At 50.8% G+C, this 138,984-nt stretch overlaps 7 protein-coding genes and 1 pseudogene across 11 annotated transcripts; 2 read left to right on the top strand and 6 right to left on the bottom strand.

Moving 5' to 3' along the window:
• Window positions 1-2,577: 2,577 nt before the first annotated feature.
• Rinl (Ras and Rab interactor like) lies at window positions 2,578-10,713 on the bottom strand. Its single transcript, XM_035449391.1, has 11 exons — window positions 10,398-10,713; window positions 10,116-10,275; window positions 8,313-8,415; window positions 6,656-6,728; window positions 6,513-6,577; window positions 5,878-6,027; window positions 5,336-5,800; window positions 4,772-5,065; window positions 3,859-3,990; window positions 3,555-3,718; window positions 2,578-3,472 (listed from the first exon to the last, which is right to left on the bottom strand). The coding sequence occupies exons 1-11, from the start codon at window positions 10,451-10,453 to the stop codon at window positions 3,428-3,430; spliced, it is 1,707 nt and encodes a 568-aa protein (XP_035305282.1). The 5' UTR covers window positions 10,454-10,713; the 3' UTR covers window positions 2,578-3,427.
• A 2,540-nt stretch (window positions 10,714-13,253) lies between these two features.
• Sirt2 (sirtuin 2) lies at window positions 13,254-35,535 on the bottom strand. The gene is made up of 16 exons (XM_027430518.2): window positions 35,391-35,535; window positions 34,581-34,627; window positions 30,453-30,501; window positions 30,108-30,221; window positions 25,583-25,624; window positions 25,366-25,472; window positions 25,214-25,270; window positions 23,524-23,592; window positions 19,839-19,968; window positions 16,918-16,977; window positions 16,640-16,695; window positions 16,414-16,490; window positions 16,280-16,331; window positions 14,192-14,262; window positions 14,010-14,076; window positions 13,254-13,918 (listed from the first exon to the last, which is right to left on the bottom strand). The coding sequence occupies exons 1-16, from the start codon at window positions 35,404-35,406 to the stop codon at window positions 13,763-13,765; spliced, it is 1,170 nt and encodes a 389-aa protein (XP_027286319.1). The 5' UTR covers window positions 35,407-35,535; the 3' UTR covers window positions 13,254-13,762.
• A 220-nt stretch (window positions 35,536-35,755) lies between these two features.
• Nfkbib (NFKB inhibitor beta) lies at window positions 35,756-41,459 on the top strand. Its single transcript, XM_027430519.2, has 6 exons — window positions 35,756-36,013; window positions 38,520-38,625; window positions 38,709-39,042; window positions 40,126-40,214; window positions 40,298-40,567; window positions 41,293-41,459. Exons 1-6 carry the CDS (start codon window positions 35,835-35,837, stop codon window positions 41,392-41,394), a joined length of 1,080 nt encoding a protein of 359 aa, XP_027286320.1. The 5' UTR covers window positions 35,756-35,834; the 3' UTR covers window positions 41,395-41,459.
• A 48-nt stretch (window positions 41,460-41,507) lies between these two features.
• Window positions 41,508-44,306, bottom strand: Ccer2 (coiled-coil glutamate rich protein 2). The gene is made up of 5 exons (XM_035449488.1): window positions 44,244-44,306; window positions 44,019-44,099; window positions 43,777-43,864; window positions 42,934-43,460; window positions 41,508-41,840 (listed from the first exon to the last, which is right to left on the bottom strand). Exons 1-5 carry the CDS (start codon window positions 44,304-44,306, stop codon window positions 41,751-41,753), a joined length of 849 nt encoding a protein of 282 aa, XP_035305379.1. The 3' UTR covers window positions 41,508-41,750.
• A 2,851-nt stretch (window positions 44,307-47,157) lies between these two features.
• Window positions 47,158-56,937, bottom strand: Sars2 (seryl-tRNA synthetase 2, mitochondrial). 2 transcript variants are annotated; one of them, XM_035449088.1, is made up of 17 exons: window positions 56,637-56,937; window positions 54,721-54,816; window positions 53,671-53,700; window positions 52,865-52,894; window positions 52,561-52,701; window positions 52,428-52,482; window positions 51,888-51,951; window positions 51,508-51,613; window positions 50,404-50,451; window positions 50,127-50,235; window positions 49,884-49,929; window positions 49,715-49,802; window positions 49,520-49,629; window positions 48,233-48,326; window positions 48,049-48,141; window positions 47,887-47,952; window positions 47,158-47,574 (listed from the first exon to the last, which is right to left on the bottom strand). In XM_035449088.1, exons 1-17 carry the CDS (start codon window positions 56,901-56,903, stop codon window positions 47,431-47,433), a joined length of 1,587 nt encoding a protein of 528 aa, XP_035304979.1. In that variant the 5' UTR covers window positions 56,904-56,937; the 3' UTR covers window positions 47,158-47,430. The 2 variants fall into 2 exon arrangements, with proteins under 2 accessions (XP_035304979.1, XP_027286318.1); XM_027430517.2 differs by lacking the exon at window positions 52,865-52,894.
• A 362-nt stretch (window positions 56,938-57,299) lies between these two features.
• On the top strand, window positions 57,300-60,699 carry Mrps12 (mitochondrial ribosomal protein S12). Its single transcript, XM_035449089.1, has 2 exons — window positions 57,300-57,438; window positions 60,100-60,699. Exons 1-2 carry the CDS (start codon window positions 57,390-57,392, stop codon window positions 60,468-60,470), a joined length of 420 nt encoding a protein of 139 aa, XP_035304980.1. The 5' UTR covers window positions 57,300-57,389; the 3' UTR covers window positions 60,471-60,699.
• A 4,335-nt stretch (window positions 60,700-65,034) lies between these two features.
• LOC100770061 lies at window positions 65,035-69,806 on the bottom strand (annotated as a pseudogene).
• A 15,931-nt stretch (window positions 69,807-85,737) lies between these two features.
• Window positions 85,738-103,540, bottom strand: LOC100770350 (F-box only protein 27). Of its 4 annotated transcripts, XR_004771226.1 has the most exons (7): window positions 102,978-103,144; window positions 102,261-102,641; window positions 100,816-100,927; window positions 100,635-100,730; window positions 97,957-98,092; window positions 91,356-91,659; window positions 85,738-85,907 (listed from the first exon to the last, which is right to left on the bottom strand). XR_004771226.1 is itself a non-coding variant. In XM_027430513.2 (6 exons), exons 2-6 carry the CDS (start codon window positions 102,613-102,615, stop codon window positions 91,654-91,656), a joined length of 705 nt encoding a protein of 234 aa, XP_027286314.2. In that variant the 5' UTR covers window positions 102,616-102,641; window positions 102,978-103,144; the 3' UTR covers window positions 90,583-91,653. The 4 variants fall into 4 exon arrangements, 3 of the variants coding, with proteins under 3 accessions (XP_027286314.2, XP_027286315.1, XP_027286313.2); XM_027430513.2 differs by lacking the exon at window positions 85,738-85,907 and having other exon boundaries at window positions 90,583-91,659; XM_027430514.2 differs by lacking the exons at window positions 85,738-85,907; window positions 91,356-91,659; window positions 102,978-103,144 and adding exons at window positions 95,693-96,691; window positions 103,438-103,540.
• Between the last annotated feature and the right edge of the window lie 35,444 nt (window positions 103,541-138,984).

Genomic DNA, 138,984 nt, shown 5'->3' on the forward strand with positions numbered 1-138,984 from the left:
TTAACTGTGGCATCTGAGGCTATTTATCTCCAGGTCAGGGTGGGGTTAAATTATAAGACACCCATCTTTATTGACTGTGGCATTTCTTGATGAATGTGTGGGAAACCTCCACACATCTGGTGTCACAAAGTGAACTGTGTGTGAACACTGTGGGGCGTGTGTGGTTCTTGAGTTTTATACAAAAATGAGAAAATCTTCGTGCAGGCAGATTGGACAATGATGTATAAAATACAGTAGCAGAAGAAAAGGCAGCCAGAGAAAACCAATCAGACGACATCTGTACCCATTACTGATTGCTGTGATAACACGCCATGACCAAGAGCGACTGGAAGACTCCAGAAAGGCAGGGGAGGCATGGCACCAGGCTGCCAGAGCAGGAGCTGGGAGCTCGCATTTTCAGCCACTCCCAGGAAGCACAGAGAACTGGAAGTAGGGTCAGGGTCAGGCTGTAAAGCCTCCCATCCTTCCCCAAGCAAGGTTCTGCCTTCTAAAGGGTCCAAAACCACCCCAAACTGCCACCAACCAAACAGGAGCCAAGTGTTCACATACCTGGGCCTATGGGGCCATTTCTCATTCAAGCCACCACGGCCTCAATATTCGAAACTCCTGAGGATGCCTGTCTGTCATGCACTGTCACTGCCGCATTTGGAAAGCTGAGGCAGGAGGATTCCCTCAAGTTCTAAGCTAGCCTGGGCTACATAGTAAGATCATGTCTCCAAAACCAAACTAGACTGGGGAGATGGCCCGGTGGGTAAGGTGCTTGCTGTGCAAGCATGAAGACCTGGGTTCAGGTCCTTGGTATGGCAACAGGTGCCTATAATATCTGTGCAGAGGGAGAGACAGACGGGGGTGGGGGTGGGGTGGGGGGTGTGGAGCCCGTCACTGGCCACAGCAAGCTTCAGGTTCAGTGAGGACTCTGTCTTAAAAAGTAATGTGTGGGGGGCTGGAGAATTGGCTCAGACGTCAAGAACACTGGCTGTTCTTCCAGAGGACCTGGGTTCAATTCCCAAAACATACATGGCAGCTCACAACTGTCTGCAACTCCAGTTCCTGGGGATATGGTACCCTCACACAGACATACATGCAGGCAAAACACCATACACATAAAGTAAAAATAATAATAAAATAAACAATGTGGAAATTAGATGGGATAGTGGTCAAGAGCACTCTGCTCGGGCTAGAGAGACGGCTCAGAGGTCAAGAGCACTGACTGCTCTTTCTAGAGGTCCTGAGTTCTATTCCCAGCAACCACATGGTGGCTCACAACCATCCATTATGAGATCTGGTGCCCTTCACTGGCAAATTCTAGGTAAGAATACTATCACTGAGTCCAGCATGGCCTCAGGTGTCCCAGGCCGGCCCCAATCTCCTGGTCGTCCTATTACCCCCCCCACACACACACCTCCTGTGTGGTATTACAGGCCTGCACCGCTATTCCTTTTTCTTTTTCTTTCTTTTCTTTTCTTTTTTTTTTTTTTTGATGCAAACAGCAAGAGGTTTTATTGCAGTTGTTTAACGAGCTAATCCCATGTTAGCTTGGGACTTTCATCCATCCACCATGGAGGATGGCTAGGAAAGACCCCTGCACCACTATTTCAAGACAGGGTTTCTCTGTGGCTTTGGAGGCTGTCCTGGAACTCACTCTGTAGACCAGGCTGGTCTCGAGCTCACAGAGATCTGCCTGCCTCTGCCTCCCAAGCGCTGGGATCAAAGGCATGCACCACCACCGCTCAGCTCACCTTGGTGTCTTAAGACAGCAGGAATTTATTTGTTCACAGTTCTGGGGGGGGGGGGCGGTCAGAGTTCTGACATCACTATCTCATCCAGAAGCCAGGATGTCAGCTCTGTGATTTTTTTATGTATGCAACATTCTGCTTCCATGTATATCTGCACACCAGAAGAAGGCACCAGATCTCATTACAGATGGTTGTGAGCCACCATGTGGTTGCTGGGAATTGAACTCAGGACCTCTGGAAGAGCAGCCACTGCTCTTAACCTCTGAGCCATCTCTCCAGCCCTCAGCTCTGTGATTTCAGGAGCTCTAAAGAGAGAAGCCTTCACTGGCATTGCCTAGCGTCAAGTGGCTTCTGCATTTTGTGGCTAGTCACGAGACTCTGTCTTCAAAGCTAGGATTTTTAATTTCTTCCCGATGTCCTCACATCTCTTTCTCTTGTTCCCATCAAGTCTTCCCCATTTCCTGTATTATATGACTGCTCCTGGAGCCACAGAGACAATCCCCAGGACACTGTGCCTCATTTTACCATCTGTGGTGGGGACGCACACCTTCAATCCCAGAACTCAGGAGGCAGAGGCATGCAGATCTGTGAGTTGAGGCCAGCCTATCTACAGAGCGAATTTCAGGACGGTCAGGCTACACAGAGAAACCCTGTCTTGAAAAAACAAAACAGTATAATAACAACAACAACAACAATAATAATAATAATATATATAATATATATTATTATAATATAATATTATAATATAATTATAATATATTATTATAATATATAATATATATAATAATTAAAATACAAAAACTTTTGCCAAATAAGGTAACATCGATGGGCCAGATACTAGGGCAGTTTTCAAGGCCTATCCCTTTGTTTCCTGAATACCTACTATGTTCAGTGCCACTGTTCTGAACTCCTAATATGTTTCAACTCCACTGTCCTGAACATCTAATACGTTTCAATGTCACAGTGTCCTCATGGTCTTGGCTTCAAGTAATTCCCCACCTCATTCTCTGGAGTGGCTGGGGGCATGGGCTCATAACGTCCCCACACCTCTGCCACACTCTCTTAACTACTTAGGGCACAGAAGAGCCCAGAATAAGCTCCCGCTTCAGGTCCAGACACGCTGTCATTTCTGTAAAGATCTCTCGACCAGGTCAAGTGTCATAATCACAGATGGGATCCAGACATAGACATCTTTGGGGGACTGTGCCTTTATTCTGCCTGCCCCAAAGAGGTTCGGGTGAGAGGGCTGTAGTTTTAGTACCGTGTGTGGGGGTTGTGTTTGCTGGGGAGAGTCTTATTGAGGTAACATCTGGGCAGACCAGGAGGGGATGGAAGGGAGGAGGAAGGGCTGATTTTTAAGTAGGAACAGCCAGTGCAAAAAGGCACGACCCGCCGGGCAGTGGTGGCGCCCGCCTTTAATCCCAGCACTCCGGAGGCAGAGGCAGGCGGATCTCTGTGAGTTCGAGACCAGCTTGGTCTACAAGAGCTAGTTCCAGGACAGCCTCCAAAGCCATAGAGAAACCCTGTCTCGAAAAACCAAAAAATAAAATAAAATAAAATAAAAAAATTAAAAAGGCTTGACCCTTTTCCTGCCCCACCCTCCACGCTACCCCAGATGCCGCTAGAGTCTTGCTTAGCAGACGAGTGGACCCAAAGGCTCGGAAGTGACTGGGGTTTGAGGACTCCAGCCATCACTGGTCCCCTATGGCCCAAGGCTCCTCAAAGGGCAGGTCAGCCTGTGGGGAGAGACGGAAGGCTGTGTCAGAGGGGCAGCAGATCCCACCCTCCCTTTGACCTGGATCCCGCACAGGTGGTCACCTGGGCTGTGGGCTGGGCTTGCTGGTGCCAGGTCCGCCTTCGATGCCACTGGCGTAGGGACGCCCGGGCCTCGGAGCTGAGACCCTGCGGTGTACGGCCAGCGTCAGGCTGGTAGTGAGCAATGTGGTAGAGAGCCCCAAACCACGTGGTAAGATAATACCCAGCTGGGGGGAGAGAAGGTTAGATCATCAGAGCCCTCCTGCTTCTCTGAATGCCCGCCTCCCCTTCGGAGGCACAGGAGGCTGGGGCTGGGGAGGGGTGCGCCCCTTCTCAGTGTCTGGGCATCCTGGAGGTGAGAGCTCACCTTCTCCCCGCAGCTCCTCTGGATCCAAGAGCTCCATCAGAAACTCCACATCCAGCTGCGTCTCCCCGATGTGTGGGCTCCAGATCAGCTCCTCGGTCAGGGCTGGCAAAAAGGCGTCGGCACCTAGGGGTTCTAAGGAAGTTCCAGGACAGGTGGTGAGCTTGGCAGGGGCACACACACACACACACACACACACACACACACTCACACACACACACACACTCACACACACACTCACACACACACACACTCACACACACACACACACACACTCACAGGACAGGTGGTGAGCTTGGCAGGGACACACACACACACACACACACACACACACAGGACAGGTGGTGAGCTTGGCAGGGACACACACACACACACTCACACACACACACAGGACAAGTGGTGAGCTTGGTAGGGGTGCACACACACACACACACACAGGGCAGGGGGTGAGCTTGGCAGGGGCACACACACACACACTCACACACACACATACACACACTCACACACACACAGGACAGGTGGTGAGCTTGGCAGGGGTATACACACACACACACACACACACACACACACACACACACAGGACAGGTGGTGAGCTTGGCAGGGGTAGACACACACACACACACACACACAGGACAGGTGGTGAGCTTGGCAAGGGTACACACACACACACACAGGACAGGTGGTGAGCTTGGCAGGGGACACACACACACACACACACACACACAGGACAAGTGGTGAGCTTGGCAAGGGTGCACACACACACACACACACACACACACACAGGACAGGTGGTGAGCTTGGCCGGGGCGCGCACACACACACACACACACCTTCCTTCCGGTCCTCAGCACCGGTTCCCCTGCCCTCGGATATGGGTGCCCACCGTGAAGCCGCTCTGCATCCACAAGCTCCTCACCTTGGTTCTGGCCGCCGGCCAGGCCGGCGTAGACGTCGCTGCACACCGCCAGCAGCAGCGCCACCTTGCGGCGCGGGGCGCACGCGGCGTGCAGGTGCGCCAGGCGCGCGTGGATGCGGCTCCGCCAGGCCGGGGCGGGGCTCTGTCCCTCGGGCCCCGCCCCGGCCCGCAAGGCTGTTTGGCGCCGGCGCAGTAGCCGCAGTTCCCGGGCTCTGAGAGTTCGCAGTTTGGTCCACAGGGCGGGCTTCAGGGGTTCCAGAACTGCCCGACACAGGGCCGCTTCCACCGCGGGGCCTGGGGGACGTGTGGCGTGTGAGGACGGTGACCCACCCGGACCCCTGCTCACCCCGTCTCCTGCCCCGATTGCACCGTGGGTGGGTGGGAAAGGGATGAGCCGGCAATGCACGAGCGAGCACGAGTTAAGCACGAGTTAAGCACGATGCAGGAGCTGCACGAAGCAGCAGGGGTGTGCTTGCCCCTGGGGGGGGGGGGGAGAAGTCGGGTGTGAGCACACACCGTGGCATCCCCCAAACCCTTGGGAAGTTTCCCTCCGATTCTCGTTACCAAGATCCTCGTCCCGAGGGACCCTAGGTTCCCTGTTCCCAAAGACTGCTCTGACGTCGGGGTCCTTTGCCAGGTAATCCTGGAGATCAGCGAGCAGCTGGCGCACATCCTGAAGCAGCTCGGTGGCCGGGTCCCCAGGCCTGTAGGGATTTCCAGAATTCGAGGTGAGGCGTGCCCGAAGGCCTCGGTACTGCCTGGCCACGTAGCTGCTCCGGGCCCTGGCCAGAGCACAGATGTGGGCAGTGAGCAGGTCCTCGCGGCTTTCCTCTTTGTAATTGTCACTGTCCGCTTCCTCCTCCTCTTCCACCACGCTCACTAGGGCAGGCCTAGGCGAGGGCGCGTCTGCTCCAGGATGGTACGCTTCTGGGTCCAGGTGGTGATGAGAGTCTGGGCCAGGATGATGCACTTCCGGTTTCAGGGGCTCTTCCACCCAGGAGACCCGATGTGGGGTGGGCTTGCTAGGGGCTGGATGCGAGAAGCAGGTTGGATCTCTTCTAATCCATCCCCTCATCCCTCGGGTGCCCAGGCGCCGCCCAGCTAACCTAGACTGTATTTCTGGTCAGTGGCTGGCTCCGATGGCTGTGGAGCCTGCGGTGTCCCCCAGTCTCCATGCGTGTCCAGGTAGAGCTGGTTCACTACAGACAGCACCCTCCCTGAGGTGTTGACCTGGATGCAGCCAAGTCGCACAGGATCTGAGGGCCAGCAGAAGAGACAAGGAATCCCAGGTGTGAAGCGGGCAACCGGGGGGTTTCATCCCTAGCCTTCCTCACTCGGGAACAAGAATGCAGTTCCAGATCTCAGGGCATCCAGCTCTATCCTGTTAGGACCTAGACGTGGTCTTATTCCCTCCTGCCACAACTATAACTCCTCCTTCTCCCCCTCCTCCTCCTCATTCTTCTTTTTGGTTTTTTGAGACAGGGTCTCTCTGTGTAGCCCTGGCTGTCCTGAAACTCACGCTGTAGACCAGGCTGTCCTTGAACTCACAGACCCGCTTGCCTCTGCCTCCCGAGTGCTTGGATTAAAGGCGTGCGCCGCCGCCGCCGCCGCCACCACCACCCAAGCCACCGCAGCTTCGTCTCATACTTGCCCCAAGCCTAGCTTCACCTAACAATTCCAGTCTCTCAGGACCAGATTCCAGCAAGTTGACCTCTCTCTCCCCTGGGGGAGCGCGCCTCACCTGTGTCCTTGTCTCCAGGACCTACGGTTGGAGTGGGCAAGAGCAGGGTCCTTGGCAAAACGTCCCTGAGGAGAAAGGGAAGCCTCAGTATGGAGGAGACCTCAGGGAAGGGTCCCCATTGCCACTCTGCCAGGGACCTGTACCTGCTGGCTGACAGGAAGGCCAGGAGATGGGGACAGTCTGGCATGCAGAGGTTGGAGGATTCCAGGGACACACCTGGTACGAGGGCGAGAAAAAAAAAAAGTTGCAGGGTGGCCGTTGACCACTTCTATCCTACCCTGTGGCCCAGGCAACCCCTCACCCCCATTCCCCATTCTTGGCAGAGAATCTCTCTATTCTCATACTCCCCCCTCAGAGAAGGGAATTCCATGCCTGGGAGATGATGTTTGCATCCCAGCTCTGACACCAAATAGAAGTCATCAAAAATGTCTTCAGTGGTTTTTGTTTTGTTGGACAGCTTCTCACTGTAACTTTGGTTGGCCTGGGACTCACTATATAGACCAGGCCAGGTGGGTCTCAAAACTTGTAAACAATCTTTCTGCCTGAGATTATAGTCCTGAGCCATCATGCCAGGCTTACAGTTCTTTCTTTTGTTCTTGTTCTTTTTGAGACAGGGTCTTGCTATGTAACTCAGGTCAACTTTGACCTTTATATGTAGCCCAGGCTAGACTTCAACTTTGGTTTTTGTTTTTGTTGTTGTTGATTTGTTTTGTTTTTTTCAAGATAGGGTTTCTCTGTGGCTTTGGAGGCTGTCCTGGAACTAGCTCTATAGACCAGGCTGGTCTCGAACTCACAGAGATCCACCTGCCTTTGCCTCCCGAGTGCTGGGATTAAAAGCGTGCACCACCACCGCCCGGCCAAATATATATACATATATATATATATATATATATATATATATATATATATATATATATAGAAACGGGGTTTCTCTGTAGCTTGGGAGCCTGTCCTAGAACTCACACTGTAGATCAGGCTGGCCTTGAACTCACAGAGATCCGCCTGCCTCTGCCTCCTGAATGCTGGGATTAAAGGTGTGCGCCACCACTACCTTAAGTTACATTTTCATATCTTTACATTTATTCTATTTATGGGTGTTATGCACACATGCATGCAGTACCCACAGAGGCCAGAAGAGGGCATTGGATTCCTTGGGACTGGAGTGCCAAGGACTGGGTGGGTTTGAACCGCCTGACATGAGTGCTGGGAACCCAACTGAGGACCTCCAGAAGAGGAGCCGGCCCTCTTCACCTGCTCCATTCCCACACCTTGTGTCCCTGACTCCTTTTTACAGAGGCTCTCAGGGCTGAAGACTGTGCCACCAACCACTCAAGGAAGGAGGCTCATGCACAAAGCCACAGGCTGCCACTGCGTTAGCAGGAGCAGGGAAGAGAGCCCCGTGTCTGAGCAGCGAGCGAGGGCAGAAGTGAGTGAGAGCAAGCTGAGTCCCACAACACGGTGGCTCAGAGTGACCACCTAACTCTGTCTCCCAGGTTGTTACCGAGCCTCTCCAGGGTTTGGGGAAGGGGTGTAATCTGTGTATGACAACAGCTGTTTGCTGTGTTCAGCATGGATTGTAAGGGAAGGGTAGCCACAGAGGCACCAGAGAGGAGGCTACCGCAATGGTCTTGGCAAGAAATGATAGGCCAGTTCAGACTAAGTGATGGATGCAGATGGTGTTAGGGAGAGTCAAGAGATATTAGGCATCAAGAGAGAGAGAGAGAGAGAGAGAGAGAGAGATTAGGGATCAAAGCTGATCCATTTGCAGTGTGGACTAGAAGCCTAGGGTAGGTACCTTACCTCCAGGAAACTTGTGAATTTGATAGGCGTTGACGTCTCCTGGTGAAGGTCCCGTCTTCAGCATCAGGACCTGGCTAGGATCATGTCCTATGACCAGGAAGCTCTGGAGAGGAGGGGCAAGGGCAAGAATGAGCTTGATGCAGGTTTGTGCAGGTGTTTCTTTCTGTCTGCTGGGTACCATTTCCCTTTAGAGCAGTGATTCTCAACCTTCCTAACGACGTTGGGACCCTTTAATGCAGGTCCTCATGTTGTGGTGACCCCAACTATAAAATTATTTTTGTTGTAATTTTGCTACTCTTATGAATTGTAATGTAAACATCTGATGTACAGGATATCTGATCTGTGTCCCTCTGAAGGAGTTGCAACCCATAGGTTGAGAACCCTCTCTCCTAGTTCCTGTGGATAGGATCCTAGGGGGTGGGCCCACAACTACAACTAGCCAATAGGATGAGCTGCTGTGTGACCACGGTTTGGTTCAAGGATAAGCAACTGCCTCAGCCTAACTAATGAACATCTGCCATGGGATTTTTGCTGGAGGTCTTTGATTTTTGGTGTTTGTTTCATTTGTCTGTGGGCTCTCTCTCTCTCTCTCTCTCTCTCTCTCTCTCTCTCTCTCTCTCTCTCTCTCTTTCTCTCTGTGTGTTGCAGGGGATTGAACCCAGGGTCTTTGCTGAGCTGTATCCCCAGTACTGTTTTCTTTTTTTCCCCCCTCTAAAATCTATGTAACCCAGATTAGCCTCAAACTCATAATTCCCTCCTTCGGTCCCCCGAATACTAGGATTACAGGCATATCCCAGACACATAGCTTGAGGGGATTCTTTGCAAAAGGCCAGCCCCATCTTGTGCCTGGGGCCTTAAACCTAGGGACTTTTGCTCACTGTGCAAGAGTGCTGCTTGCCACTGAGCCACACCCTGGTTCCAAACATCTTTTACCCAGATTTCTTAAGTTGGTGGGACATAGCACTGACAGTCATCTTTAGCATTACAAGGAGAGTGCCCTCAAGAGGGGCCAACTCTGGTCCCCCAAACCCTGTTAGCTGTCCTTTTCAAATTTATCCTACATTCCCTGAAGAATTTATTTATTTATTTTTATTTATATGTATTTCAACAAGGTCTCAATGTAGCCCAGGCTGGCTTTGAACTCCTGATCCTCCTTCATCAGACTCCCCCCCATCCTCCACCCCCCACCCCCACCCCCTACCCCCAATACAGGGTTTCTCTGTGGCTTTGGAGCCTATCCTGGAACTCACTCTGTAGACCAGGCTGGCCTCGAACTCACAGAGATCTGCCTGCCTCTGCCTCCCGAGTGCTGGGATTAAAGGCGTGCGCCACCAATGCCCGGCCCAGGTGATGTTTTTAAGCCTTATTAATTTACTATTTACTGTGTATACAGTGCTCTGTCTGCATGTAAACCTGCAGGCCAGAAGAGGTCACCAGATCTCATTACAGATGGCAGTGAGCCACCCTGTGGTTGCTGGGAATTGAACACAGGGCCTCTGGAAGAGCAGTCAGTGCTCTTAACCTCTGAACCATCTCTCCAGCTTCCCCCTCCCGCCCCCAACACACACACACACACACACACACACACACACACACACACACACACACACACACACGTATGTACGTACGTACGTAATCTTAGATCTTAGTATTCAGGGGATGGGAAGGCAAGGGGATCAGAAATTCAGGTCAGCTAGTGCTACATAGTGTGTTGGGGACCAGCCTGTCGCATTGCCTTGGTCACCTACCAGATGCAAGTTGACACAGGAAGGTCAGAAGTGATCCAGAGATGTGAGTACTCACCCCCAGTGGCCACAGCTCAAGAAAGGCCTTGGCATGCTGAGCATCCAGCTCTGGGACCTGCCACACCCTCTGTGTCCTCTGCAGTCGAAGAAGTGGCTCTGGGGTAGTGAGGACCCCCAGTGGGCTCTTGCCGGCTCCATCTGTCAGTGTCCAAGACAGTCTGGGATACAGATTCCGGGTTAAGGGTCGTAGTAGAAGCTGGCCATTGACTCGGGGTGCAAGAGGCAGGGATAGCCCAGGGACAAAAGACCGAAGATGGGGGGTGTCATTGGGTAGTCTCACCTGTCCCCCTCAGTTGGGGCTGCAGACACCATGTCCTCCGGCTGGGCAGTCCTCATGCTGCCAGGCACCAGTGAGCCATGCTCTGGCCTCTGGCATGGACGAAGACAAGACTCAAGGCTGCTCCAGCTAGGGCAAGGGCTAACATTTTAATGGTTGCAGCTGGCTCAGGGACCTTGCCTGATCAGAATAGACCTCAGAAGTCCCAGCTATGCCAAGAGCCATTCTTTTTTTGTTTGTGTTTTGGTTTTGTTGTTTTCAAGACAGGGTTTCTTTGTGTTCTTTGTGTAGCCTTGGCTGTCCTAGAACTAGCTCTGTAGACCAGGCTGGCCTCAAACTCACATAGATCACCTGCCTCTGCCTCCCAAGTGCTGGGATTAAGGGTGTGCACCACCAACAACCAGGGAGCTATTCTTTTTTTCTTTTCTCTTCCTTTCTTTTTCTTTTCCCTCAGCAGTAGAGCATGAGACTCTTACTCTCATAGTTGTGGGTTTGTGTCCTATATCGGGTGCCAATTGAAGGCAGGTGATAATGAGTCCACTAAACCCAAGAAAAATGATAAATGGGTGTTTTATTGGGGAACAACTTACACAGATAATAATAAAGAACCGCCGAGGCCTTTCTCTGCCCTTCGGGTCTGACCCAAGATCCAAGAAAGAGAGCTCCAGAGAGTGAGCCCCCCACCTCACGCTTTTCTCTTTCTGCCGAAGCCACACCCAAAGGGGTGTGGCTACTAACACAAATACACTGGCCAATACATCTCTCTCTTCCTCCTCCTTATATTTATTTATTTTGTTTGTTTGTTTTTGGTTATTCAAGACAGGGTTTCTCTGTGTTGCTTTGGAGCCTATCCTGGAACCAGCTCTTGTAGACCAGGCTGGTCTCCGAATTCACCTACCTCCGCCTGCCTCTGCCTCCCGAGTGCTGGGATTAAAGGCGGGCGCCACCACCGCCCAGCCCCCTCTCTTCTTTCTCTTTCTTTCTTTCTTTCTTTCTTTCTTTCTTTCTTTCTTTCTTTCGTTCTTTCTTTCTCTTTCCCTCTCTCTCTCTCTCTCTCTCTTTTTTTTTTTCGAAACAGCTCAGACTAGCTTGGACCTGTCTGTTGTCCAGGCTGGCTCCAGACTCCTGGCAATCCTTGTACTTCAAGTGCTGAGATTATAGGCATGAGCCACTATGCAGTTGTTTAGTTGCTGAGTGGCAGGCAACTCTGGAGACCCCAGGAGAAAGGCCCATGTATCTTGAGGGGGGGGCAGCATCCCCAACAGGAACTTACAGAAGGACAGAAGGGGACTTTCCAAGATCTTCACGTAGGTATTTGTAATCATATGTGTGTGTGCCAGCTGGATAACTGCCACGGTTAAAACCAGAGCCTAGAAAAGGTCTTGGCTCACAATAGAGTTCTCTATGCAGATGCAATGTGACACCCACTTCCTCCTTTCCTAGACTTCAGAGGAGGCCTAGCAACCCTCCCCACATTTTATATAAGTTTTTTTTTTTCTTTTTTGGAGACAGGGTTTCACTATGTAATCCTGGCTGTCCCAGTACTCTCGATGTAGACCAGATTGGCCTCAGACTCCCAGATCCACCTGCCTCTGCCTCCCAAGTCCTGGGACTAAAGGCATGCACCACCATGCCCAGCCTTGACTATAATTTTTTATAAATTCTAAATATATAGAAAAGTTGAAAGAATATTCTAGAGACTGCCATATGACCAATATCTGGATTCTTCTGTGAAAATCTTGCTTTTACTCATCCCACATCTGAGCTACCCATTTATCTGTCAAACCTTAACTTTTTGTTGTTTTCTAAGACAGTTTCTCTGTGCAGCCCTAGATGTCCTAGAACTTGCTCTGGAGACCAGGCTGGCCTCAAACTCACAGAGATCTGCCTGCCTCTGCCTCCAGGGTGCTGGGATTAAAGGTGTGTGCCACTATTGCCTGGCCCAACCTTAATTTTTCTTTCTTCTTTTTGAGACAGGGACTCTTGTAGCCCAGGTTTGCCTCATACTTGCTGTGTATTGTAGTAGAGGCTAGCTAGCTTCATACTCTCGACCTTCCGCCTGGGATCACAGGCAGGTGCCAACGCGTCCACACTATACCCTGTCTTCTTCACCAAGAAGGCAGCCTTATAAGGGATTCTCAGCTCAGGGTGAGCCCTTTTGAATATTTTCCCCAACCCCCCATCTGTCCACATGAATTATTCAGCATAGGCCCAGCATTAGGTGACTGGCCTGGGAGGAGGGCTGATAAGTGGGCTAGCCCTTTCCAGAAGGTTCCACTTCTGTTAGGGTGTTGTGTGCAAGCCAGATAATTAAAAGTAATATAAATCAATTAGCCGCTGACATGAGGCTTCAGTGTCAGGGGGGCAGGATAGGCACATGTCTGGGTGGAGAGGGGAAGGCAGGTGCTCCTCCCCTCCAGGACCCTTGGGAGGAGATCCAGACATGGGTGGTGCTGGCCAGGGTGGCATGGAGGCTGCTGTGGGTGCAGAAGCCTGATGCTGGGTCCCTGGGGGCCCTACCTGTTCCGAGGGGAGTCTGCAAAGCAGGAAGCGAAAGTGTTCTCTAGAGAGGAAGCCGACATGCAAGGGAAGAGGCGGGGCTGGGGGCGTCTGCTATCACCTTCCTCTCCCTTTCCGGGGATCAGCTAAGGGCTCCCCTTTTGGAGGAGTGGACCTCTGGCAGGCCAAAAGCCAAGGTGAAAAGTCACCAGACCACCGTCCTCAGGGGCCATCCTCTTGCCCCTGCCCCCTCCACTATCCTAGGATCCTGGAGCCACAGACTGTTGGTCTGGTGTCTTTACGGACCCCTCCCCTCCCCACAGCTGCTGCTGGTACCCGCACAGACCACACAGCTCATGGTTAGTTGTTTTGTTTTGTTTTTTAATGTGTTTCCAATAAACAAGGTCTCCTGCTCATCCCCCACTGGCTGGCAAGTGGGACCCTAGGAAAGGGAGGCCAGCACCCACTTTGTCTGTTGGAGGCCGAGAGTTGGGAGGCCTTCAGGCTCAGGGATCCCACAGGCCCCACCCCCTGGGTGAAGTTACATTTCACTAGAGAAGTTCAGCCCCCATTGGGGCAGGTTAATTAGATTTAGCCACAGCAACCCCCTGAGAGCACTCTGGCACAGTTAGGAGTTTTGGGGTAACCTGATCTCTGGAAGTAGTTAGGAGTTAGCCCTGGGTGGTTAGAGGCTGTGGGCTGCACAGGCCTCAGCCCTCAGGTATATTAGAACTTTCTGGGATTGAGTTGGGGACCCTGGTTTCAAGAAAGCGGTTAAGAGAATGAAGGATCTACTGAGCCCCACACCAGCTCCATGTTAGAGGGACCAGTGCTGGCTGGGCTCCACTGTCCTGCTTGGGAGGTAGTGGTCACTGGTGCTCCTCTCTCTCTTTGGTCCTGGCCGCCTCCTTGGCTGGAGGGGGGGACTTCTTAGGGGAGGTGGCAGTGCTGGGGTTAGGGGCCTGTGACCCTGACTGGGCATCTATGCTGGCATGCTCCCGCCGGACAAGGTCTTCCAGCTCCTTCTGCAGGGGGCAAAGGTCACAGAAGTCAGAGGTTACCATACATCCTCATGGGGCTGGGCTCAGGGTGGGCTGGGGTGGCCCAGTTCCTCACCTTCCATCCGAGGAGGTCAGCCAGGGCCAGGCAGCCTTGGTCACAGTCACCAAGCCAGGCCACATCTCTGCATTGTGAGCAGCAGTTAGAGAATGGGCTGAGGCCTGACCAGCCTTCTGTCTTCTCTCCCACCTCAGCCTGCTCTCCCCAAGCTCTCTCCACCACCAGAGCCCAGGCCTTACCTGTAAGCTTTCTTGGAGTCAAAATCCATGCCACCGCCCAAGCCCATCATCATGCCCAGGAAGGGATCTGTCTGTGGGGAGAGGACAGCTAAGAGCATGGCCCTGCAGCCACCAGACCTGGCTAATATTTATTATTGAGACAGGGTTCTCTGTGTAGCCCTGACTGTCCTGGAATTAGCTCTTGTAGAACAGGCTGGCCTCAAACTCACAGAGATCCACCTGCCTCTGCCTCCAAGTGCTGGGATTAAAGGTGTGGGCCACCACCGTCCCGGCTTATTTTTATTTCTTAAGTGTATGTAGTTGTGTGTATGTCTCTGTATGTGTGCCCTTTGTATGTAGGTGCTCAAAGAGGATAGAAGAGGGCATCAGGTTCCCAGGAGCTGGAGTTAGAGGTAGTTGTGACTACCTGACATGGGTGTTGGGAACTGCACTCAGGTTTCTGGAAGAACAGAAAGTGTTCTTAACCACTGAGCCATCTTTCCTGTCCAAAACCATTGTTATTTATTTATTTTTTCTGGCAGTGCAGAGGCTTGAACCCAGGTCTCTGTGTATACTAGGCAAACACTCTGCCACTGAGCTGTATCCCCAGCTCAAGCATATTCCTTTTGAGACAATGTTTCTCAATTGTCCTGGAACTTGCAATTTGTGAGACTGGCTGTCCAGTGAGCCCCAGGGATCCACCAATCTGTCTCTCCAGTATGGGATTGCAAAAACATGCCACCATGCCTTCTTGTGTGATTTCATGTGTTCTTTTGTCCCCTGTGTTTCCTGTCAACTGAGATTTGTCATATACATTTAATCAGAATCTGTTTTGGAGGGTGTTATCATTTGATTTGAGCTTTTTTTCCCAGAGCCTTCCTTCCATCCACCAAACACGTCACCTCTGGTCACCTCTCTTTTTGTATTGTCAGCAGTTGCTGGCTGAGGTGGGACATGGTGATATCAAATTTCTAAACATTTGCTGGTTGGTGGTGGCACACACCTTTAATCCCAGCACTCGGGAGGCAGAGGCAGATGGATCTCTGTGCTTGAGGCCAGCCTAGACTACAGAGCGAGTGCCCAACACAGAGAAACTCTGTCTTGAAAGAACAAAACAAAGCCAGTGGTGGTGGCGCACACCTTTAATCCCAGCACTCGGGAGGCAGAGGCAGATGGATCTCTGAGTCCGAGGCCATCCTGGTCTCCAGAGTGAGTTCCAGGACAGCCAGGGCTACACAGGGAAACCCTGTCTTGAAAAAAAACAAAACAAAACAGAAAAACAAACAATAACAAAAAGCTCCCCCCAACTAAATAACATAGCCAGCTGCTAGAATCTGGAAGTCAGAGGCAGGAAGACTAGGAGTTCAAGGCCATCCGTCATTACATGGTGAGTTTGAGAGGACAGGCTTCATGAGAGCCAGAGCTCAACCCTGTGTCCCACCACAAACCAGGCAGACATCGCTTAGCAAATCAGGAGGATGTGTGGGCTCCATACAAACAATTGGCCACTGCATAGGAGGGAGGGACTTGAGGCTCTCTAGCTCTTGATATGTGACATGTACTAGAATGGTAATGCCGAGGCCATCCTGGTCTCCAGAGTGAGTTCCAGGACAGCCAGGGCTACACAGAGAAACCCTGTCTTGAAAAAACAAAACAGAAAAACAAACTATAACAAAAAGCTGTGGCACATGAAGTGACTGTGTCTCCTGGCACCTGTGTCACAGGCAGGCAACACCCCTTCCTGGTGTATATTCTCTCCAGCCCAGGACTAAGGCCTCCCCTGGAGGGGCGAGTTAGGCCTTGGCAGTCTCGGTTGCCAATCAGCCGTACATTGGTCTCCTGGGTCTCAGGAAGCACTTGGGTCTTAGCAGGCTCAAGGTATGGTTCTGTCATTGCTCAAAGGGATCTGGAGTGACACAGAGGCCTGTGGTGTCAGGTGGGCCCCGCACCCGCCTGACTCCCATATTCTTCCAGCCTGAATGGTGGGTCTAAAGCACCGATGCTCTCTAGTCAGGACACTCTGAGACCTGTCTGGTCCTCCCAAAGATGGGGGTGAGACAGCCCCCAGTGAGCAGAGGGAAAGGGAGAGGGAAGCTGGGGCAGACTCACCTGGCCTGTCTTCTCCTTGTTGATGAGCAGGCGTGGGGTTGACAGTGGTGCCCTGGGAAGGGGGAGATGGGATTCAGGGTCTGCCCTGGTACCCTGTCCCCAGCTGACCCTCAGTCCTACCCCCCTCGACCTACTTGCTGATGAGGGAGGCGAAGGGCTGCACCTGCAGGGAGGTGCCCATGACAATAAGGAGGTCCACCTTGGAGAAGTCCTGCAGGGAGCAGCCGGTGAGGGGTAAGGACACGCCCCCCTCCCCCCACCCCACCCCCGCCCCCCCGCGGCTCTGGCTTGAGGCCCTGCCTCCCCGCTCCAGTCCCCGCAGCCCAGCCCATGTCTGCCAAGCCCAGGGGGGTTACTCACTGACTGCATGCAGGAGAAGAAGCGTGGCGGGAGATTCTCACCGAAAAACACGATGTCTAAGGTAGAAACAGACAGAGGAACACAGGGACAGCAGAGGAAGCACAGGAGGCAGAGCGAGAACAGGCAGGGGTCTGGGGCCAACTGAGGCCTGGGATCGGGGCGGGCAGATACCCAGCCTCTGCCGAGAGTAGGGGATGGGCCTGGCAGCAGAGGTGGAGTGAGGGGAGCGGTGGGGGAGAGGGGCCCCAGTTCCAGTCCCCCCAGGCCTAGAGGCTTACCAGGCTTCACCACGCTCTGACATTTCTCGCACTTGGGGGTTGTCTCTGAGAAGATCTTCTCTGGGTGGGAGAGAGGGAGGGAGCGAGAGGTGTGAGGCCTTCCGAGGCAGCGGCAGCCCCTCTGCTGCCCTTCCCTGCTTCCACATGAACGCATCCCAGGCAGTGGCAGTGGCGGTGATGCATGCCACTAGACCTGCTTTTGGGAGAATTCGGGAGGAGGACTAGGAAGTTCATGGCCAGCCTTGGCTACACAGCAAGACCATGTCTCAAAAACCCAGAGCTGGGGCAGGGAAGCAGCTCTGTGTAAAGGCATCTGCTGCCAAAAGCCTGATGACCCGAGTTCCATCTCAAGAATCCACACGCTAAAAGGAGAGAAACAACTTCTGCAGACTGTCGTCTGACATATACAGGTATGCTGTGGCATGTATATACCCACACATGTACACATGCAAACACACAAAGAAGTAAATGTGAAAATACTTTAAAAAAAAAAAAAACAAAAACCCCAGGAGCTAAGAATGTAGCTCAATGGTGGAACATTACGGGATTTGGGACATGATCAGTAGAGCCCCTGCCTAGAATCCCCCAGGGAGGGGCTGGGGGCGTGGCTCAGTGGTAGAGCCCCTGCCTAGAATCCCCCAGGGAGGGGCTGGGGGCGTGGCTCAGTGGTAGAGCCCCTGCCTAGAATCCCCCAGGGAGGAGTTAGGGGTGTGACTCAGTGGTAGAGCCCCTGCCTAGAATTCCCCAGGGAGGGGCTGGGAGTGTGGCTCAGCGATAGAGCCCCTGCCTAGAATCCCGCCAGTGAGGGGCTGGGGGTGTGGCTCAGTGGTAGAGCCCCTGCCTAGAATCCCCCCAGTGAAGGGCTTGGGGTGTGGCTCAGTGGTAGAGCCCCTGCCTAGAATTCCCCAGGGAGGGGCTAGGGGATGGCTCAGAGGTGGAGCATCTGACTTTACATGCCCAAGCCCCAGCAGCACAAAATAAAAGCACACCCCACCACTAAGGGATCTCCTGGGGTGTCCTTCCAGCTTATTAGAGAAGAGCACCCTTCTTAGAGAGCCTTCCTCTCCACCTCCGGGCATCCAGGGGTGGCTCCAAGCACCACTGCCTACAGCTAGTGAACGAGAGAGATGATAAACACAGGAACAAACCCACCTGCCCCTGACAGGCACCCCTGGACTCCACAAGACCCCCCCATCTGGGGAATGGGAGCCAAGCCCTTCCAAGTGGTCTTGGGGACAGTCCTATTTGCTCCTGGGTCAGGAAAGGACATACAGATAATCTTGGGATGGAGCCAACCTCACACCCATCTGCCTCCCGACTTGGACTCTGTGACAGGCTCCTCCAATGCTACTCTTAGGACAGTCACACGCCTTATTGCTTGTGGAGCAGGGAGCTTGAAAGCACATCTGTCACTTGCAGCCCACAGAACTGGAACTCAGTCACTCAGCCACTCCTCTATCTATCTGTTCAGAGTGTGGCTTTAACCACCCCCACTCAGGGTATTTCTACACAAACCACGTGCTGTTCTGCAGGGGGTGGATGCCGTTCCCCAGGGCCATAAAGGGGGTGGTGTCCATTGTCCATCACCCCCAGCTGTGCACACTTGCACTGCTCAGGAACCCTCAGTCTCGGGGCAGCTGGCTGGCATTCTGTCAAAAAGGCCACCTTCCATGGTCCTGCCACAAAGGCCGCAGCTATCCTGATCTCAAGGGGACACCAGGGGCTTTGTGAAGTCAGCATAAAGAGTACAGCTTCCCCGAGTGACACAGCAGCTTCAGACTCAGCACAATGGCTGCCAGAAACAGGCTGGTGCTGGCTCTGAGGGCGTGGGGACTAGCTGTTTCTCTCGGATGCTCTGTCCTCACATAAACGGGGACAGTGACAGTAGAGGCAGATGTGAGCCCTGCCATGTGTGCTTCTAGCATCATCTGTAACCAGTACTGCACCCAGCTTGACTCTCTACACATTCCTCTTGCACTGTTGAACATGGAAGTCTGAGCTATGTGGATCTTATAAAATTTATTGCTATATCTTATTGTTACTTTTTTGTCATGCAGCCCAGCATGGCCTGAAACTTGCTATGTAGCCAAGCTAGCCCTGAACTCCTGACCCTCCTGCCTCTATCTCCCATCAACAAAAAGGCATATACCATGGCTTCCAATTTAAATCAACAAAAATTCGATAGGATTATAGAGACCCTGTCTTAAAATTTCTTTTTAATGTTCTGGACCAGCAAGACGGTTCAGAAGGTAAGGGTGCCATCTTCAAGCCTGACAGCTTGAGTTGGGTTGCTGAGACCTGCATGGTGGAAGTTGAAAATTGATTAACTGATTCTTTGGTTCATTAGGCTCGTTTCCCGTGCTCAGTAGACAAATGGAGCAAGCAGCACCATACTGGATGCAGACACGGGTCTCCATCACTTCAGTGCTGCCCCAAGTATGTAGCTGTGTTTCCCTTGATGTAAGGACTTTCATGTAAAATGGCGAAACACCTTGGAGGTCACAGAGCTGGCTGCTCCTGACTTCAGTGGCTCTGTGACCGCTGTGAGCATGAGTCTACCTGTGGCTGGCCTTGCTCTGTAGTTCAAAGGTATGACAGCCTGGCAGAGGGGTACCAGGGGAGCCAAGACTTGACACCGCCTTGAATCCTTGGGGCTTCCTCAGCTACTATGAGGAGAAGAGAGCTGAGCGTGGTGACGCATGCCTGCTGTCTCAGCACTAGGGAGACTGAGGCAGAAGTGCAAGCTCAGGCTAGCCTGGGCTACATCGGGAAACCTAGTCTCTAAAGAAACCAACCAACTCACTAACTGGCAAGAGCTGAAGAACTGGACAGGACCACGTTGGTGCCACACCACTTGGAGACCTGGCTCTGGCATGGGCAAGGGGTGGGAGGCGTGGCCTCAGCTGTGGTCCCAGCCTCACCTTTCATCCAGCTCAGCGTGTACTCTTGTCTGCAGGTGGAGCTGACACAGTGTGAGGTGTAGAAGGTGCCGTGGGCCTCCACCAGGTCCTGGGGCTCCAGCCCTGCCACTCGCTCCAGTGTGTCTATGTTCTGCATGGGGAAACAGGGGACGTCAGGAAGACAACCAGCCCTCAGGGGCTCTGAGAAGTGGGGCTGCGGGGGACAAGGGAGTGAGGGTGGGTGAGGATATATGGGGCCACCAAAGGGTTAACAGTCAGGGCTCACAGTCCCCATGCAATACAGACAGACGCTAATGACTAAATAGGGGCCTGTGGAACTACCACAGGCCCGTGTACCCATGGCCCAGGATTATAGGAGATGCCCCAGATGGAATCTCAGACTGGGTTGGATCCTATCCACACAGATGGCCCTTCCCGTACAATGGGGCTATGTCCTGATGACCTCGTCGTGCCCCTGACACATCACCTGAGTGGCTTCCCCTCATGATGTGGCAGACTCTACCCCACACCAGTGCAAGTCTGTAACCTCAGGGAGGGGCTGGGTGTGGCTCAGTGGCAGAACACTTCCCCAGCATGCAGGAAGCCCCCCGGGGGGCCAACCCATCACGGCACACCCCACCCCCAAAGGGGGAAAAAAGAAAGAAGATTAGTCTTCAGTTTTTAAAAAAACCATGGTGCTGCCCTGTAGTGAGTACGGAAGGGTTCCCACACCAGGGGCTGAGTGGAAAAAGAAGCCTGTAAAGAACCTTCTGTCATGTTGTGAATTTCATATCTATACAGTTTGAAAGATCTGCAGCCATGCTTCTGTGGGGACGACAGTAGCTTGAGTGATCACGACAACTGTGTGAACAGGTTCCTGTGCCCTGAGCCGAAAATAGCACTGCACAGCTAAAGATGCTGTGTCGGCACAATTCAGAAGCCAAGTTGGTGTGTCCCAGAAAGCTGGTCAGTGACTCAAACAGTGACTGAGGAGAAGAGAGCAAAGTGCCCGAGGGGGGAAAAACAGTCACAAAGTGGGCAAGTGGAACATTCTTTCCACCTTTAGATGTTTTACGTAAGTCTCTCAAACATGGATGTGTGGGGGGCTGGAGAAGTTAAGAGTGCTGGCTATTCTCACAGAAACGACCCAGGTTTGGTTCCCAGCACCCACATGGCACTCACACCAACCGTTAGCACCCTCTCCCGGCTACTGTGGGCACTGCATGCACACGGTACATAGACATACACGCAGGCAAAACACCCACACACATAAAATAAAACCTTCTTAAAGTTTATGTGTGGGGCCAGTGGGACGGCTCAGCAGAAAAAGGTGCTTGCCGCCAAGCATGATGATCTGACTTTCATCCCTGGAACCTATGTGACGGAAGGAGAGACTTGACTCCTGCAAGTTGTCCTGGGACCTCCAAACTTTTGATGTGGCATGCCTACATATGTGTGTGCATACGTGCAAACACACACACACACACACACACACACACACAAATAATTAATTAAAGTTTAAGAAATACTGCAGATAGTTGTTGATATCAGCACACTTGGCTCTAAGCACGCCTGTGCTGGCTTTCTGGTGAAATCTCAACATGCCACCAGTCAGGAGGGCTCTTGGCAGCTCTCCCTCATAGCTGGCTTTGCCTGAGGCCTCAGTTTTCCCCTGTCTGCTGAGTCAATACCCGTATGCTGCTTCTCCAGCCATAGCCTTTCTGCTGAGGCCAGGCTCCATGCCCCCCGCCACATAGCTACCTCTCAGGGTCTCAAGGCAGAATGCCACCTCCCTGACACCTTCCTTCCAACAGTCTCAGGAAAGCACAGGAGGTGCTTGGCTGAGGAACACCCACCATCCAGGCGCCATCTTCCAAGGAGATGCCTGACCTTCCTGCTCTTCTTCCTCAATGGCCCTCACAAAGGTCCGTCTTCCACCCACTTTGGCTGCACAGACATAGCGGCAGCTCTGTACCTGCTCTCTGTGGCTCCCTTGCCCCTGCCCCCCCCACACACACACAGTGAACCTCCTTCCCTCCCAGGTCTCAGGTCTTTGTTTCAATGTCGCCCTGTTGGCAAGGCTCCCATGCCCACCCTGTGCACACCAGCATCCACTCACACAGACCCCCGACTTGCCTCCCGTGGTACCATCTGACATCCTAGGTCTGTGACCCAATCCCTCTTGTCCTTGTCACACACATGAGAATATCAACAACACGATACAGGGTGTCTGCTTTGCTCACTCTGGCAGTGCCCAGCACTGGGTGGACATCTATCTGTTGCCACAGAAGCAAGCTATCGAGGGTGCCAGAGGCACACACAACCACGTGCAGGAAGTGTGGGCGTCAAGGGGACTGTCAGTATCAGGCCTGAGCCATGTCCTGTGAATGAGGCTGACTCTCAGAGTTAGGGATGTCCTGGGCTTGAGCAACCCTCAAGGTTGAGCTGTCCCTTCCCCAATTAGAGCCTCCAGCCTCTGCCTCCAAAAGAATCCATCCTCCCCCTGGTGGCCATTTATGACATTGCCGGTGCCTCATCAGGTTGCCTGAAGAAAATAATACCTAGGATTTGGAATTCTGTTTTTCCTTTTTAATTTTTTTTGGGGGGCAGGGTGTGGCTATGGAGCCAGTCTGGCCTTGAATTCACTATGCAGCCCGGGTTGGACTTGAACTCATGACCCTTCTTCCTCAGCCTCCCAAGAGCTAGGACTACAGGTCTGTGTGCTACCATGCTTGGCCGGCTTGTGCTCTGAGGTGTAATTTGTAGCACACATGTATACTACTGCAGAGCAGTCTGAACTTCAACACACTGACGAAACAGAGGTAGAGGCACAAACTTCTTTTTCTGGCTACTAATCTAGAAGCCAGCACCTTAAACACCCTTTCAAAGACTCCGGTGTGGCCACAGTGTCCTGTTAGCCACTGCATCCAAGGCCAGGTGCAGAGCTGTGCAAGTCATAAAAAGCACACCTTCAGCCGGGCGTTGGTGGCGCATGCCTTTAATCCCAGCACTAGGGAGGCAGAGGCAGGCGGATCTCTGTGAGTTCGAGGCTAGCCTGGTCTCTAGAGTAAGTGCTAGGACAGCCAGGGCTGTGACACCTATGGGGTGTGACACAGAGAAACCCTGTCTCGAAAAACCAAAAAAAAAAAAAAAAAAAAAAAAAAAAAAAAAGAGCACACCTTCTTTATGATAAGTGTCGCCACCTGTTAGAAACCTACCCCACTTTCCTGATTTGGGACAGTTGTGGCATGGGTGGCGTCCCCTCAGACAGACTCCTTTTGCAGTGTGCGTGGGATGACCTGACGAGAGTACATTATCACCTCACGATAGACTTGAGAGGGCCTGAAGCTGCTTTGGCTCTTTTTATTTATTTAAAAATTCTAAATACACTAGTTTATATTTTAATAAATTAATCAAGTATTCAATTAATTTAGACACAAGGTCTCCCATCCCGAAGACTGGCCTCAAACCCCCTTTGTAGCCAAGGATGACCTTGAATTTCTACTCCTCCTGTCTCCACCCCCTTAAGGACCAACTTACCCAGTGTCTGCCCCTATGTATATAAAGGGGAAACTGAGGCTAAGAGGAAGTGGCTCACTGCAAGTCACTCACTACAATTAGCTGAGGCCTGGTGGCTGGCCCTGTGCCTGCCTGTGTCACCTCCAAGACCCATCCAGCCTCCCGCCTGCCACCCCTGTCCCCCTACCTGCGTGTAGCAGCGCACCAGCAGGCCTTTCTCCTTCAGCAGACGGATGAAGTAGTGGCAGATGGTTGGCTGTGAGGAGAATGACAAGGCTGATGGAAATATCCACAGGGTTAACCCTGTGTGCTGGGGATGATGCTAGTCGCGTGTCCACTCTAGCCCATGACCCTGTCACAGCTGCCCATGAGGGTGAGCCTGGCATCCTCCCATACTACACATGAGGAGACCCAGGCAAGGTGGTGGTGGCTTGTTGGCTTCACCAATCGGTTAGTTGCAGAGCTAGGTTCACAACCAGGCTTCGGCCTCAGCCCTTTCTGAGCCTCTCAGCAGCTTTGTCTTACAGTTGGGAAAACTAAAGAGGTGAGGGGCCAGGAGGGCGGCCGGGCCACCAGACCTGCAACCCATTCCTCCCACTTTTATTTTCTGAAAAATGTTTATTACTTATTTGGATTTTGGTTTTTGTTGTTTGTTTTACCAGACAGGTTTTTTGTTTGTTTGTTTTGTTGTTTTTGTATAGGCTTGGCTGTCCTGGAACTAGCTCTGTTGACCAGGTTGGCCTCAAACTCACAGTGATCCTGCCTCTGCCTCCTGAGTGCTGGAATTAAAGGCATCCGCCACCACCGACTGGCTGCAGGGATTTTTTTAAAAAATGACTTATTTACCTTATGTGCATCGATTGGTGTTTTGCCTACAGCTGTATCTGTTTGAAAGTGTTGGATTTTCTGGAACTGGAATTACAGACAGTTGTGAGCTGCTGTGTGGGGTGCTGGGAATTGATCTGGGGTCCTCAGGAAGAGCATCCAGTGCTCTTATCTGTTGAGCTACTGCTCCAGCCCACCAAGTGCTTGGATTAAGGGTGTGTACCACTATACCAGGCCTTCCTTCCTTTAAAAAAATGTTTTATTATTTTTAATTATGTCTACATGGATGGGTCTGTGTGGTCAAAAGCATGTGATACATGGTAGACCAGTGCCCACTGAGGCCAGAGGTATCAGATTCCCCGGAGCTGGAGTTACAAGTGGCTGTGAGCACCTGCCATGGTGCTGGGAACTGAAGGTTCTCTACAAGCTCGATCTTTTTTTCTTTTACTTTTGAGACAAGGTATATGTGGTCTAGACTGACCTTGCATATAAAAGTTTCCCGTCTCTGCCTCCCAAATGCTACAATTATGGGCATGTACTATCACATCTGGCCAGACTTTATGCTTTTTTTTCTCCCTTAAAACAGTATTTAGGGGGCTGGAGAGATGGCTCAGAGATTAAGAGCTCTGCAAGCTGCTCTTGCAGAGGTCCTGAGTTCAATTCCCACCAACCACATGGTGGCTCACAACCATCCGTTATGAGATCTGGTGCCAACCTCTGGTGTTCAGATGTACATGGAAGCAGAATGTTGTATACAAAATAAATAAAATCTTAAAAGAAAACAGTATTTATTACGTATTTATATGGGGGTGGGGTGCGCTTGCCACAGTGCATATGTGGAAGGCAGAGAAGCCTCTCCTTCAGTCCTGTGGCTTCCAGGGACTGAATTCAGGTCATCAGGTTTGGTGGCAAGCCCCTTTACCCATTGAACCATCTTACTGGTCTCAGAGCACGCATTCTTAACAATCATGTCATGCTTGTCTGACGGGCCTGTAAGGAGCCTCCTTCCCATGTCTATCTCTCCCAATCTCCCCTGAGGAAAAAGAGCTCACCTTGAACTGCCCGGGATAGAGCTCCTTGGCAAGGGCAAAGAAGGGTTCTGGATGTTTCTGTAGGAGGGAGAAGCAGAGGCCACGGGCCAGGTAAGGTAAGGTAGGGCCTGGAGTGGAAACTCCCTCCCTGCCCTCAGCTTAGCAGCTTGTACCTTGAAGTAACTAATCTCAAAGATGGCTTCCGGGTAAGGGAGGTGGTACTTCTCCAGGTTTGCATAGAGGCCAGTAGACGGCGAGCGGAAGTCAGGGATACCCGCAGCTAGGAAGGAGTACTTGTCAGAGGTTTTAGCTACCCCCCCCCCAATATATGCAAGAACCCTTCCAGGGCCCCCACACCCGCAGGAGTGACTTGAAGGAGGGGACACTTACATGTGGAGATTCCAGCTCCCACTAAACAGATGACCCTGCGACCTGAAGGAGAGAGTTCATATGATATGATAAAGTTTCTCCCCTGCCCTGTATTGCTGGTGGGGAGGACAGTATTTGACAGGATCTCATGTATTTCAGGTGAGCTTTTTGTTTGTTTGTTTGTTTTTGTTTTTCCGGACAGGGTTTCTCCGTATTGCTTTGGAGCCTGTCCTGGAACTAGCTCTTGTAGACCAGGCTGGCCTCGAACTCACAGAGATCCGCCTGCCTCTGCCTCCCCAGCACTGGCATTAAAGGTGTGTGACACCACCACCCGGCTCAGTGGTTTGTATTCTTATGCGGGCTTTGCTCCCAGTTTTTAACAGTTCTTAGAAAAGAAGATGGGTGCCAGGCAGTGGTGGTGCACGCCTTTAATCCCAGCACCCAGGAGACAGAGGCAGACCGATCTCTATGAGTTCAAAGCCAGCCTGGTCTACAGAATGAGTTCCAAGACACAGCCAGGGCCACACAGAAAGACCCTGCCTGGAAAAAAAAAAAGGAAAAGAAAATATGGGGTTGATATAGTTGAATCCATTCACAAGCACACACTGGGCAGAAATAGCCTTGTTGCTGCCTCAGCTGCTGGCTGGCAGGCAGCCCAGCCAAACAGAGCCCTGGCATCTGTCTGTCAGCTGATGGACAGACACAAGTGTGGTGTCCCATGAATTGGGCACCCCTGCAGTGTTCTGCCTAGGGCACAACAAGTGTGAACAAAGGTCAAAGCCTGCCATGGGGCTGGTGAGATGGCTCGATGGGTAGAGGCACTCATTTGCTGCCGAGTCTGAGTGTGATTCTGAGAAACTACACGGGGGCGGGAGAAGGATGACACCTGAAAAGTGTCCTCTGCTAAGCAGACAACAGCACACCCGCATGCACACCAATACACACACCACACACATATAAAGTTTAAACCGGGCGTTGGTGGCGCACGCCTTTAATCCCAGCACTCGGGAGGCAGAGGCAGGCGGATCTCAGGGAGTTCCCGGCCAGTCTGGTCTACAGAGTGCATTCCAGCGAATACACAGAGAAACCTTGTCTCAAAAAAGAACAAAACAAAAATGTTAAAAAAGAAATTTAAAAAGCCACAGTCTAGGTACCCAGCTTCTTTAGGATGTTGCTGACTGTAGTCTGTAATACCACCATTTAGGAGGAGACTGAGGCAAGATAATCCTGTGTTCAAAGCTAGCCACAGCTACAGAGCAAGACCTTGCTTCAAGGGCCCTGGTATCAAATCCTGACTGTGCCACTTGCCAGATGTTCACACCAAGTCACAACCTTTCTGGACCTAAGTTTCCTCTTCTGTTCAGCTAACTTCTAGAAAGACTTCACAGCTCTTCTGAGATAATTAGGTACAAAGATGCCTGGGAAGTCCTTGGCCCAGAGCCTGGCAATAATCACTGTCTATCCTAAGTCCCTCACCTGATAAGCCAGGAACTCTAAGACCTTCAGTAAGAAGATGAAGGACACATGGCTCCCAGCCACTCCCGGGGTTCTCTCTGCAGGCGGCTGCCCAGCCTGTGGCAGGAGAGGGAGGCTCAGCTGCCGAGCCTGGCTGCCAAGGAGGGCCACAGCAGCTGGGCAAAGGGGAAACTCGAGATGATGGCCTCAACAAAGGGCTGTTCAGGACCCTCAAAGCTCCATTGTTCCCACTGAGGACCTCCAGGGCCTGGTTTCTCAGACTTTGGTGACTCAACCTCAAAAGAAATACAAATTTCACGGTGACCCAGCTAGCTGGCCTCTAAACAGCAATCTGAGACAGGCTTCCTGTCCATAGCACTCAAGGGACTGGGTCTCTTTTGAGTGTGTGTGTGTGTGTGTGTGTCTGTGTGTGTGTGTGTGTCTGTGTGGTGTGTGTGTGTGTGTGATGTGTGTGGTGTGTATGTGGTGTGTGGTGTGTGGTGTGTGTGTTGTGTGTGGGTTGTGTGTGTGTGTGGGTTGTATGTGTGTGTGTGTGATATGTGTGTGATATGTGTGTGTGTTGTGTGTTGTGTGTGTGTGTGTTGTGTGTTGTGTGTGTTGTGTGTATGTGCTGTGTGTTATGTGTGTGTTGTGTGTGTATGTGTGTGTGTTGTGTTGTGTGTGGTGTGTGTTGTGTGTGTGTGTTGTGTGTGTATGTGGTGTGTGTATGTGTGTATGTGTGTGTGGTGTGTGTTGTGTGTGTGTGTTGTGTGTGTGTGGTGTGTGTTGTGTGTGTGTGGTGTGTGTGTGTGTGTGGTGTGTGTGGTGTGTGTATGTGGTGTGTGTTGTGTGTGTGTGTGAAATGTGTGTGTGGTGTGTGTTGTGTGTGTGTGGTGTGTGTTTTGTGTGTGTGTGTTGTGTGTGTATGTGTTGTGTGTATGTGTGTGTGTGTGTGTGGTGTGTGTGTGTGTGTGGTCTGTGTGTGGTGTGTGTTGTGTGTGTATGTGGTGTGTGTATGTGTGTATGTGTGTGTGGTGTGTGTGTGTGGTGTGTGGTGTGTGTGTGTGTTGTGTGGTGTGTGTGTGTGTGTGGTGTGTGTGTGTGGTCTGTGTGGTGTGTGTTGTGTGTGTGTGTTGTGTGTGTATGTGGTGTGTGTATGTGTGTGTTGTGTGTGTATGTGTGTGTGGTATGTGTGTGGTGTGTGTGTGTGTGTAGTGTGTGTGTGTGGTGTGTGTGTGGTGTGTGGTGTGTGGTGTGTGTGTGGTGTGTGTGTGGTGTGTGTGTGTGGTGTGTGTGTGTGTATGGTGTGTGTATGTGATATTTCTCAGGACCTATTCACCTGTTTGGGATTTTTTACACCTTTATTTGTGTGTGCGCCCCAGCAAAGGAGTAGAACTCACAGGACAATCTCTGAGAATCAATTCTCTTTTACCACGTGGGACCTCGGCATCCAGCTGAGGTGGTCAACTTTGGTGGTAAGCACCTCTACTTGCTAAGCTGTCTTGCAGATCCTGGTTTTTAAGGCAGGGTCTCTCACTGGCCCTGGGGCTTGGCTTGGGTCCTCTTGCTCCTGTCTCCCCAGCCCTGGGCTTGCAAGCACTGAGCTTCTTATAGGATGCGGGGAGATTAAAACCAGGTCCTCATGCTGGTGTGGCAGCACTCTGTAGACTGAGACATTCCCTCCGTCTCTATTGCCTGTTTTTATAAAGGAGCCCAGGCTGACTTTGAATTAGACCCTCCTGCTTCAGCTTCCAGAGTAGCTGGGATTGCAGGTGTGCCAGCACACTGGGCACAGTGACACCTCTGTTAATTTCCTAATCCTCACCCTGAGTCACCTCAGAGGTATTATCACTAATAGGCTAGAGCCTGGTGGTGCTGGTCGGTATTCCCAGCTATTTGGGAGGCTGAGGAGGGCCGATCAACCTTCAGGGACTGTACAGAGAATTCACACCCATTCAGAATACAAAGCAAAAAGAGGGCTGAGCCTACAGCTCCATGGTAGAGTGCTTGCCTCGCATGTGGGGGTCCGGGTTTCATCCTCAGCACCTACTTGTTCCACCCCTTAAAAAAATAAGCAGTGACTCAGGTCTGGCCAATCCAAGACAGGGAACCCAGAGGAGGCAGAATTTAGGGCAGTTTACATGACTCAGTCTAGGTCCCTGTGACTGGTAAAAGGTGCCCTCTGTAGTGGGAGTTCGGCTAGTCTCTCTCTCTCTCTCTCCACACACACACACACACACACACACACACACACACACACACACACACACACTTGTCAGACTTGAGAGGCTTGAGAACAATGTCGCCTCACACCATCACCTTTAATGCTGAGAGTCTGTGTGCTCCGTTTTGGGGCTAGGTTTCTTGTCTGTCTGTCTTCCTTTTTTTTTTTTTTTTTTTGGTTTTTTGAGACAGGGTTTCTCTGTGGCTTTGGAGCCTGTCCTGGAACTAGCTCTTGTAGATCAGGCTGGTTTAGAACTCGCAGAGATCCACCTGCCTCTGCCTCTGCCTCTGCCTCTGCCTCTGCCTCTGCCTCTGCCTCTGCCTCTGCCTCTGCCTCTGCCTCCCGAGTGCTGGGACTAAAGGTGAGTGCCACCACCACCCGGCTTTTTTTGATCCCCTTGCCTAAATTTCCTGAGGAGCTGAGTTTCTTTTTAAGTGTACAGGTGCTTTGTCTGTAAGAATGTTTGTGTACCAGGTACATAACTGATACCCACAGTGGCCATAAGTAGAATCCCCTGGAACTGGAGTTACAGATGGTTGTGAACCACCATGTGGGTCCTGAGAATCCAACCCAGGTCTTTTGGAAAAGCAGCCAGTGATCTTAACTAGTAAGCCTTCTCTACATCTCAAGAGTTGGGTTTCCTCCATCTTTTTAATTTTAGAAAAGCTTTCAAGTAGCTCAGGTCAGCCTTAAACGCACCGCACAGCTGTGGCTAACCTTGAAAGGCTGATCTTCACTTCTGCTCAGGGTTGGGATTACAGGTGTATACCACCATACTCAGCAGTGTTTCTTGCTACCCATACCCAACAAATCTCAAGTCACTTTGGGCCAGGAGTGGGAGAAGCGGCCGAGCAGTGGGGGACTCACAGCGCTCGCTCTGCATGTAACGGGTAACTCCTTCAAGGCTCAGCTCATCCAGCAGACGCTCCTTCTGGGAGCCCAGGCCCAGGGTCTGGGAGAATAGATTCCGCAGGAAGTCCACTGACCAACAACAAGAGAGACAGTGCCAGGTGGGCATTGAGCCAGGTTCCAAGGCCCTCACCCCAACCGTGCAATCCTACTACCCTCCCACCACTGAAGTCCCCATGTCTCCCACAGCCAGCAGCCCCCAGTCCCAAATCCATTATTACATCACTCCTGGTAGCTCGAGGGAGTAACCCCCCCCCCCCCCGAGGCAGACGCCTCCCAGCCCTTCTCCAGGAAGACACTTACTCTCTGCCTCTCCGCCAGTCGCTCCTCCCTCAGTGTCCGAGTCTGTATCCTGGAAGGGGCAGGTGGGATGGCCAAGCCCAAGAAGTGGGGTTAGGGAGAAAGGAAGGGGGAAGGAATGGGGGTGACGCCTGGTTCAAAGAGACTAAGGGCTCTGACTGGGAGGTGGCCTGAAGAAGTAGAGGGCCAGAAAGAGGGCTCTGGGACAGGGAGGCTGCCTATAGGGAGGGAACCCAGGTCTCCTCATGTGACTGACATTTTAGGCCTTATCTTTTGTTGAGATGGGATCTCCCTGGCTGGCCTAGGACTGGCTCTGGAGACCAGGCTGGCCCAGAACTTCCAGAGATCCACTTGCCTCTGCCTCCTGGCTTAAAGGCGTGTACCACTATGCCTGCCCCCAGTTTTTCTTTTCTTTCTTTCTTTTTTTTTTTTTTTTTTTTTGGTTTTTCGAGACATGGTTTCTCTGTAGCTTTGGAGCCTATCCTGGCACTCGCTCTGGAGACCAGGCTGGTCTCGAACTCACAGAACTCACAGAGATCCGCCTGCCTCTGCCTCCCGAGTGCTGGGATTAAAGGTGTGCGCCACCAACGCCCGACTCAATTTTTTTTTTAGACCGGGTCTCACTATATATCCCTAGTTGACCTAGAACTCACTATACAGAATGACACCCTTGAACTCAGAGAACTACCTGCCTCTGGCTCTTTCTGACTGCTGGAATTAAAGGCGTGTGCCACCATGCCTACCATGCTTTTTTGAGATAGGGTTTTATGTAGCCCAGGCTGGCCTCACACTTGCTATTACGTTTATATGACATTGGAGATCACGTCCGACATTGTAACCAGTTGGCCATCACAGCCTGACAAGATGCTAGGGACTGTGAAGCCAGCCAGGGCTTCATGCACACTGGGCTTCAACTTGTCCATGCAGTCCAGAGACTGCTGCGAGGCTGAGCAGTGAATCCCTTGGCCTCTCTCTCGGCTGGTCCTCTACACTCCGCTGAGTCACCTGCCACAGCTAGGCTGCAGCCTAGTCACTGGTGATGCTGTTTCTCTGTCCCCAGATGGGAGCCTCTCAAGGTGACCTCAGCATCTCCCCGAAACCAGCTCCTGCTCCCATAGGGATGCCAAGTGGCCTCACTGTCCCTCTACTCAACCCTGTCCTTAGCGCCAGTTTCCAGTGTACCCACTCAGCCTCCAATATCCCTCCATTCACCCCCTCTCCCCACCCCAGAGCTCCGCCTGGTTTGGCCTGTTCTCTCTCCTGGGGTCCTGCTCTGGCTTTGTTGACTCAGTTTCTGTTTCTGATCCTCCTATTCCCCAATTATGGTAGCCTGTTTAGGGCAGTCCACCCCTCTCTTCTTTAAAACCCCCCTGAATCACAAACATCTACCAAGTGCCATAATATCATCAGCCACACAGCACAGGACTTTTTTTTTTTTTTATCTATGTTCACCATTTAATGCCCAGCCTAGATAACAGGACTTCCAGAACCATCTGCCACTAAATGTATGTAGTTGGGTGCTAGGCCAGAGCTGGCCTTGCAGTAATGTCAGAAATAGTCTGCCCAACTCAATCAACTAACTGCTCAAAAGTCCCCAGACTACCCCTTCCTTACTCTGCTTCCAAACCTCCTTTTCAAATTATTTTTTAAGAAGATTCTTTTGTGATTATTGCCTTTTTGAGACAAGGTCCCACGTAGCCCAGGTTGGCTCCAACTTGCTATGTATCTGAGGGTGACCCCCACTTCCTGACCCACCTACTTTTATTTCTGAGGTGTTGGAATTGCAGGGGTGTGTCAGCACCATGCCTGACTCGAAAAAGTGATTCTTTCCCGACTTTTAAAATCACACAAGCTATGCCTTTAATCTAAGCACTCGGGAGGCAGAGGTAGGCGGATTTCTGTGAGTTTGAGGCCAGCCTGGTCTACGGAGTGAGTGCCAGGACAGGTTCCAAAGCAATACAGAGAAACCATGTCTCAAAAAAAAAAAAAAAATCACACAAGCTGGCAAGAGGGCTCACCAGGGGAAGGTGCTTGCCACTAAGCCTGACAATCTGAGTTTGAACCCGGGTTCCTCGTGGTGGAAGGAGAGAACAGATGTCCTCAGATCACCACACATGCACTGTGGTGTGTGCATCCTACCCACAAAACAAACAAAGAAGCCAAGTTTAGACGTTAAAAAAGAAATCATACAAGCTTTTCTTTTTCTTTGAGGAGGGAGTCTGACTGTTTCACCCAAGCTGGCCTCTAGCCCATGATCCTCCTTTTCAGCCTCCTGAACTTTGGCATAATAAACACATGCCAACACAAAGCCAAGCAGCTGTTAAAACAGGAAGAACTCCAGCTGTTTTCTCTGTAGGAGTTTTTACTCATTACAGATGTGGGTCTTGCCAGAGTAAGGTACCTCACAGTGTTTCTCAGACCCACCTCATTCTTTTCTTTAGATTTATTTTTATCATGTGCTATGTGCATGTGCGTGCAAGTGCTCATGGGGTCAGATCCCCTGGCACTGGGGTTACAGTCCCTTGTGAGCTGCCTGATACGGGTTCTTGGAATGGAACTCGGGTCCTCTGGAATAGCAGTGTACATTCTTCGCCACGGAGCCATCTTTCCAGTGTCCCGCCCCCCACCCCATTCTTTATTGTGACTCCAGACTAACACATTGTGTGGTGAACCTTAGTTCACTGACTCCCTCTCCCGACAGCCACTGGGGCTATTTCTAAGGCTGCCCTGCCTGTATAATGCTGCAATTGACATCCCCACATCTTCTTTGCCACTGAGAATCCTTTCTGACCTTGAGACGCTTTGGTCTGGCATTAAGTCTTATTTTGGGAGCCAGACAAGTAAGATATAGACACCCACAGCAGGCTGTCCCAGCTGGGCTGTGCACTTATGGGGTGTTGCTGACCACAGCTTCTGTACCTGCCTCCTTTTGAAGAGCGGTCTCCCAGCGATGGGCATGCTGGCATTCAGGGGTTGTGGCACTGTCTAGTACAATGTGGGCCTGAGATCGCTTGGGGTCTGAGCGACCCTTTCACAGGGGCCAAAGATCAGACATCCTACATATCAGACATTTACATTACAATTCATAACAGCAAAATGACAGTTATGAGTAGCGACAAAAATAATCTTATGGCTGGGGAGGGGAGTCACCACAGCACGAGGAACTGTATTAAAGGGTCACAGCCTTAGGAAGACTGAGACCCACTGCTCTAGTACACGAGGACAGCCTGGCCTCTCGGGGCTCTGGAGGCGTTGGCAAGTGTCTTCAAACATCTTTGAGATGGTTCATCTGCCTCCCCACTGAACTCACAGAGTCGTTAGGGCCCATTTTCCTACAGGTTTCAAGCCCTTCCCCTTCCCTCTACTCAAGTGACACTGGGCCAAGTTCCTCATCGGTAAGGTGTCCATGAAAGGCCTGGCGCTCACTGGGATGCCAGAGAGGTCAGATGGAGGTTATGCACCTAAAGTACACCATCCCGGCAACAACTACTGAAAACATTTACTCCTCCTCCTTGCCCCCCTCCGGGGGGGGGGGCTCACCCTCTGCATGGAACACCATATCTGATCTTATTTAAGAAAATTCTAAACCATTTCACTCATGACACTGTGACTACATCTTGGTCTTGTTCCTAGATCAGCTTGTGAGTTCCTAAAAGGAAGAGTTTGGCTAGACCCTTCTAGAATCTTTTCCAACCCACAGAGTTTGCTGTGCGATCCTGGAGAGCCCCCTGGGATTATGGCTACATGACACCACACCCACCTGTGCCAGTTTTATAAGCAACCCTATAAGGTCATTTCCCCCACCCCATGAAATTTGTGAGTTTGGGGATCAAACTAGAAAACCATCTCTTCCAGGCCCAGCACAAATGAGGTTCAGAAAGGGCTGAGGAAAGGGTGGGTAACAGTAAGAAGACAATATGGAAGGGGAACCATATTGGGCATTTTTCCTTGACAGTCCCCAGAAGCCACCATTCCCCAGGAGGCTGTACTAATCCCCAGATGGAATTAGGGACCAGAACCCATAAGCCAAGGACCCTTGGGTAAAAGCCTCCCCTTGCCACCTCCCCCCAGTGTGGAATGTGGAACCAAGTCCATCTCTCTCCTTCCCTCCAACCCGTTTCCCCATCTCACCTGAGCCTCCTGCACCTTCCCTGCCTGGGTCTCCACAGGGTCAGAGGCTGGGGAGGAGGGGGAGCAGACGTGGTTACAGTGGGGGGGGCAGTTAAAGGGATGAAGGATTCACAGTGGTGGAGGCAACGAGAGAACCCACTAACCTAGTTATCCTGGAGTCAGGGACGGTAGTAAAACTGTCGGAGACGGGGACAGGCATATTTTAGAGTGGAAGACACATGTGTGAGGTGGAAAGGCTGAGGGGGAGGTTTAGGAGGAGAAAGCAGGTGCGACAGGACTGAAGGAAGACTTCAGAGTCAGGCAGGACGCGGTAGTGTGAGTGCCAGCCAGGAGAGAGAGGGAGGGCGAAGTTTTTCAAGAGATGGAAATGGGGATACCTCGGCTGGAGTTGAGTGTGGGAGAGGAGATGGAGTGGAGGCAGGAGGTTTAGGAGAGACACAGGAACTGAAGGAATGAGATGGAAAGGGGCAGCAGGGGTTCCCGAACATCCTACAGTTGCCCCTAACACCAGATAACCTTAGCAACCGGGATCGTAGCAACTTTGGTCCTTAGCAACGAGGGTTCTCAGCAACCAAGGTGCGAGAAACGCGATCATTAAGAACTTGGCAAACGGACCCTTCAAGAAATCTCACAACCCAGAATCCCACCAACCTAGCAACACCGACCACTTAGCAACGGCCCTCCAAATCCCACTCCCTTCGTGCAGCCCCTTCCTCCCACCCCACCGAGCCTGTCCTCGGGCCCCGGGGCCTGCAGCCCAAAGCCAGGCCCCGGCGCGGCCCGACCCTCCCACCTGGGCCCCCGACTCACGATCCGGCTCGGCCATGGGAGCGGGGTGGGGGCCCTCGGAGCTGTCACCGACTGCTCTGTCCCGTGACGGCACCGGAAGCAAGAGGGGACCGAGATAGGCCAGAGGACTACAACTCCCGGCAGCCCACGCCGTCCTCAGCAAACCCTTTCGCGCGACGAGCCGCTCGTGGCATAGAACTACAAATCCCAAAAGGCCTGGTGCCTGAAGCCATATTGATAAAGGGCGTCTGGAAAAAGTGGGGAAACTCAGAGAGCCGGCGTGCATCTCATTATCCTGATTGGTTCTGGCGACGCACGGGGGCGGAGCGTAGCCATTTAGCTTGTTTTTATTGGGTAGATGAGGGGGCGTGTTGGGGAATTCCCGGCAGGGCGGAAGCGCTGGAGCTCACCGCAGAGCCCAGCGTCGGGCGGGCGACCACAGGGGGCCACCGAGGTGGCTGGGCCATGGCCGGGGTCGCGTGCTTGGGGAAAAGCGCGGACGTCGACGAATGGTGCGACAGCGGCCTAGGCTCCCTGGGTCCCGACGCGGCGGCTCCCGGAGGACCAGGGCTGGGCGCAGAGCTGGGCCCGGAGTTGTCGTGGGCGCCCCTGGTCTTTGGCTACGTCACTGAGGATGGGGACACGTGAGTAAACCTTAAATTACCTACCAAACGGAGCCCCGGGATCCTACCTGAGCCTCCATCGGCTTGTGATTCTGTGACTTACTTACTACCTTCTGGTTCCTACCCCTGACTTCCGATACGAGCCTTCCTGACCCATACATAACTCCCCCCACCCCCAATCCTAAGTTGTGAGTCTGGTTTCACCCACGGTCAAGCGTCTCGCCTTTCTTGGAACTGTAAATTTGTGCTCCTGGAATCCGCATCCTTACCATGGGTCCCCATACCGCATCTGAACCTTTCCAACCCGGTCCCCCCAGACCTTTCCCACGAATTCTGACCTCTTGCTTCCAAATGTGGCTTTTGATCCGTAGCTACTCTTGTATAAGCCAGATTTTGATTCCCAAAATTAGTCCTTGGCCCTGAGTCTACGACTCTTGACACTTCCAGCATTGATTTGCAATTAAGAAATTGAAGTGATGCCCGGCCGTGGTGGCGCACGCCCTTAATCCCAGCACTGCAGAGGCAGAGGCAGGCGGATCTCTGTGAGTGCAAGACCAGCGTGGTCTACAGAGTGAGTCCCAGGACAGCCAAGGTAGTTAGTTACACAGGGAAACCTTGTCTCAAAAAACAAGACGACAACAGCAACAAGAGAGAGAGAGAGAGAGAGAGAGAGAGAGAGAGAGAGAGAGAGAGAGAGAGAGAGAGAGAGAGAGAGAGAGGAAAGAAAAGAAAAGAAAAAGAGGGGAAAAAGGAGAGGGAGATTGAAAAATAATTGTAAAATTTGACTGGGGAGAAGGGCAGCTGTGGTGAAGGGCTATGCAAGGGATTGTACCCGGGATTTTTTGTCCTTTGTGCTTTTTGCGTGTGCCCAATGACTCAGTGCCTGACCCATGAAGGGAACATAATAAGCACTCTTAAAGAACCAGGTGTAATTTCCTTAATTTTCTTATTTTTCACTTTCTATGTTATTGGTCCTTGTTCCTTTATTATTTTATTCTGATTACTTTTAGATTTGAATTTTGTAATTTTCTTTCTCCTCCTTCCTTTTTTGGGGGGGTCGGGCAGTCTCATGTAGCCCATGATGGCCTTGAGCTTGCTGTTTAGCTGAGGATAGCCTTCAATTTTTCATCCTCCTCTAAAGTATGCATCATTATACTCAGCCAGGGTGTGTGTGTAGACTAGAGGATAACCTTGGGTTGTTTTGTTTTGAGACAGTCTTTCACTGGTCCAGTACTCAACACATCGGCTAGGTTAGCTGGCCGGAGAACCTTAGCTTTTTTCGAGACAGATTTTCTCTGTATTGCTTTGGAGCCTGTCCTGGAGCCTCTCTCTGTAGACCAGGCTGGCCTGGAACTCTCCTCCCCGGTGTTGGATTAAAGGCATGTACCACCAACACCTGGCTGCTTTATGTAATTTGAAGGTTTGTTATTGGAGCCATAGTGTGTGTGTGTGTGTGTTGCTGCCAGTTAAGCCTGAGGTCTTGCACATGTTAGGCAGGTGCACCCCCAACCCACATCCCAGCCCCTGCCCTAGTTTTCCACTTTTTTTGTATTTTGTTTTTTGAGTCAGGCCTTCACTGTGTAGCCTTACACTTGTGATCCTCCTGCCTTAGCTTGGGAAGTACTAAAATTAGAAGCTGGGGCTAGGGCTCTCATACCCAGTTTGTTTGTCTTTGTGTATGTAAGTATGCTTGTGTTTGGAGGCCAGTGATTGGTGTTCACTGTCTACCTCAATTGTTCTACACGTTGTTGTTATTATTTGAAACAAGGTTTCACAATGTAGTCCTGGCTGACCTAGAATTTACCATGCAGACTAGACTAGCCTGGAATTCACAGGGATCCACCAGCTTCTGCCTCTTTCACACAAGCCACCATTTTTGGTTTTGTTTTTGCTTTTGTTTTGTTTTTTGGTTTTTTTGTTTGTTTGTTTGTTTGTTTTGTTTTTTCGAGACAGGGTTTCTCTGTGTAGCGTTGGAGCCTATCCTGGCACTCGCTCTGGAGACCAGGCTGGCCTCGAACTCAGAGAGATCCGCCTGCCTCTGCCTCCCGAGTGCTGGGATTAAAGGCGTGTGCCACCAACACCCGGCTTTGTTTTTTTTGTGACAGAATTGCACTATTTAGTATTTGGCCCTGCTAGTCTAGAACTTACCATGTAGCCCAGTCTGGCCTTGAAGTAACAATCCTTCTGCCTCACCTTCCCCAGGTGCTGGAATTTGAGCTACTACAGGTAGCTAAATTCTTTAAAATAAACACTGGTAAGACAAAGTTGGTAGCTGGACCTGCTGTCACAGGCTTGTCAGCCCAGCTACTCGGGAGGCCGAAGCAGGAAGAACTTGAACTCCCGATCAGCCTGGGTAGTTTATGAAGACCCTTGTCTTATCTCAGAACACCAATCAGGCAGACAAAGGAAGTTGCTGGATTCGCTCCTGTCCCTGGCTCTCCGGGACACTGAAGTGTTTCCAGTTATGGCTACAGTTTGCAGCATACAGTAGACACTCGTGTTTACTGACCTCTGCCTCTGTCCCCAGGGCCCTGCACTTGGCCGTGATACATCAGCATGAGCCCTTCCTGGATTTCCTCTTGGGCTTCTCCGCCGGCACTGAGTACCTGGACCTGCAGAATGACCTAGGCCAAGTGAGCCACTGGGGATGGGCCCCCTAGGGAGCCGGGTCCAGGATTGTCAGTGCTGCCCTAACCCCTCCCCTCTATCCCTATAGACAGCCTTGCACCTAGCAGCCATCCTGGGGGAGGCATCCACGGTAGAGAAGTTGTATGCAGCTGGCGCCGGAGTGTTGGTGGCTGAGCGAGGGGGCCACACCGCTCTGCACTTGGCCTGCCGGGTGAGGGCACACACGTGCGCATGCGCGCTGCTCCAGCCCCGCCCCAGACGCCCAAGGGATGTCTCAGATACCTACCTCACTCAGAGCCAGGACAATACCACAGACACCGGCCCCACCCCTGTTGCTGTGAACCCTCAACCCAACCCAGAGATCGAAGAGGATCCGAGTGATGAAGACTGGAAGCTGCAGCTAGAAGCTGAAAACTATGAGGGTGAGGGCCCTGGGCCCTGGGAAGGACGAGAGCCCCTGGCCAGAGTCAGGGAAACAAACCACCTGCTCTTCTTACCCAACTTGAAACACAGCCGCTGGCATAGAGCCCTGGGTTTGATTCCCAGCATAACCTAGCATGGTGGTGCCCTTGGGAAGTGAAAGCAAGAGGATCAGGAGTTCAAGGTTGTCTTTGGTGCTTTGTAGTTTGAAGCCAATCTAGGTTCAGGAGACCCTGTCCCATCTCAGGGTATGGCCGTGTGCAGCTGTGATCCCAGCACTTGGGTGACAAAAGCCAGGAGCAGAAACATCATGAGATCATGTTAGATGCATAGTGAGCCCCTGTTTCAAAAAGAACCCCAAAGCAAAATCATCCCTAGGCTCCAGGAATCCCAGCACTGGGACTAAGGACCTCCACTCAGCCTGGGAGTGTGAAGAATTGGACAGACAGGGCTTCTCTTTCCCAGATCTGGTCATCAAACTACTTGCAGCCCAGACCTGCCACCCACAGAGCCAGAAATGCCAGGATACAGTGGTTGAGCCTAGGCTACCCATCTGCAAGGTGCCTTTGTTCCAGAACTGTTCCCAAGTATAAGCCACTAGCCCAGCCTGTCCAGGATGGGAGGACCCATCTCATGCTCCGAGCCATGGGCAGATGGTGCAGAGCTTACCCTCCTCAGTCAGGCCTCCTGGGAAAAGAACTAAGGTCATCTGGTAGCCAGTGTCCCAGGTCTTTTGTGCAACTCCTTTTGTTATTGTGCTTTGTTTTGTTTTGTTTTATTTATGATGCTGGGGATGGAATTTAAGAGCTGTTCATGCTCGTCAAGCCCCTGTTCTTTGTGAAGGAAGACCAAAGACTTGATCCTGTTGGTCCACAGACTATGTGCCCAGACTCATCCCTTGTAGATCCCAGATACTGTACCACTCAGGCTTACACCCACCAGCATGCTGACACCCAAGACTTAGGCATCTGGAATTCGGGAGCCAGCCCCCAAACCTGGTATCTTTAGCTCACGTGGCCTTTCCCTAGGGTTGTGACAGAGCTGAGGCGCCTTAGTTTATCTGACACTGGTTGCTCTGTCCCCAGGCCACACCCCACTCCATGTAGCTGTCATCCACAAAGATGCAGAGATGGTCCGGCTGCTCAGGGATGCTGGAGCTGACCTCAATAAACCGGTGAGCCACTGTGGTGGGCCAGTGTGTGAAGGCACCCTCCCGTCTTTGGTTGGTCTCCCTGACTGATCTGGCATATCCCACAGGAGCCCACGTGTGGCCGGACCCCTCTGCACCTGGCGGTAGAAGCCCAGGCAGCCAACGTACTGGAGCTTCTTCTGAAGGCTGGTGCTGACCCTACCGCCCGCATGTATGGGGGCCGCACCCCACTTGGCAGTGCTCTGCTCCGGCCCAATCCCATCCTTGCCCGCCTCCTCCGTGCACATGGAGCCCCTGAACCTGAGGATGAGGATGATAAGCTCGGCCCTTGCAGCAGCAGCAGCAGCGATAGTGACAGTGACGGCAGAGATGAGGGCGTGAGTGAGGAGTGGGCGTCCCCACGGGAGGGGTCAGGGCAAACCGTGGCGGATGCTCCCAGGGACTTAGACAAGGGACACGTGAGATGAGGAGAAACTTATAGACTTGGGCAAGGGTGGCGGTGGTGGCTGAAGAGCTAAGGCAATCTGTCCTGGTGGCACACACCATTAGTCTTGAATCTCAGTATTCAGGAGGCAGAGGCAGGTGGATGTCTGTGAGTTTAAGGCCAAAGAACAAAGACGAGCCAAGTTAGACTTCCTCCAGAGGTGGTCACGAACACAGGTAGGGAGGGTCTGAGCATCGGAGGTGACTTTGGGAGCAGGATTGCCGAACTTAGGCTGTAGGTAGGTGACCTTGGTCAGAGTGGCCAGAACACTGATGGTAGAGAAAGACCTCAGGCAGCGGTGCAGGGAGCATTACTGAAGAACCCAGACAACGGCACACCCCTGTGTAGGGGTTGGTATAGCATGAAGAGGGTTGAGGGTGGGTGAAGGCAGAGGGGAGACGGGAGAGAGCCACTGTAAGGCTGGACCACAGGGGTAATGGGGGAAGGTGGTCTTGAGAACCAGGACCTCCAGCGTGAGAGGAGGTGCACTGAGTGGGAACCATATCGGAGGGGCAAGGGGACACAGGCGTCAGAGGGAGACCCCATTAAGTGCCGTGCCCTGGGCAGTGGGCAAGGTGGCAGCTACCTGACCCCTGTGTTATCCCTCTCTGTCCCCAGGATGAATATGACGACATTGTGGTCCACAGTGGCAGGAGCCAAAACTGGCTACCTCCCTCCCCGGCACCCAAACCTCTTCCTGATGACTCCAACCCCGCCTGACTTAATTTCTAATATTAATATAATTTCCATTTAATAAAGCTTCAGACCTGAAGCCAGAGCCCAGACTGATAGTGCCTTCCTGCTTATTTCAGGTCCCATTCCTCCAAAGCTGTGTGAGCCGTGGGGTTTGCTTTGTGCTTTATTCACTCAGAGGGATGGAGGGGTGGGGTGGGGTAGGGTGGGGTGGGGTGGGGTCCTGAGTCGTCTGAACTCCACCCCTGCCCCATTCAGACTTCTCTCGGCCTTGGTTCCCAGGTGCACTCTTGCTTCCCAGTCCCTGCCAGATGGAATGGGGGCTCTGAGGTCAACAGCCCTGGGCCTTAGGGAGTATAGGAAAGGAGAAGAGTGGAGTGGGGTCAGCCTTCCCTCGCAAGTGCCTCCCCCAGCATGGCGGTGGCCTTCTTTAGCTGCTCCTCCATGTGCTCTAGCCGGTCCACACCGTCTTCCTGGGGGAGATCAGAAACATGGTTACCACCTTGGTGGCCACTGTGACTCCAACCTGCTGCTTCATACACTGGTGGCTTGAAGTCCCTTCCTAGCTGTCCGTCATGGTCAGTGATGGCTACTGTCTTTCTTTCCACAAACCTAAAAGTTCCGTTTGCCCGCCTAACCAGCGTGGAGGTCCGTCCACATTTGCTGCCACATCGGTCTCTTGATCCTCTGCCTCCATTGTTCTGCGTGCTGGGATTACAGATGTGTGCCATTCAGCTGGTTTATGGAGTGCTTGGAATTGAACCGGGGCCTGTGCATGCCAGGCATACATTCGACCATGGACCTACATCCCGGCCCTGAGTGACCCATCTGTGATGTGATGGCCATTTTCATTGCTGCTCCCAACTGAGGTTATATTGAATTTAAAAGAAAATTTTGTGTATGAGTGTTTGCCTGCATATGTGTCTGTATATCACATATCTGTCTGCCTGGTGCCCCTGGAGGCCAGGAGAGGGCATAGGATCCCTTAATCTTCTGGGTCTTCTGGAGGGGCAGCCAATGCTTTGAACTATTAAACTATCTCTGCAGTCCATAATTTTTTTTAAAAAAAAGTTTATACTTGTTTATTGTGGGTATGTATGTACACATATGTACCGTAGCATATGTGGAGAGGTCAGTGGACAACCTGTGGGAGTCAGTCCTCTCCATCTGCTACATGGGGTCTAGGGATTGAACCCAGGTCGCCAGGCCTCTTGCCAGCCTGCAGGACATATTCAACTCTGCATGACTTGGCCAATGGTATGCGGGACAACATATTCAATTCTGCATGACTTGGCCAATGGTATCTGTCACTAGCCTAGTGAACCGTGCCAGTAGCTGCTGGCTTCAGTGGGAGCCAACTTACTTGGCAATGGTAGCCAATGCTGATGCTTCTGGGTAATTAGTGGTGTCTTTCTGGTTACTGTCCTTGTTTGGGCATCTCTACCTAGTCCTGGTGCATGCTTGGTCACTATGACCCATTTCATGGTGGATTTCATTGTGGCCCAGCACTTGGACGTGTTGGGAGGGACCCCCTTGGGTGGCCTTGGAGTGCCCCCCCCCACTCACCTGTTCTGAAGCCGCCTCCTCCTCCTCTGCCTCTTCCTCATGCTTGGCCTTGGTGTCCGGCTGCTCCAGGTGGTGACGATGGTTCGAGGACTCTTCATGCCTTTCTCCCCGGACCTTCTCAGCGTCCTGCCACAGACTGTGGCCTCCACCCAGCAACTGCATACCCTTCTCCTCTGCCTGAAACTGGGCTGTCTCCTCATCGCTGGCCTTCTCAGCCACCCGCTTCTGGGGGCCCCTGGCACTCTCTAGATGCTGCGCCCACATATGCTCTAAGGTCTTCCCTGGATGGCTCTTCTCTTCCTCCTCCTCCTCTTCCTCCTCCTGGCGGAGCTGGCTGTGGAGCTGTGTGTGGATGGCCTGTTCCTGCACCTCAGACTTTTGGGTCCTCTCTGCTGCTTCCTCTGCTTCCTTGTCTCGTATCTCGTGGCTGGACCTCATCTTTCCAGCCTCCTGCTTGGTGAAGTCCCCACCCAGCAACCTCTTCTCCTCAAGGGACACGCAGCCATGGGGCTCTCTCTCAAATATCTCTGGCAGGGAAAGAGAGGGTGCTCTTTGTGCATCCAACTGAGAAATGGAGACCCCCAAGAGTTCTGGGTCCTTCCCAACATCATGAAGGGAACTGCTTGGCACTGGGAGGGGGTGTCACAGGCTGCAGATTGTTTTCTGCTCCAGTCCCTATGCTGCAGGAAGCTTCAAGGGAGCCAGGCTCGTTCAGGTGTGTGTGTGGGGGGGCGGGGGTAAATAGTGCTACACTAACCCAGGCAGGGGAACTCTTCCACCATGCACTGTGGGCCGGTAGGAGGGTAGAGAAGGATGTTCTGAGGGGAACCAAGGCATCCCTACCTTTGTGGAGCAGAGCTGTGCAGGGGCCTCTCTGGGCCTGGCCCAGTGTCAGCACCTCCATGACCACGTCTGCTAGACAACGGGTTAGCTGAGGGCAAGGACGAAAGGTCAGAGGGAGTGGGAAAACAGAATGGGTACAGGACTAAAAAAAAAGAAAAAAAGAAAAGAGGTGGGGATCCTGGGAAAAGTTGGGCAGAGCGACCCGACAGGATGGAGAGGGCAAAGAAGGGTTCCTTTCTTACCTCCTCCTTGTTGGGTCTGGGCTCCAGGGGAGCGGAGGAGACTATGGAGGGAAGAAACAGGCACTGTCCGTGGTACTGATCCTAACTCCCCTGGAACCCCAGCCCACCAGCCCGGCACCTGCCAGGTGTGCTCTCCCTGTCTCTAAGTTCAGCTGCCTGTCTATAGCCCGACCCCTGGTGTACTGCCTGTCACCTAATCGCCCTGTGGACTCTGGACTCACCAGCCCCCAGCAGCAGGACCAGCAACAGGGGCAGCAGAGCTGCGGAGGTGGGCGCACCGTGCGGCATGGTGGGGAGTCAGGACCGGGACCTCTCCACTGAGCGGATAGCCAGCGCCACAGCCTTATAACCCAGGTGCAGGGGCTCTGGCAGGGGAGGGAATGACGTCACCACCACCCCCTCCCCGGCTCAGGGAGTGGGGACAGCTGTGGGGCGCTGCAAGACCCTCAATTATTCATGGGAACTCACACTCAAGCATGCACCCCTCCGGGCTTCTGGCCCAGGAGCATGGGGTGGGGTTGGGAGAAGGCTGTCTCCAGAGACTCACGTGGGAACTGGGCAACTCTCCTCATCTGGAAAGCGGATCCTCCCAAATCTATCTCCTCAGAGGTACAAGCTCCTTCTGGCCAAGTCTGTGTTCCGCCATCCACTAGCTGGCTAGTGCTGGGACAATAGCTTAAGCTGTCTTATATTTAGGAAAGTTTTGGTGACAGCACACTCCAGAGCTTTTGGGTGAGGGTGAACCATGAGGAGTGCTTGGGCAGTGCCCTGCACTGGGAACTTCACAGGGCTGTGTGTGTGTGTGTGTGTGTGTGTGTGTGTGTGTGTGTGTGTGTGTGTGTGCACATGTGGAGGCTGCTGTCTTCCTCTGTTGCTCTTCATTATTTTTTGAGGCAGAGTTTCTCATTGAACCTGGAGCTAGACTTTTTTGGATAAACCAGTTGGCTTTGAAGGCCCTGGGATCCAACTGTCAGTCCACTTAGTGCTTGGGTTACAAGAGCACATGGCTCTTATGTGGGCCCCAAGGATCAGAACTCAGGTTGTCACATTAACATAGTATAGTACCTTTCACACAAAGTCTTAACCAACTCCCAAGTAACCTTCCAACTTGCTTTTCTTTCTTTCATTTTTGGAAGGCAGGGTCTTGCTATGTAGCCCAGGCTGGCCTCAAATTTGTGGCAATCCTCCTCCTTTCTTTGTAATGCTGGGGTTACAAATGTGAACCACCACAAATAATATCCAGTAAACTAGCTTTGTTTTTTGAGACAGGGTCTTGCTAGAGACAGACTGCACTAGCTGGAAACTCCTTAATTTTATGTACTCATGTGAGTGCAAGTGGCCATGAAGTCCAGAAGAGGGCATCAAAGCAGCTGGAGTTGGAGATACAGGATATTGTGAGCTACCAGATGTTGCAATTGGGAACTGAACTTGAGACCTTTGAAAAAGCAGCAGGTGAGTGCTCTTAACTGCTGAGACATCTCTTCAGCTTTTTCCCCCTCAAGACATAATCTCTCTGTGTAGCCCTAGCTGTCCTGGACTTCACTCTGTAGATCAGGCTAGCTTCAAAAGTCACAGAAATCCACCTGGTTTGGCTTCTCATAGCTGCTGAGATTAAAGGCATGGGCTGCCACCACCTGGCTCAGCTCACTTTAAGTCAGGGTCTCACTGTGTAGTCCTGGTTGGCCTGGAACTTGCTATGTAGACCAGGTTAGCCTCAAATTCAGAGCGATCCACCTGCCTCTGCCTCCCAGGTGCCAACATGAAAGGTATGACTACCACACCTGGCAAACCTCTCTCTCTCTCTCTCTCTCTCAGATTTATTTATTTATTTATCATGTATAAAGTGCGTGCCAGCAGAGGGCACCAGATCTCATTTCAGATGGTTGTGAGCCACCATGTGGTTACTGGGAATTGGACTCAGAACCTCTGGAAGAACAACCAGTGCTCTTAACCCCTGAGCCATCTCTCCAGCCCCCCCCCCCTTTTCAAGACAGGGTTTATCTGTGGCTTTGGAGGCTGTCCTGGAACTCGCTCTTGTAGACCAGGTTAAACCTTTAATTCTTGATTTTCCTGCCTCATGATTTCCTGCTTCCCCCAAGCTGGGACCACAGATGTGTACCACTATACCAGACTTCAGTAATTTATATTTTGAGACAGGACCTGATGTATTCCAGGCTGGCTTGAATTTATGTATAGCGGATTTGCCTCACAGAGATCCACCTGCCTCTACCTCCCAAGTGCTGGGATTATAAACACATAGTAAAATGCCCAGTTAATTGTGGCTAGGGAATCCAACCCAGGGCTCTGTGCATGCTAGGTAAGCACTCCACCAACTGAGCCACACCAGACTCCCCTAGTAACTTTAACTGGGCACTTGCTGTATGCCAACTCTTCTCCACAGACCCGCATCTACATCAGTGAGTAAACTGGCCAATGTCCCAGCCCTGCTGGAGCTGAGAAACCGGACAGTCCACATTTGCAGATACGTGTTATGTAGTGAATTTGGCAGAGGAGGAAGTCACAGCACTCCTGCCCTTTACTCTATAGAGCCACCCAAGAACCCTGAGCATGGGAAGGCCACACCCCAACTCAGATGCTCACTGGGAGCAGAGACAAGGAAGAGTCTTTTTGTGACTAGCCAAGTAGAAGACAAAAGTGGCCAGTTGCAGAACAGGGCTGAGGAAGGAGGAAAGAGAGGGCAACTGGCAGATGCTGGAACATTCGAAGGTGCAGCTTCAGGTTTGCTAGCTCACTGGAGCGGTGAGAAAACACCGAGGATAGCCCCAAGAGTGGCTGGAGCTGCTTAAGGTGCTGAGCAAAATCCACCAGGGGAGGAGCTAGTCTGGGCAAAGGGCTTGGAGAGCCTGTGAAGGGGTGAGGTGAGTGCAAAGGAGTCTGGGGATCAGCTTCTGTGTGTGTGGCACTCGACAGTACAGGAGTTGGGGACCATTGGCCAAAGGACAAGCATAAAGATGGCTCAGTTTGAGAGTTATCAAAGGATGATGCCCTTCTTGTCCCAGAGAAAGAGAGGCTTTGGCATCCTTTCACTTTCCCTGGGACCTCAGGCCACCCAGCTTGAGCCCTGTGGGCAGCCACAGGCACTTGAATGGGAGCAGCCACCTAGCATGTCACTCACAGATGCAGAAGACTTTGTCTTGTGACCATTTATTGTAAAGATGGGATGGAGTTCTGTGGCTCTTCCTAGATGTCCTTCGCATCACAGGCTGAGACATGCTTCTGGGCGACAGCCCCAGTGATAATAGGGGTTAATGACAATAATTCAGTAGCCAGGAAGAAAGAGAGAGAGAGAGAGACCCAGGAGTTCAGGAGGGCAGGTGGCAAGTACAAAGACATCAGGGCCAGCTCCAGGGTAGAGGTTCTAAGTGTCTGGGGCCTCTAGAGCAGACAGTTGTCAGCTGGCAGCAGGCGGGCCAGGGAGCCTGGGCTTCTGGGGCTGGTTGGGGCCGATGTACTGGAGAGGCACATGGGTGGGGGCTGTGATCCGGTCAGTGCCTACGTAGGGCTGGAGGACAGCAGGCACAAGGACGGAACCATCCTGGGGACAGAGAAGTTATCAGGATGCTACCTTTCCTCCAACTCTCCCCTCAGCTCCTGGAGGAAGTCCCAAACTCTCAGGCTGAAAGTACTGCCAGGTGAACCCAGGATCTCTCCCAGGCCGGGTAAACTCTTAACCACTGAGCCATGCCCCCAACCCCTCACTGGGGAATTCTAGGCAGGGCTCTACCACTGAGACATGTCCCTGGCCTTTTTTAACTTTTAAACTCGAGATAGTAAAGATTCCCAGGCAGGCCTTGAACCTGCAGTTCTCCTGTCAAACCTGAGATTCCAGGCTTGGGAGATCTCTCACCTTTTGCTGATTGCTCTCCAGAAGAGCAATGAGGACTCGGGGAACAGCACAAGCCGTGGCATTCACCTGGGAGAAGGGTGTGCTCAGGACCAGGCTCTGACTCTGTCCTGGCCCTGGGGGGATGAGGGGGAAGGGAAGGTGGACAGGCAGTGTGAGCCTCACCGTGTGTGTGAACTGCAGCTCCCCAGTCTCCGACTCAAACATGATATACAGACGGCGGCTCTGGAAGTCCGTGCAGTTGGAGGCACTGGTGACCTGGAGCAGGGGTGATTGAGAGGCTGTTTGGGGGGACAGGCCCACCCTCTAGTGTCTTACCACACGTTCCCCACTAGGCCAGGGCTTTCACCTCTCCGTATCCGCCTCGGCCAGGCATCCAGGCCTCAATGTCGAACTTGCGATAGGCGGGAAGGCCCAGCTCCTGGGTGGGCATGTCCAGCACCCTGAGACCAAGGTCAAAAGCAGGGTAAAACTTACTGGGCAAGGGTGAAGGATGCTCAATGGAAGAGGAGACCAAAAAGGAGGGCAAGAAAAGGGTAAGAAGGACACAGGGGATGAGAACAGGCACTGGGGAGGTGGTACCCAGAGGAGGCAGAAGGCCCAGGGTGGGAAGGACGGACGAGCATACAGCAGTCTGTGGGCTACTCACCCAACCATTCTTACAGTCTAGAACACACCTCCAGTTTTGGAGTTCTAATGGCTTTTCTTTTTGTATGTTTTTTTGAGGCAAGGTCTCATGTAGCTCAGGCTGGCCTAGGATTCTCTCTGTAGCTGAGAATGGCCTTGGACGGGATCCTGATCACGGGTACTGGGATTGTAGGTGGGCATCACCAGGCCCCATTTTTCTGTGTGCTCACTGACTGCACTAGACAGGCCGGGCAGCGAGCTCTAGGGACCCACCTGCCTCTGACTGTCCGGCACTGGGGTTACAGATGCACGCCATCACCCCCGCTGTTATACGGGTGCTGGGAATCAGAACTGGGCTTCTCATGTTTGCATGTTTGCACAGTAGCTACTTTCCTGAGCTTTGTTTCTGTTTCCTTTGAAATAGGGTCTCATGTAGTCCAGGCTGGCCTCAAACTCCTAGCAACCCTGTTGCCTCAGTCTCCCAAGTGCTTGGATTGTAACTGTGAGGCACTACATCAAGCCTTTTTGGTTTTATTTACTTAAGTTATTTTGAGACAGGCCTAAAAAAGCCCTCCATAGTTCAGGCTGGTTTTGACCTCATAGAAATCCTGCCACAACTGCTTAAGTGGTGAGATTACAGGTGTGCCCCACCTGGATGCATACTCTCAGTTTTGTTTTGTTTTTGCAATAAGTCACCTGGGGAAGAGGTGGCCTTCTTCGGGCCTCTGGAAAGCTGTGTGTCCTAAAGGATGGGTGGGCCTTTAGATACCTGGTGCTTCCTTTTCCCACCCCTGCTTCACCCCGGACCTCACTCTAGGGATGGGGAGCCTCCTATAAAACAAGATAAAGCACACATGCTTTTTACACTCCTGTAAAGCAAGGTAGTGCAGGCAGAGACTGCCATTCAGAGGCCTCACCCCGGGGAAAGGAGGCAAAGGAGCTAGTAGCAGGATAGCCTAGTCAACCCCACTCCCTTCTTCCACCCCCCCAGCCCCACCCATCTCCGCACCGGAAGTGCAAGCCCAGCTCAGTCAAGATCTCCACCTGCAGGGACAGGAACTCATCCAGCAGCTGCGAGCTCTGCTCCAGCCCAGGGGCTGTCACCCCAAACATCTCAACCTAGGACAGGGCAGGGACACTGGGTCAGGAGGTCCTGGGTGGTAGTGGTGACCTGTGCATGGTTGGCTAGGTCTGCACCGCTCACTTTAGTGAAGTGATGAACTCGGTACAACCCCCAAGGCTCCTTCCCGGTGTCCGTCTCGGCCCGGTAGCAGGTGCTGGCACAGACCATCCTAGGAGGAGCATGTGAGGTTGGGTCAGGGAGGGTAGACGATATTACCACTATATCTAGGGTTAAGGAAACTCGGCATCACCTGACTGGCAGGTCCCTGAAAGCCACAGAGTGGTCCATGAAGTATCCTGGGAGGAGAAAGCAGCAGGATGGGATTAGCCAGGGTTGCCGTCTCCCACAGGAAGTCACAGTGAGAGTCAGAATCTCCCATGTCAGAATACGTGACTAGTTACTGTACTTTTGAGTAGCCAACAACTTACACAACTGTGTGTGTGCTCCGTCCCCTGCAGGGAGCTGTCCCCTCACCACCCAGACAGACGCTCACCTGCCAGCCCCACCTCCGCTGTCCCAGCCAGGTTGAGATCTTTGAATCGGGAGGGGTCGATATTGTAAATTTGGGATGGGTTGGCGTTTGGTGTCATTCCACAGCCTTCCTAGGAGAAGGTTGCAGGGGTCAGGTGACTTTGGCCTCCCCTGTTTGGGGGTCACAACCCCTGCCATTCATCTAGAAGCATCTGGAACACCCCCCCCCCCATTACGGCTGACTTCCAGGACCCAGCCCAGGGCAGAGAGAGAGGGCCTGTCACTCAGGCCTCACTCACAAACACGGCTCCTCGAAGAAGGTCTGGAACCGTCATGGGGGTGAAGCCCTGGGGAGAGGGGAGGGGGTAAGAGAGGCGCATAAAACTGAGACCCGAGGAGGAGCCTGCGGCTCCACCGCCATCCCACAGTGCACCCCACAGAGGAGGACGGTAGTGAGGCCCGAGCCCTGGGAGCCTTTTACTGGGACTCTCCTGCTGCAAGTACCCAGCTTTCCTTGCAGTTCATCCAGAGGGCAGCTGGCGATGCTACGGAAAAGTCTGAACCTAATACGTCCCTTCCCTCCTTGAAGCCTCCCATGGCACCCTAATGCCCCTAGAAAACCTTTAATCCCAAAACTTAGAAGGAGGCAGAGATAGGCAGATCTCTGAGTTTGAGGCCAGACTAGTCTACACATGGAGCTCCAGGCAACCAGCTAAGGTTAAATAGTGAGACCCTGTCTCAAAAAAAAAAAAAAAAAAAAGAAAACCTGAAAGCCTGTGATACCCCCGATCATGGCCAGCAACTCATGCTGTCAGCCTGTGGACTCCTTGCCACAGTGGACACGATGCAGCAGGAAGTGACGGGCGGTGTTTACAAGCGCAGGCTCTAGGCCACCGTCTGACACCTTGTACTTGTTACCTCTCTTCAAGCCTCAATTTCCCCATCTCAAAAGGGGCAAAATAATAGCGCCCACCTACCACAGAGACTTAGAACTGAAGGTGTTGATACCATACACCAATGAGGGGAACTGCGGGTGCTTTTTGAGACTCAACTGAAGGTGTTAATACTATACACCGATGAGGGGAACTGCGGGTGCTTTTTGAGACTTAGAACTGAGGGTGTTGATACTATATACACCAATGAGGGGAATTGCGGGTGCTTTTTGAGACAGAGTTGCCCAGATCAGTCTTGAAGCTTTGATCCTCCTGCCTCAGTGTCCCCAGTGCTGGATAAAGTGTGTTACTATCTCTCTGTTCCAGGGAATGGAACCCAGGGCCTTCTACATGCCAAGCAAGTGCTCTGCCAGTTAGCTGAGCTACATTCCTAGCCCCTTTGACCATCCTTAATCCCTCTAAGCTTGGTACCAATGCCACCCTGTCCAGCAGTCCTCAGGTAGGCCATACCCTGTTGATAAGCTTGCTGAGGGTAAAGTTGACCAGGCCGTGCTGTAAGAGGGCCCCAGCCCCTCGCAGGTAATAGGACCGGTGTCCAGACACGTGGGACAGGCGCCTAGAGACAGACAGGCAGACAAACCAGCAGTGCCTATGGGCCAGGGTGGGTGGGGAGAGGACTCGAGTACCCAGGGGGCAGAGGCCCAGATGCTAAGCGGGCCTGGCATCAAATATTCATCTTGGGCAGGCCCAGCCCTGGCATTCCACCTTGTAGCCTAAGGCTTCAGGACAGAGCTGGCTGCCAGCTGTTAGTGTGGGGTGATGGGGAAAGGGGGGTGAGACCCAGGGGTGGGTGGGTGGGGTGGGGTGGGTGGGGTGGGGTGGGGGCTCACTTCTGTCGGATAATGTCCAGTTTCTCGCCAATTTCCAGGTGGCCCCGGGGTCGGAAGGAGAAAACTGGTTGCATATAAAAAGCAATGGGGTAAGAAAGGAAGATAAAAGATAAACTGGAGAGAGGGGAATTAGAGAGCAAGGAGGAGAGAGAGCGGGTCATGGGGGAAGGGAAGGAGGCTAAGAAAACGGAGAAAGGAGAGGTGAGAGGAAGAAAGAAACAGAAGGAAATGGATGGGTGAGGTAAGAGAGAGAGAAGGAGAGATCAGACAGAAAGAAGAGACGCACACAGGAGCTGGGAAGAAAAGCCCCAGAGAGTGGGGACCAGAGCAAAGCAAGTTAGAGAACACAGAGAGTCAGACATGCTGTACCCATGCCAGGGTGGGCTACCCAGTGAAATAAGGGCCAGGAGACTCAGCCTCAGCTCAAGTCAGGTGGGCTGCTCCAGCTGTGCCCCCCCATCCCACCTCAAGACCACCGATGCCCCACTCCCAGCCTGAGATCCGTAGGATGCTGGATTTGGGCCCTGGGGTGTGACTCACCCGGCTTGTCTCCCACTACACGGAGCACTCTAGCCTGGCTCTCATCCCCAACAGGCTGCAGGAAGAGGAGCGTGTCAGAGGAAAAGCGGGAGCTCGGATGCCCGGGGTCCCTTGCAGCTCCAATGGCTTTTACCGTGTCTGGGTGGGTTTGGTTGGGCAATCTCAGTGCCTGCTGGTAGAACTCCTCCTCCAGCTGGGTCTCTCTGGGGTACAATGGTGTGAGTTGTTTCCGGATTTCCCGGCCTCGGGCCCGCAGACCCTGATATCGAGGGTCCTGGACATGGCAGAGAGGGTTAGCCTTGGGGAGGGTCAGGGATCCCTCCACCAACCTGACTCGTCCTTGCTGGCAGAACACCATATAGACACTCGCCACGTCTTTCCATCCAGCAATCTGAGTTTCTGCTCAATGGACAAGTTCATGCAAACAAGGCTCTGACCTGGCCAACTGGAGCTTTCTCTTGTTTTGGCTGTGAGAAGACAGGAACCAAGCTGAGCTACCCTGAGGATTCTAGAGGGAACTATCAGGACGGTGTGTGTGGCTCTTACTTCCTCTGACAGAAAGGAAGAAAGCTGGGCTCAGAATAAACCTAGTAATGGAACCAGGAGCTCCAGCTGTGCTTGAAGCCAGTTTTATTTTTACAAGGTGACAGGCTGCTTTTGTTTTTAATGTTTTTTTTTTTTTTTTTTTTTTTTTTTTTTTTTTTTTTGTGTGTGTGTGTGTGTGTGTGCATGAGCCAGAGAGCAAATCCAGGTCCTCTGAAAGAGCAGTACACACTTATGACAACTGAGCCATCTCTTCAGTCCCAATGGAAGCTGGTTTTTGTTTGTTTGTCCTGTGTAGCTTGGGAGTCTGTCTTGGAACTAGCTCTTGTAGCCCAGGCTGGTCTCAAACTCACAGAGATCTTCCTGCCTCTGCCTCCCGAGTGCTGGGATTAAAGGTGTGAGCCATTACTGCCCAGCTTCTTTGTTTGTTTGATTTCATGTTATGAGTACTCTGCATGCCAGAAGAGGGCACAGATCTCATTACAGATGGTTGTGAGCCACCATGTGGTTGCTGGGAATTGAACTCAGGACCTCTGAAGAGCAGTCAGTGCTCCTAAATCACTGAGCCATCTCTCCAGCCCCAACATCAGCTGTTCTTTTTATCTTACCTCCTAACCCTGTCTGAGTCATGACAGTGAAGAACTGACCAACCCAGAACCCTCCCTGCCCTCACGGTCAGGGCATGGACGTCAGGGCGTACCTTCTGCACTTGGTCGTTGTCTTGGTTTACCTGGTGGAGAAGAGCAAAAGGGAAGGTGATTAGGTAATAAACTTGGGGATTCAGAACAGAGGCGGCGGAAGAGGTCAAAGTTCAAACAGGGCCATGTTTGAATCTGAGTCTCCATCTGAATCTCCCACTCTGTCAGTGACTCGCTGGGTCCTTCCACCACTCTGCCTCAGTTTCTCTACCTGTAAAGTCACGAGGCAGCAGCGTAATACAACAGTAATGACACCCACTACTGTGAGATAGCTGCTTCCTCTTCCTGGGTTCTGTGGGGGGGGGAAGACGAGGCTCTGACATGAGCTTACGTCCTCATTTCATGTAGTTATCTCTTTGTGCATCTGGGCTTAAACCTAGGGCTTTGCCCATGGTGGACAACATTCTACCACTCAGCTATATTCCTGGCCCTATTCTTTTTCATTATTTTAATTTGTATTTATGAGAGTGTGTCTGTGAGTATTTTACATGTGTGGATGCCCTTGGAGGCCAGAAGAAGGCGTCAGAACTTCTAGTGCAGGTAGGTAGTTGTGAGCCCTCTGACGTGGGTGCTAAGAACCAAACTCGGGTCCTCTGCCATACCTCTGCCTCAGGTGTTTGTTTTTGTTTACATGACCTTTTGAGGAATCATGTAGGGCAGTCTGGCCTGAAACTATTGCTAGTTTGTGTCTCAGCCCTGGCCACAGAGGGGATTCTACTTAGGGAATGGCCTCTTTGCTCCTAGAAAAGACCTTGAGGCAGAAAAGCTTGCCTTTTGTCTCTGTTGCAATGGTAGCCATCTTGGACCTAGGATGGGGTCCAATCTATGCACTAATGTTGGGCACACAGAGGGAAAGAATCTGGTTGGGGGTGCTGAGGAGAGCTAACCCATCAGCCTTAGGAGCGGCAGGCCTAGGTGGTTTGTTTTATTACATGATGACTCTCTACATGATTTCCTGTTACTCCCAGCCAGAGGCATCCTTGCCACCTCCAGTCTGCCTTGACCCACGCAGCACCCACCCCCCACCCCCACCCCGGTACCCCCACACTCACCACCAGGGCCCGCACTGCCTCTGTCACAGCCTTCTTCTCTCCCTCCAGGCTCCGGATCTGCTCCCGAAGCTGCCTCAACTCCTGCCACGTGGAGATCTGTGGGGGGACACCAAGTGAGGGACTGACTTGGTGTTCCCCCCACTGCTCTGGAGCCTCATCTACTGGCCACCCGAACGGCAGCAGGTGAGGCTCTGTGTCTCCTCCCATCCGTACTACAACACCCTGAAGCCCAGCTGCCCTGAACCAAAGCATTTCCCAGCTCACTCTACAGTCGCTTTGTTGGTGTGAGCAAGACCAACCACGGGACAAGTGGTGGCTGTGTGACTCTTTTTTTCTTTTGGGTTTTGTGAGACACCATATTGAAATACAGCCCAGGGTGGCCTTGAACTTGTAATCATCCTGCCCTTCTCTGAATGGTGGGATTATAGAGGTGCTAGCACACCTGGCTAAGTCACCTCTTTATAGGTGACTAAACTTTCTTTTCTCTTTCTTATTTATCTTGTGTGTGGCCATGGCATTAAGAAGTCAGAAGATAACTTACTTATAGGAGTTGGTTCTCTCCTTCCACTGTGTGGATCCCAGGGCTGTCAGCTTGGCAGTTAAGTACCTTTACCTGCCCAGCCATCTCCCCTGGTTCTTTTTCTTCTTCTTCAAATACAAGGTCTCCGTAAGTATTCCTGACTAGCCTGGAACTTGCTATGTAGAACAGGCTGGTCTCAAACTCAGAGAGATCTACCTGCCTCTGCCTCCTCCAGAGTACTGGGATTAAAAGTGAGAACCACCATGCACAGACAGATTCTATTATTATTATTATTATTATTATTATTATTATTATTATTATTATTATATACATTTAATTTCTTGTGTTTGTGCCTGCATGAGGGTCAGAAGACAACACTCTCAGGAGTTGGTTTTTTCCTACCACCTGGGAATTGAACTCAGGTCATCAAGCTTGGCAGCAAGTGTCCTTATCGCCTGGGCCATGTGGCCCACAGAAACTTAAATGAGGCTAAAGCGTACACAATTTACAATGCCTGGTGTGGGAGGGTGAGGGGGTTTGAATGAGACACGTCCCCCACAGTCTCTGGCTCATAGGCTCAGAGGTCAGTGTCTGGTGATGTTTGGGGAGGTTTAGGAGGTGTGGTCTCACTGGGGGAAATATGTAACTGGAGATGGGCTTTGAGAGCTTAAAACCTTGCCCTACATCTAGTTTGCTCTCTCTGTCTCATGCTGGTGGTTAAAGATACGAGCTCTCAGGTTTACTGCTCTGTCGCCTGCTGCCATTCCGTCCCTGGCACCCCCCAAAATAAAAACTTTCCCTAAGTTGGTTTGGTCATGGCGTTTTGGCACAGCAACAGAAAAATAACTAACACGGAAGGGCTCAAGATGGAGATAGGAAGACTTGCCAGATCCATTACATTCAGAACTCACCACTGACATGGTGACCCCCCCAATTCCAGCTCCCCATATAAGGTCGCATTCCGGAAGCACTAAACATTTTATTAATCGCACCCAGTCTCAACACGTGGATCGTAAGCGCTGCTCAAACATCTGTTCGGCAGGGATTCATGCATTCGAGCCTATAGATGGGTTTGCTATTAGAGCAGGGTGCAGCGATGTCTCCAGGAGGCCCTCCCCCATCCGATCGGCCCTTCACTCCTCCTCTTTCCCTTGTGGCCTTAGGGCGAGCCCGGCAGGAAGTCTGAGCGCAGGAGACAATGGTATTTCAGCTCCGGGAGCGGAGCAGACACCAAGCGTCCCGTTACGAAACGCATGCATTAGGGCGTGCAGGCCGCAGGAGGCGCCCCTGGCGTGCAGCGGGGCCTGGGATGCACCGGACGCTGCCTGCCTCGGGAAGGAACCCAAACTCGCGCATCTCCTCCCCCTGCTCCCGCAGCCGGCGCAGGCGCACTCACGATCGCAGGCAGGTCGGCCGGCCGCAGCTCCCCCTTGCGGAGCTCCAGGGCGCGCGCCGTGGCTTCCGGGCATGCGCACACCGACTCCATGTCCAAGGACGGAAGCTCGCTGTAGCCCTCGCGCGCGTGTTCATACAGGAGGTTCCGCACTCGCTTCTCCGCGGCGAAACTTCTCCTCGGGTTCTGGGCGCCCACGCAGCGTCCTCGGGCCCGGAGCCCCCGGCGAGCCAGAAAAGGCCCCACGAACCGCGCCATGGACGCAGCCATCTTGGACTGGAGACGAGGAGCCACGCCCCACGGGCCAGCCAATCAGACGCGGAGAGAGACTTCCCGCCCCGGCTCCGGAGACCTTTTCCAATGGGGAAGATTGAACCGGGATTGACTCCGCCCTTGTCCAATTGGCACCCTGGTCCCGCCCCCCCTTTCGCGAAACAGCCAATCGCTAACGAGAGTACCCGGAAGAGGCTGGAGATCGACTTTAGCGCGTCTCCGACCCTTGCTAGGTTGGGGAGGTGAGAGCGGTTACCTGTTCTCCCGGCGTCTCCCTCGTCTCTCCTCACTCTCTCCTAACATTCCCGGGGGCCCTGGGAGTCTACTCTGGGTGAGGCTGAATCTGCGGGGCTGCGGGACTTTAACATAACGGGCTGTGTTTCACCTTGCAGAGGACTCCGCAGGCCCTGAGGGTGCGAGCCGGGGCCCAGCCTCCTCGCGGAGCATCCGCTGTCCCGACGCAGGGTCGCACCCGGAGGCGACATGTCCTGGCCCAGCCTCCTCCGTGGCCTCCCCACGTCCCTCTGCCGTGGTAAGTGAACGTGGGCCGCAGGGACGAGGCTGGATGAGGGCCTTGTGTGGCTTTTGTCTTGAAAGACCCCCGAAGAGGCACTTTCGTAGAGGGAGACCCACACACCCAGGAATCAGCGAGGCCACGAACTGGATGCAAAAAAACAAGAGGCTTTATTGGAGATACGGGTACCCGGGCGACTTAGCTTCTGTGTGGCTAAGCGCCCCGAGCCAAGGGAAAAGGGGTCCTTATATAGGAAAAAGGCGCAAGCTAGGAGCAAGGATTCTATTGGATAATTCTAATGAGGCATTATACAGAGCTATTCCCATTGGTCAATGTATATGAGGCGCTATACAGGGTTATTCAAATGAGGCAAAGTACAGAGTTATTCAAATGAGGTGAAACACAGAGTCTTTCAAATGAGGCGAAATACAGAATCATTTCCATTGGATGGTTCAAATGAGACACAGAGCCATTCCAGATCAGCATATTCTCAAGGTCTGGTGTCTGGTACAGCAGACTCAATTCCCCCCCTTTCCTGATGGCTGACCTTGGGGGCGGAGACCTTGGGACGGAGTGTTTCTCTTCGGGCGGGGCGGGGGCTCAGGGGCAGAGCTCCAGGCCGGCTCACTCGGTGTTTGTTCTCGTGCTGACCCACCTGGTGCTCGCCCTCGTGCCAGCCCACCCGGTGCTCGTTCTCGGGCTGGCCCACCTGGTGCTCATTCTCGGGCCGGCCCCACCCGGTGCTTGTTCTCGGGCCTGCCCACCTGGTGCTCGTTGCTCGGCCCCAGCCCCGAGGCGCGGTGCCAGACGGGGCGGGCCGGGGGCGCGAGCCCTGCCGGGCTGAAGGCTTGGGAGGCTCCGGCAGCTTCGGGGCAGGGGGCTCAGGGGCATTTCGAGCGGGTCTTTCAGTCTCACCTCGGACGGTGTCAGCTTTAAACACGGTAGACAGGGTGGCCTTGACCTCCGGATCACCCGCTTCCACGTTTCAAGTGTTACAGACGTCCTCTCCCCGCCCCCCCCCTCCCCGGCTCAAGGGGCTCAAGGGTTAGGGTTAGGTTAGGCAAGAGAAGGCCCCTGTGTCCCCCAGCGTTTAAGTCAATCATAGTCACAGATAGTGGTGAATCCCTGCGTTTGTATTGCCCGGTGATACTATGTCTCAGTTTGTGTAAGTACACTCTGATGTTCACGCAACAGTCTTGCCAACAAATGTTCACCGGTTGGGCGTCTCACTACTGTGTCTTTTCCTTCGGCAAGTGTCTATTGATGGCCTTCAATGGGTGACAAACCCAAGCCGGGAATTTTAGCCATTCATTCAATTGCTATTTTTTAAGTCTAAGATGTGCCTCCTCCTGGTGGGGAGGAACTCATGTTTTTAGACATTACCCAGAAATCAGGTGTTGTGCACAATGTCTTGTGGGAGGTATTGGGGATTTCATTCACCCAGATATTTGCTATCCAACCTGGTCTACACAAAGAGTTCCAGGATAGGCAGAGCTACCTAGTGAGACACTGTTTTGTCTTTTCCAAGTGTTCGATATTGTGTGTACTAAGTTTTGCCTGCATATATTTGTGCATCATGTTTGTGAAGGGCATCGGATCCCCTGGAACTGGTGTTACAGATGGTTGTGAGCTGTCATGTGGGTGCTGGGAATTGAGCCTGGGTCCTCTGTAAGAGTAGTCAGTGCTCTTAACCACAGAGCCACCTCTCCAGCTCCACAAATACATCTTATTGGTCTGCCTTGAAAAGACATCTCCAAGCATTTCCATCTGCCTTTCCTTGTATCACACTGCAGCTGCGGTGGTCTATTTGGTGTTTGTTTGTTTTAAGATTATATTTATTTATTATGTACACAGTGTTCTGTCTGTGTGTCCCTGCAGGTCAGAAGAGGGCACCAGATCTCATTATAGATGGTTGTGAGCCACCGTGTGGTTGCTGGGAATTGAACTCAGGACCTCTGGAAGAGCAGCCAGTGCTCTTAATCTCTGAGCCATCTCCCCAGCCCCTTTGTTTTGTTTTTTAAGGTACCCAGGCTAGAGCAGTTTGAACAAGGAACCAATGGGGAGTGGGAAGTAATGACAGGTTGGGTGGGGTCTTTGAGAAGGCTTGGCTTTGCCAGCATGCTCAGCTTATGCGAAATGTTTAAAGTGTATAGGAATAGTTCTATATGATTGTGGGTTTGATACTAAAGGTTAGCTGTTGATAATACTATTTCTAGATCCCTCTACTTTTTTATGTATGTGAGAGTCTTACCTGTATGAATATAAGTACCATCTATGTGCAGTGTCCAGAGACCAGTCGAGGTCATGGGATGCCTAGAACTCTAGTTAAAGATGGCTGCTAGCCACTGTGTGGGTGCTGAGAATTGAACCTAGGTCCTCTGTAAGAGCAACCATTGCCCTTAACCACTGAGGCATCATTCAGCCCCAGTATGACTGTTTTCCCTGCATGTATGTAAGGGTATTACATGCATGTGTCAGATCCCTCAGAACTAGAGGTACATATGGTTGTGAGCCACCACCATGGGTGCTGGGAATTGAACCCTGTCCTCTGCAAGAGCAACAGTGCTTCTAAACACTGAATCATCTGTCCACACTAAATACCTCTAGACATCAGCAGTAAAGGGCTTGGATCCCTCCCTAGAACATGGAAACCAAGTAGACCCTGTTGTGTCTCTCCAGGCCTGGCCCTAGGTCCCCAGCTCTGGGCCACACAATCCATGGCCACCCTCAACCAGATGCACCGCTTAGGCCGCCCGAAGGAACCTCCTAAGCGTTTGGGTCCTACCGAAGGCCGGCCACAGCTGAAGGGTGTGGTGTTACGCACATTCACCAGAAAGCCAAAGAAGCCCAACTCTGCCAACCGCAAGTGCTGCCGAGTGCGCCTCAGTACAGGCAAAGAGGCTGTTTGCTTCATCCCCGGGGAGGGCCACACCCTCCAGGAGCACCACGTGGTCCTCGTGGAAGGCGGTCGCACCCAAGACCTGCCTGGAGTTAAACTCAAGGTTTTGAGGGGCAAGTATGACTGTGGCCACGTGCAAAAGAAGAAGTGACCATAATCCATAGTCCTCGGAAACCAGTTCTTCCTGCTCCAGGGCCAGCTAGTCTTGGGTTCAAACTCCAACTCATCAAGACTGTATTAATCTGCAAGAGTTCTGGAGGTTAATTGGAAGCAAGCACCCCTCTGCGTTCCCTTGGCTTCCATGTTCCATGGTCCTCAGGCGGGACATCACATTGCTGGGATGGGCGTTGTAATAAACACATCTGCAGGTTGTGGTGTCACCCCTGGTGCAGTGTCTGTCCCCAGCTGTGATTGCAAATGCTGATCTCTCTGCACCGAAGTCCCTCTTAAAGAGGACAGTTCACTGACAGAGGACTGTTCTAGGTGCTGAAGATTATTAGCCAGATGCTCTACATGCTTAGCACATGTGTGTGTGGGGGGGTGGTGATGGTGTGGGTTCTTGCTGCACTGAGAGGGGTGCAGGCCCTGTGAAGGCCCATCCCAGATGTGGCCATCTGCCAAATAATGGTCAGGTTGATACTGGAAGGGTGTTGAAATGGTTAAATGGGTAGTGAGTGGTGGTGCATGCCTGTGAGACCCTTTCTCAAAAGAGGCAGGGCAAAGGGGTTTGCTGGAACTTATTTTTTGACCCATCTGTGTGTCTGTGAGTGCTTGTGGGGGCCCTTCTAGAACTGGAGTTACTGGAGATTGTGAGCCACTGATGTGGGTCCTGGGATCAAACCCTCATCCTCTGGAGGGTGGAGGAATAGCAAGTGCTCTTAACCACTGAGCCATCTCTCCAGCTCCTGGGATCCCTTGCCTCTGGCCTTCAGTTTCTTGCCTTGAGTGGTGGCATCAGTTGTAATGTGGCCTTTTCGTGATCATGGGTGTGGACATAATAATTTTAAGCTGTAGGAAATGTGCTCACATTATTGGGTTCAACTGATCCCAGCCCTGTACGTGTGTGTGTGTGTGTGTGTGTGTGTGTGTGTGTGTGTGTGTGTGTGTGTGTGCACGCACACTGTGAAATAATCCTTCTGTATACTATGGGAATATACGTCACTATAATTGGTTTAATAAACAAGCTGACTGGCCAATAGCTGAACATGATAAAGTTCTGCAGGAAAACCAAACTAAGAGTGATGGGATGAGGAATGGCAGAGTCTGAGGAGTCCCCAGCCAGCCACCTAGGAAGCAGGACATATAGAAAATGAGGTACAAGCCTCATTTGCCACGTGGCAAAACATAAATAAGAAATATGGGTTAATATAAGTGTAAGAGATAGCTAGTAACAAGCCTGAGCTATGGGCCGAGCATTTATAATTAATATTAAGCCTCTGAGTGGTTATTTGGGAGCTGCCAGACAGGAGAAAAACATCTGAACACACACACACACACACACACACACACACACACACACACACAGAGTTCCTGTCTGGTAATCTGGAGCAAGGCATTCAAATGTAACCTGGGCTACATGGCATTTATTGATAAAGAACCATGGGAGCTAGTCTCCATGGTTCACACCTGTAGTCCCACTCCTTGGGAGATGGAAGCAAGAGGATCAGGAGTTTAAGTCTGTCTTTAGTGACAGCAGATTGTGGGGCAGCTACATGAGACCCTCTTAAATAGATGGCCATTGGAGGAAGGATCCTTAAGAACTAGCCTTCAGTCAAGTGTGGTGGTGACTCACACCTGTAATTCCAGTCCTATAGTATGGTGATATATTATTTATGGTTTATTAAAACTTGCTTGAAGATACAGAAAGCAAAGCCAGCCACAAGCTATAGAGGTCAGGAGTGATAACACACCTTTAATCCTAGCAGCCATACTAGCTAGCTAGGCAGTGGTGGCACACACCTTTAATCCCAGGACTCAGGAGACAAAGGCAGATGGATCTCTCTGAGTTCAAGACCACCCAGGGCTACACGAGATTGAATCCGTGTAAAAGAATAACAGAGCTCATGCATTTAATTCCAGGATTCATGAGAGGTATTTAAGACAGGAACAGGGTCTCAGAGCTGGCATTCATTCTCCAGCCATGCTGAGGAGAGGCAGCAGTCTGAGGCTTGGTAAGAGCTCGTGGAGACAGGACAACCCTTTCAGCCTGAGGCAGAGTAAGAAATAGTGGCCTGCTACTTCGCTTTTCTGATCTTCAGCTTGAAGCTCGAACCCCAACATAAGTCTCTGGGCTTTTGCTTTTTGTGTTACACTGTAGATGCTGAGGCAGGAGGATTGCTTTGAGTTTGAGATCAGTCTGGGCGATGGAACAAAACAAAACCTAAACTGGTTGGGGTCCTGGGAGCCTGCCTCCAATACTTAGCACCAACACAGCCTCTTGCTAGTCTTTGGTTGTACACACGTGACCATATGAACTTCTGTATCAGGACTGGAGGCAGGCAGGAGCACAGCTTGCAGACACAAACCTGCAGTCTCATATTTTCTTAATTGAGGCCAAGTCTCATATATCCCAGGCCTGCTTGGAACTCCCTGTGTAGCCGAGGATGGCCTTGAACCATCTTCCTGAGCGCTGGGATTACAGGCTTGAATCACCAGGCCGCTTTATGTGGTGCTGGGGATGGACACATGGGGCCTTTCACATGCTGGACAAGTGTTCCACCACTGACTTGTGACCTCTGCTTCAGTACCCATTTTTGTTTTTAAGATTAAAAAATTTTCTGTGAGTTCGAGGCCAGCCTGGTCTATAGAGCTAGTTTCAGGACAGCCAGGACTACACAAAGAAACCCTGTCTCAAAAAAAAAAAAAAAAAGATGAAAAATTTTAGGTATTGTGTATGTGTGTGTGTGTGTATGTATGTGGTGTGTGTGTGTGTGTGTGTGTGTGTGTGTGTGTGTGTGTGTGTGAGTGTGGCTGCCCCTGGAGTCCAGATGTGTCAAATCTCCCAGGAACTGAAGTTACGTGTGGTTGTGAGCTGCCTGGTGTGGTTCTGGAAACCAAACTTGGGTCTTCTGTAAGAGCAGTTTGTGCTGCTAACCCTCTGAGCCATCTGCCAACCCCTTTAACACATGCGCACAGGCACACACACACATTTATATTTTATGTGCATTGGTGTTTTTGCCTGCATGTATGTCTATTCCCCTGGAGTAATAGACAGCTGTGAGCTGTACTAGGAATTGAACTTGGGTCCTCTGGAAGAGCAGCAGTACTCCTAACCACTGAGTCATCTCTCCAGCCCCTTAGCACTAGTTTATTGGGCAGTTGGGGGATTTAGAGCAGGTGTTAGGGGAGCCTCCCCTATAGCCTGTCCAGTGCCAGGCAATTCTACAGGAGGGGAGACTGCAGGAGAGAGGGGAGTGGCCTCTGAGGATGAGAACTGTTGCTAGCCTGGCAAAGGTGAGGAGCTGCAGGGCAGGAAAGATGGGCGTTGTCCCCAGGTGGATAGGTGCCAAGACGCACCCCTGGATCTGAGACTTCTCCGAACATCAGTTTCCTTGTAGAAACGTGTTGGTTTCAAGGACAAATGCCCTAGCTAACTTCTGTTCCCTGCAAGCAGCCAACCCATCCCCAAATGTGCAGATGAGACCATGTCCCGGGCTGGAGAGCCGGCCGGCTCAGTGAGTGAAGGTGGCTGCCAACAAGCCTGACAACCTGAACCGATCCCCTGGATCCTCATGGTTAAAGGAGAGAACCTTCTCCTGCAAGTTGGGCTCAGATCCCCCGACATGTACTGTGACATGTTTGTCTACACAAGTGGTTCTCAGCCTGTGGGTTGTGACCCCTCTGAGGTCGAATGCCCCTTTCCCAGGGTCTCCTAAGTCCACCGGGAAACACAGATATTTACATTGCCATTTATAACAGCAAAATTAGAGTTCTGAAGTAGCAAAGAGATAATTTTATGGTTGGAGGTCACCACTATGAAGAACTGTATTAAAGGGTTCAGGACTACTGGTCTCCACAAACTAAAGAAATCATTGTGAATGCCTCTTTCAGAAAACTCAGGTTCAGTTCCCAGCACCCATGATGTGTGGCACACAATCATCTGTAACTCCAGTTCCCTCTGGATCCCTGCACTCACATGCACACATCCACACACTGACACAATTAAAATAAATCTTGTTTTTAAAAACTGTCTCGAAAGCCAGGCGTTGGTGGCGCACGCCATTAATCCCAGCACTCGGGAGGCAGAGGCAGGTGGATCTCTGTGAGTTCGAGACCAGCCTGGTCTACCGAGCAAGTTCCAGGACAGCCTCTAAAGCCACAGCAAAACCCTGTCTCGAAAAACAACAACAAAAAAAACCTGTCTCGAAGGGCGTTGGTGGCGCCTTTAATCCTGGCACTGGGGATGGAGAGGCAGGCGGATCTCTGTGAGTTGGAGACCAGTTTGGTCTATAGAGCGAGTGCCAGGACAGGATCCAAAGCAATACAGAGAAACCCTGTCTCCAAAAATCAAAAATCAAAAAAAATAAAAAAATAAAAAATAAAAACCTGTCTACTTGTAAGTAGCTTTTGTTATGACTCTGAGCTTGGCCTGTTGGATGTTCTGTTTTTTTGACAGGGTCTAACTGTAGCTCAGGCTGGGGGCTTCAAAGCCACCTTTGACTTTAACACCATGTAGGAGAAGGCGGTGTGTCCTGGAAGTCCCGAAGGGCTCACGGCTAGGACAGACGGATCCTGACCCTCACGCTGGAGTGGGTCACAAGGGCACCATAGTTCGTCCCACCCACGAACGAGTGTCTCTTCCATACTGCTCAAAAGACACATAGCGGATGCCCTTGCCAAAGTCAGTGAAGACATGGGAGACCTGTGGGAAAGGAGAGTGACAGGCTGAGGCTGTGCACCGCCCTTCCTCCATCGTAGCAGACTCGCCAGGTGCTGGGGGCACAGCAGGGAAAGAAGGGGCTAGATGCTGAAGACTGGTGCCAGGGAGAGCGGTGGGCATTCTCCAGGAGGGAGGCAGACTAAGTGTGAGAAATGAGCAGAAAAGGCCTCCTGGAGGTGATACTGGAGGAGAGATGCAAAGGACCGGGAGCCATGTAGGGTTCTGGAGAAAGTGTTGGAAAGATGCTGAGGTGAGAGTGTCTGCAGCAGGCCTGAGGGCTGGGCTCCGGTAGGTAGTGAGACCATGTGGGCTTTGTGGGACACAATGCACCACAAGACTTTGGCACCCTCCCCCAATTTTATTTCCACCCATCTGTGAATGATTGATTTCCAGAGGTTGTATATAGCTCTCGAGCGATCCACCCACTGCCTCTCAAGTGCTGGAATTAAAGGCGTGCACCACCACTTAATTATTTTGAGTCAGGATTTCGGGTAGCCCAGGTTGGCCTTGAACTCACTCAACCTGAAGAAGACCCAGAACTCCTGGTCCTCCTGCCTCAGCCTCCCAAATGCTGTGATTTGAAGTGCGCACCACCAGGCCTGGCTCCTGCTTGCTTTTTGTGAGATTTAAGGCCGTCACCATCTCTGTGGTTGAGTTTCACAACTCTAGGATAGTAACAGGGCAAGGACTTTGGTCCATGCATTATAGCACCTGTAACAGTACCTTGAGCACAGTAGGCCCTCAATAAATGCTCTGATAAACGGACTAATCAGTAAGCCAACTAGAGCAGGGTCTAGTTGTATAACAACTGGCAGCTAATATCACAGACCCCATCAATGAAACGGGGAACCCAGCGGCGTGACTGTGGGATCCAGGCACCTTGCAGCAGACCAGGGGTGAGTGGACAGTCAGGACTCACTTGTCGGCAGCTGCTCTCAGCCCGCTGAAGGACTGGGTTGGGCGAGGCAGAGAACTTGACCACTTCATTTTCACACTCATCCAGTAGGCGGACCCAAAGCCTGGAGATGGCAGCCGCAGTTCTCGCAGGCGCCCCACCAGCCAGGTGGCAGGCAGTGCGTCTTCAGGTCCCTGCCACCCAGCCAACTCTCCGGGTTAGGAGGAGGGGTGAGGCTGAGGGCCGAGCGTTCTTTCACCTGAACCAAGGTCCTATCCACTTGCACAGTGTTTGGTGCTGCTGGGCACTTAGGAGAAGGGCCGGGATGCTGGGGCGGAGCCAAGCCTGAGGAAAGGGCTCCGAGTTGCTACTTTGAGGGGTAGAACCCCAGTGCTCTAGCGAGGAGCCTTGCCCCGGCAGGGAGAGTTGACCCGGAGAAGGAACCAGAGCCCAAGAGTAGACCAGATGCTTTTCGGAAGGCTCGCTAGGGTTGTGCCTGCAGCTAGGGTTCTTAGGCTAGCGTTGCCGACTGGTCAGAAGCCTTGACTATCCACGAGTGATGGATAGATGGATAGCACGGGGCCAGTGAGTGGGGTCGTGTGCACAACCCATGCCGGCCTGCCTGGGAAGTGCAGGAGTGCAGGAAGGGGCTCGGGACACAGCAGGGCTCCTCCCCTCCCTAGCTCTGCAGCTGCATTTCCCAAGAAAGGGAGTCCAACCCCGCGGGCCGGTGGGGGCGAGGCCGCAGCCCACTCTGGTTACCATCGCGGTGGCCTGGGTGGCCCTGGCAGTCTTCCCTCACCAGTCAAGCTGCTCAGGTTTGCCTTTCCGGACAGGAAGGTGTATGGTGGACAGCACACCTCCCGTCACACTCTTCCCTGCCCCGTTTCCACCTTGCTCTGTCCCCAGGAGGCTGACATTCGTGCTAGTCTCCTTACTCCCGATGTCGGTGCGGACCTGGATATGTATATAAATAGGGCCACACACTAGACAGCCGAGCCGAGCAGGGAGATCTGGGGCCTCCTAAGATTCCGGGGTGGAGGTGGGGGTGTGTGCAAAAGATAACACAGAAGCTTGTTAGTGGAACCATCCGTGTCAGGACAAACCTAGGTATGCGTGGGAACTTTGTAAATGGTAGAGGAAGTGAGCATGGTGGTATGGGCCTGTACTGCACGTGGAGGCAGGAGGATCAGGAATTGAAGGCCAAACTCACCTACACATGAGTTCAAAGTCAGCCTGGGCTATATGAGACCCTGTCTCAGGAGAAAAAAATCAGGAATTCTGGAGCCAGGATATCTGGGTTCAAATTCTAACTCTACTATTTATTTATTTATTTATTTATTTTATTCACTATATATATTTATTTTGAGACAAGATCTCACTATATGGATATGGCTATCCTGGAACTTGTTATGTAGACCAGGCTGTCCTTGAACCCACAGAGATCTGCCTGCCTCTGCCTTGGGAGTGCTGAGATTAAAGGTGTGTGTCACTTTCTCAGCCCACCAATTTATTAGATATTAGCTATCCTCTGTGTTTTAGTTTCTCATAAACTGGGGAAAGAAAAATACCCATGTTGACAGACTTAACAGTAAGCCATGGCTCAGTGGAAGAGTGCTTTGCCTATCATTCCTGAAGACCTGGATTTCATTCCTAGTGTCACAGAGACCACTGCCACCAAAACCAAAACAATGACAAGAGTCAGATGTGATGTGGTAGCACACACTTGGAATCCCAGCATGCTGGAGGTCAGAGGTTCAAGGTTATCCTGCTAAAATCAAGGTAGAGGCCACTCTGGCCCACTTAAGAACTTATCTCTGAACCAGGGTTAGGGAGATGGCCCAGTCTTGCCTTGTATGAAACCTGAATTCCATCCCACCAGCCACATAACCCCCCTCCCCCAGAGTGCCAGCTCCGGGAACTCTGGCGCCCTCTCTGGTCTCATTGGGCACCTACACTCACAAGCACACTACACCTCTCCACATATACACGTAATTAAAAAATATTTAAAGTATTTGTTAAATGAAGAACGAAGGAAGGAGGGAAGGGGAGAGGAAAATAGGACAGGCAGCCTGAAGTAGGTCCCACCCCCTTTGGGCCACTCCCTCAAAAGAAGTCACGAAGCAGGTCCGGGAAGGAGCCCCTGGCACCACTGTCAAGTTCTTTTCCACAGCCCAGCCGTTCCCTCCGTGCTCCACTCCCCAGCCTCTGAAACGTCTGTAGAAAACAACGCGGCAGGAGATAAGGCATTCGCTCTCCCGGTCCCCGTAGAGGGGTGGAGGCCTCGCAGTTTGCCCTGCTCATCAGTTCCTCCCCAGTACATTTAATCTGGGGCGTCTTACTGAACCCATCTTCCAAGATCCTGCATCCTGACCCCCGTCACCCAACCAGCTTTGCTTTCGGTCCACCTCCCAGCCCTCTGCCTCGCCCCGCTCGCCCTCTCAGGTCGGCTCACTCACTCTGCTACCCTTGTGTAGCAATAAATGCAAACGCCTCCTTCCACCGGCGCCCAATCTTTTTTGTCTTACCCCTGGGCCCCTCCCTCAGTCCTGCCCCCCCACCCCACCCCGCCTGGGGCTCCGGAGCTTTAGGTCCCGCCTTCTAAGCATTAGACTCCGCCCTCTAGGGTGGCCCCGCCCCCGGACCACACACCCCGCCCAGCAGCCAGAAGGCCCCGCCCCCGGGACCCAGGCTCTCCGCGGGGCTTGAAGATGAGGTTGCAGCAGGGAGAAGCGGGCCAGAGCGCAGGGCGGGAGCTCGTCGTGGCCGGCGGGGCAGCGCCGGGCCCAGGCGTACAGGGCTCTGCCCTCCGCGCTGCAGTCGCGGGCCAGCTGCAGCAGCCACACGCACGGGCCGTCCACCGGGTCGCGCCAGGCTCGGCACACGGCCCGCACTGCGTCACTGTCGCGCGGGGAGGCTAGTGGCTCAGCACCCGCACCAGCAGCTCCGGGGGGGGGGGCAGCCGCCGCCGTGAGGGCCGGGCTCCCATGTCCAGCCGCCCGCGTCCTCCGGGTGAAGGGGGGTTGGCCCGTCAGCCTCCCTGGGTCACGAACCGGGTTCAGGATGCCAGGTTGCAGACAGGATGGAGCAAGTCCGTTCCCCTGGGGCCGCAGACCCCCTCCAAATCCAATCCAGTCCAACCCAATCCCAGCGGGTGTAGTGGAGCACGCCTGTAATCACAGCAACTTGGAGGCAGAGGCAGGAGGATTGAATGAAACCTTTTAAAAAACAACAACAAAGCCCGGCGTTGGTGATGCACGCCTTTAATCCTAGCACTCAGGAGGCAGAGGCAGGAGGATCTCTGTGAGTTCTGTGCCTGAAAGGTCTAATAAGTTCCAGGACAGCCAAGGCTACACAAAGAAACCCTATCTCAAAAAACAAAAGAAACAAACCTCAATGAGGGGAAAACCATTTCCGCCCAGACCCCACCTTGGGTAATCCACTTGGGCTTTGGAATTCACTGTGTATTTCCAGCAAAGTCACTTTCTTCTGGACATCTTGTCTAGAATCCGGTTCTCCTTTTATGCTCTTTCCAAACCAGTAGTGTCCATGCTCCTTCGAGCTGTGTCCAAACCATGCTGTCACTACCTTCCCGAAGTCTCCTCAGTCATGCGGCAGCAGGTCCGCTGTGCCCTTTCCTCCTCATTCTCCAGGGTCTCCGATCCTGTGTTCCTACTGCTCCTCACGCTTTCCTTACCTCGCTTCGATTCCATGGCTGATCACTAAAGGTCTTAGATGCACTCTTGACCCTTAAAGGGCTTCTCACGCCCAGTGTTGTCTGAATTCCAGCTCCGAGTCCCCTGCACCCACAGGGACAATACACTCTATCTTGGCAGCCTCACTGCTCTATGAGGCTGACTCCTGTCACTCTTCCAGTGCTGATTGGGAATCAGATTCTCATATTCATCTCCTCTCTCCCTCTGCCTTCCTCCTTCCTCTTCTTTTCCCTGCGGAGCCCCTGACTGTTGTCCTTTAACCCAGGATCCCTCTCCACCTCCCAAGTGTTAGCTGTGGCCATGCCTTTTTTTTTTTTTTTTTTTTTTTTTGAGGGTTTCTCTGTGGCTTTGGAGGCTGTCCTGGAGCTTGCTCATTTAGGCCAGGCTGGTCTCGAACTCACAGAGATCCGTCTGCCTCTGCCTCCTGAGTGCTGGGATTAAAGGCGTGCACGAGCACCGCCAGGTGGCCATGCCATTTTTGTAAAGCTCCTCCATCTTGATTAAACAGTGACAATTCCCCAAACTGAAGTAATACCATCCCTAGAAACAGAAAGACTTGTTTCCCTAATTTTGTTTGTTTTGTGTATTATTTATTTATTTTTGTGGCAGGTTCTCAATATATAGCCCTGGCTGCCCTGGAACTCCCCATGTAGACCAGACTGGCCTTGAACTCACAGAGATCCACCTGCCTCTGCTGGGATTCAGGGTGTGTGTCACTGTGCCTGGCTGTTTTTCTAGATTCTTGACTTCCCTGCCCCACTGACACGCACTTCACCTGATGGCTGGCCATGAGATAATTTTTTGCATCACCTGGTTATTTTTAACTGACTCTCATGGGCTAGCCGTAGCAATGGCTGACAGCAGGCCAAAGGGGAAACTTGAGCCCCTCTCCTGCTTTCTAACCTTTTAACTGCTCCAGCCTGGAAGTGGACCTGGAGCTGCCTGGTTTCATGAGCTAGAGACTCCCTTCCATGGGCCTTTTTTTGAACACAGACTGCCTTTGTCTGTGCTTCTTGCAGAGGTCACACCATGCTGTAATTACAGACATGGCCCTGCTGGGCTCCCTCTTTCTCTCTGAGACTACTTCAGGTGCTGCTGCCTTTCCTTGGTCCTTTACCTATCTCTCTTCCCACCCCCAGCTTCCAGTGCCGAGGGTGTAATTCCGGGCCTCGTGCACACTAGCCAGTCACTGTATTATTGAGCTGCTCCTGGGATCCCCACTGGTGAATTCTAGGTAGCAACTCTACAATTGAGCCAGGCCACACCCGGCTCCTTTTTATGGTAAAAATTGCACCTTAGACAAAGCTGTGCACAGTGGTGTATGCCTGGGATCCCAGAACTTAGGATCTGCTGGGCAGTGGTGGCGCACACCTTTAATGCCAGCACTCGGGAGGCAGAGGCAGGGGGATCTCTGTGAGTTTGAGGTCAGCCTGGTCAGCAAGAGCTAGTTCCAGGACAGGCTCCAAAGCCACAGAGAAACCCTGTCTCAAAAAACAAAAGAAACAAAAACAAAACAAAACCAAAAAAACCCCAAAACAGGATCTAAGGGAGAGCAGGACATTCTAAGTTCTAGGTCAGCCTGAACTAAGTAGTGAAAGTCTCAAGAAACCAAGGGCTAAGAACAAAAGGTCTGTGTGCACTACTTCACTAGTTTCTACCCTCAATATCTCTTGAATGTTTCCCTTTCCTTTTGCCTTTTTGAGACAGGCTTTCATGTAGCCCAGGCTAGTCTCCAACTTGCTATGTAGCCAAGGCTGACCTTGAACTCCCAACCCACCAGCCTTCGCCTTCCACATGCTGGCATTGCAGGTGTGTGTCACCATGCCCAGCTGGTGAACTTTTTCCAAGCACCCCGAAATGTCAAGGTCATCAATGGCTGCCGTGGTAGCTGCTATTCTGCTGTCCCCGTCAACAACATCTCATTGTTGCCACCTAGCTTCTAGGAACCGTCTCCCCATTCTAGGCTTCTACCTGGGTTCCTTGTTAGCCCCCGTGGCTGCTCTGACGGCCTGTCAGAGGCGACCTTTGAACCTTAATTCTCAGGGGCTCTCACCCACACCTCCTGGCTCTGTGCTTTTTTTCCTCACACGCAGTCAGGTAGGGGAAGCATCTGGGTCAGGTCTCGTCCGGTGCAGTCAGAGCACTCAACAACTCCATGTTTTCCAGCTAAAGCCAGAATCCTCTCTGGGGGCCACAAGGTCACACACTATCTGCCCATGTTTTCTGTTCTCATCTCCCTCCCTCCCTCTGCTTCAGCTACACAGGCCCTGACACCTCAGGGTCTTTGGTCTGGCTGTCCCCTCTACTGGGAGCATGATGCTTACAATTTTTATGTCCTTCAGGTCTTTGCTCAAACGTCACCACGTATCTCTGCCTTCTTTATAATTTTAGGGCCTCATCTCCAAACCTAACCCCCTTCCCTTTTCCTTAAACTTTTCTCTTTAAAAATTTTATTTTTCTTGCCAAGTGTGGTGGCACACGCCTTTAATCCCAGCACTCGGGAGGTTGAGGCAGGTGGATCTCTGTGAGTTCGAGGACAGCCTGGTCTCCAGAGTGAGTGCCAGGATAGGCTCCAAAGCTACACAGAGAAACCCTGTCTCAAAAAACCAATAAATAAATAAATAACAATACAATTTTTATTTTTCTTGCTAAGTGTGGTGGTGCATAGCTTTAATCCCAGTGCTCCTGAGGAAGGGGCAGTCAGATCTCTATGAGTTTGAGCCAGTATGGTCTACATAGTGAGTTTCAGGCCAACCAGGGCTACACAGAGACATCTGGTCTCAAGAAGATGAGGAAGAAAAGGAGGAAGAGGAAAGAAAGACAGACAAATAGGACTGGACCAATGGACCAGTGCTTAAGGGCACTTGCTGCTCTTGCAGAGAACTGGTTGAATTCCCTAGCACCCAAGTGGCAGCCCACAAATGCTATAACTCCAGTTTCAGGAGATCGATGCCCTCACCTAGCTTCTGAGGGCATCAGGCATGCACATGGCACACAGCAGATACACAGGCAAAGCACCCCTACAATAAGATATTAAGAAAAAAAAAAGTACAGGCCAGGTGTTGGTGGCACACACCTTTTAATCCAGCACTTAGAAGGCAGGTGGATCTCTGTGAGTTCAAGGATAGTTAGAGTTACATAGAGAAACCCTGTTCCAAAATATGCCCCCCACAAAGAACAAGTAGATAAAAATGAAGGGCTGAGGTTACCTCTTGGACTGGGGGCCTGGGTGAGACAGCCTTGGTGATAAAGCTTTGCCCTTGTTTGCATGATGCTCTGGTTGGAGCCTCAGGAAAAGGAGGGACAGAGAGGAAGAAAAGGGAGAAGAAAAAGCAAGGTTAAGCCAAGCAAAGCTTGCAACCTGCCTGACACATGTGGGAGCTCCAAGCCTCTCTTTGGGACTGTACTTGGGACCTCACTCCCACAGTCTAGAGGCTAAATGTCAACCACTGGCTGAGACCAGTTTTGGTGGGGAAATCAGATACTGCCTGCCTGCTGCATGGCCACTGGGGATGGAGGCTGAATCGTGTGTTTGTGGGGAGGTTGCCATTCGTTGGCATGGTAACCGGGGATGCTGCTGACATTCCATCTGCAAGGACTTATGACTATACATTCCAAAAAGGACTATGATGGTATTCCTTTCTAACACTAACACGTGACTCCATAATTCTGCTAGTCATAAGGCCTCTCGTACCAGAGAAGTGACACTGCCTAGGGATTTTCCGGGTGGTATTCTAAAACTGTCTCTGCCTGACTCCCTCTGAGGTCAAGTTCCTTCTTCGGAGTCCTAGAGTGTTGCCAAGTAGTTAACAATTGACTGGAGGGGCCGACGGACTGAGGCTTATAGTCTCTCAGTTGCTGACTGGGATGGGAATCACACACATCTCAGTTGTCCCCATCCTTGAGGTCAGGGAGAGCGGGTGCAAGCCGCTTCCACCACACCCCTGCCTGAGTTAGCTGCTGACTTGGCAGATAATTTGAGAACAGTGGGCTGGAGAGACCACAGCGGGGCGTGGACTGGACAGGCCAGCTGTTCCAGCCCAGCTGTCTTAGTGTTCCCAATATAGGCACTGGTGAAGAAGCCCAGCGGTGACCTAGCCTCCTCTTCCATCTGATAGCAAGTACATGAGACCCCTGAGTGGGAGCCAGTTGGCTGAGCCCGGTTAGTTCCCAGAGCACTGAAAGAAAACAAAATCATTAGCAACCATCCATCCTCAACCTTCTGAAACCAGGGAACTACATTCTCCCACTCTAAATCGAAGGTTTCGCTCTCTCTCTCCTCCCTTCTCTCTCTCTCTCTCTCTCTCTCTCTTTCTCTCTCTCTCTCTCTCCTCTCCTCTCTCTCTCTCTCTCTCTCTCTCTCTCTCTCTCTCGTGTGTGTGTGTGTGTGTGTGTGTGTGTGTATGTCTCATTGTGTAATGGTGGCTGACCTGGTACTCGGTGGCTGACCTGGTACTCGCTAAATAAACCAGGCTTTGCTTGAACTCAGAGATCCGCCTGTCTCAGCCTTGGGAGTTCTGGGATCAAAGGTGTGCAAAACCACACTTGGCTTTGGCTTTTTATGTTTTAATTATTTAACTTGATTTTATGTGCATTGGTGCGAAAGTAGCAGATACCCTGGAAATGGAGTTACAGAGAGTTGTGCGCTGCCATGTGGGTGCTGGGAATTGAACCTGGGGTCCTCTAGAAGAGCAGCCAGTGCTCTTAACTGCTAAGCCATCTCTCCAGCCCCCCACACTTGGCTTTTTAAAAGTTTTTTTTGTTTTGTTTTGTTTTTAAGATAGGGTTTCTCTGTAGCTTTGGAGCCTATCCTGGCACTCACTCTGGAGACCAGGCTGGCCTCGAACTCACAGAGATCCGCCTGCCTCTTGCCTCCTGAGTACTGGATTTAAAGGTGTGAGCCACCACCACCTGATAAAAAAATTTTTTTGAATAAATTGTGTGTGTGTGTGTGTGTGTGTGTGTGTGTGTGTGTGCCCACTGCTGTGGATGCAGGTCAGAAGACTGCTTTGTGGTCAGTTCTCTTCTTCCACCACCTTCCACCATGTAAATCTCGGGGGTCTGAACTCAGGTCGTCAAGCATATTGCCATTTACCCTTTATCCACTGAGTCTTCTCACCAGCCCTAGAATTTCGGTGGGAGTTTTTGTTCTCTGTTGATGTTGTTATACAGGGGCCCACTCTAGTGCAACCTGCCTTAAAACATGTGTGTGTGGGTCCTCCAGCCTCAGCCTTGCTGTGGTTATAGCAGTAAACTAGTGTAGTACCCGTCAATGAACCTACTCACTGAATTGAACTTGGGCCCTTTAATAATCGTTTTCCTTTGCCGGCTGCCGCGATGCTACGGGTTTCCAGCAGGGGGCGCCGAAGGAGCGTGGCAGGCTGCAGGGTCGGCCTCGCAGCTTCCAGGCTTTTCAGTGGCATGTGCCTGCAGCCGGCAGTGTCTCTCGCATCGCCAGGGTTCTCTAGCATCTGGCTCCTGCCACATGTGGCCAACAGCACCACCTCACCCCAGACACTTCCCTGTATGCGGTTTGTCTGGCATCCTACAGGGTGTGCACGTCTGGCAAATTTCATCCCAGCCTGGGGCTGCTGTCTTTTTATTGCTCTTTTTTTTTTTTTTTTCATTTAAAAGGGATCTCTGTGAGTTCAAGGCTTTGGTTTACAAAGCAAGTTCCAGGATAGGCTCCAAAGCTACAGAGAAATTTGTCTTTAAAAAAAAATGTGTTTTTTAAATTTTTTATTATTTTATTTTATTTTTTGGTTTAATACAGTTTGGAGGCTGTCCTGGCACTCGCTCTGGACACCAGGCTGGCCTTGAACTCACAGAGATCCGCCTGCCTATGCCTCCCAAATGCTGGGACTAAAGGCGTGCGCCAACGCCCAGCTTTTTCATTTTTTAATGTTTATTTTGTGTGGTGTGTGTGTGTGTGTGTGTGTGTGTGTGTGTGTGTGTGTGTGTGTATGCTTGTGCCACAGCTCACGTGTGAGCCACCACTGCCTGGCCTCTGTTACACTTAATAGCTGACTCACCAACATTTGTGTTTCCAGTAACTCCGTGGTTCCAGGCTCCTGCTTAGTCTCCGGTTGACACATCCGTGACATACTCCCTGACCTGAACAGCTCCTCTGTGACTGACTCATCCACATTGCTGGATGCAAACATCAGCGCCTCGTTCCTTTTTCATTGCTGAGTAATATGCCAGTGACCAAATAAACGGCGATCTGTTTATCCACTTGCCGGGATGGATATTCCAGTTGTTTCCCGCTTAGGGCTGTTGTCAACGAAGCTGCTATGTGTGTTCATGTATGAAGGTCTGTGTGGACATAGGTTGCATTTCTCTTGAGTAAATACCTAGGAGTGGAATTATTGGGTCACAGTGTACATACATTTCGCTGTACACTTCGGTGCCTGGAGGGATGACTCAGTGGTTAAGAGCACTGGCTGCTCTTCCAGAGGACCTGGGTTCAATTCCCAGCAAATGCATGGTGGCTCACAACCGTCTGTAACTCCAGTTCTAGGGGATCTGATGCCCTTTCCTGGCCTATACAAGTTCTATATTCATGTGGTGCATGAAACTAAACACCCATACACTTACAATGAACATTAATTAAATTTAAATAAGCATTAATTAAAACTTAAACTCTGAGCCAGGTATGGTGGCAGAGGAGGCAGAGGCAGGCAGATCTTTGTGAGTTTGAGGCCAGCCTGGTCTACAAAGCAATTTCCAGGACAGCCAGGGCTACACAGAGAAACCCTGTCTCAAAAACCAAAAATAAATAAATAAATTCTCTGTGTGTGCCTACCAGTGAGGGGCTGGGGGCGTGGCTCAGCGGTGGAGCCCCTGCCTAGAATCCCCCAGTGAGGGGCTGGGGGCGTGGCTCAGTGGTAGAGCCCCTGCCTAGAATCCCCCAGTGAGGGGCTGGGGGCGTGGCTCAGTGGTAGAATCCCTGCCTAGAATCCTCCAGTGAGGGGCTGGGGGCGTTGCTCAGTGGTAGAGCCCCTGCCTAGAATTCCCCAGTGAGGGGCTGTGGGCGTGGCTCAGTGGTAGAGCCCCTGCCTAGAATCCCCAGTGAGGGGCCGGGGGCGTGGCTTAGTGGTAGAGTGCTAGCCCAGCATACTCACAGCATGGATTTATTCACCAGAAGGAAATAAATAAATAGAGGAGAGATTAAAGCTATTAGTGATGAAAGGAAGATTCAGATGGCTGTAAATTTGTTTACAAGGGCCAGGAAATGAAGGGGAGGAGAGATAAGGAAATTTAATCAGTTAACAGCTGCAAACCAAAGCAACAGGAAAGTATGCTGCACTGAAAACTGTTTATTTATTGTGTGTGTGTACATGCTGTGGTGCAGGTGTGGAGGCTGTATGACAGCTTTTGGGAGTCGGTTCTTTCTCTCCTTGCAGCATGTGGGTTCTGGGGATCTAACTCAAGCCTGCTGATCTATCTGAAATACCAATTATGGTATTTCAGAGCAGGCCTCAAGCTCTATCCCAGGAGCTGGAATCTCACATTGTCTTTTAGATATCGTCTGGTTATCACCCAATGGCTTGGCCTCATTGGAGAATGTCTCCTAGTTTGCATAACAACAGACCTAGGCCCTGGGTGGGCCCACACCTATTCTGAGTGCTTCTATTCGTGCCTAGGGACTGGTGAGGACGTGTAGTTTTAGAGGAGCCTCTAGGATTAAAGGGACTATTTGCTATCAGCTTTATACATGGTTATAGAAGTCTTCTGATATTACCCCCACGATTGGAAAGCTATTTAAGAGAATGCTTGAATAAAACGTGGACTCCAGTTTCCAGCATGGACTGAGTGCCCTCCTGAAATAACAAGATGCCTCTGTCTCGTCCTTAACACCGTGTGGTAGCTAAGAGTTTCCAGTTCCACACTCTCCCATTCAGAGATGGACACTGGGCTGTTCGGATGGTTCCGATAACAGCCCCAAAGACATCAGTCCAGAATAGACGGCCTCTGTTGCATGGGACTGATACAGGCCGAACCCTGGCATCTATCCCTCTGGCTCTATTCTGCATTCCTTTTGGGGAGGGAGTAGGTTTAAGATAGGGCTTCTCTGTGTGGCTCTGGCTGTCCTGGAACTCACTCTGTGGACCAGGCTGGCCTCCACCTCAGAGATCCTCCTGCCTCTGCCTACTGAGTGCTGGGATTAAAACCATGTGTCAGGAAATATCATTTTTAAAAAATACTTTTTAGCCTTATGTATATGGGTGTCCCTGCATGTATATCTGTGCACCATGTGCCCTTGAGACCAAAAGAGGGCGTTGTATCCCCAGACTGGAATTATAGTCAGTTGTGAGCGGCTAAGTAGGTGCTGGAAGTTGAACCCAGGTCCCCTGGAAGAGTAACTAGTGCTGTTATACTGATCCTCCAGCCCCAAGGAGGTGTAGCTTTGCTGGAGGAAGAGCCCCACTGTGGGTGAGCTTTGAGGGTTTATAGCATTTCTCACTTCCTGTTTTCTCTGCTTCCTGTGTGTGGATGAAATGTGATCAGACAGCTTCCTGCTCCTGCCACCATGCCTCCCCCCCATTCCCATCGCAATCACGGCGGCATTTCTCTCCCTCTGGCTCCCTTTCTTCCTTCAGTTGCTCTTGTTAGACCCCCCGAAAACTCAAGTATCCGGGGTCTCAGGCCAGGTTCGCGGTCACCCCAATCACCAGGCGGATTCGAGAGCTTGCTGCAAACTGCACGAGGCTTTATTGTAATTTAACGAGTTAACCCCATGTTAGCTCGGGTCTTTCACCCACCCGCCATGGCAGACGGCTAGAAAAAGACGGCTTGAAGCTGCTGCGCATAGATCTTTATAGGGCAGTGTAAGGGGAGTGTCTAGGGGTATGCACAGGCTCACGATTGGTGTGCCTCCAGGCTTGGAGGGCTTGCCCTGTGTTGATTGGTCAACTGGTTGTTATGGCTCATAGGCCCTCCCAGGGTGGTTGCTATGCTCTCTACGTCATTGTCGTGCGCTTGTCCGTAAAGCACACCCAGGGTCGTAAAGCATAGCGCCACCAGGTAACTTCTGATTGGCTCCTTGTCACGAGACAGGCATCTGACTTTCTGGTTTCTAGGACAAGGTCATAGAAGCACATGTTCGACCATTATGGCTGCCAAAAGGGAAGCCGGTTCCTTCACTCTCAGTCGAGGTGTTTATGGAAACAACACAAGAGTAGCTGATGTATCTCCACAATAAATAAATAAATAAATAAAATGTCAAAAAGGAAAGTTTTTAGACCATCATCTCACTGTTAGGTCACACTCACAATTATTTACCTAGACATTTAATTCGAGAGATAAAACTAGCGCTGGACACGGCAGCTCACACCTGGAATCCCAACAGCCTAGAGGGAGAGGCCAGAGGAGCGTGCATTCAAGGTCATCCTTGGTTACACAGTTAGAGGCCAGCCTGCCTCAGAAAATAAATAAACTTTAAAAATAAGCAAATGTCTGCGCTGCTAAAGCATCTGGCTCCAGGAGGCGCCTAATGGCCACCGACCCTAACAGTTGTGGAGAAAGCAAATGTGCCCAGGGCCCTTGACAAATGGCTCCCTGCAGTTGTGAGTGTCTCACTGTGATGATGGCCAGTGCCAGAATGTGGGCTCCATATGGCAGTCCTGATGCAGGACAAGAGGAATGGGTGGAGACCAGCGTGGGGAACAGAGCTCAATTCAGAAAAGGCTCGGTTCAAAAAGACAACTAGGTTACCAAGTGAGCACCAAGTGAGAGACTCTGTCTAAAAAAAAAAAAAAAAAAAAAAAAAAAAAAAAAAAGGGAGGGAGGGAAGGAGGGAGTTAAGGAAGGAAGAAAAGCCGAAGGGGTGACCGAGTGCTCATGTAGCATTCAAAGCTCTGGGATCGATCCCCAGCACTGCCTAAACCAGATATGGCCGTGCACATCTGTAACCCTAGCACTCAGAACCAGAAGAGTCAGAAGTTCAAAGCCGTCCTTGGCTAATGGCAAATGTGGGCAACAAAAAGGTTGTATTTAGAAAATAAGGTGGGGCTCTGGGCCTGGAGCTCAGTAGTGTTTGCCTCCCAGGCATTGCCTGTGGTCCTAGGTTTAATCTGAACTGTGGCCAAAAAAGAGAGAGAGAGAGAAAGACCTCAGAGAGGGCCCAGAAAAGGCTGTAGTAGTTAAGGAAATTTCCTGGGGGCTAGAGAGGTAGCTAAGGGTTCAGAGCACTGGCTGCTCTTCCAGAGGACCCAGGTTCAATTCCCAGCACCCACAAGCAGATCACAGCTGTCTATAACTCCACCCTCACACAGACATACATGCAAGCAAAACACCAATGCACATAAAATAAAACTTTAGAAAAAATATTTCTTCATTAAGAGGAGCCATGTTACACACACATGCACACATGATTGTACATGGTCACACACACACACACACACACACACACACACACACGCACGCACGCACGCACGCACGCAAATCACAGGAAGCTCACAGATTGAATGGACGGTTTGTTTTCTCTTTCTTATTTTGAGACAGCATCTCTCTCAATAGTCTGAGCCATGCTGGAACTCACTATGTAGACCAGGCTGGCCCCAAACAGATCCATGTGCCTCTGCCTCCCCAGTACTTCAACTGAAATCATGTGCCACCAAGCTGGGTGCTGTTTTCATCTCGGGCTGACCTTGAACTCATGACCCCTCCTCCCTAACCTCCAGAGTGCTAAGATCACAGGCATGGACCACCATTCCTTGTCTCAGATATGATGGGTTTTGATGGCAGATTCTAAAATCAAGACCGTATGTATTTGGCAGGCTTTGTAAGAGGCCATCAGAAATAGAATTGGGAAAAAAGCTGACAAGGTAAAATCCAGTTTTGTCTGGTGTCCTGCAGGAAATAAAGGACTTCTTTTTTTCTTTTGTTTTTCTAGACAGGGTTCTTCACTGTGTTGCTCTGGCTGTCCTGGAACTCACTCTGTAGACCAGGCTGGCCTGGAACCCACAGAGATCTGCCTGCCTCTGACTCATAAATGCTGGGATTAAAGGTTCGAACCACCACCAATGAGAGAGGACTTCTTTAATGCTGACTTGGGGGGGGGGTGGGGGCTGTTTCAGGAAGGTGTCATTTAGCAGCTTCCCCTGTTTTCATTTGGTTATGTGGCATCCGGCATGAGTGGCTGCACTTTGAGTAGAGGCGGTACACCCATTACGTCAACAGCTAGGATGTAAAACCTGGTGCTCAGGTCTCCAAAGTCTCTGTCACTGGACCCATTCCATATAGTTTCATATTTAATCTTGCCTTGTTTTCCTATTAAGAAATACATTGGGCATGCCTTTAATCCCAGCACTCGGTAGGCAGTGGCAGGCGGGTCTCTGTGAGTTCGAGACCAGCCTGGTCTAGAGAGTGAGTTCCAGGACAGCCAGAGCTACATAGAGAAACCCTGTCTCAAAGAAAGGAAGGAAGGAAGAAAGGAAGGAACTCAAAACATTGGGGGGTTGGGGGTGAAGCAAGCACCTTCCTTCCTTGTGCTCTTCACTTTTGTTTTGGAGCTGCCGGATCCCACCAGGCTTCCAAGTCGGTAAGGTACAGAGACCCTCCTTTCACAGCCTCCCCAGCTCCGGGATCACGCGCATGCCCAGCTTGCTCTGGCTCTTTCTGTGGCTGCTGGGGATCCGAATGAACTCAGCTCCCTTGGTTTGCTAGGCAAAAAGCTTTATGGATTCAGACACCTCCCCAGATGCACCAATTAGCCATATTTTGGAAAAATAACTTAATTGAAATTTTAATTGGCTGCTTAGGAGGTGGGTGCTCCCTTGAAGAACCCTTTGTCTTCATACAAATTCTGTGTTTCCGACTGGTTTATTTATTGCTTATTCTCTCCGGATATTTAGACAATTTATCTTAGTTAGGCTTCCTTTAGCTGGGATGAAACACTATGAGCAAAGGCAATTTGGGGAGGAAAGAGTTTATTTTTACCTCACAGTTTATAGTCCTTCATCCAGGGAAGTCAGGACAGGAACCTGGAGGCAGGAGCTGATGCAGAGGCCAGGGAGGGGTGCTGCTTACTGGCTCACTCCCTATGCTTGCTCAGCCTGCTTTCTTATAGAACCCAAGACCACCAGCCGAGTCAAGGCGCAGCCAACAGTGGGCTGGGCCCTCCCCATTAGTTACTAACTCAGAAAATGCACTACTGGCCAAACTGATGGGGGCATTTTTTATTTTATTTATTTATTTATTTTCAAGGCAGGGTTTCTCTGTCGCTTTGGAGCCTGTCCTGGCACCCACTCTGTAGACCAGGCTGTCCTGGAAATCACAGAGATCCGCCTGCCTCTCCCCTGCTCTCCCCCTCACCCCCCAGTGCTGGGACTAAAGGTGTGCGCCACCACAGCCCAGCATGGTGGGGGCATTTTTTTCATTTGTGGTCCCCTTTTCCCAATTGACTTTAGCCTGTGTCGATTTGACATAAAACTAACCAGCACAAAATCAGTGGTTAAAGTCAGATTGTGGGTTTTTTTTTTTTTTTTTTTTTTTGCTTTTCAGTATAGGGAGTCGAATAACTGGGAAAAAAAAAACCCTGACCATTGCAAAAGTAACTCAGAGGAACACAGTTTAAATTGGGAGGCGTCGCCACAGCTGAAAAGCGTCAAGTAGCTAAATCCGGAAACAGACGAAGCACACATTCTTCAGAGGGGCTGCCAGCCAGAATGATCCAGACACCCTCAGGGGCTGCTGTGAAAAGCTGTTGGTCTGGTCTGGGCAGGATTCTGCCCTCCCCGCCCCCCTATGGATATTTTTGGATGACATGGGTAGAGCTGCAAGAATGGGTGTTGGGAGATCTGTCTCTTTCTTTTTTCTTTTAAATAAAAAACGAGGTGTTGTGGTTGTGTGTTTGATGTATATGTGTGTTGGGGTGTGAAGGTCAGAGGACAAGTGGGAGTCGGTTCTCTCCTTTTCAACTTGAGGGTCATCGTTAGGCTTGGCACCAGGCACTTTTTCCTGCTTAGCCGCCTTTGGCCAGGGGACCCATTTTCCATAAAAACAAAGTATGTATGAAACCCATTACTTTGTATGCTTCTTCTTCTTTTCTGCCTTTTTTTTCTCTCCCAAGAGAGGGCTTCTCCGTGTAACAGCCCTGGCGGTCCTGGAAATCACTCTGTAGACCAACCAGGCTGGCTTCAAACTCACAGAGATCTGCTTGCCTCTGCCTTCCAAATGCTGGGATTGAAGGTCTGCGCCACCACCACCCGGCGTATGCTATTTTAAAATATTAAAAGTCTGGTTGTGGTGGTGCACGCCTTCAATTCCAGCACTCAGGGGGCAAAACCAGGGGGATCTCTGTGAGTTCAAGGGCAGCTTGATCTACAGAGTGAGTTCCCGGATAGCCAGGACTACACAGAGAAACCCTGTCTCAAAAGAAAGGAGGGAAAGAGGGAGGGAGGAGGGAGGGAGAGGGAGGGAGGGAGGGAGGGAGGGAGGGAGGGAGGAAGGAAGGAAGGAAGGAAGGAAGGAAGGAAGGAAGGAAGGGAAGAAGGAAGGAAAAATAAAAACTAAACACAAAGTCTTTTCACTGCGTCTTGTAGTTTGTCACTTGCACGAGCACTGCTGAGTGTAAGTGAGCCCTGCATGGCCGGAGAGTCTGGGGAGAGAAGTAGGGACTCCAGGAGACCCCGCCGGGGCCCGGAGCCAGTGGAGAGACTTCTCCTCCATCCCCCGGATTGCCCCAGATGCGTGTGGACATGACCCTCGGGCTCCAACCTCAGACCCTGTCCCTGTGCTCACCTGGCGGCCTGCTCGGAGGTGTGTGTGGGGGGGAGAGCCAGTCCCCACCTGGCGCAGGGGTCCCCGGGCGGAGGGGGCGGGGGGACCTGGGGCAAATTTCCAGCCCCATGAGCCCGCCCCAGGGGCTCCGGTCCCTCGCGTGGTTCACATCCTCCTGGTGCACAGCACACCCGGGGCACCTCCCCTGCCCCACCCCGCCCCCTTCCCCGCCCGCCTGCTCCCTTCCTTCCAGTTCAGTTTCCGAACACCAACGCCAGGGTGCACCCTCCCGTCGCTAGGAAACGGCCCTGCTGTGGCTCTGACCCGAGGATGAAAGCCAAGCCAGGACCATCTCCTGTTCGCCGGGTTCTCAGAAGCCCGCTCCCTCCTCAGCAGAATCGTCCACCACCCGGGCTCCGCCGGAGCCAGTCTGGTCTTCAGCTTTAGCGGACACCCCCCCCTCCCCGCCCCTGTGAAGATCAGCATCCTTCCGGCCGGCCGGGAAGGGCTGTGTGACCGCGATTCCATTACGCATATATTTATCATCATCATCATCACCACCACCACCACCATCATCATCACCATCGTCTCATTACGTAGCCCTGGCTGTCCTGGAACTGACTATGTAGATCAGGCCGGCTTGGAACTCACAGAGATCCACCTGCCTCTGCCTCTTGAGTGAGAGACTCCAAGGCAGACACAACTACCTCTCAGCTATTATTATCATTTTAGATTTCTTGTTTATTTGTATTTATGTGTATGAGTGTTTGCCTCCCACGCTGGCCTCGAACTCACAGAGATCCGCCTGCCTCTGCCTCCCGAGTGCTGGGATTAAAGGCATGCACCACCCGTGCGAGCACGGGCCTCCTCTCAATGGAGTAGTGTGTGGATTTACCACGAACGCTTCCTACCATGGTGGGCTGGATGGGCTCTAGAGAGAATGCTCAGATAAAGGGACACTAACCCTCATCTGCAGAAACATCGTCGAGAAATTCACAAAGGCCGAGGAGGGGCAAAGTGAAGTCAGGGGGAAACGAGGAGGGAGCCAGAGGGGAGGCATCTGGGCCGTGAGAGAAAAGTGCTGAAGTGGAAAAGACACAGAAGGCTGGCATGTGGCAGCTCATTTGGAAGAGAGCCTGCTCCTCACGCACAAAACTCTGGCTTCCATCCCAACGCGGAATAAACAAACAGGCTCTGGCGGCTCTGCCTCTGATCGCAGATCTCAGCAGGTCTGAGGCAGGAGCATCACTTCAAGCTCCAGGCCACCCCGACACAGAAGACCCTGCTTCTCAAAGAGAAAGAGGAACGGAAAATGGGAAATGGTACCATTACCTCTCAGTTTTGGCCTCCCCAGTCTGACAAGAGACCACTGCAAGAGGACAGACTCATTGAGAGTGGTCAGTGGCCAAGACAATTGTGTCACCCTATATGCTTAAGTGGCCTTTATTTACTTACTGCCGCTATCGGGGATTGAAACTAGAACCCACATATGCTAGTCAAGGGCTCTGCCAGTGAGCTGTGTCCCCCAAGCAGTGAGGTAGGACTTTATATGTTAATTATTATTGGTATTATTATCATTGGTATTTTGAGACAGGGTTTCTCTGTGTAGCCCAGGCTATCCTGGAACTCACTCTATAGACCAGGCTGGACTGATTTACTTATACGTCTGTGTTTATGTTCACATGTACATGTGCCTATAGAAATACCAGAAAAGGAAAGATGACCCGTGTTGTGTCAGGTTCTCGGAGCCCAGAGACTAACCCAAGGAGTCGACACTCTGCTGCAAAAGCAAAAGGTTTCTTTTTATTTCAAGCTGGCCAGCTAGGATCTCACTGCATGGCGGGCAAATGAGATGCCACCCAGCCAAAAAGAGAAGCTTTTAAAGTGGCAGACCGTAAGGTTGAAGGCCACAAATTACAGTTTCCATGGTTAATTAAGGTCATACCAAGTACAGAGTTAGTAACTATACATTTTAAGGGAGATACGTTTGACTGAGATAAGACAGGGCATGGGCTTGCAGGGTTACAGGGTCACAAGGTCTGTCAGTTATCCCCTGGGCTGGGGGATCTTTTGACCAGCAATTAGCAAAGGAATGTTAACAAGAGTGGTGAACAGTTACCTCTCCTTGTCTGAGAGCAGGGGATCAGGCGCCAGCCATGGCACTCCTGATTTAAAGAGTTAAATTTTTCCTTTTCCATTACACGCTCCCTTTTCAGGGCCTAAATTTTTAAACTTTTATTAATTTTAATATTTGTTCCCTCAATCCGGAGCTGTGTTACATGCCGTCAGGTGCTGGGAGCAAACTCTTGTTCTCTGAAAGTGCAGCCGGTGCTGTTAACTGCTGATTCGTCTCTCCAGCTCTCTATTCCATTCCTTTGACCAGAAATCAGGAATTAGAGTAGATTAGAAAGAATTAAAAGAAAGAAAAATATAAAAAGTAATCTATAAATAGACATAGTGAGGGCCGGGATTGGTGGCGCATGCCTTTAATCCCAGCACTCGGGAGGCAGAGGCAGGCGGATCTCTGTGAGTTCGAGGCCAGCCTGGTCTCCAGAGTGAGTGCCAGGGTAGGATCCAAAGCTACAGAGGAAAAAAAAAAAAAAGAAGCAGGGTCAGGCATAAAAACAGCACTTCCCGTAATGGTGACCTCAGAACAGTTCTCAGAGATCACCCTGAGGTACCCATGTCCCAGGTGCCTACTAAGCTCATCCGTAGGGGTTGGGGAGATGTTAGCCAATGCACCTCTGATGAGCCAAGCCTTATTTTATTACTGACTTATCTTTGGGATTTCCATAAGTGATTGGCGAAGGATCTTGTAACTTGGACGTACTGCCCCAGACAAAGGCAGTGTGAGGGGCACCCGAGCTCATGTGTGTAGCTCTCTAAGCAGCCCTTCTTTTGTACAAACAATGCATTAGAAAGATGTTATTATGAAGCACAATTTGTGTTTGCTTTCTGTTTAATTTTATTCATTTCCCTATGGTTGTTTTTTTTTGGGGGGGGGGTAATGCCATGCATGGCTTTGTCCTGAGAAAATAAAAGAGGATTGCTGCTTTTCCTTTTTTTTTAAATTTTAAATGTACGTGTTTGCTGGAGCTGGAGAGATGGGTCTGTAGTTAATGGCACTGGTTGCTCTTCTAGAGAATTCATTCCCAGCATCCACACAGATGGCAAAATCGTGCCCCCCCATAACCACAGTTCCAGAGATCTGATGCCCTCTTCTGGACACAGTGGGCACTGCATGTTCATCACACACACACACACACACACACACACACACACACACACACACACAATACCCATACACAAAATAAATCTAAAATAATTTTTAAAAATTTATGAGTATATGTGTGTGTGTGGGTCTGTGCACTGGGGTGCAGGTGTCCTCAGAGGCAGGAGGGCCCTGAGCTTAAAGAAAGGAGAGAAAAAGAAACACTGTCTTTCTCAGTTACCAGGTTTCTACTTACAAATATTAATTCTATCTATAAACCTAGGAAATTGTAACATCCACTTTCTAGGCTTGTTTGATTAATGTTCCGTCAAATCCAGTTTCAACAACTTCATGGCCCACTTAGAATGGAAGTTAATTAAATTCTCTAAATATTCTGCTTTTACAAATTTAAACCGTTCGATTTTCTCCAGAAGCTCAATAGAAGCACGGCCAGCCCCCGGCATTTAGCGCTTGTAATAGAGTAAACACATTGAGATCTTTGACATCCCAGTACCACAGACTCGCTTGGAAGTACTCCTTTATGCCCCGTCGTCCAGTGAAAAATTCCAGTCTGAAGCAACGAATTAATCAATGACACAATTTATGTTGGACACATTTGTCACACTTTCTAATTGCTGGATTCTTTCAACATTAAAAAGCAATTAGATGGGGGCTGGAGAGATGGCTCAGCAGTTAACAGCATTTGCTGCTCTTGCAGAGAGCTTGAGTGTAGTTCCCAGAACCCACTGACAGGTGGCTCACAACTGCCGCTACCCGGCTCCAGGAGATGCCCTCTTCTGGCCCCCAAGGACACCCAAATGCATGTGGTCTAAACACACACACACACACACACACACACACACACACACACACACACGTACACACAAACGCATGCACGTACTCATTCACACACAATTAAAAGTGATTCAATAGTTGGGTGTGGTAAAGCATACCTTTAATCCCAGCACTCAGGAGAAAAAGGCAAGTAGATTTCTGTGAGTTGAAGGTCAGCCTGGTCTACATAGTGAGATCCTGGCTAGCCAGAGTTGCATAGTGAGATTCTGCTTCCAGAAACAGAACAAAACAAAAAACAAAACAAAACAAAACAACAACAACAACAATAACAACAACAACAAAACCCTAATAAATGTGTACAGTTATCCCCTCATGGTTCATTCTCTTCCTTTCTTCTTTTTTCCTCTTCCCTTCCTCTTACCCCATCTCCAACCCTCTCTTTCTCTTAAAATTTGATTAAAATATAATTACATAATTTCTCTCTCCTCCCAAGTATCCTCTCCCCCTACTCTCTCCAAAATTCATAGGGGCTTCTCTTTCACCATTGTTGTTACATACCCATATAAATGAATGAACATATAAATCCAACCTTTGGAGTTTGGGCAGTGTGGCTGCATGCCTGTGTATCCAAGGCTGACCACTTGCTGCTACTGGATAACCAATCAGGGGATCGTCCCTGGAGACTAGTTCTCCCTCTCTCCCAAGTTGTTAGTTGGCTGTGGCTCTTCATCTAGGGCTTTCGGCCTCTGAGATTTCTCCATCTACTTTAGGATGTCAGCTGGTGTAGAAATTGTTCTGGTCTTGTTTAGGCAGCCATGCTGTTGAGGCCTCAGGTATAGCTTCATGTCACAGCTAGAAGACACAATCTCACAGCAGATTTCCTGGTCCTTTGACTATCACAGTCCTTCTGCTTTCTCCCAAGACATTGCCTGAGCCTTATGTGCAGGAGTTGTGTGTTGTAATTGTATCTGTTGGGGCTGGCCATCCCATAATCAGTTGTTTTCTACATTTAACTAATTGTGGCTTTCTGTCTGTCTGGGTCTTTCCCTCTTTGTCTTCTTTTTTTTTTTTTTTTTTTTTTTTTTTTTTTTTTTTTTTTTTAACAGGGTCATACAATATAGTTCTGGCTGTTCTGGAATCACAGAAATCTGCCTGCCTCTTCCTCCTATACCAGAATTAAAGATGTACACCACAGTGCCTAGTTTTTCTCTACCCTTTTTCTTTGTTTAGTTCAGTTGGCTGCAAGCTTGTATCCTCTTGCCTTTAGTTCCTGAGTTCTGGGATTATAGCCACACGCCACCTTGCCTGGCTACAATTATTTTTTTAAGTAATTGGGAAAACATGTATTTATTTGTGTGTGTGTGTGTGCACACGTGTGCACAGGTGCATGCCACAGAACGTATGTGGTGGTCAGAAGACAACTTTTAGGAGTCTGTTCTCTCCTTGTACCAACCACGTGATTCTGGGGATCAAACTGAGGTCATCAGCCCTGGCAGCAAGTACCTTTGCCCACTGAGCCCTCTCACCAGCCCTGCCCAGTGACTCTTAGTCGTTACACAGAAGTGTTAATTTTGTGGGGTTGGCTCCTTTCCTTCCTCTGTTCCCTCATAAGGCTTCCTGGCTCGACACTGAAAGATGCTTGCAAAGCAGACACTCATTAAAAGGGCTGGGGATGGAGCTCAGTTTGGAGGGTGCCTTCCCAGCATCCGTGAAGCCCTAGCTTCGGTTACCAGAAGTGCAAAAACCCAATGTGGTGATACATGCCTGCAGTCTGGACATTCAGATGGTGGACGCAGGAGGATCAGAAGGTTGGGGTCATTTTCAAACACATTGACGGTTCGAAGTCAACCTGGGCGCCAGGAGACCTTACTGCTCCCCAAATAAAAGAATCAAAGCAAACAGTGTCACAGCTGGACATAGTGGGGAGCATCTGTGATCACAGCACTTAGGAAGAAGGAAAATTGCTAAGGGTTTGGCTAGCCTGGGCTACATGGTGAGACTCCATCTCAGACATACAGGTAAACAGGACACACGCACACACAAGGGCACGCACTCGCGAGCGCGTGCGCGCGCGCGCGCACACACACACACACACACACACACACACAAGCACACACGAACTCGAGACAAGGGGAACTGCACAATTCCTAGCGAGCAGAAGTTAGCCACCTTGGCTGTGACTGCGAGGGTGGATGCTCTGATATCCAGTTATGAGCATCCCCCCAGCACTTTGTCAGCAGTCACCCCCAACACACTGAGACTCAGACTGCATCTCAGGTTCTGGGGTACTAGCACCTGGTTTGACCAACCAGTGACTAGTGTTGGGTGCTGCTTGGGCAGCTCTGTGGGTGGGTGTGACCACCACAGGACTCTCTTCTGCATTCCTGCCTGGCCAAAGCCCATGCAGACAGCAAAGTGACATGCAGTGTGCTGGTGGTGTGGCTCAAAAGCCCTTTGTCTGGCTTTGCCCCTGGGCCAGCTTAAACTGGAGATCACCATGGACAGGCAGATCCTGGAGGGTCCCTTGGGGATGGTGGAGTTGTCCCCAGGATGGGTCATTTTACACCATCTGTCACCAGAGCTCACAGTCTGAAATCCCCCAGGCCATCATTTTCTTATATCCCTCCATGATGCAACTGAAAATTTGGGTTTGGCTTTATCAGCAGTCACCTTAACACAGGAAGCACTCTACCACTGAGACACGCCCCCAGCCCCTCACTGGGGGATTCTAGGCAGGGGCTTTACCACTGAGCCACACCCCCAGCCCCTCCCTGGGGGATTCTAGGCAGGGGCTCTACCACTGAGCCACACCCCCAGCCCCTCACTGGGGGATTCTAGGCAGGGCTCTACCACTGAGCCACACCCCCAGCCCCTCCCTGGGGGATTCTAGGCAGGGGCTCTACCACTAAGCCACACCCCCAGTCCCTCACTGGGAGATTCTAGGCAGGGCTCTACCACTGAGCCACGCCCCTACCCATCACTGGGGGATTCTAGGCAGGGGCTCTACCATTGAGCCATGCCCCAGCCCCTCACTAGGGGATTCTAGACAGGTGTTCAACCACTGAACTGTGTTCCAATTACCTATTCATTTTTTAGGGTAGGTGGGGGAAAATAAGTTGTCATAATTTTCAGGTATCCCAGGCTAGCCTCAAGATCTCTATATAGTAGAGGCCAGCTGCAAGCTGTCGATCCTCCTGTTTCCATAACTTAAGTGCTGGGATTACAGGTGTGTACCAGTATGCCTGGTCCCCCTCCATCATTTCAAAAATATTTTATTGCTTTATTTTGCGTGACTAAACGAATGCATGTGTGCACTATGTGTATGTGCAAGTGCCCGAGGAGGCCAGAAGAGGGCGCCAGATCTCCTGGAACTGGGGTTACGGGAGCTTGTAAGCTGCCCAGTGTGAGTGCGGGGACCAGAACCCAGATCCTCTGTGAGAACAATGCTCTTAACGATGCATGATCTCCTTTGCCTCATCCCATCACTCAAAAGGAAAAGATTTGTTTGTTCTTTTGTGTATGTGGTTGGGTGGGTGTGGGACACCACCCATGAACACCAGAAGGGGGCGTCCCAACCCCTAGAGCTAGAGTTACACACAGGTAATTGTGAGCCACCTGATGTGGGTGCTGGGAAGCAAACTCAGGTCCTCGGGAAAGGCAGCAGGTGCTCTTCCCCAGGGAACTGTTTCCCCAGGGTCTCCAAACCATCACTTCAATATTCTCATTTATGCTTTTTGCCTGTAAGGGTTGGGTGCAAAAGAGACAAAAACCATTTGGGTGGGAGGCACGTTTCTCTAAGTTAGATAGGAACTCACATGGTATCAAGGGACGGGCCGCAGTGGAAGCTCGGGTTTTCAACAGTTTCAGAGCAGTGTTACACCACACTGCATTTCATCGTGCATCCAGCCGGAAGCCTGAAAAATGTCAGTCAATCCCAGGAACGGCTGCACCCAGGAGTCAAAATGTCTTCCTAAAGTGGCATCATGGAGCAGGCTGAAGGAGGTCACTGTCACAGACCACAACAGAATTGAGAAAAGCCCCTGGGGGCTCCAGAGTGGTTTGTCAGGTGTGGCTCAGGTGTCAGAATTCCTGTGATGTGCTGTGTCACAACCTTCAGACCTGTAGAGTTGGCAACAATGACAAGTTAGAAAGCGCGAGAAGGGCCAAAGCCAGGTCCAGTAGCACATCCTTGTAATCCAAGCACTTGGAGGCTGGGGCACTAGGATGTCAAAGTCAGCCTGAGTCACTTAGTAGGACCTCCTCTCAAAACACCAAGGGCTGAAGTTGTATATCACGGGTGGAGTGCTGGTCTAGAATGCACCAGTGAGAGACTGGGTATTTAACAAAAGCACTCTTACCTAGAATTCAGCAGCCAGGGGCTGGGATTATGACTTAGAGCCCTGCCTAGAATCCCCCAGTGAGGGGCTGGGAGTCTCCATCAGTGCTAGAGCCCCTGCCTAGAATCCCCCAGTGAGGGGCTGGGAGTCTCCATCAGTGCTAGAGCCCCTGCCTAGAATCCCCCAGTGAGGGGTTGGGGGGTGTGGCTCAGTGGTGGAGCCCCTGCCTAGAATCCCCCAGTGAGGGGTTGGGGGGTGTGGCTCAGTGGTGGAGCCTGTCTTGAAAAACCAACCAACCAACCAAACAACTAACAAGCCACTTTGCGATGCTCATTAGAGATCATCTGATCAGAGAAAGCTGTGAAATTATAACGTGCATAAAAACCACCTTTGCTTTCTGCCCCCACTGGAACCAGAACATTGCATTTTAAAAGGTAGAAAGTATACGTCTCTGTAAACAGTGGCTTTTTACTATGATTGTGGTCTGGAGTGTCTGTGGGGCCAGAGAGACAATCTCCACTCGGAAACTCACTTTGGGAATCTTGAAAAGCCATATGGGACTAGCTAATGAGTCAGGTAAAGTCAGACGCCCGCCCAGGACACTTGTTTTTGTCTGAAAAAGCGCTTTGCCTGTGTTAGCCTTTATTGTTTTAGAGCAGTTCCAGGTTTGTGCTAAGTTCCCACCTGCTGCCACACCAGTAACTGTCCCCATTATTGCTATGTCTCATTGGCAGGTCACATTTAGTGCTGTTACTGGGCCCACACTTACACATCATTGTCAGCGAAGACCATAGTTAATCAGGCTTCACTCCCCCCAAACAATGCTGGGATCCAACCTAGGGACCACTGAGCCAAGCCCCCCAGCCCCTCACTGGGGGACTCTAGGCAGGGGCTCTACCACTGAGCCACGCCCCCAGCCCCTCACTGGGAGATTCTAGGCAGGGGCTCTACCACTGAGCTACACCCCCAGCCCCTCACTGAGAGATTCTAGGCAGGGGCTCTACCACTGAGCTACACCCCCAGCCCCTCACTGGGGGACTCTAGGCAGGGGTTCTACCACTGAGCCACACCCCAGCCCCTCACTGGGGGACTCTAAGTAGGTGCTTTAGGGCAAGCCAACTCAGAACTGTCCTCCGGCCTCTACAAGCTTAGGATGGTAAGTAGGATATTCTTTTGGATTTTTTTTTTTGGTATTATTTTTGTTTTATTTTGTTTTGAGTTCTCTGTGTAGCTCTGACTGTCCTGGAACTCACTCTCTACACCAGGCTGGTCTGGAACTCACAGAGATCTGCCTGCCTCTGTTTCCCTAGTGCTGGGATCAAAGGTGTGTGCCACTACCACCTGGCGGTAAGTAGGATATTCTAAGAGTTTACCTGAAGACAAACTATCTTATTTCACACACACCAAAACTAGTTCAGGCTGGACCAACTTTTCCATTCTTCCACCCAAATATAACGAGAGTATAACTGGATAAAGTCTGACTAGATTTGATAGTTGGGGATGAATTTATCCCATTTTTCTGAGGGGTTTTCATGTAGCCAGATGCAGGTGGGATTCCAAAACAGCTAGGTACATTGTTTCAAGATGGGTGTGTGAGCATAGAACACGCAGGTAAAGGCAACAGGCTGCCAATTACATCATTAGATAAGGAGAGTGTAGTATAGTCCAGGCCAAGTAGAGTCCTAGGTTGCTAAGCTATTCCTTATGCTTGCCATCCTCAGTTTGATTGGATGGTGGTGGAGAAAGAATATGCATTCATTAGAAGTCAAATTTGGATTTAAAAATATTTTTTTGTTGATGGTGACAAAGACTCAGTATGTAACCTTGGCTAGCCTAAAACTCAGAGATCCACCTGTCTCTGTCTCTCACATGCTAGGATTAAATGCCTGTGTGTGCCACCATGCCAAGCCCACACTTGGGATGGCTATGTTTTATTATTTCCTGGGTCACAGTGCAAGAAATATCAAATATGAGTCTTTTTCTATCAAGTACTATAAAACTTGTGTTTAGGATAAGGAACTCAGAAATATGCCCCCAACTCCTTGTAAGACTTCTATGCTAATATTTTAATCTTGCCACGCAGTGAAACCTTTGTTTACACAAAAAAGCTCACAGCTCAATTCCAGGGATCTAGTGGTCAGAAGCAGTGACCCTGTCCCCTTGGAGCAGTGACCCCTGTCCTCTTGGAGCAGTGACCCTGTCCTCTTGGAGCAGTGACCCCTATCCTCTTGGAGCAGTGACCCCTGTCCTCTTGGAGCAGTGACCCCTGTCCTCTTGGAGCAGTGACCCCTGTCCCCTCATTTTCTGTGTGCCAATTCTTTCCACACTAGCCAGTTGAATTAAGACGGTGAGTGGGACTCGACCAATGGGGGAAAGACACAGCCACCATCCGAATTAGAATAAAACCCGATGTACTTCCTGTCTGTGTGCCCACCTTCGCAACACACTCTAGATCAAGAGTAAAGTTTGCCTGTCCAGACACTTCAGTTGGAGCTGTGCTCCTCTACGTTGTGACCCCAAGCTTATTTCTAACAACTGGAGATCAACAGCCTCTCCTCATGCTGGGTGGTGAGACCTGCACGCCCTGGTTGAAACGTTTTGATATGCTTCAGATCTTTGTTTTTGAGGCAGGGTCTCATGTAGTGGAGAGACCTTGCTTCTCATTCTCCTGCCTCTAAACGCTGGGGTTAAGTTCCAGGTAATTCCCCTCTGCAGTGCTGAGAGCCCTTGTGCCTGGCATCTCATCTGCCTTATTGACTGGGTGCTGCCTCAACCACATTCTCCAAAACATGCGGTCTTCAAACACTGTGACGAGGCTGTCTCCACAGCCCCACTGTCCCTGGAAACCCATGGTAATCTCAACTATAATTCAAATGCATTGAATTTAGTGTAGCATATCTCACAGCTTAGTGACACCGTGCCCGGTGCTGTCTGTTGAGTGTAGGAGACTGTGGACCTGATCACTGTTAGCCAGACATGTAAGGTCCAAAGTGCCCCCCTCCCCAAATGGCAGGGCTGGTGACAATGTCCTAAACAGAAGGACTCTGACCAGGTAAACAGAAAGATTATTACCAGGTAAGAGAAATCTAAAGGTGGACTTGTTTGCCAGGCACCTCCCTCAAAAGTCTGCCTGTGGCAAGGGCATCTAGTTCTAGGTCAATCTAGAAAAGCCTGTATCAACTCAGAGATGCCACCTTGCTATCGTAAAAAATCTGCTTACTTTTCCACCTCTGCCCTGGGAGGGGAAGAGCCTTGGCAGTTTCATCTCCAATAAACTACCCATGGAGTAATCTGGTTCGGTGGTTTTGTTGAGGACTTCTGTTTAGGACTGCCATTTTGGGGGGACACTTTCGACCTTACATGCCTGGCTAACAGTGGTCAAGTCCACAGTCTCCTACACTCAACAGACAGCACAGGGCACAGTGTCGTTAAACTGTGACATCTGGTACACTAAATTCAACGCATTTGAATTATAGTTTAGACTAACATGGCTCTGTGTGGGTAAAGATACTTGCCATTAAGCCAGATAGTCTGAGCTAGGCCTCTGGGGTCTACAAGGTGGAAAGAACTGATTCCTTCAAGCTGTCCTCTGATCTCTACATGTGTCCTGTGGCAAAAATGCACCACCACCAAGCACAGAAAATATGTGCTCGTGTCCATGCAGCAGAGGCAGGTGGAGGCCTTTGGGGCCAGCCTGATGTACACAGTGAGTTCCAGGTTAGCCAGGGCTACATAGAGACCCTGTCACAAAGCAAGCAATAGCAATAAACAAAGCATAAAAAAAGACCAAGACAGTCACAGAAAAAGATATGAACCAGTTTAGGCAAAATAATAATTTATTACAGTGCAATTGGCAGACAGATATTGCCGGTAGGTATATTATTATTCTCTCACCGTTTGAGAAAATGATAAATAACTTTAAATATTACACAATTACAGAGGTCCCTGAGGATCAGGGCCGGGGCTCTAGGCACTTCCTCATTGTTTGGAGACCATCTGTGGGCAGATAATACCCTTCAATGAGGAGACCTGGGAATACCCACGTGAGCTTGGGTTCACGTGGGAGTTGGAATTTTGCTAGCTGTAAGTTCAGACATGAGTGATGGCTTCAGTGAAGGGACAAAGGCAGTCCCTGAGGCAGAAATGAGGTGACAAGAAGGCAATGCCGGGGATGCAGCTTAGTTGGTAGATAGCGTGACTGGCTTACACTAAGCCCTGGGCTCATCCCCAGCACCTCACAAACCTGGGTGGGTTGGTGCATGCCTGTAATCCCAGCACTTGAGTGGCGAAGGCAGGAGGCTAAAGTTATCCTTAGATTTTAGCCAGCTGGGATGCTTGAGACCCTGTCTCAGGAAAGGGTGGGAGGCCAATACTGAGGAAAGGGCAGTGAGAGACCAAACTCAAACAGAGGCAGCGTAGGACCTCCCTGTGATGAGCATGCACCCGGGCAGCCAGCACCCTCGCTCTACCCAAGGAGCAGCAATGGATAGATCTGGTGCAGGACTCCAGTGTTTAAGACTCTGAACAAGGCCAAGCAGGACCCTCCACCGGATCCTAGAGTTACACGTGCCAGGAGGGAACCAGCGCTTGATTCATGAAGGATTCCAGTCAACAGCCCCAGCTCCTGGAAGGCACAGTCAGCTGTCTCGACAAACGGTGGTGGCCTTCGCCTAGGACTGACAGACTTGCACGGTCACGCTGGAGTTGGTCACTCTGGCCCCATAATGGCCAGCCCAGAACTGCGTGTCCTGGCCCCAGTGTTCAAAAGACACGAAACGGACGCCCCTCCTGATATTGGAGAACACATGGGTGACCTGGAGGTAGAAGGGGACAGTCTGTGTCACAGCCCTTCCCAGCAGGCAGAGCTCACCCAGACGGCAGTCGTGTTACTCTGTCTACTCCCTGTCTTCTTCTGAGATCTTGCCGTGTTGTCATTAACAGGTGGAATCTAAGGCTAGGTGTGGTGACAGGCCTCTGTCATCAAGAGGCTGGGTGGCTGAGGCATGGGGATGGAAAGTTAGAGGACAGCCCAGGCTGCATAGTGGGGTCCACAACGGTTGGGATATATATAGCAAGAAACTGTTGCAAAGAGAAAGCAAAACAAACAAACAAACAAACAAACAAAAATCCCAACCAAATAAAAGAGGTTTTATCAGCAAGAATGTGGCAGAAATTCTGGGTGTGGCTGTGTACATCTGCAATGATTCCCAGCGTTTGGGAAATGGAAGGAGCTCAAGGCTAGCCTCGGCTACTTAGTGAGTTTGACACCAGCCTGGGCTATGTGAGACCATGTCTCAAAAAAAAAAAAATAAAAAATAGTGAGGCTGAGTAGTCTTATGGAGAGACTTTTCAAGCTAGGTCAGAATAGGCCAAGTACCTGAAGCTTATACATCTCCTGGTGCTCTTCCCACTATGGGAGAAGTCGGCCTGCCCTGGGGCCGCCACGATGTGAGGAATTTCAGTGTTGACTGGCCCAGAGATCTCACGGAGGAGATCTGAAACTAAGTCAACAGTGATTCTTCACATCATGGTTGCCCCAGCCCTGCAGACTGCCAGTTGTCATGGTCACCCACCACTACCACTCTGCCCTTCAGCTTGTGCTATGGTCTGAGAGCTTTGTTGGAATGGGAGAGACTGCAGTCAGAACTGCCCAGCCCAGCTTTCTCCACATACTGCCTCAGGGTGACAAGACAGGGCAGGGCTAGGGAAATGGTTCTGTTGATAAAGGGCCTGGGTTCAGTTCCCCAGCACCCATGTGCAAGCTGGCTGTGGTGGCTCCGTCTCTAACTCACTGGCCAGTCACTTTAGCCAATCAGTGAGGTCCTCGTTCAGTGAGAGATACTGTGTCAAAAACTAAGGTGGAGGGTGATAGAAAGACATAAAACATTGACCACTCTGCCTTCCACACACACATGACAGGCATAGTCCCCCCCCCCCCCACGAGACAGAGAGATAGTAAAATGACTGCTATTGATCAAGCAGCACTAGGGGTTGGGGTAATGAGACAACCACAGTCCCTACTACCCTTTCCTCCCCCAGTGGGCACCCAGTGAGTGGCTCATCTTCGCTCTGACCTCACCTGCAGGTAGATATTGTTGTTCCATTGTTCAATGGGGTCCGGCACAGCCGAGAACTTATCGAGGACATTCTGGTGAGCGTCAAGAAGTTTGACAAGGAGACGGTACTTACAGCCACTGTCATGTCGGGCTCCCCACCTGTGGGAAGGGGATCTGAATGTATCACCTGTCTTTGTGGGTGTCTAGCCCCCCTGTGGGTACTAATTAAGTTCCTCAAAAGGGTCTTTGGGGGCTGGCAAGATGGCTAAGTCAGTAAAGTGTTTGCCACACGAGGATAAGGAACTGGGCTTGAATCCCAGGACTCAATTAAGAGCTGGGTGTTAAACCAGGCGGTAATGGTGCACACCCTTAATCCCAGCACTTGGGAGGCAGAGGCAGGTGGATCTCCAAGTTCAAGACCAACCTGATCTGCAGAGCAAACTCCAGGACTGCCAGAGCTACACAGAGAAACCCTGTCTCAAATCCCCTCCACACAAAAAGCTAGGTGTTGATGGATATGTAGGCACACGCCTTTAAACTCCCTGGAGGCAGAGGCAAGTGGATATCTGTTGAGTTTGAGGCCAGCCTGGCCTACAGAGAGTTCCAGGTCAGCCAGGGATACTTAGTCTCAGAAGAAAATAAAAAGCCGAAAAGCCAGGTGCTGTGGAATAATCCTGTTGTTCACTGTAAATATGTATTACTCTTATTGGTTAATAAAGAGCTGACTGGCCCAGGGCTAGGCAGGGTTGTCGGGACAGAGAGAACACTGGGAAGAGGAAGGGTGGAGTCTCAGGTGTCCTAGCCAGATGCAGAGGAAGCAAGATGTGTAGAAAATGAGGTAACAAGCCATGAGCCACATGGTAGAATTCAGATAAGAAATATGGGTTAATTTAGGTGTAAGAGCTAGTTACTAACAAGCCTAAGCTATTGGCTGAGCATTTACAATTAGTGTTAAGTTTCTGTGTGGTTATTTGGGAGCTGGCTGGCAATCCTCACAAAAAACCCCACCTAAAGCCAGGGAGAGTGATAATGAAAGGGCTAAACTAAATTCAAAGGCTTCACTTCTAATAATGTAGAAATAAAGGGACCAGACCCTCACTCAGGCCCTGCTTTAGTAGCCATGATAAGCTATAAAAGACACGTAGGCCTCTAACACAGGGAAACTCCAGATCCTCTGGCCTCCCGGAGCCTAGGGCCAAAACTGAACACAAAGAAACCCCAGACCCTCCCTAGCCTCCTAGATATTTGCTTCCTGGGAACTGTTTGGCCACAAAAGAAACTCCAGGGGAGATCAAAACCTCCCCTGTAGTCTCCAGAATACAGTTCTGAAAACTATTGGTATCTATGAACAACAGGCCACCTGCAAGTAACAAGTCAAAGCCATAGAAACCACAGAATGTTCCCTCTCAGCACTGACCAATGAGAATAATTGGTACACAGGTATTTCATGCCAAAATATGACTTTGAGAAACTCTCCTAATTGTTCCCAAATGTCAACCAATCAGAAATCAATCCGTACCTACTGATGTAATCCTGTGGCTTTTGTCTTTAAAACCTAGCAGTAGACAGGGAACTTTGCTCCCTCTGGGGACTGCTGCATCAGCTTGCTAGACAGGGTCCCTGCCATGGTTGGATGAACAATCAATAAAACCTTGCATTTGCAGTTTGGTGGGTCTGTCTTCCTGGTGGTCTCTGGGGATCTTTGTGACTTGGGCACAGCTATACATGTTTATAATCCCAGTACTGGGAGGGCAAAAACAAGTGGACTGCTCCTGAGGAATGACAGTAGGCTGACCTCTCCCCTCCACCACAGGCACACATACTAAATCAGCCCCAGATCTTATGAGATGGGCCTGCTAGCTCAGGCAAGTAACTCCTGTTCTTATAGAGGCTAACATGGGAATACCTTCAGGACAAGGCCAGCCTGGGCAACTTGGTGAGACTCTACCTTAAAATCAAACTAAAAAGAGACCTGGCATATGTGTGTGTGTGTGTGTCTTAGCGTTGGAGGTTTTTCCTGGCACGCATGAGACCATGGACCGTGGGTTTGATCCCCACTTCTGTTCCTGTCTTTGCCCCAAAACAATGATCTTGGAGAGATGATCTCTGGGCCTTTGAGGAGCCATGACTGCCAGGACATTGTCTTTGTTGGAGCCTCCAGTCATACCAAATAGTCTACCAGACTGAGGACATGGCTGGCCACGCCCACAGAGAGGCTTAGACGGGAGCTGGCTGCTTCAGAAAGATCCTTGATGCAACTTAGGGCTATGAGTTAACGCCAGTTCACCTGGAGGCTGTGGTTAACCACCTGGGCAAGCAGCCAGTCGGTCAGACATTCCATGAAGCCCCAATAAAAACCTTACGGGGGAGCTGGTACTGTTCCAGACATCTTGATACACATTACTATCCAGCTGGTAACACTTGACTCCAAAGAGGGAGGCTTGTGATCAAGGTTCCAAAAATGTGCCCACAGTCTCACACTTACAAAGCCCTAGCTGTGTTTCATGGGAACTCATTTTATTTCAGCTTTTTTTTTTCCTTTTTTTAGATGTTGCAACATAGCCAATGCAGGTCTTAAGCTCATCTATGCCATCCTGGGATTCACCACGTTTTGCCTCAGTGTCCCAACTGCTGGGATTACAAGAGTGTGCCATGGCCCCAGTGTTTATGGCAAATGACCTTTTCCTGGCCACACACTCACCAGTCAGAGACAGCAATCTCCACACCACCACTGTCCAGCAGCTCTGGCCACAGACCCTTCTCCTCCAAGTCCACGACCTGTTTCTTGCGACACCAGCTAGAAAGAAGGTGGGAGAGGGGTCGTGAGAACAGGCAGGGCCTTTCTCAGCAAGGGCTCTGGCCCTTGGGGATGGGGCTTTCACCTGAAGGAAGTCACGAAGCAGGTCTGTGAGGGGGCCCCGGGCACAGTTTTCTTGTTCTTCTCTACCACCCAGCCATCCCCGCCGTGCTGCACCATCCACTTGCGCAGGCCTTCTGTAAAGTAAAAACAAGGCTTGAGTGGCGTGATTGCAGCACCAGGGAAACTGAGGCATTAGGATTGCAGTCTGGGAAGAATTAAAAATTCATGTAAAAACAAAAGGAGAGAACTGACCGCACAAAGTTGGTCTACGACCGCCCCACACCTGTGCCGTGACACTCGAGCCCTTTTGCACACGCAATAACTTAAAAAGGTATATCTGTGCACCATGCATGCTTGGTACCTTTGGAGGCCAAAACAGAGGCTCTAAGAGAAGGTGGGACCCCCTGGGACTGGAGTTACAGATGGCTTTCAGCCTCCGTGTCAGTGTTAGGAATTGAATTCAGATCCTTTGGAAGAGCAGCCGGGCTCTTAACTGAAATCTCAGGTAGAGGGTATGGTTGGGTCCTCCCAAGCTCCCTCGTGGTTGGTCAGGTCCCACTTCTGGCCCCTCCCTCTGCTTCACCTGTAGACCTGCTTCTCAATCTACTTGTCCCTTGGGCCCCGCCTATTGCATAGCTTGTGACTTTCGCCCCATCCCTTCTCCCTGGCTCCCTCGTGGCTCCTGACCTCAGCGATTTGACAGGTTCTCTCGGGGTCCCATCTCCATTGTGATCCCGCCCCCATCCCTTCCCATTGGTTCCCTCATGACCACGCCTCACCCCATCCATCAATTATCCCGTGACTCCGCCTCCCATTTCTCTCATAGATTCTTTTTCGTGGCCCCGCCCCCTCAGCCCGCCCATCGATTATCTTGTGACCCCGCCCTCCATCCCTCCAGTGGGTTCTCTGGCGGCCCCGCCCATGGCCTTCCCTGTGACCCCGCCCTTCATCCCTTCAGTGGATTCGCTCGTGGCCCCGCCCCCTCAAGCCCGCCCACCACTTATCTTGTGACCCCGCCCTCCAGCCCTTCCCTGGATTCTCTCGCGGCCCCGCCCATGGCCCTCCCTGTGACCCCGCCCTGAATCCCTTCTGTGGTTTCTCTCGCGGCCCCGCCCATGGCCCTCCCTCGGCCCCGCCCTTCACCTTGTGACCCCGCCCTCTATCCCTCCGGTGGATCCTCTTGTGGTCCTGCCCACTGGCCTCCCTCAGCCCCGCCCACGGGCCTCCTCGGCCCCGCCCTTCACCTTGTGACCCCGCCCTCCATCCCTCCGGTGGATCCACTTGTGGTCCCGCCCACGGCCCTCCCTCGGCCCCGCCCTTCACCTTGTGACCCCGCCCTCCATCCCTCCGGTGGATCCACTTGTGGTCCCGCCCCCGGCCCTCCCCAGGCCCCGCCCCCGGCCCCGCCCTTCACCCCGCGCAACGGTTCCCCGCGGCCCCGCCCTCGCGGCTTCCCGGACGACTCACCCTGGCCGCAGGGGTTGCTGATGAGGTTGCGTCCTATGGGTCTTCGCGCGCAGAAGTGGCCCAGCGGGCAGGGCCCGTCTGGGCGGGCCGGGGGCAGGCAGCGGCGGGCTAGGGAGAGCAGGGCGCGGCCCTGGGCGCTGCGGTCCCGGGCCAGCACCAGCAGCCACAGGGCCTGGCCGTCCACCATGGCGCGCCAGGCGCGGCACACCCGGCGGCAGTGCAGCAGCAGCGAGCGCGGGGGCACGTGGCTCAGCACCACCAGCAGCAGCTCCGGGGGCAGGCGGCTCAGGTCCAGCGTCTCCCGGGGGTCGGGCTCCGGCTTGGGGACCCGGGCCCTGGAGGTCCAGGAACCCATGGTCCCCGCGCCCCGCCTGGTTGGGGCTGCAGGAGGGGAGGGGTCAGATGTCAGTGACCGGAAGCCTCGGCGACCGACGCGCAGCTTCCGCTGCCCGCTTTGCAGCCGCGCACCCCAAGACTGTGAGCCCCGAAGCTAGCGATCCGCGGCCGCCCACGTCCCTCGCCGCCCCGCTGTCCCCAAGCCTCACCCCCCCCCCACACACACACCCGAACCCGTTGGCGCTCACCAGCACCCCTGCCAGCTCCCCTCCGCGGCCTGGAGGACCGCATAGCTCTAACCCTGCCTGAGCTCTAAGCCTGCTGTCAGGTGGGGCCTCTCCGAATTTCCTAAAGTCCCAGCCCTTTGGTTCCAGACCCCACCTGCTTCCGGCTGAGGACACCGTGGGAATCCACCTGAGGACACGGTCCAGGCCGGGGGCTCTGGGGCTGTCCTAGATTCAGCAACAATCCGACACTTGGAAGACCCTAAATCCGCAGGAGACGCCGGGCATCTGGCCACAGCTGTTACTTTGGCGAGGCATCCGGCTCCACCCCTAAATGCCTTGAACCAGTCACCTTTAATGCCAGACTTAATCATCCGTGATTTACAGGGAAAGACAGGCTCTAGAGGAAAGCATCAGCTCAAGTTGGCTGTTTCGCTTTGCCGAGCTAGCCCATCCCAGCCCCCACATCCCAGGGTAGAAAACGGAGGCCAAGTGACCTCACCAAGGGACTGACTGAAGGACTAGTAGGTGCAGGTAGGTCTAGATCCAGATTTTTCTCTTTTTTTTTGCTTTGGGACAGGGTCTCACTTCGTAGGCCTGGCCGGCCTGGAACTCACCGTGTTGGCAAACTCACAGAGCCCTGTCTGCCTCTGCTTCGGGAGTGCTGGGACTAAAGGCACGCACCACGATGCCCGGCTCTTTAAAAACTGATTTTCAGTGTTTGTTTGTATGGGCGTTTTTGCCTGCATTTATTATGTCTGGACTCTGAAGCTCCACCTCTGGAGTACTGAGATTACGGTGACCACACCCTGTTTATAGAATCATTTATTTTAACCAGTGTATCAGCTCTATCCAGTGCAAAGGTGTGAGTCCACAAATAGAACCGGGGCTGGGTTCCTGTGCACAATGACCTTGTTTCATAGAGGAAGACACATGACCAACAAAATACGTAGACACAATAAGCAGCCTCGAGTGAGTGTTGGGAGACTAATTACAAATTGTTTTTGTTTTTGTTTTGGTTTTTCGAGACAGGGTTTCTCTGTGTAGCTTTGGAGCCTATCTTGGCACTGGCTCTGGAGACCAGGCTGGCCTCAAACTCACAGAGATCCGCCTGCCTCTGCCTCCCGAGTGCTGGGATTAAAGGCGTGCACCGCCAACGCCTGGCTAATTACAAATTCTTACCTGAGCCTGGTGTGGATCCCGGCTACTTGGGGGCTGAGGCAAGACAATCTTACATGCTAGGCCTGCCTGGACAATTTAGTGCGGGCCCGTCTGAGACTAAAAAGTCCTAGAGATACAGATCAGAGGTAGAGCGCTTTAGAACCATGGAAATGGCCCTGGGTTCAACCTTCAGAGTGGGCAAAACCAGAAAAACAAATCTCCATGCGCCAGAGGCAGAGGCAGGCAGATCTTTGTGAGTTCCAGGCCAGCCTGTTTTACAGAGTGAGCCCCAGACCAGCCAGGGCTGTATAGTAAGACCCTATCTTTAAAGAAAGAAGGAAAGGAACTGGGCGGTGGTGGCACACGCCTTTAATCCCAGCACTCGGGAGGCAGAGGCAGGTAGATCTCTGTGAGTTCGAGACCAGCCTGGTCTACAAGAGCTAGTTCCAGGACAGCCACCAAACCCACAGAGAAACCCTGTCTCGAAAAACCAAAAAAAAAAAAAAAAAGGAAAGAAAGAAAATCATCTCTTACAAACCCCCAAACACTCTCTGTAAATGTGGAAAAGAAAGACATGGTTAATTAGTGAATGAACCTTTTCACTCCATAAGGTACATCAGCCATGATAGTCACAGTCCTCATGGGTAATTATTTAGTCAGTAGGTTAGTGATCCATGCTATGGGAAAACAGTGTAGACACAGGCCCATGACAATAGCCAGCTGGCTTGCTGGAAAGAAGACCCCTTGTCCCCAGAAGTGGGTTGCCTTGGCTGAAGAGGCTGGCTTCATTTTTTCTCAGAAAGGTTTATTTTTAATCTTTTTTTTTTCCCCCAAACCCAAGACCTTGCTCAAGGGCCACTGAACTCCATTTGTCCCCAGCTCTTAGGTTTTGAGATAGAGTGTCACTCTGCAGTTCAGACTGACTTCTGCCTCCTTAGTTCTGGGGTGACAGGCCTGTGACACCAAACCTGTTTATGTGTGATGTATGCTGGTGTGTGTTCAGCACGGCGACACTGTTAGGTCCAAAGTGTCAGTGCTGTCCCAAAATGCTGATGACAATGTGCTAAACAGAAGGATCGGTATTGGGTAAACAGATAGACCCAGGCCCACCAGCCACGCCTCTGCACACCCTGTGATTGTCATCTGTGCCCTTTCTCCCATCATCAATGACTGACTTGTTTTCGGCCCTTCCCAGAATTTATTGGATTTTGATAGATGCACTTTATCCTCTAAGTTTCTTGTCCCATGCAATTCCGTGACTTGTTGGGATTTGTGGTTCCTTCACATTGGTGATCTCTACAAACCACCCCAGACCCCCCACTCCCTAATTCCTTGTCTACACACACACAGCCCAGATCAGCTAGTCAGGAATTCTGTATTTGACCACACTCTTGTGTCCACCTACCACAGACATGTTTTTCCTACTTTTCCTCATCCACCAACTCTTCACCCTTCCTTCCATGCAAGGGGGGCGGTGTGCATGGGAGGGGGACTGAGAGAGACATGAAGCCAAGAAGAAAGGCCAGGTCCTCTAGAGCTGGACTTCCAGGAGGTTGTGAGCTAGCTGATGGCGGGTTTCTGTTTACCAGGAGCCACCCCCACACCTTAGACCACCAGGAGACCCCTCTAATCACCCCAAAGGTCAACCATCTTGGGCAAGGGCATCTAGTTCTGGGTGAAACCAAACAGCCCGTGTCACCTCAAAGACCCCACCCTGCTGAGTGACATCATTTTGATCCTTCTTCCTACTCCTGGATGGGGGTAGCCTTGGCAATTGGATCTCTTTCTTGCCACCCATGGGGTGGTCTAGTTTGGTGATTTCACTGTGCCTTGGCTTACAACCACAAGCTGGTGGAGGCCAGAGGACAGCTCGTGGGAGTTGATTCTCTCCTTCCACGGTTATGTGGGACCTGGGCTTGCGCTCGGGTCACTAGGCTTGGCGACAGGCTGCTTTACCCACCTGCCTTTACCCCCCCCCCCACCTACATACTCTGGCAAGAAACACTTTACCAGTGAGGCGTTCAAATGCATTTAGAAGATCAGTGTATAGACCACTCAGTTTGAGCAGCTAACCTCCTGCTAGGTTCTTTTCTCTCTCCTTTCCTACTGGGCTGTTTTGAGGCAAAGGTCAGGCATGGACTTTTGTGTCCATAACTTTTAATGCTTTGTACAAGGTGTAGGGAAGGCGATGTCACAACGCAGGCAGGTGTGGTGGCCTACTTCCACCCAGTCTCAGCGGGAGGATCAGAAAGGATAACCAGCCTACAGCCCACAACCCCAGAGAACCTAGGCCACATAGAGGACCCTAAGAGAGGCATACATGGATCTGCCTAGGAAGGGGAAAAAAGACAAGGTCTCCTGAGTAAATTGGGAGTGTAGGGGGCAGGGGAGGGTGGAATGGGAGAGGGGAGGCGGGGAGGGGAGTGAGGAAAATGTGTAGCTCAATAAAAACAAGTAAAAAAAAGTTCAAGTTCATCCACTGCTGTACATATGTAATTGAAGGCCAGCTCAGGCTCTATGAGACCCATCTTAAAAGATTAGAAGGATGAAGCTGGCTCAGTGGCGGAGAGCACGCACAGCTCTTACAGAGGACTTCGGTTCAGTTCCCAGCACCATGTCCACCTCTAGGGGCCCAGAACTCCCTGTGACTCCAGCTCTTGGGGATCTGATGCCCCGTTCTGGCCCCTTCAGGCACTGCACTCACGTACACCTGTACACAGAATAGAAAACAAACTAAATCTTAGCTAGGTATAGTGGCTCAGGGCTTTGATCCCAGCACTCAGGAGGCAGAGGCAGGCGAATCTCTCTGAGTCTGAGTCCAGTCTGGTCTACAGATGGAGTTCCAGGACAGCCAAGGCTACAAAGTGAGACCCTGTCTCAAAAGAAAAATCTTAATTTTTTAAATATAAAATAAAACAAATAGTAGCAAAGTGTAAACACTAGTCCAGTTCCCCCTTTTAATTCCTCAGCTCTCTTCCAAACACTAGTCAGTTCCCCCTTTAATTCCCAGTTCTCCTCAGAAACAATCCTTGTCAGTTCCTGGAATTATATCTTTGGCTGTATTCTGGGAAAAAAGAAATATCCACACAGACTTCAGAATATAATGAGTAGAGCCTGGTATGTAATCCCAGAAATTTAGAGGATGAGGCAGGAGAATTTTGGGTTCAACCCATCTGGAGTACATGGAGAATTTCAGGCCAACCTGGGCTACAATAGTGTATTTAAAAAAAAAAAAAAGGAATGAAACAAGAACCAAAACAGAGTAGAAAAAAAAGCAGCAGCAGCTTAGGGCCATTTGGGAAGTTCTGGGGACTTGGTGGGAGAGTATAGTTTGGGAAGTCACGTGTACACAAAAGGTCTTGGCTAAACAGCTGACTCCCGTTTCTGTTTAGCCAGGGAGGTGTCAAAAGACGCCACCCTGACACATCTATCATGAAGATTTATTGGCTTTTATTCCTAATTCTAGGGCCCAGTAACACCAGGGGCTGAGCAGAGGGATGGAGGAGGCTGGAGAACACAGAACAGAGGACAGAAAACACTCTGGTCATTTCACAATGGCTTTCCTTGAAATGACTACGCAGAGGAGACCTCTGGCTCACACAGGCCTGCTGGGGACCTGGCCTATTGTTCCTCAACAGACTTAAGAAAGGTGGCTTTCAACTTGGTGTCACAGATCCTTAGCCTGAGTGACCCCAGTTTGGTTTGGTGCATAGAGCCTACTACAGAGTGTGTATGTATGTGAGTGTGTGTGTGTGTGTATGTGTGTATGTATGTATGTATGTATGTATGTATGATCTACTTATCTACCCCCCCTTTTTTTTTTTGCTTTGTGTGTGTGTGTGTGTTGGGGGGTGGGGGCTGTGTTTTGGAGGCTGTCCTGGAACTCACTCTGTAGACCAGGCTGGCCTCAAACTCAGAGATGGCCTGCCTCTGCTTCTTGAGTGCTAGGATTTATTTTCATTCTGTGTGCTGAGTGGTTGAGTGTTTTGCCTGCGTGTATGTCTGTGCACTATATGCATTCCTGGCAGAGGTCTAAAGAGGGCGTTGGATCCCCTTAAACTGGAGTTCTAGATTTTTTTTTTTTGAGACAGGGTTTCTCTGTGAAATAGTCCTGGTATTCACACTGTAGACCGGGCTGGCCTCGAACTCACAGAGATCCTCTTGCCTCTGCCTCCCGAATGCTGGGATTAAAGGTGTGCACCACCATCGCTGCCCAGCTAAGAAGAGAGTGCTTCCCTGACTGGAATTGAACCTGGGCCGAGGCAGTGAGAGGGCTGAATCATAACCACTAGACTGTTGTGAATTGCCATGTGGGTTCTGGGTATATTAGTGTACTTGCCTAGCATGGGAGAAGACCTGGGATCATTCTCCAGCATCCCTGGGCATGGTGGTGTGTGCCTGTAATCCCAGCTCTGGGGAGGTGTAGGCAATGGGATCACAGGTTCAAGACTATCCTTGGCTATGGAGGGAATTCTAGGTCAGCTTGGGTGTCGGGAAACCCTCTCTCAAAAACAAAACAAACCAGAAAAACGATCTAGTCGATACAAAAACACAATTCTTACCTGAACAAAAGGTAGTTTATTCTGGAGCTAAACATGGAGCTGGGGACACAGATTCAGATCCAGGTTTTCATAAATGCTGTGTTCTGATGCCGCAGCATTTTCATGAAATTTTTGTTTATTGGTTGGTTTTTGTTTTTTTGTTTTTGTTTTTGAGACAGGGTTTCTCTGTATATCACTGGCTCTCCTGTAACTTGTCCTGTAGACCAGGCTGGCCTTGACCTCAGATATTTGCCTGCCTCTGCTTCCCCAGTGCTGGAACTATAGGTGTGTACCACCACCCCAGTATCTTCCATGAAGTTTTATAAAAAGAGAAAAAAGAAGCCGAGTGATGGGGGCGCACACCTTTAATGTCAACACTCAGGAGGCCGAGGCAGGCTGAACTTTGTCACTTTGAGGCCAGCCTGGTCTACAGAGTGAGTTGCAGGACAGCCAGGGTTACACAGAGAAACCCTGTCTCGAAAGACAACACACACACACACACACACACAGAGAGAGAGAGAGAGAGAGAGAGAGAGAGAGAGAGAGAGAGAGAGAGAGAGAGAAGACAAAAGAAATCATAAATCAAGACACCTCGATGGACAGGCTAGGTGAGCCGAGTCCTGGAAAGTAAGAATCTCAACCAGCCAGGGATCTCAGCTTTTGGGCTGCAGGAAGCTAGTGTCCTACTTTACATTCCAAAAGATTTACCTTAGAGTCACAAAGACATTAGGTCACACACACTGGATGGCCATAAATGGCTATGGAGGTTAAAGATTGGTGCAAGATAACTGGGCTCTGGACTTGCAACATTTTAAACTGTCCACTGTCACTGAATCAGCCCACGGTCCAGCAGGTGTGGAGGGATTCCACAATCTGAAACAAGCTGAGTATGGCTGCGTATGCTTGTATCCAGACTAGGGAGGCAAAAGCAGGACTATTGATACCCAGTGAGCTCCAGGCAGGCCAAGGCCTCGTAAGAGACCCTGTCTCAAAAAAAGAACAAAACAAAACAAAACAAGATCAGGAAACAGTTTAGGCAAAATAGCAGTTATTATAATGTGATCGATAGGTTTGTATTGCTGATATAGTATTTTCTTAATGTTTATTAAAATGAAAACTTCTTTAAAAGATTTGGGTCCAAGCTTGGTGGCACACACCTTTAATCCCAGCACTTGGGAGGCAGAGGCAGAGGCAGGCGGGAGTTCAGGGCCAGCCTGGTCTACGGAGCTAGCTGTAGGACAGCTAAGGCTGTTACACAGAAAAGCCCTGTCTGTCTTGAAAAAAGTTGGGGTCTGGTTAATTTCAGTGATGATATTTTTATTTGCAACTTTTAAAGTAAATTTAAAAAGTTACTTTTAATAACAAAGTTTAATGATATACTTATTATTAAATAATCCCAGCACTTGAGAAGCAGAGGCAGGGGCAGACAGATCTCTGTGGGTTCAAAGCAGCCTGATCTACATAGTGAGTTTCAGGCCAGCCAGGACTAAATAGTGACCATATCCTTTCCCTGTTCTCTCCACAAAAGATTTATTTTTACTCTTTTTTTTCCCCAAGAAATTATTTTTATTAGTTCAAATTAGAAACAAGCCTGCTTCACATGTCAATCCCTTCTCCCTCTCCCTCCCCTCCCCGCCAACACCCCACCAGCCCCCCCCCACCTCATCCACCCTCTGCTCCCCAGGAAGGGGAGTTCCCCAAAGTCTGTCATATCATTCTGGGCAGGGCCTAGGCCCTCCCCCATGCGTCCAGGCTGAGAGAGCATCCCTCCATGTGGGATGGGCTCCCAAAGTCCCTTCTTATGCCAGGGATAAATACTGACCCACTGGGGGCTGGAGAGATGGCTCAGAGGTTAAGAGCACTGACTCTTCTTCCAGAGGTCCTGAGTTCAATTCCCGGCAACCACATGGTGTCTCACAACCATCTGTAATGAGATCTGGTGCCCTCTGCTGGCATGCAGGCAGAAGACTTATTATTTATTATTACACATAATAAATAAATAAAATTAAAAAAAAATACTGATCCACTACCAGGGGCCCCATAGAGTGCGGAGGCCTCCTCATTGACATCCACGTACAGGGGTCTGGATCAGTCTCGTGCTGGCCTCCCAGACATAAGTCTGGGGTCCATGTGCTCCCCCTTGTTCAGGTCAGCTGTTTCTGTGGGTTTCACCAGCCTGGTCCTGACCTCTTTGCTCTTCACTCCTCCCTCTTAATGACACGTCTCTGTATGGGTATGTGTGTGTGAGTGCAGTGCCTGAAGACGCCAGAAGAGGGAGCCAGAGTTCTTGAAGCTGGAGTTACAGGTGGCTGTGAGCCGCTTGTCATGGGTGCTGGGAACCAAGCCCAGGTCCTCTGCAAGAGCAGCACTCAATCTTAACTGCTGAGCCATGCCTTCAGCTCCCGAAATGAATATTTTTAAACATTCCATACTTACAGAGGCCCTTGAGAATCACGGCTGTGCTCAAGGTATTTCCTCGTTTTTTCAAAGACGTCCCTCTGGACAGATTTATCCTGAGTTGACCAAGCTGATGGTCAGTGACAGGAGGGCATCGCCAGAGGAACTGAAGCAGAAACAGGAGGTGACAAGGGACGTTGGGGACAGGGAGGAGAGGTCTTGAGCTGAATCAGAGGCAGCTGGCAGGGAGGGGATCTTTCCAAGACCAGCGATCCCCAGTAGGTAGATCTTCTGAAAACTGAACACAGAGCCAGACAGGATTGTCCATTGCTAGGTGAATGGAGCAGGGAGGGAAGAGTCTCCAGGAGCAGGGTGGGGCACAGATCTATTACACATACGGAGGGGGGGTGTAATCTGGATACGACTTTTGGTTTTAAACAGAGGGTCTCCCTATGTAGCTAAAATGGCCAGGAAATCCCAGTACGAGAGCTCCCACGGCCAGAGTGCGGGATTACAGGCATGTGCCTCATTACACTGTCGGGACACATGGATTTAGTAGGTGTGCTTCCAGCCTTGCATATCAGAACCTGGCAATCTCCCTGGGTGTTATACAGAAAAATGTGGGAGCCACTGATTTTTTTTTCTCACCCTTGGGCATTGAACTCGGGTTCTTGTTCATGCTAGATAAGCTAAGGACCCAGCGATTCCTGTCATCACACTCTCCAGCCAGGGACAGCAATCTCTGCACCATCACTGTCCAGCAGCTTTGGCCACAGACCTCCTCCTCCAGGCCCAAGACCTGCTTCTTGTGGCACCAGCTGGGAAGGTGGAAGAGGGGTCGGGAGAACAGGCAGGCCTTTCTCCACAAGGGCTCTGGCCTTTCGGGGGATTGGGGCTTTCACCTGAAGGAAGTCACGGAGCAGGTCTGCAGGGGACCCTGGGCTCCACTTGTAAGTTTCTCTCCACCACCCAGCCTTCATCCCCACGGTCTCCTAAGATACATTTTTTTTTCTCAGCATTCTGTTATATAATCAAACTTAATTTCACAGCACAGAGGAAACTGAGGCAGCAGGATTGCTGTGAGTTCAAGGCCAGCCAGGACTACAGTGCAACTGTCTCAAAAGAAAAACAAACAGGGTTGTATACAATTTGCAGTAATCTCCCTGCAGCTCCTGGGCAATCCCTTCCCTACCCCTGTCCACTGGTTCCTGTAACGAGTCCCTGGACCTTAGCACAAGTGACTCCATGATGAAAGGGCCATTCAGGCCATAAAACTCAACAGACAGACAGCACCACCTGCTGAGGTGAAAACAAAGATATAATCTACCAAAACCCATGGTTCTGGGAAAGTCTCTAAATGTACTAACCTCGATTTTTGGCTTCTGTAGTTTTGCTTCTGGCTATCTGCCCTTGATAGCTGAGGTGGGTCAACCCAGCATACGGTTTTTGTGCTTACAAGCTTACCCTGAGGAAGGCTTGGGGCCACACCAGAATCCTAAACACCCAGTGTACTCGCTGACAGCTAACAAAGACTTTCTATTGGCTTAACCCATGGTTGAGCAGTCTTCTTTGGGGGTACCCCACAACAGGGGTACCTTGTCCTTCAGTCCCCACCTGATAATGTTTTATCGTTTTTTTTCTTTTTATTAGTAGAAAGCAGAAAAGGGGGATTTATTCAATGTGACTGCGTTGGGGAGAAGGACAAAAGATCTCGAGTCTGTCTTAGGGATCCTAAAATGAGATTAAAATTTAAGTAGAGGTCAGGGATTCGAAGTTCGAGCAGTGGGTGTCACAGTGTGGCCCAGCCCACTCCTGACACATTCTTGCCCGTGCTTCAGGCTCATTCTCTAAGGTGGACTGACAAGGTGTCAGAGCTGCGTGGAACCTCTTCCATGGAGACAATGCTCCCCTCTGCCCACGGCTTTCTCTTTCTTCCTGCTTGAGGTTCCAGAGGAAACGCTCATTTCCCAGGGGTTCAGTGTTTCAGTTCTCTGATGGATTGAGGGGGCTCATTAGGATGTCTTTACTACTGCCAGAACAGTTACAATTCCCCAGTGTGTGTATGTGTGTCTGTGTCTGTGTGTGTGTCTCTCTCTCTCGTGTGTGTGTGTGTGTGTGTGTGTGTGTGTGTGTCAGTGTGTGTATGTCTCTGTGTGTGTGTGTGTGTGTCAGTGTGTGTGTGTGTGTGTCTGTCTGTCTGTCTGTCTGTCTCTCTCTCTCTCTCTCTCTCTGTGTATCTGTGTGTGTCTCTCGTGTGTGTGTGTGTGTGTGTGTGTGTCAGTGTGTCAGTGTGTGTGTGTGTCAGTGTGTGTGTGTGTCTGTCTGTCTCTCTCTCTCTCTCTCTCTCTGTGTATCTGTGTGTGTCTCTCGTGTGTGTGTGTGTGTGTGTGTGTGTGTGTCAGTGTGTCAGTGTGTGTGTGTCAGTGTGTGTGTGTGTGTCAGTGTGTGTGTGTGTCAGTGTGTGTGTGTGTGTCAGTGTGTGTGTGTCTGTGTGTCAATGTGTGTGTGTCTCTGTGTGTGTGTCTCTGTGTGTGTCTCTGTGTGTGTGTGTGTGTTTGTGTGTGTCTCGTGCGTGTGTGTGTGTTTGTGTGTGTCTCGTGCGTGTGTGTGTGTGTGTGTGTGTGTGTGTGTGTCAGTGTGTGTCTCCCGTGTGTGTATGTGTGTGTGTGTGTGTGTGTCAGTGTGTGTGTCTCTCGTGTGTGTGTGTGTGTGTGTGTGTGTGTGTGTGTGTGTGTTGGGGGGATGGCTGAAAGACCCCTCTGCCTCTGTTTCCTGCATGCTGGCATCAATGCTGTGTGCCACCATGCCCCTCTGAATTCTCCACTTTCTATTTCTCTATGTGGAAACAAACGTAAACACAATGCAAGTAGGGACCAACGTCAGAACACGCTTAGTGTCAGGTAGTGTATAAGAATGTTTCTGTTGCTGGGCAGTGGTGGCATATGCCTTTAAACCCAGCACTCGGGAGGCAGAGGCAGGTGGGTTCTGTGAGTTCGAGACCAGCTTGGTCTATAAGAGCTAGTTCCGGCCTGCAAAGCTACACTCGGAAAAAAAAGAAAAGAAAAGAAGAAGCCGTTAGTGTCTGAGTGTTTTGCTTGTATGTATATGTGCACCACATGCACATATGTAATGCTCCTGGCGGCCAGAAGAGGGCATTAGGTCCTTGGAACTGGAGTTTGCAGCCTCTGCAAGAGCCGCCAGTGCTCTTGACTAGGTAGCCATCTCTCCAGCCGCCCGCCCCCGAAGCACTTTATACTCTATACTGTGAGAACACACTTGTTCTTCATCTGTGCACACACACACATCACAAGCAGCCCAGCACTCTGCTAATGGTTTGTTCTGAATTAATCCTCAGATTGTCGGCTCTTGTAGTAAGTCTCAACTTCAAAGATTCAGTTCTGTTTTTTACCTATGAGTCAAGAGTTTGGACGCAAGCCCGCTTTCATGTTCTTGGTCACCATAGCGGGACAGCTTTAGGACTCTCCCAAAAGTCATTAAATTGGCTGAGAGAATCTCAAGATTGCTTTGGGATTCTAGGGGCAGGAACTCCCAAATGGCAGGGATTTCACGTGGGGATGCTCCCTTCCCTGGCGGGGCCACTTTCCAGGGCTTTCACATGAGGAGTAGGTTAGTATGATTTTCCAGTTTGGTTCCTGGGTTAAAGCTTGTCTCTGGCCCGCGTTGACGGCACACACCTTTATCCCAGAACTTGGGAAGCAAAGGCAGGCTGATCTCTGTGAGTTCAAGGCCAGCCTGGTCTATAGAGTGAGTTCCAGGACAGCCAGGGCCACACAGAGAAACACCACCTCAAAAAACAAAGAAACAAAAATGCTTCTGGCTGGTCACAGCTGTCTGTACCTCTAATTCCAGGGGATCCGCCACCCTCACCCAGACATACATACAGGCAAAACACCAATGCACATAAAAGACAAATAAATAGATTGTTAAAAATATTTTTAAATTACAACATATTTTAAAAATGCTTTGTGGTGGGCTGGAGAGATGGCTCAGAGGTTTAGAGCACTTGTTTTTTCCAGAGGACCCCGTTTTATTCCCAGCACTACACTGCAGCTCCCAACCATTCATTATTCTAGTTCCAGGGGATCCGAACCTTCCTCTGGCCTTCTTGGTATCAGGCTTAGGGTGGAGATTGAATCTGATCTTGATATGTAGAGACTTTATCAAAAGACAGACTACTTGATGCCCTATGCCAACCTGGGGTGCTGCTGGCAGGAGAACTTGATATAGGTCCTCAACCTTGGCACATCTGAACTGTGAGACAAAATAAACGGCTTTTGTTTTAAACTATTTTTTACATTATATCTCTTATGCATGTTGGTGTTTTGTCTGCATGTATGTCTACATGCCACACACGTGCCTGGTGCCTAAGGAGGCCAGAAGAGGGCCTTGCATCTGCTGAAACTGGATTGACACGTGGATGCTGGGAGTTGAACCCAGGTCCTCTAGAAGAGCAGCCAGTGAGTGCTCTTAACAACTGAGACGGCTCTCCAGCCCATAGATATTTTCTTTTTGTTTTTCATTTTTCCAGACAGGGTTTCTCTGTGGCTTTGGAGGCTGTCCTGGAACTCGCTCTGGAGACCAGGCTGACCTCAAACTCACAGAGATCCGCCTGCCTCTGCCTCCCAGTGCTGGGACTAAAGGCGTGCGCCACCACCGCCTGGCTCATAAATATTTTCTTTAGAAAATGTCTAGCCTTGGGTATTCTGTTATATTAACAGAAAATAGATGAATAGATCCTTCGACTCAGATAATCAGAAAAGGTTTCCCCTGGGAAGCATGCCACAGAGGGAGGGCCCTTGCAGGTGTCAGCCAAACGGCTATGCCAGCCGCGGTGTGAATTGTTTAAGACTTCTACCCCAGTGCATCTGGGATTCTTGATTGTGCCGCAGAAAAGAATTTCAGAAGGAACCATAATGAAGTAAAGCCAGAGTTTCTCAAGATGTGGAGGCTTAGAGCTGTAACTGTTGTGTGACCCAGTTGTGGGGTGTCCACCAGAGAAGACTGCTCGGCTATGAGTTTAAGCCAACAGAAAGTCTTTATTTTGCCATCTGGTGACTACACTGGATGTTCAGGTTCCCAGTGTAGTCTGAGCCTTTCTCAGTGGGAGCTTCTAAGCATAGAAACCATGTCCCGGGTTGACATACTTCAGTTAACAAGAACACTTAGCCGGAAGCAGAACTACAGAAGTCAAAAAACAAGGTTAGCACATTAGAGACTTTCCCAGAACTATGGACATGGATGCATCAGACCTTTGTTTTAGTTTTGGGAGGTGGTGCTGTCTATGTCATCCGACATGGAGTCAGATGTGGGGGCCTATTACAACACTGTTCCTGGGGAGACATCAACAAACGTCTACTCACCCCAGATAGACAGCCAACGACAAACCAAAACAAGAAACCAACCAAGTCCAACTTGGTGAATCAATGAGTTTTATTGGGGTTATTTACAGGAGCAGAAATGACTCAAAGACAGCTGCAGCATCATACCCCAGCATGAGTGACAGCTCACAAAACCTGGGAAGCTGGAGCACACAGCACATCCTGCAGTTAGCTGGTGTGTGCGTGCATGTGTGTCTGTGTGCGTGTGCGTGCGCGTGCGCGTGCGCGCGCGCGCGCGTGTGTGTGTGTGTGCGTGTGTGTGTGTGTGTGTGTGTGTTAAAAATCAGCGGCATTAGCTCTGACTGCCTTGAGGACGCTGGGACGAGGAGTAGGAATGTGTGAAAAGAACTGACCCCCCCCCCCCAGGCTTACGTGTTTGAATACCTAGTCCCCAATTGGTGAGATATTTAGGAGGCGTGGCTTTGTCAGAGGGAGTTTGGCACTGTAGGCAATGTTTGAGAGTTTAAAAGATTGACTCCATTTCCAGTTTGCTCTTCCTGCTTCCTACCTGTGGTTTGAGATGCTCCTGCTGCCATCATGGAACCATAAGCCCAGAGAAACCCTTTCGTCGCTAAGTTGCCTTGGGTCGTGATGTTTTATCTCGGCAAGGGAAAGGTGGCGGCACCCTCTCTTTCCTGGAGGCGTGGGCAGGAAGTTGGGGGACGCTTGGCCAGTCAGGTTTACAGAGACAGATTATCTACTGCCCTGGGGGCTGGGAAATGGACCACAAAAATAATTCCATGGGCCATTAGAAGTTATACCGTAGACTCCCCACTCTCCTCCCTCAAGCCCACTGTTAGTAGGAGTGTAAGAGTGTGTGTGTGTGTGTGTGTGTGTGTGTGTGTGTGTGTGTAGCTTTGGAGCCTATCCTGGCACTCGCTCTGGAGACCAGGCTCCAAAGCCACACAGAGAAACCCTGTCTCAAAAACACCAAAACCAAGAAGAGGAAAAGGAAGAGGAGGAGGGGGAGGAAAAGGAAGAAGAGAAGGAGGAGGAGGAGGAGGGAGGAGGAGGAGGAGGAGGAGGAGGAGAAGAAGAAGAAGAAGAAGAAGAAGAAGAAGAAGAAGAAGAAGAAGAAGAAGAAGCAGCAGCAGCAGCAGCAGCAGCAGCAAGGGCAGGAGGGAAGTTCTTCCCAAAGGAATCCTATCCATAGCCCAAAGGACTCTGGTCTACTTGGAATATGCCAAACAGAACACCAGGCATCATCCAGAGACCAGGCTGGGGGACAGCTTGGAGGAGCTGACTCACGGTAGGTGCGCCATGACCAACAGTGTAGACCCGCTGTGAAGACACTAAAAAGTAACTATAGATCACAAGACTCCAGGAATTCCTCAGGTGTGACAGTGGTTTTGTGGTTGTTTCTAAAAAGGGAGACTCTTTATTGCTTAAAAGTGTATATGAAGTATTTTGGGAGGAAGTGGCATGCCTGGCTCTTCCAGAGAACCAGGATTCAATTCCCAGCACCCACTGGCAGCTCACAAACATCTTTAACTCCAGTTCCAGGGAATCTGATGCCCTTTTCTGGCTTCCATAGACACCAGGCATGTATACGCACACATTTATACATGCAGACAAACCACTCATACACATAAAAAACCAAAAATAATCTAGCGGGGCATTGGTGGCAATATAGATAAAGACAACAGTATACCCAGACGGATGTTGTGGTTCCTGCCCACTAATCCAGGCACTTGGAGGTAGAGACAGGAGAATGGAGTGTTTGAAGTTAGTCTGGGCTACATAGTAAGGTGGCTCACAACTTCCCGGAACTTACGTTCCATGGGATCTGACTTCATCTCCTGGCCTCCGAAAACAACTGCACTTACATGCATGTAGCTACACACAGAGAGATAGACATACAATTAAAAATAAAAATAAAATCTTTAAAGAATAAATAGAACAGACCACACATGATGTAGAAAGATAAAATTACAGCAAATTTAACCTTAAGGACTGGGGATATAACTCAGTGGTAGAGCCTCTGCCTAGAATCCCCCAGTGAGAGGCTGGGGGCGTGTCTCAGTGGTAGAGCCTCTGCCTAGAATCCCCCAGTGAGAGGCTGGGGGCGTGTCTCAGTGGTAGAGCCTCTGCCTAGAATCCCCCAGTGAGAGGCTGGGGGCGTGTCTCAGTGGTAGAGCCCCTGCCTAGAATCTCCCAGTGAGGGGCTGGGGGTGTGGCTCAGTGGTAGAGCCCCTGCCTAGAATCTCCCAGTGAAGGGCTGGGGGCGTGACTCAGTGGCAGAGCCCCTGCCCCTGCCTAGAATCCCCCAGTGAGGGGCTGGGGGTATGGCTCAAGGTAGAGCCCCTGCCTAGAATCCCCCAGTGAGGGGCTGGGGGCGTGGCTCAAGGTAGAGCCCCTGCCTAGAATCCCCCAGTGAAGGGCTGAGGGCGTGGCTCAGTGGTAGAGCCCCTGCCTAGAATACCCCAGTTAGGGGCTGGGGTATGACTTAGTGGCAGAAAGCTTGCTTAGAATGCTGGAGTGCTGAGAGCCAGGCTGATCCAAGGCTTTTCCTGAGGCTCTGATGTATGGAGAAGGAAGCCAGGAGTATGTGTAGCAAGGCCCATAATGGCCTGGTGCCAGGCCCTTAGGGGAGCTGCAATTTTGCATCCTGGGAACCCAACTCTTCCCCTCTTGGGCTATGGTTATCAGTCTTGGAGCCGCTGCGTGATTGGTCTGTGATGACTTGAGATATCCTGGGTCCTCTTGTGCAACATTGCTTGATTAGCCTCCTGCTGACTCTGAACAATTCTCCTCTGGCAACAGTTTAAGGCGCCGCACTGCTTAATAAACTTGCTGGTTGAGTCATCATTTCAGGCAGACCTCGGGTCCCTGCTTCCTGTCTTGTTGATTTTCTCATCCCTGATCCTCCCCCTCCACGTTTGCCGTTTGGGACCCTTATTCCTGTAGGATCAGGTTCCTGGAGTCCCTTGGTTCCAACTTCACCACTGCAAACAACAGAAACAGTATTTCCAATCGCATTGGTTTTAATCGGAAGCTCTAGCACTGGGCAGGGTGCGTGTTCTCACGAGCTGAGCCGAGGAGGCTGGTTTTATAGGCATGAGAAGACTGAGAGAAAACAACAGAACTAAAGGGAGAGCTGAGGCCAGAGAGATGGCTCATCCCGTAAAGGGGCTTGCAGACCTCAGTCTGACCCCCAGGGTCCCCTTGGGGCTCACATGGTCAAAGGGGAGAATCAACTGCCAAAAGTTGTCCTAGGACCTCCACAGGTATGCTGTGATGTATGTGTACCATACATATGACATCCCTCCACACCCACGCACTAAAGAGTAAATAAACATAATAGAAATATTTCAAAATATAATAGAAATTAGTAAAAAAGATTGATGGGAGCTGGGTGTGGCGGTACACGCCTTTAATCCCAGCACTTAGGAGGCAGAGGCAGGCAGATCTCTGTGAGTTCAGGTCAGCCTGGTCTCCAGAGTGAGTGCCAGGGCAGCCAGCTTTACAGAGAAACCTTGTCTGGAGGGGGACAAAAAAGATTGATGGATTCAAAGTTCACAGTTACTTTCCACATAAAAATAAAAAAGGCTGGATAGACGGCTCAGTGGTCAAGATGACCAGGACTCCAGAACTCATCCATGCCAGGCAGCTCACAAGCACTTATTACCCTGTCTCCAGGGAGTCTAATGCCCTCTTCCCACCTCTGTGGGCATCCATACATCCTAACACACACACACACACACACACACACACACACACACACACACACACACATTCTCTCTCACACTTATATACACAATCAAATGCAAGAGCACTCACATGTACACATAAACAAACATTCTCTCTTGCACACACAATACACACATGTATGCACACTCACATACACTATCACACACACAATGAAAAACAGTGTGTGTGTGTGTGTGTAAGATGTCCTCTGTGCCTACACAATCTGACAAGGCAGCCACTCTCTCTCCTGATTTCTTTCTTTCTTTTTTTTTTTTTTTTGGTTCTTCAACACAGAGTTTCTCTGTGTAGCTTTGGAGCCTGTCCTGGCACTCGCTCTGGAGATCAGGCTGGCCTCGAACTCACAGAGATCCACCTGCCTCTGCCTTCCCAGTGCTGGGATTAAAGGCGTGCACCACCAGCGCCCGGCTCTCTCCAGATTTCTTGAACAAACAAGTTCAGTTCACGTTTCATCACAGGGGACGTCATGTTGGTTTGGCCTTTTGGTTCTGGTGAAGGAGGCGGATCTCAACCAGCAACCACCTGTAAATTTGGTTTGACAATTCCAATAAACACACGAAAAGGTGATTGGCCGCCTTAATCATCCAGAAAACACAAATTGAAACTATTACACACGCTCCAGATGTCAAAACAAACAAACGCCCTCCTCCGATGCCCGTGCGTGGAGGCTGGAGCTGCTGGCTGGCAAAGCCATCAGGCAGCGCCCAGCTGCAGCTGAGTGTGGTGACCAGCATTTGCACTCTCACGGGATCCAAGAAATGTGTGCACACGTGCATATCAAGGTTCTAGGATGTAGCCTGGTGATGGTGGCACACGCTTTTAATCCCAACACTCAGGGAGGCAGAGGCAGGTAGATCTCGATGAGTTTGAGGCCAGCCTGGTCTCCAGAGTGAGTTCCGGGACAGCCAGAGATACCCAGAGAAACCCTGTCTAAAAGATTGTAAGACTTCCCTGCTGTCTTAGTTTTCATAGGCTGAAATGAACCAAACCAACGTCTGCCCACAGTGGATGGTAAATCAATACCCCACAAGCCGCAAGACAGGAGAAGACCTGCCAAACACAATTCAGAAAGAGTTTAGACAATCAAGGTTAAGGAGATGAGCCAGACACAACAGAGCGAGGCAGACACAGTTGGAAACAGACGTGTTCTTTGTTTGGACATGGAGGCTCGCTATGCAGTCGTGGCTGGCCTGGGGCTCACTTGCTGCTAGTAAAGACCTGTGCCATCAGGCTTCATTAATATGGTGCTGTGGATGGTGCCCAGGGCTTGGTGCATGCTATACCAGCACTCTCCCAACCAAGCTGCATCCCCAGCCCCGTCTCTTTTTTGTGTTCCGGCCCCTCCCCCAATAGATAGCAGAAGACACCAATGCGCTTTGTCCACGCTTTGTACTCACGGTCTAGACCTCAATGATTCCGGGGTGACAGGGTTCTCCCACACCGAGAGTCTTCAGCCAGCACCTGCTGGGTGTCCTCTAATTCAGATCAGTTCTGCAGTTCAGTTCCAACATTGTCTACCTTGGAGATAAAGCCTGCGCTCCCAAGACTGTCCTTTTGTTTGTTTGTTTGGGATTTTCTGTAGCTTTGGAGCCTGTCCTGGAACTTGCTCTGTAGACCAGGCTGGCCTCGAACTCACAGAGATCTGTCTACCTCTGCCTCCTGAGTGCTGGGATTAAAGGCGTGCGCCACCAGCGCCCAGCCCCAAGACTGTTCTTTACTACAGACACTCATCACAAGCCCTAGCACAGTGAGAGCTTCCAATCAATTGGCTAGAAATTGAGGTTGGCACAGAACATTCCTTGGGTTCCATTAATTTTATAGGTTAGCTCACAGATCTTTGGAAAACACTCACTTTAGTTTACCCTTCCTTCAAGATGTGTTTACATGCTGGGTCTGGAACCTTCTCCACCCTGTCACACGGTGGCTGTGGATCAGAGAGGAGCAGTGAATAGAGATGGAAAACAAAATCACACATCTGATCGACTGACAGAAATGCATCATCCATCTCCCCTCCATCCCTGCCTGGCAAACACTAGGTATTCAGTAAGTGTGCATTCAAGCATATGAAAAATAGCTCTGCTCCTTTCTGCGTCTGAGAGCAAATGATCTCTCCCACAGAGCCCCAGGTTCCTTGTCTGAAAAGAAAGAGAATGGAGGGTGTGGTAAAGCCCCTGCCTAGAATCCCCCAGTGAGGGGCTGGGGGTGTGGCTCAGTGGTAGAGCCCCTGCCTAGAATCCCCCAGTGAGGGGCTGGGGGCGTGGCTCAGTGGTAGAGCCCCTGCCTAGAATCCCCCAGTGAGGAGCTAGGAGCATTATAGAGTGATTGTCTAGCATGTATGAGGCCCTGTGTTCCATCAACAGTACCACAAAGAAATGAATGAATAAAAATAAAATAAAGGGCTGGCAAGATGGCTCTGTGGGTAAGGGAGCTTGCCACCAAACCTAGCAACCAGAGTTCGATGCCCAAGATCCACATGGTGGGAGGACAGAACTGATTTACACAAGATGTCTTCTGGTCACTGTATGCATGCTACGGCTCGAATGCACCCCCCCCCCAAAATAGATGTAATTTTAACAATGTTAAGTGGTGCCAGGCGTTGGTGACCTTTAGTCCCAGCACTCGAGAGGCAGAGGCAGGCGGATCTCTGTGAGTTCCAGACCAGCCTGGTCTATAAGAGTGAGTTCCAGGACAGGCTCCAAAGCTACAGAGAAACCCTGTCTTGAAAAACCAAAAAAAAAAAAAAAAAAAAAAAGACATATGGCTGCTGGGACCTTGTACAGGATTATACTCCCGAGCCACACTGCCGCCATCTTCAGGAGTTCTGCCAGACCTGCTGGTGAAAGGTCATGGCAGCTAGGCTTATAGATTGCTGATGTTCTTTCATGGAAGCCTCACCTGAGCATCCAGCCTGAGTGTAGCAGTGTGCAACTCTGCCCTAATTGCACGTGGCCTTGGGATCTTGGGGGAAGGGCTAGCGGGTATGGGTGGATGGGAGCTCCGTCTATACAGTCATGAACAGTCATCACCCATGCCGCGTGCAGGCCTGCCAGTACGGCCACCCACGCTCCTGCCTGTGGCCTCTCACCCATTGCTCTGCAGCTAAGCCCAATGAACTCACTGGTTTGGCCATGTGAACTTGGAAGAATTGTACCTTGGTTTGTCATCGGTACCGAGGAGGCGAGGTTTTAACAAGAGAATCGAATCTGGGGACTGGAGAATTGGCTCCATTGCTAAGAAGCACTTGTTGCTTTTGTGGAGGACCTGGCTTCCATCCCCAGCACCCATGCGGTGGTTCGAAACCACCCATTACTCCAGTCCCAGAGGACCTGATGCCCTTTCCAGTCTTAGTGGAACCTGGTTCCTCTGCAAAAGCAACAAGTGCCTCTAACCACTGGGCCACCTCTCCAGATCAACCTTTCCGTTTATAACAGATGTATCTCCATCTCGGTGGCTGAATGCTGTGTAAGTCTCACAGACACAATACGATGAAACGTTCATTAGAGGTTTTCTTCTTTTATACACTTGTTTGATTTTTTTTTTTTTTTTGAGACAGGGTCACAAGTATAGCCCAGGTTGGCTTCAAATTCAGTCTGTGGCAGAGGAAGATCTTGTACACTCTGATTCTCCATCTCCACACCCTAAGTGCTGGGACCACTCATGTACCATGATGCTCCATGCATACAGCCCTAAGGAGCACGCCCAGTGATTCCCGCTGGCTATACCCTCTACCCGCTCAGTGTGTTATTTTACAAATGAGTATTCAGTGTCTTCATCTGTAAATGGCATACACAGTACTTATACCTATAAGTGACATCCATCATTTGTTTCAAGAATATATATATATGATTTTATTTATTAAATATACAGTATTCTGTCTCCATGTGCCCTGCAGGCCAGCAGAGGGCACCAGATCTCATTCAAGGTGGTTGTGAGCCACCCTGTGGCTGCCGGGAATTGAACTCAGGACCTTTGGAACAGCAGCCAGTGCTCCTAACCTCTGAACCATCTCTCCAGCCCAAGAATAGATATATTTTTATATGGGGCTTCTAAAAGCACATCTTGCTGTTTTTGTTTTGTTTTGTTTAGAGACGGGGCTTCTCTGTGTAGCTCTGGCTATCCTGGAACTTGCTTTGGAGACCAGGCTGGCCTTGAACTCAGAGATCCACCTGCCTCTACTTCCTGAGTGCTGGGATTAAAGGCATTCGCCACTACAACTGGCTTAAGTCTATCTTTTAAAAACATTTGTTTGTTTGTGTGAGTGTATTCCTTTGGATGTACTTGCTTTGCATGTGTGTGGTGGTCAAAGGACAATGCTTAGGAGTTTTTTTCTCTCCTACCACTACTAAGATTCTGAGGATTGAATGCAGGTTGCCAGACATTTGAGTCTAGGGCCATATTGGCTGTCTTGGCAGCCCTAAAAATAAATCTTGTAAGAAAAGATTTACATGTAATTAGATTAACAATAACCAATATATTGTTTATTAGGGCTTTTTGAGATATTTCAATTTTACACTTGTTTATTTACTTTGAGAGTGTATGTGTGTTTGAGAGTGGCACATCTCACTGGGCAGGGGTGGCGTTTGTCTTTACTCCCAGCACTCGGGAGGCAGAGGCAGGTGGATCTCTGTGAGTTTGAGGCCAGCCCGGACTACAGAGTGAGTTCCAGGACAGCCAGGACTGTAACATAGAGAAACTCTGTCTTGAAAAACAAAAGACAAAACAAAAGAATGCTCTCTCTCTCTCTCTCTCTCTCTCTCTCTCTCTCTCTCTCTCTCTCTCACACACACACACACACACACCCAGATAAAAATAGAACAAATCTAAAAATATACAAATAAAAATTTAAAAATCAAGGCCAAGTAATTAAAACCCTTCGATAGCTCTGCAGAGGGGCAGCTGGGCTGTAGCTGGCTGATGTCCTGCAGCCCACATTATTTCCCAATATGAGATGCCATTGTATCCAGCTGGCCATTATCTTATTGTCTACGTCCCTCATTTGGGACTATCAATCTATCCACACATGTCACAGAAATGAGGGACATCCTGCCAGCAGATGTCCCAGCATTGCCTTCTTCCATGGTGTGCATGCTAACTAGACACACTCCAAACCATGTACCCAACATTCTTTTATTCCACGCACTGCCTGGAACCCCCAGAATTCATCCTGATGTATCCCATGGTTAGAACTGGGCTGGCTGCCTGGTTCCTGAACCAATCACGCTAAGGGGTGTGGGAGGCTCCCACTCTCTCAGACCCTCAGTGAGGAGACACCTGAAGGGATGTGGGACATCCTTCACTGTGTGCTCCACACTAAGGATTGGGGGTCAACGTAGGGCATTCCTATGGCTTTCTCACAAGGTGTTCTGTGAGATCCCCACTGGATCCCCACTGATGCTCACTCTCCAATACTCAATCCACTGATTGCATGAGGGGACCCTGGGAATATTTGTTTCCTGATTCAGGAGCCTCTTCCATTGCAAGAAGCCTCAGGACCCTGTGTGTTAACCTAAGGCTGTAATTTCTAGCACTTGCAGGCTGAGGCTAGGGGATTGCTATGAGTTAGAGGCCAGCCTGGGCTACATAGCAACACCTCTGTTTCCAAAAGAGACACTCTGTGGAGAAAAGAGAAGGCTCAAGAGACTCAGTAAACACACACACACACACACACACACACACACACACACACACACACACAGACACACACTCAAGAAGGAAGCACTGGCTGCCATCCTTGGTGATAATGAAATTTTGGGATGGGGGATGGCTCAGCTGTAGGACACTTACCTAAAATCCCCTAGTGAGAGACTGGGCTCAGTGGTAGAACCCCTGTCTAGAATCCCCCAGTGAGGGGCTGGGGCGTGGCTCAGTGGTGGAGCCCCTGCCTAGAATCCCCCAGTGAGGGACTGGAGTGTGGCTCAGTGGTAGAGCCCCTGCCTAGAATCCCCCAGTGAGGGGCTGGGGGTGTGGCTCAGTGGTGGAGCCCCTGCCAAGAATCCCCCAGTGAGGGACTGGAGTGTGGCTCAGTGGTAGAGCCCCTGCCTAGAATCCCCCAGTGAGGGGCTGGGGGCGTGGCTCAGTAGTAGAGCCCTTGCCTAGCATGCAAGAGGCCCTGGGGTTTAATTCGGGCAGCACACACACAAAAACAACCCTACAGAATATAATTGACAGGTGACCACAATGACAATTGCAGTAGCTGTTTTGTTTCTGCAGGCTGTGACTCATCAGTGCCGCCTGTACCGTGGCTCACACGTGCAGTAAGAGGACAACCTGCAGAGTCGGTTCTCGCCTTTCACCATGTGAGTTCCGGGCATCAAGCTCCAGTTGTGAGGCTGAGCCACCACCCCAGCACTTGTTTGGGGTGTTTTAGGTGGAGGAGATGTTAATCTGTATCTCAGGCTGACCTCAAACTCGTGGTACTCCCTGTATTAGTTAGGGTTCTCTAGAGGAAGCTAGGATGAGTCTCTCTCTCTCTCTCTCTCTCTCTCTCTCTCTCTCTCTCTCTCTCTCTCTCTCTCTCTCTCTCTCTCTCTCTCTCACACACACACACACACACACACATACACACACACACCTTACATGCTAGAGGAGCCCATTGGGGGCAGAAAAATCTCAACTTCCAGGCCAGCCTGGTCTTCTTAGGGATTTCCAGGTCAGCCGAAGCTACATAGGGAGTTTTTTTGTTTCAAAACAAAAGAATAAATAAATACATCTTAAAATTGGGGCTAGAGAGCAATCAACAGCCCTGGTTCCTCTTGCTGCTTCTCAGCACCCACATGGTGGCTCATATCCACCTGTAACTCCAGCTCCAGGGGACCTGACACCTCTTCAGGACTCCTTAGGCATTGCACATGTGTGGAACACTTACATGTAGAGAAAACACTCATATGCATAAAAAAATGGATGAATCGTATAAAAACAACAATAAAGTAAGTTTTTGTAAGTCAGTGAGAAGAGAATACTGAAGGCCGCCATTAGACAAAGCCTGATGGAGAAGGTGCCTGTTTTTTTTTTAAACAGATCCATGCTGGTTCGTTTTTGACATAACTCTGACATAAACCAGAGTCACTGGGGAGGAAGGGAGCTCAGTTGAAGAATTGTTTTTGTCAGACTACCCTGTAGGCATGTCTGTGGGAGCATTTTCTTGACTAACAATTGTGCCCAACCCGCCGTGGGTGGTACCACCCCTGGACAGGTGGTCCTAGGTTATGAAGAAGGCAGGCTGAGCAAGCCTGGGAGAGCAAGCCTGCCCTGAGTTCCTGCCTTGGATTACGATCAAGACATAGAAGCCAAAGAAACACCTTCCTCCCCAAGTTGCTTTTGGTCCTGGTGTCTATTTCAGCCATAGAAAGCCAACTAAGACAGGGTCTTAGGTACCCAAACTGCCCCTGAGCTCTCTGTGTAGCTGAGGATGACCTTGAACTCCTGTGTGCTTCTGGCTTATGAGGTTTACAGGGAAGAAACCCAGGACTTCAGGCAAGCTAGGCAGCAACTCTACTAAAGGGTTACATCCCCAGACCAGAAGTGACATCTGAGCAAAGACTCGGGCAAAGGGAAGGAGGGCACAGTTCTGAGACCGAAGGACAGTGGCCGTCCGGGAGGACGGCCAGAGCAAAGGCCCCGTGGTGGTAACACAATACACCTTAGGCTAGTGTTTCTCAACCCGTGGGTCGCCATCTCTCCAAGGGTAGCATGTCAGATACCCTGCTATCAGATATTTACATTATGATTCATGATAGTAGCAGAATTAGTTATGAAGTAGCGATGAAAATAATTTTATGGTTGGAAGTCATCATAACACAGAGAGGTTGAGAACCACTGCCTGAGGCTGTCACGGAGCATTAATTGGTGAGCAAGGGGGCAGATGGAGGTCACTGGGTCAGAAAGGTAACAGGGGTAGATCATGTGGGGACTTGTGGACCACACCCAGGGCTTCACCTTTTTCTCAGAGCACATGACAGACAGCCCATGAGGGCCCTGAGCTAGTGACTCCATGGAGTTGTCCCCAGGCTCTTCATGGATGGGTGGGGAAGGACTTCTCGCTGGTCCAGGCTGGAGATGAGGGTGAGGAGGACCAGTGCCACAGTGGAGGGCGAAGCCAGTGGGTACCTGGGATGGAAGTCGGTGTGACAATGACTTGTCCGGGCAACCTGGCAGGACCAGGTGGGGTCCAGTCCATAATGGGGTTTCCTAGGCCAACCCTGCAGGGGCTATGGTGCTCCCAAGCCTCTTGAGTCGTAGGGTTGCCATGGGGTTTCAGACATCTGATGGTGACTGGTCCCAGGTGTCCCCCAGACAAGGTGGCAGCTTCTTTTGACCTTTGCACAGGTCTCTGGAAAGTGTGGCTGTGGAGAGCTGATCTGGGCAATGTAAACACAATCCTCAGGCCTCAAAGGCCAGCAGCAGTCCCCCCAGCACCCTCAGACAGGAAACAGGAAGTGATGGAAGAGGAAAAGCCAGGGAAGCCAGACAGTTGGGCAGAGGAAGGAGTATAGGGGTTCCATGAGCACACTGGTGGCCAGGCATAGATGACCTGCATGCGTGTGTACGTGCGTTCGTCACCTTGGGACAGTGAAATAAGATCCTGACCCAGAACCTGCAGGAAGGGCCTGAGGGATGAAGGAATTAGCCATAGGTGGTGGTAGGGTGGGGGCTGCATCTAAGATTTCTGGTTTCCTTAGCTCCCTCTCTTGCCCCCCCTCCCCACTCTCCAAAGCCCAACAGTCCAGCATTTAGCACCAATAGCACGGAGAACACAGTGTTCTTTGTAAAGCAACACTTTGGGGATTTCTCTAGAGACCCATTTCAGGCACTGCCGACGCCTCCTGTCTCCTCTCCCCAGCCTGCTTGTTAAAAGGTTCTGTGGTTTACTGTGATTTGCCCACTAAGAGCTCCAAGGCTGCAGACTTCTGTCCAGTGTGATAATGTTGTGGTTGGTGTTTGTGAGCCGAGCCCCACCTTCTGCCCTTTTGTGAGTAAATGCACTTTCTCTCTCTTGCAGAAGTGGCCGCCATCCTGATGCCATCTGTAAGGATCCCTCACCAGAGGACCAGGCTGTTTGGATTTTCCCACTCCTCTCTCCTTTACATTGCCTTGGGGATTTCATTAGAGTAACCACCAGTGTCTACATTGTAATGTCCCCTCTATCCGAGTGCAGAGGAAGAACTCGCACCCAAACACTCAAACACATTCAAAACATTTCCGGTGAGGTAGTTTGGCTCATCAGATGAAGACACTTGTCACAAAGCTGGATGGTCTGAGTTCAATCCCTTAGCTTGCATGGTGGAATGAGAGAACCAAGCCCCACATGAACACTGTACACACACACACACACACACACACACACATCATACACACACTTTGCATAAATATAATCAATCTTTCTCTAGTGAGGCAACTTGTTGACTGGGAGACACAAAGGCAAGCTGTTCGCTGATCACTGTTTGGGTATCTGAATCAGGAAGACGCCATCATCTTCCTGTATCTGTCTTTGTTTATGACTGTCCCCACAGCATTCAGAAAAAAATTCTCCCTGGTAGATTCTGAAGCCCTTAGCCCTCCTTAGGTATGTCTTTTTTTTTTTTTTTTTTTAGCTTTGGAGCCTATCCTGGCACTTGCTCTGTAGACCAGGCTGGCCTTGAACTCACAGAGATCCGCTAGCCTCCTGAGTGCTGGCATTAAAGGCCTGCGCCACCGCCACCCGCTCTCATTCCTTCTGTGTTACAATAAGGACATTCATTATCTTGATCTAAAACCAATTTACATGTGGTTATATTATATTATCCATAAATTTCACTTCTGAATAATGAAAGAGTATAAAAACATTTATTATGACATAAATGTATGATGATAAAAATCAAAACAGCTGTTACCCCAGGAGTTAAGATGTGGGTGGTGAGAAGGCTGACTCCAAAGGGGTTCAAAGGCACTTTCTGGAATGTTGCAAACATTCTTTCTCTGAAATGGGGTGGTGTACCGTTGTCAAATCCCTTCAAATGGCACAGTTCAGGTTGACAGATTTTATTGTAATCCAACAGTAAATTATACCTTACACAAGTGAAATCAAACATACATTTAAAAACATTTGTACGAAAAAGTTTTAAAATGTATTTGGCCATTTAATCTTTAATCCCAGCACTTGGGAGCAATATAGCAGAGGCAGAGGCAGGTGGATCTCTGTGAGTTCAAGGCCAGCCTGGTCTACAAGAGCGAGTTCCAGGACAACCTCCAAAGCCACAGAGAAACCCTGTCTCGAAAAAACCATAAAAAAGAAATAAAGAAAGTAAGAAAGAAAGAAAAACAAAAACAAAGACAGAAGAAGGGAGAGAGGGAGACAGGGAGGGAGGGAGGGAGGGAGAATGAGGGAAGGGGTGGGGATAGTGGTTTCTGTAACCACCAGGTCACGCCGCCCTTCAGTCCCAAATAAGCACACAGAGACATATATTAATTATTAAACTGTTGGCCGATGGCTAGGGCTTCTTATTGGCTGGCTCTGTCTTAATTTTTAACCCATTTCTATTAATCTAAGTATTTCCACATGGTCTTATCTTACTGGAGAAGGGTCTGGACCTGTTAGTCCTTTGGCAATTACATGGCGTCTCCTCCTGTCTGCTATTCTCCCCAGTATTCTCCTCGTCTCCTAGCCCCGCCTATCTTCCTGCCTCTACTGGCCAATCAGCGTTTATTCATCAACCAATAAGAGAAACATATATGCAGAAGGCCCTCCCCCGTCAATGGGGGAGAGAGGAGCAGGGGTGCAGGAGGGAGAAGAGAATTCAAGACAAACAGAACACTATGAACTTGCCTAAATTGCACAAAGTCTTAATTCTGAGACGGGCGCACACATGCACTCGTATGACATACGTGTATGTACGTGTGTGCTGGCTTCTGATGTGAATTTGAGATGCTGGGTGATCGACTCCGTAGGCCCTGAGCAGACTTTCAGACAGAAGCGAAGGGTTGGTAGTGATAGTAGATACAGGTTTGGGTTTTGGGCATGTATATGTGTTTATATGTGTGTGGGCATGGGTGTCCATGTATGCATATGCACATAGATGTGTGGGCACGTGGAGGCCTGAGGTGGATGTTGGCTGTCTTCTGAATGACCTTATATGTTGAGGCAGGGTCTCTTCCTCGAGCCCCCCAGTCATCAATTTGGATAGTCCAGCCAGCTTGCTCCAGCAACCATCCATCTGTGTCTCCTGCTTCCTGGGATCCCAGCTGCCGCCCAGACTCCTCAGGTTGAGAACCGTGGTCCTCATGAGTGTGTGACAAGACCTTACCCATTGAAGCATCTTCCCAGGATAGCGTGTGGAGAAAAGGGGGAAGGGAGAGAGAGAATGTGTGTGCAAGTCTGTGAGTGCCTTGTGTGAGCACACACGTGGAAGCTGGAAGCCAAGGCCTGCTGTCTTCTTCTTCTTCTTCTTCTTCTTCTTCTTCTTCTTCTTCTTCTTCTTCTTCTTCTCCTCCTCCTCCTCCTCCTCCTCCTCCTCCTCCTCCTCCTCCTCCTCCTTCTATGATTCCCCACCATATTTTTTGAGACCCAGTCTCTCACTGAACCGGGAGCTTACCAATTTGACTAGACTGCTTGGCCATTGAGCTCCAGGGATCCAACTGTCTCTGTCCCATTGCTTGGATTGCAAACACGTGCGCCAGGCCCAGCTTTTCCGTGGGTGCCAGAGATGGAACTCGGGTCCCCAAGCTTGTCCAGCCAGCACGTCACTGACTGAGCTGACTCTACAGCCTCTCATTCCTATTGTTTTAAGCAGCAATATAGCAGATGTGATTGGATTATCATGGTTGATACCTGAAAAGCTTGCCAGTCAGGAGCTTGTGTGTGCTAGATGGTTCAATGTGTGGTACTGGAGTTCTGGTGAGAGAAATGACAGGCAGGGTAAAGGAATTAAGTGACAGGCAGGGTAAAGGAATTAAGTCTTCGTTATTTATACCAAGGAAGTCTGAGGTATTTTTTTTAATTTGATTTATCTGGAATTAACAATAACAAACAAAAGGAAAAATACAAATTGTGCCAGGAATGTGGCTCATGGCTATAAACCTAGGGGTGGGTGGGTGGGGCCAAAGCAAGAGAGTTGTCATGGGTTCAAAGCCAGCCTGGGCTACAAAATGAGATCTTGTGGAATAGAATAAGAAATACAAAATACATCCTATACAAGGACTAATTATGTCTGTGTAGAATACATACACACGTTTCCCACAAACCAATAGAAATAAAAGGAATGATCCCTAGGGAAGATAACACACCTAGAATATGAGCAGGTAGTTCATAAGAGAGGAAATGAAAGTGGTTCTTGGGGCTGAGAGATGCTCCTGCGGTTAAGAGTCTTGACTGCTCATGTGGAGGACCCAGGTTCAGTTCCCAGTGCCCACACGACAGCTCACAAGCTCCTGTAACTCCAGTGTCAGGGGATCTGGCTCCCTCTCCTGGCCTCTGCGGGCTCCTGCGCCCACCGGATGTACCTAAAGTCAAGCGGCACACAGACATAGTCAGGCATGGTGATGTACACCTTGAGCCCCAGCTCTTGGGAGGCAGAGGCGGGGGGTGGATTTCTATGAGTTTGTCGACAGTCTGGTCTACATAGCAAGTTCGAGGCTATTTAGGGCTACACATCTCTAAAAAAATGGCGAGTGGGTGAAAATGTTTGCTGAACAAACACAAGGACCTGAGTTCAAATCCCCAGCACCCCTGTAAAAAGCTGGGGCTGGCCACATATGATTGCAACCTCCATGATTATGGGGGAGAGAAGACCCTCTCTCAAAATAAAATTTAAAAAATGTTAAAAAGCTGGTAGTGTAAGCTCAGTGGTTGAGTTTACATAGCCCCAGTTTCTGTCTCTGGCAGCATTCATGAGTGGGAGCGCACGCGTGCGCGCGCGCACACACACACACACACACACACACACACACACACACACACACACACACACACACACACACACACACACACACACACACACACACCACACACACACACCACACCACATACACACACACACACACACACCACATACCACACCACACACCACACACATACACACACACACACACCACATACCACACCACACACCACACACATACACACAAACCATCACACACACACCACACACCACATACACACACACCACACCACACACATACACACAAACCATCACACACACCACACACCACACACACACACCACACACCACACACCACACCACACACCACACACCACACCACACACCACACACACACCATCATACCCCCCCCCACACACACACACTGGAATACTGTATTTCAATAGTAAATGAATGCTGCCAGTGGTAAAGGACAAAGATTGGCAAGGATCTGGTGTTGGCCAGTGGTTGTGATGTAAATGGATGCAATCTCAAGGGGACAGTTTGCAGCACCCATTAGTTGCAGTATCTGGGTCAGAAATGCACCCAACTGACTGACCCAAGACTTCGCACCTAGGACAGGGGCACCTGTTTGCAGTTACAAAAGATGCTGCAAGGCTCTTCAGAGCCACACTGTGTGACATAGCAAATGAGGGGGAGCAAGCGAAAGGACGGTTCTGTGGCCGGGAGGGGCTTGTTACACAAGGTGAGGACAGACAGCCAGCAAGAAGGGTTTTTTAGCCAGTAAAGGAGCTTGCAGCCAAGTCTAATGACCTGTGTTCAATCCTCAGGACCCTTATGGTAGGAAGGAGAGAACTAACTCGCTGAAGTCCTCTGGCCTCCACATGTGTGCCATGGCACACACCTGACCACCCTCCTATGCGTGTGCACAAAATATTTTAAAATGTAATAGAAATACAAGAGACATGGATAGAAGGCTGGGACACAGCGACTCAGTGGTACATACTTACTCACAGACTTCATCAGTGAGAGGCTGGGTGTGGTCACAGGCAGAATGCCTACCTAGGTTTAGTAGAGGGGGGTCCAGGAGGGGCCATGAGCAAGATCCTGGATTTAATCCCCAGCCCAACAAAACAAAATTAGCAACCTCCCAAAATAAACGCAAAACCCACACAGCATTTCTAATGCAGCACACTGTACAGCTGTGAAAAGCAAGTCTGTCAACAACCTCAGGGATTTTACCGAAGCAGCCAGAAGTGACTGACACAAGCCCTTTTGGTCCTACAAATCAATAAACCGCCAGGCTCAAGCCGGTTGGTGGTGGGGCATGACTGTGATCCCAGCACTCACGCAGCAGAGGCAAGGAGAGCCCTGTGAGATCGAGGCCAGCCTGGTCTACAGAGCGAGTTTTAAAACATAGTGAAACCCCGTCTCAAAACAAACAAAACAACAAAAACAACAAACACACTGCCAGGCTCTCTGTCCTAAATAAGCAGCCTCCTTCAACAGCCTGTTTGACATCTCAAGGTGATGACGGATGGTGATCCCAGATGCTATGGTGTAGACATGGTTTGTCCCCCCTAAAGGACATGTTGAAAGCTTGCTTTCCAGTGTGGTCCTGGTATTAAAAAAGTGATGGGAGGGCTGGAGAGATGGCTCAGAGGTTAAGAGCACTGACTGTTCTTCCAGAGGTCCTGAGTTCAATTCCCAGCAACCACATGGTGGCTCACAACCATCCGTTATGAGATCTGGTGCCCTCTTCTAATGTGCAGATATACACGGAAGCAGAATGTTGTATACATAATAAATAAAATCTTTTTTAAAAAGTCATGGGAATTTTATTTTTATTTATTAACTTTTGAGGCGGGTAGGCTCTCTAGCCCAGGCTAGCCTCAAACTCCTTATGTAGTCAAGGATGGCCAGCCAGGGATGACCTCCCTCTCCTAAGTGCTGGGATTATAGGTGTGTGCCACTGCGTGAGGTTTTATTTGCTTCCTGGAAATGAACCCAGAGGAGATGAGCACTGTACCAACCCAGCTCCTTCCCCAGTTCCGTGATTTACTGCAAGGGAATTTGGCTTGCCCTCAGCAGGGATTAATGAGGTTCTGGTGGGAGCCTGGTTAGTTCCAAGAATAGATTATTATAAATTGTTTTGTAACAATGAGCTTTATCTCGGAACTCCCTCCTCCATTTCTCTCTCACCCTGTCACCCTGTGCTTTTGTTACTCTCACCATCACATTGTGTGTATGGTGTGTGTGTGTGTGTGTGTGTGTGTGTGTGTGTGTGTGTGTGATGTGTGTGTGGTGTGTGTGTGGTGTGTGGTGTGTCTGAGGTGTGTGTGTGTGTGTGTGTGTATGTGTGTGTGTGTGTGTGTGTGTGTGTGTGTGTGTGTGTGTGTGTGTGTGTGTGTGTGTGTGTGTGTGTGGTGTGTGTGGTGTGTGTGTGTGTGTGTGTGTGTGTGTGTGTGTGTGTGTGTGTGTGTGTGTGTGTGTGGTGTGTGTGTGTGTGTGTGTGTGTGTGTGTGTGGTGTGTGTGGTGTGTGTGTGGTGTGTCTGATGTGTGTGTGTGTGTGTGTGTGTGTGTGTGTGTGTGTGTGGTGTGTGATGTGTGTGTGTGTGGTGTGTGTGTGTCTGTGTGTTTCCTGAGACAGGTTTTCTCTATGTGACAGCCCTGGCTGTCCTGGAACTCACTCTGTAGAACACGCTTCTTGCTTATATTTTGAGACAGGTTTCACCGGATCTTGAACACATGACCCTCCTACCTGCCCCAGGTTCTTTCTGCATGCTCAGATTACGACACTAGTCACTTTACACACACACTCCCATCATGAGGTCATCTGCCCTCCTGCAATACACACAAGCATCCCTCACCAGAGACAGAACTGAGGGGATCTTAGACATCCAACCTCAAAGCCAAGGGCCAAGTAGATCTCTCACACAGAGCGTCAGGCTCAGGGCTGTCTCCCAGCAGTGGAAAACAGAGGTGCAAAGTACATATGGTGACACCTTCCCATCACCCCAGCCTTTGGGGGACTCAGGCTGAGTCAGGGCGATGCCCCAACAGTCCCCCAAACCACAAACAGCAAAGATCTGAGCATGGTGACACCACGAGGAGCCTATCTGAGAGGTGGAAACCGAAGGGTCTTCCTTAGCTAAATAGCAAGTTGGAGGCCACCCTGGGCTATGTTGGACCTGTGTCAACAAACCAGAAAACTAACCAACAAATGAAACAGACACACCCAGCACAGAATTTCTTGAGCAGTTAAAAGCGTTTATTTATTTCTCTTGCATAGCACTGGAGTTCCGGTCTCAGCATCCACACTGGCATAATTCCAGCTCCAGGAACCCCACGCCTGTAAGCTCCGAGGGTGCCTGCGCTGATGTGCAAAAACCCTCTCACAGCACACATAATGGAGAGTAATTAAGATAGGGCTGGAGAGACGGCTCAGAGGTTAAGAGTGCTCCCTCATTCTTGTAGAGGACCAGGTTCAGTCCCGGATTCATGTGTGCACAGACATACATCCCAGCAAAGCATGAACACACATGAAATACCTAAGTCCAAAGAATCAACATAATTCTTAAAATATGTAAAAATTAAAAATTAACTACATTGCTGGGCGTCGGTGGCGCACGCTTTAATCCCAGCACTCGGGAGGCAGAGGCAGGCAGATCTCTGTGAGTTTGAGGCCAGCTTAGAGTGAGTTCCAGAGCAGCCTCCAAAGCCACAGAGAAACCCTGTCTCGAAAAAAAAAACCAAACAAAAAAATTAACTACATTATTGATTGATGACTGGTCTAGTGTAAGTGTATTGGCATGCAAATATCACAGTGTTCATACAGAGGTCACAGGATGACTTTCGGGAGTCATTTCTCTCCCTCTACCTCATGTACCCTGGAGATCAAACTCCAGCTGTCAGCCTGATATAGTAAGCATTCTTCCTGCTGAGTCATCGCACCAGCCCCACAAAAGAAATACAATTCTTAAATAAGAAAAAGAAAAAAAAATACTATGGCAGGACAGACTGCTCAATGGTTAACAATGCTCACTGCTCTTCCAGGGGAGCTAGATTTGATCCCCAGCAACACATGCTGCTCACAACCACTTGTAACTCTGGTTCTAGAGATCTGATGCCCTCTCCTGGCCCCCTTGGGCACTGCACACATGGTGGACATACACGCATGCAGGCAAAACACCCATACACAAACAAACAGGACAGGGTTTCTCTGTGTAGTCCTGGCTGTGCTGGAACTCACTCTATAGACTAGGCTGGCCTCGAACTCACAGAGAGCCACCTGCCTCTGCCTCCCGAGTGCTGGGATTAAAGGCGTGCGCCACTACTACCTGGCTAAAAATAAATAATTTAAGAGGAAAAAGTGGGAATACTGATTTTCCAGCTCCAATGTTTCTTCTCTTACTTACTGTAGCAGAAGTGTCCCTTTCTTGCAATGGCTTAAGCTTGACCTTTGACTCCTGTTTTCTAACATCAGGGGACTGAGCTGACATCAGATTCCGTCAGTACTGCCTTCACAATTGATCTGAGGTGTGAGTATCTCTCCTAGCCTGGTCCCCTCTCCCATTCACAGCTTGGCACCTGCCTGTTTACCTCAAAGCCACTCAGGAGATAAGGGCAGAATTTGCTGTGAGGACTCTTGCAGCCTTCCAGGTGGCTCTGGAGGAAAAGATGCTTGCCGCTAGCCTGACAACTTGTGTTGGAACCCAGAGACCCACGTGGTGGAGGAGAGAACTGACTCCTGCAAGTTGTCCTCTGACCTTTGTATGTGCAGTGTGGCAGGTGCCCCACCACCCCTCACTAAATAAGCTAATAAATGTTTTTCAAAAGAAAGAAAATTTAGGGGCTGGAGAGATGGCTCAGAGGTTAAGAGCACTGACTGTTCTTCCAGAGGTCCTGAGTTCAATTCCCAGCAGCCACATGGTGGCTCATAAGCATCAGTAATGAGATCTGGTGCAGATATACATGGAAGCAGAATGTTGTATACATAGTAAATAAAATCTTTAAAAAAAAAAAGAAAGAAAATTTAGGCCTTTCAGAACAGGAAAAATATCAGTGTTCAGGGACATACTAGTTACTTTTTGCTGCTATGACAAAACACTGTGACCAAAGAAAGCATTCTGCCAGGCATTGGTGGTGCTCACCTTTAATTCCAGCACTCGGGAGGCAGAGGCAGGTGGATCTCTGTGAGTTCGAGGCCAGCCTGGTCTAGAGAGCGAGTTCCAGAACAGGCTCCAAAACAATACAGAGAAACCCTGTCTCGAAAAACCAAAACCAAAACAAAACAAAAACAAAACGTGAGCTGTCCTTTGCTCGACACATATCTTAAAAACAAAATAATTAATAAATAAATAAGCATTCAGTTAGTTGTGTTTACGGTTTCAGAGTGTTAGAGTCAATGATGGCAGAGCAAAGGCATGGTTGCAAAGAAAAGCTTGGAGCTTGCATCTTGGTCTGCAAGCAGGAGGCAGAGAGAACACATTGAGGATGGCAGGAACTTTTGAAGCCTCCAAAGCCCGGCCCCAGTGAGACATCTCCTCCAACAAGGCCTCACCTCCTAATCCTTCCCCAACTGTTCCACTCATTGGGGACCAAGTATTCATATATATGAGCCAATAGACACCACTCTCATTCAAACCAGCCAGAAGGATGAGACAACAATGAAAATAACAACAGCAATAACAAGCGAGGAGTCCAAAAGCAGAATGGTTATATAAGTGTGGTTGTGCACCTGTGATCTCAGCACTGAGGAGACTGAGGTGAGGACTCTGAATTTCAGGCCAGAGTGTTCTGCATTTCTCAAGAACAATACTGCAGATGAGAAAGGCAGGGGCTCCACCACTGAGCCATACCCCCAGCCCCTCACTGGGGGATTCTAGGCAGGGGCTCTACCACTGAGACACACCCCCAGCCCCTCACTGGGGGATTCTAGGCAGGGGCTCTACCACTGAGCCACACCCCCAGCCCCTCACTGGGGGATTCTAGGCAGGGGCTCCACCACTGAGCCACACCCCCAGCCCCTCACTGGGGGATTCTAGGCAGGGGCTCCACCACTGAGCCACACCCCAGCCCCTCACTGGGGGATTCTAGACATCTT

This window comes from Cricetulus griseus, chromosome 9 (genome assembly GCF_003668045.3).
Source record: "Cricetulus griseus strain 17A/GY chromosome 9, alternate assembly CriGri-PICRH-1.0, whole genome shotgun sequence".
NCBI lineage: Eukaryota > Metazoa > Chordata > Mammalia > Rodentia > Cricetidae > Cricetulus > Cricetulus griseus.

Coding starts and splice junctions, on each gene's coding strand:
- Rinl (XM_035449391.1), bottom strand. CDS start 10,453: ATGAGGACTGCCCAGCCGGAGGACATGGTGTCTGCAGCCCCAACTGAG. Junction 10,276..10,397: donor GCCCCAACTGAGGGGGACAG/GTGAGACTACCC, acceptor TCTGTATCCCAG/ACTGTCTTGGACACTGACAG. Junction 3,719..3,858: donor AGAGGAGCTGCGGGGAGAAG/GTGAGCTCTCAC, acceptor CTCTCCCCCCAG/CTGGGTATTATCTTACCACG.
- Sirt2 (XM_027430518.2), bottom strand. Junction 23,593..25,213: donor TCTATCCCGGGCAGTTCAAG/GTGAGCTCTTTT, acceptor TTCTCCTCACAG/CCAACCATCTGCCACTACTT. Junction 13,919..14,009: donor CTGACCTCCTCGGATGGAAG/GTGAGGAACTGG, acceptor TGCCCCCTGCAG/AAGGAGCTGGAAGACCTTGT.
- Nfkbib (XM_027430519.2), top strand. CDS start 35,835: ATGGCCGGGGTCGCGTGCTTGGGGAAAAGCGCGGACGTCGACGAATGG. Junction 39,043..40,125: donor AGAAGCTGAAAACTATGAGG/GTGAGGGCCCTG, acceptor CTCTGTCCCCAG/GCCACACCCCACTCCATGTA. Junction 40,568..41,292: donor GTGACGGCAGAGATGAGGGC/GTGAGTGAGGAG, acceptor CTCTGTCCCCAG/GATGAATATGACGACATTGT.
- Ccer2 (XM_035449488.1), bottom strand. CDS start 44,306: ATGCCGCACGGTGCGCCCACCTCCGCAGCTCTGCTGCCCCTGTTGCTG. Junction 44,100..44,243: donor TGCTGGTCCTGCTGCTGGGG/GCTGGTGAGTCC, acceptor CAGGGGAGTTAG/GATCAGTACCACGGACAGTG. Junction 41,841..42,933: donor AGGAGGCGGCTTCAGAACAG/GTGAGTGGGGGG, acceptor GATCTCCCCCAG/GAAGACGGTGTGGACCGGCT.
- Sars2 (XM_035449088.1), bottom strand. CDS start 56,903: ATGGCTGCGTCCATGGCGCGGTTCGTGGGGCCTTTTCTGGCTCGCCGG. Junction 51,614..51,887: donor CTGGACATTATCCGACAGAA/GTGAGCCCCCAC, acceptor GTCTGTCTCTAG/GCGCCTGTCCCACGTGTCTG. Junction 49,630..49,714: donor GAGTTCATCACTTCACTAAA/GTGAGCGGTGCA, acceptor GCCCTGTCCTAG/GTTGAGATGTTTGGGGTGAC.
- Mrps12 (XM_035449089.1), top strand. CDS start 57,390: ATGTCCTGGCCCAGCCTCCTCCGTGGCCTCCCCACGTCCCTCTGCCGT. Junction 57,439..60,099: donor CCCCACGTCCCTCTGCCGTG/GTAAGTGAACGT, acceptor GTGTCTCTCCAG/GCCTGGCCCTAGGTCCCCAG.
- LOC100770350 (XM_027430514.2), bottom strand. CDS start 102,615: ATGGGTTCCTGGACCTCCAGGGCCCGGGTCCCCAAGCCGGAGCCCGAC. Junction 98,093..100,634: donor GAGATTGCTGTCTCTGACTG/GTGAGTGTGTGG, acceptor CCCTTCCCACAG/GTGGGGAGCCCGACATGACA. Junction 96,692..97,956: donor ACAACAATATCTACCTGCAG/GTGAGGTCAGAG, acceptor TTCTACCTCCAG/GTCACCCATGTGTTCTCCAA.